Below are 144,179 nucleotides of genomic sequence, written 5' to 3' on the forward strand. Positions count from 1 at the left end.
AACATATTTCTCGGAGGAAAGCTTAAGTCTTTGAAACTACTTTGGGTTTCGTATTTGCTCCATTGTATTTGAAATGTTTAGTAATTAACGATGCTGTGAATCGAACAGTGGTTAGTTCATGAGAACATAATATGCGTGTTTGGCTGTGGAACTATTGTAATGCGTTCTGAACAACATTGATGCTGGTATTGAAACCTGTAATGAATCTTTGAGATTAACAAGTTATGCATGTTGTATTTTAAAGACTGTGCCAACTTATGCCAATTACTTACCAGAATATAAAGATTACATGGTGGAAAGTTACTCTTGTTTTCCTTCTATAGAAAGTGTTAATTCTTACGCCAAGGAAAACGGGAAATCCCAGTGTTTAGTATATAGTAGGTTTTAGGGTGATGCTCCTGAGAAACTCAAGGGGGGCTTAAGAAACCAAGGCCCTGACAGTCAGTGATTGAATCACTGCATTGAATATAGACGGTTTAAATAACAGTACCTTTTTAGCTTCACACAACACTTATTTTGTGTGTGGAAATCGTGGATATTATCGATTGCCAGCCGGGTGGACCGGCATTTGTTATGTATCTTTTTTGTTGCCCCCTGTGTTTCTGGCACCTCCATTGTATCACCCAAATCTTAAATGATTCGACAATATTACTGTAAACAGATACAAAAGAACATTGACTACTGATAATGTTGATCAGACTGACACTAGCCTACAACAATATATAGATTTTAATTTAGGATTGTTCTTTTTTGTAGGTGCTGCATTAAATAGCAGGAAGTGCGACGATTGACTAGAGTGGTAGAAGCTGTTACAGATCAAACAGCTGTAGCCTTAGGAAATATCACTGAAGAATTGCAAATTGCTAGAATTGTAGCTTTGCAGAATAGGATGGTGTTAGATGCTAGCAGATAGAGGTGGTGCATGTCGTGTTATAGGTAGTAGCTGCTGCATGTTCGACCTGACCACACCCCATCAGTATATAAAGCGATTAATAAACTTCATAAAATCGCTGCAGACCTTCACACAGAAAATGGTACATGGACTTTTACAGGGTGGCTTTGGACTCTGATTTCTGCCTGGGGCTGGAAAGTATTAACAGCCCTATGTAAAATAATTGCAACAATTTTCACCTGCTGTGTCTGTATTCAATGCAGCCCGATGATTTGTTCTATGTGTGTCACTGCTTGTATACCAACTAAAAAACATATTACAGAAGTCAAAATGCAGAAGGATCTGAAAAAGGAGATCGCTAGTATGATGGCCATTGATGTAAGAGATGAGTATCTGGCTTTTCCCAGGAAGTCGAATGTCTTCAGCTAATGCTGAAAGGGTCGTGAATCAACGGCGATTAGGTTAAGCATTAGCAGAAGACATGCTTCGTTTTGACCATTATCGTAACAAATGTGCCGACTCCATTTTGTATTTGCAGCGGCCATTTTGTATGCAATACATTGCCATGTGTGCGTCATGTGCTTAGTCCTAACTTCTTGTTCACTGCGCCTGAAGTTTGCCCCGCAACAGGCTATTTTTAGTATTCTCCGCTTCCAGTATGTCCAGACATGCACAGAAGGGTGAACGACCGTTACTAATTGGTTCCAGATAGGAATATGTTTACCAGTTATTGGAGACTAACTCCGCACACTCATCAATTGTGCCTTCCAATATGTTCTTGTATGGTCATGAAACTGCTCTTGTCTTTTGTACCGCCTTCTCTTGAGCCCCTTCATTGTGTATAAAAGGGGCCATGTGCTTTAGTTCAGTGTGCTACTCGATACAATACCGAAGGGTGTTGTGTGGACTGTAGTACCACCTTTAAAGGTTTAATAAACTTTGCTTTTGTATTTTCCAGGTTCATTGCCAACTTCTTCCTAAGGTCTGAGGACTCTGTGCAGAGAAGGGCGAACCCTTGCACTAAGTAGGCCTAGCTGAGGTTTGCTTACAACAACCCTAAATGACCACATCAATTTCTTGAGTTCCTTAGACCATGACAAACCATCTGACATCAAAAGTTGAATGTTATCCATTATTAAACGGTTGATTCTTTCAACTAAACCATTCGATTGAGGTCTGAACATGCAACGTTTTCATGTTCGACTCCCAACTTGCACAGAAATTCTTTCATTCTCTTTGATACCAATTGAACTCCATTATTGGATACAAGGATCTTAGGAATCCCTTTGTTCATGAACACTCTTTCCATGAACCCAATCACCTTCTCAGTTTCAATGCAATCGGCTGCCTCAATGACAGACCACTTGGAGTGGTAGTCTACGAAGACCATCAAAAACTTACTATGCGAAACCGATCGCCGCCCTCTCCCAAGGAAGCTTGAAAAAACCCACACATACGAGGGGAAGTTGCCTTACAACTTTTGTCGTATCACTTTTAGCACACGCATAGCATTCCTTAACAACCTACTCAATATCATTGTCCGTGCCAGACCACCAAAATGAATAACGTGCACATCTCTTTGTCATATTCCTGCCCAGATGCCCCACATGCACGATGTTCATTATCTTATTCCTAAGACCTGCCGGTGGCACCAATCGAGTCCTTATCAACAGTTTCCCTTCACTCCCACTCAACTCAGCCTCAACATGGTGATAACTTTTGAAGCGAACATCTTGAGCAAGATCCTCCCTCCATTTTTATGATACATATCTCATTAGCTGTTGTAGCACATCATCATTCAACATGGCACTAGTCTACTCCTCCTAGTCAAAGGCCTGTTCCCCACTGCACCTAATCACCTCAACACCTTCTTCCATGTCTACCTCCACTTCATCCACTGGCATCCTAGATAAATAATCAGCTACCACATGTTTCAGGCCTCTCACATACTCCACCTCAAAGTTGTACTAAAGAACTGACAACATCCATCTGGAAATCCTGGGAGTCACACTACCCTCCAATCCCCTACCTTTCTTATATAAATGAACAAGGAGCGTGTGGTCCATGCAAACTTTAAAAGGTAACCCCCAGACAAAATATCTAAAATGCTAACTGCCCTAACAGCACACCAGGGCCTCCTTTTCAATTAGAGAATATGATACTTCTGCCCCTTAAAGTCTCCTAGACGCAATCCCCGATAATCTTCTCTTGTCCATCACACACTTGGGTCAGAACAGCATCAATTCCCACAGCACTGGCATCCGTGGTAATGAAAGCTTTATCTTTAACATTGAAATGGTCACGAGTCGAAGCATGGAGAACGCAGGACTTTACCCTATTGAACACCTTGTCACAAATATCATCCCATTCAAACACAACACCATTCTTCATTAATAACCTCAGTGGCTCCACAATTTCTGTAAAACCATTCTCAAATTTAGAACAGTATTCTGCTAGGCCTAGAAAAGATGTCAGCTGTTCCTTGTTAAGAGGAGTCGGGGCATCCTTGACAGCAGACACAATACTCTTTTTTGGCTTAATACCTGCTTCGGATACTCATGCCCCAAATACTTCACACAACTCTTCCTCACTTGACATTTTTGCTTCTTTATAGTCAAACCGTTACTCTCAATTCCCCTCAGAACTTCGTTCATCACTTTATCATGGTGTGCACCGTCCTTTCCTACAATTAGTGTAATCAAAAGGGAAAAAAGGGCGCACTACGTATTTTATGTCTATCTTCAAAGTTGTATGGTGCTCTGGGGTATCACTCTCTGTTACAAGTGTATTTGATAGTAATGTGGTTGCACCCCCATGCACTTGGGGTGTGTCCCCCGGGCTCCTTTAAATCCTCGTGAAGTAGAGGTTCAATAAGTTCATAACAAATTTTGGTAATTTGGGTTTCACATTTTATTTTTCATTTCTCACTGGTCATTTCTTTCATAAACCAATGTTTTCATTTTCATTATTTGTACTGAACATTTCATCTCTCCCAATGCATTTCAGCACATCACATGCCTTCTTCCAGGGGATATTTCTACAAACACAAAATAACGCAACATTTACCATTTGTTTCATGGGACTGTACACAATACATGTTAAAATGAACCATGATTTATCCTGGGGCTTCCTCTAACTGTCTAAACTCCTAAACAGTCATAACCAAATAATCTGGAAACAATCTTGCATACGTAACACAGTGTTCTCCTATCGGGTGTCCGTGTGGAGTGTGTATAAACTGAATGTTAAAACGTGATGCGCGTTGATTAAACAAAAAAACTCTTTAGTTACCTAATTTCGCTGAACGAGTTCTAAGAACTAAACTGCACAAGTTTAAACCCTAGAGATCCTTGATTACTCTTCGAGCTGCGCTGACTTACACTCGAGAATGCGGGCTTACCGTGAAATGTTTGTCTCTCCCGCGACCGTTCTCCTGACCCGGAAGTGTTTGGTGTTCCGTATCCGGAAGTTCTAACTATGTAGGGCTATCGTTACTAGGCAACGCTCGTCGGTTGTTTATACGCGCTGTTATTTTCATGATGTGTGATGAAAATAAACTGTGAGCTGAATGCGAGTATGACTAAACAATAAATTGCCAAATTTCAACAATGTCAGTGTAAACACAAGTCGTGTAGAAAAGTGTATAATTTACCGGGCAAGTACAAAAAATCTTAAACGTAGTAAAGGGGTGTGATGTAGTGTTTCAATCATGATATACATGTATGTGAATACAAAACGGTTCTAATTACAATTACATAGTCACTTAGCGCATTAAAGGAACAAACTGTCACGGTCCAACGACTCCTCTGGATCGATTGATGCTATTTGGGTTCCACCTCCAGCTTCCTCCGTGCTCCGGAAAGAATATCTGACAGAGCACGATAGTAAGCAGGCGAGGGATAACTGGTCCGGGACTGGAAACGAGGGTAGATGCGGTCTCTGTAAGGATACAAAGAACACACAGTAAGACGAGAGTCCTATGCTTCCTATTTCCTATGAACTCTCCTCTCCTCTCGCTTCTTTCCTACCTGATGCGTCTCAGGACCTCTCTCTTCTACCTGTGAGATATTGTCTCTCCACAAATACGCTTTCTGCAAAACACAAAAACACGCACACAGGTTATATACACTTCTCCCCCCGCTACGCTGAATACAAAGCTTGATGTGGTGTCCTATACCTACTTGTTAGTTCCCAGTCCCTTGCTTTAAAAGGTTCTACTCAGGCTTAAAGGTTATGGATACCAATGCCACAATTCCCACGGAAACCAAGAGAGGAAAATGTTCGATGGTTCTGGTTTGATACTGAGTACACTCTTCACCAGAAAATACGGATAGTATGTTCTGCCTACACCCTAGCATGTTGACATCTCTTACCAGTACTGGATCCGAAGAAATGTTCCTCCGAAACCTACCATTACCTCTTGTCAATTAGAGAGGGTGCAATCCTGCGTCTCTCACGGTAACGGATTCAAACGGGTTCCAGAACCGATCAACCTCTGGTCAAATAGAGAGGGTGCAAATCCCGCGTCTCTCTCAAGAACCACAAACTCCCAACACCAGTGAACAAAATAATAAACCCAAAGCAGTGTCGCACTCGGGAGGGTGAAATCCAACGTCTCCCCGAATGCACAAAAGAAACGTGTCCAAACAAAAGTTCCCGAATATCGCGAGAGGGTGCAATCCTGCGTCTCACGGTTCGGGTAAATCCAAAGTCCCAGAATAGGTAACCCCGCAGCCGCGGGTTACGGTAACACACTATGGAGCACTAGTAATCCAGAATAATCCCTGAAGCTCTCAACTCTGATCTCCGAAAAGACAAAATTACGTGCACCGCACTCCGGTTCTCACGGGTTTTTATGTTCTCATCCCGACTCGGTGCTCGCTGAGCTTTCTGGGAATTGTAGTTCCACTATCACTGGGTAGGCACAGGTCGGATCCTGACAGTATGCCCCCCTCCACCGTGCCTCCTAGCGCCCGGCTTCTCCGGGTGTTTGCGATAGAAAGCACGAACTGCTCTCGGAGCATGAACCGCCGTACTTGGTTCCCACGAATCATCCTCAGGTTGGTACCCCTTCCATGAAATGAGAAACCACAGCTTGCCCTGGCGGAATCTCGAGTCCAGAATCCTCCGGACCTCGTACTCCAACTGCTCATCCCTCAACACCGGAGGAGCCGCTGACATTTTCGCCTTCCCAGCGGGTTTCAACAAGCTGCAATGGAATACTGGATGTATTCTTAAATGCCCCGGAAGTTTGAGTTTGAACGCCACCCGATTGACCTTCCGAAGTACAGTATAGGGCCCAATGAAGCGAGGATGGAACACACTGTGATAGCAGAACCGGATATTCTTAGTCGAGAGCCATACTCTGTCCCCGACTTTGTATTCTGGCCCATCCTGCCTATGTTGGTCCGCCCAAGCCTTATAAGTTGATTTCGATCTTTTCAAGGTGGTTCGGATGACTTTGTGGAGTTTGACCAACTCCTCCACATGGGCCGCCACAGAGGGATGATTCTGCACTTCACCCGGTATCACAATGGGCAAGGTCTTAGCATGAAACCCGTTGTTGGCCCTGAATGGTGTTTCCTGGATGGAACTGTGCCAGGTGTTATTATAAGACAGTTCCGCGAGCCACAACATAGAGACCCATGATTTTTCCGCTTCCTTTGCATAACACCTCAGATATTTCTTGAGCGTTTGATTCATCCTCTCCGTCTGACCATCAGATTGAGGATGGAAGCTGGTGGACAATGCATCTTCCACCTGTAGGGCTGTGCACCACATGTGCCAGAACCGGGCGATGAATTGGGGCCCTCTGTCAGATATAATGACTCGAGGAATCCCGTGCAGACGCACCACCTGCGTCAAAAGTAGCTGTGCTGTTTGTTTGGCTGTTGGGAGATTGTGGCATGGTATGAAATGCGCCATTTTTGTAAGGCTATCTACTACCACTAATATGGCGTTGCACTGTTGATCTGTTGGCAGCCCCACTATGAAGTCTACGCTGATGGTATGCCAGGGATGGGAAGGAGTTGGAAGTGGCATGAGTTTCCCTTTCGCCCTACAATGCTCCCCCTTCGCCCTTGCACACACCTCGCACTGTCCTACCCAGTTCTCCACATCTTTACCCATCCCTTCCCACCAGAAATGGCGTTGTATCAGGAGAAGGGTCTTCTTTATCCCTGTATGGCCTGCCAAAACAGCATTATGACACCAATTAAAGGCTTGTAACCTGAGGGAATGCGTGGGCAAGTATAGCTTTCCGTTACATAAGGGCACCCCATGTTTCAAAGCTCGATTGGTATTCTGAGTCGCCCAAGTAGACCACTGTTGTGTGCTTTTCTGCTTTACCACTTGAGACACGAACTGTTCTATCGCATTCGCACACAACACTTTCTCTGCGGGTATGATGGCCTGTGCTTTTTGTATTGATGTTTCTTTTTCTGTCTGCCTTGACAGGGAGTCAGCCTTCTTATTGTCCGCCCCGGGACGGAACGTGACCACAAAGTCAAAACCCGCAAAAAACAACATCCATCTCATCTGTCTCTGTGATAGATGGCGAGCTGTTTTCATGTAGACCAGATTCCGGTGATCCGAATACACCGTGATGGAATGTCTCGCACCCCACAAATAATGCCTCCACTCCATGAAGGCCTTCTTTATGGCGAACAATTCCTTCTCCGCCACGGTATAATTGGCCTCAGCGGATGACAGCTTTTTCGATAGAAAAGCAACCGGGTGCAATTGTCCAGTGTGCTTGTCCCTTTGTGAGAGGATAGCTCCGACCGCGGCATCCGAGGCATCCGCCTCTACCACGAACGGAACATCCATTTGAGGATGTTTCAAAATGGGAGCCGTACAGAACGCTTCTTTCAATATATTGAAAGCCACGTCCGCCTCATTCGTCCACTCAAATGTCGTTCCCTTTCTCAGCAATCGAGTAATCGGAGCCGCCACTGCTGAGAACTGTGCAATGAATCTTCGGTAGTAGTTGGAAAACCCCAAGAAACACTGCACTTCCTTCACACTCTTGGGAGTTGGCCACTGCTGAACTGCCTCCACCTTACGATCTGCCATGCGGAAACCCAAGGGGCTCAAGATAACACCCAGAAACTCCACCTCCTCCACTCCGAACTCGCACTTGCTAAGCTTGCAATACAAGCTGTTGTCCAGTAATTTCTTCAGAACCAAAATGACGTGACTAGCATGTTGAGGAATAGACCTTGAATACACCAAGATGTCGTCGATGTATACGATGACAAACTGGTCTATGTAATCCTTCAACACGTCATTTAAAAAGTATTGAAACGCCGCAGGGGCATTGCAAAGCCCGAACGGCATTACTAAGTACTCGAATAGCCCGTATCGAGTCTTAAAGGCCGTTTTCCACTCATCCCCACTGCGGATCCTCACCAGATGGTACGCACCCCGGAGGTCCAACCGAGTGTAAATTGTGGCCTCCCTTACTTGGTCCAACAGTACGGGGATGAGTGGTAACGGATACCGGTTCTTAATGGTCTGTCTATTCAACAGGCGGTAATCAATACAGGTACGTAGATCCCCGTTAGCTTTGGCTATGAAAAACAGAGGTGAGGCCGCCGGGGATCGTGATGGCCGAATAAACCCCATGGCACAAAACTCCCTCAAATACTCCTGCAGGTGTTTGGTTTCAGGCTCTGAAAGTGCGTATACTCTACAGGAGGGTATCGCTGCTCCTTCCACCAGATCAATACGACAGTCGTATTCTCTGTGAGGCGGTAAGGACGCAGCCTTGGTTTCACTAAACACCTCACTATACTCTTCGTACTCGGCGGGGAGGCTAACATCTTTCTCAACCGCTGTCGCTACTTGATACCCTTGTGATAGAGCAAGGAGATGATGGACCTTTTCTCTCATGCAGGTTGTTTGGCATTCTGTCGACTGAAAGCTGATGGTTTTCCGTTTCCAATCCATAGTAGGATTGTGCAGACCTAACCAAGGCATACCTAGGATAACCTCATATTGAGGTGCTTCGATAATATTCAGGATAATGGTTTCTACATGCTCCATAGGATCTCCCGGGAGGTGCAGTTCTACTTCCTCAGTGTGTTCAATGATAGGGCCGGACTTCAGCGGCGTGCCATCTACTGCCAGCACTCTCTCTGGTTTCTGCATCGCCACTCTCACCAACCCCAAACGTGCTACCAACCCTTCGTCTATGAAGTTACCCGTGGCTCCCGAGTCTACCATACTATGTACTGGGTATAGAGTTCCTCGCACCCGCAACAACATAGATAGAACGATGTGCGCTTCCGTGGTTGTGGCGGAACCCCCCGCCAGCGATGGCAACCGCCACTCTTGCTCCTCAGGGTTTTCCTCCAACACCAAGGATGCACTCTCTGAATCCCCCTTTACCGCTGGAACAGCTTGGGTCCTTCCCATCGAATACGGACGGCCTTTCTTGGGTTTTACCATACAATCCTTAACGTAATGGCCCTTTTTTCCGCAATACATGCAGAGGCCCAAGGTACGGCGGCTCTCTCTTTCTGCTCTCGATAAAGGAGCCCTAACCGCCCCCAACTCCATAGGTTCGGCTCCACCACTCTTCTCTGGGGGTATCCCACCTTCAACTTTCTTCTGACCCCCAAGGGGTTGATACCCACGTCTCCGTTCACCCACACGGTCCGCTCGACGATGGTCAAGCCTCAGCGTCAGGTTAATAAGATCGGTACAAGTAACAGGTTGCGGATCGATTTGCGCCAGAACATCCTTCAACTCGTCGGAAAGACCATGATAATATAAGGCCTTTCTCTTCTCCTCTGGCCAAGCTGTTTCTGCTACCAGACGGTTGAAGGCTGTCATGTACGTGATTAAATCACTCCGCCCTTGTTTCAAATCCAGGATATCCGTGTCTGCACTTAGGGTCGTGGCTCTTCTATCGAATACCCTTTCGAATTCTCTCCGAAAAGCCCCCCAATCCGATAGGAGAGGGTCATCATTTTTCACTAACGGCCCTGCCCAATTCGCCGCATCACCTGTCAAATACGAGATAGCAAAGGCTACTCTTGACATATTAGTGGGGAACGACGCAGGGCGACATGCGAAATGTAGCGTGATTTGCGTCAAGAAATTTTGGACAGATGTAGGACTCCCCGAATATCTCTCGGGACTGGCCAACGGAATAGGCTGAGGGACGGTGACCTGAACCTGCTGCACACCTGCAGAAGCATTAAAGGGATTCCTGCCTTGTCTCTCTACCTGTTCCTTTAGAGCAGCTGCTTCTGCTCTTGAAGTGGCTAGTTCTTGTTGTACCAGCAACAAGGCCGCCATTACATCTTCCAAGGTAGCCATCACTACTCGATCAAGAGGAGGTTATTTCGTGGGCACGTAATTCTGTCACGGTCCAACGACTCCTCTGGATCGATTGATGCTATTTGGGTTCCACCTCCAGCTTCCTCCGTGCTCCGGAAAGAATATCTGACAGAGCACGATAGTAAGCAGGCGAGGGATAACTGGTCCGGGACTGGAAACGAGGGTAGATGCGGTCTCTGTAAGGATACAAAGAACACACAGTAAGACGAGAGTCCTATGCTTCCTATTTCCTATGAACTCTCCTCTCCTCTCGCTTCTTTCCTACCTGATGCGTCTCAGGACCTCTCTCTTCTACCTGTGAGATATTGTCTCTCCACAAATACGCTTTCTGCAAAACACAAAAACACGCACACAGGTTATATACACTTCTCCCCCCGCTACGCTGAATACAAAGCTTGATGTGGTGTCCTATACCTACTTGTTAGTTCCCAGTCCCTTGCTTTAAAAGGTTCTACTCAGGCTTAAAGGTTATGGATACCAATGCCACAATTCCCACGGAAACCAAGAGAGGAAAATGTTCGATGGTTCTGGTTTGATACTGAGTACACTCTTCACCAGAAAATACGGATAGTATGTTCTGCCTACACCCTAGCATGTTGACATCTCTTACCAGTACTGGATCCGAAGAAATGTTCCTCCGAAACCTACCATTACCTCTTGTCAATTAGAGAGGGTGCAATCCTGCGTCTCTCACGGTAACGGATTCAAACGGGTTCCAGAACCGATCAACCTCTGGTCAAATAGAGAGGGTGCAAATCCCGCGTCTCTCTCAAGAACCACAAACTCCCAACACCAGTGAACAAAATAATAAACCCAAAGCAGTGTCGCACTCGGGAGGGTGAAATCCAACGTCTCCCCGAATGCACAAAAGAAACGTGTCCAAACAAAAGTTCCCGAATATCGCGAGAGGGTGCAATCCTGCGTCTCTCGGTTCGGGTAAATCCAAAGTCCCAGAATAGGTAACCCCGCAGCCGCGGGTTACGGTAACACACTATGGAGCACTAGTAATCCAGAATAATCCCTGAAGCTCTCAACTCTGATCTCCGAAAAGACAAAATTACGTGCACCGCACTCCGGTTCTCACGGGTTTTTATGTTCTCATCCCGACTCGGTGCTCGCTGAGCTTTCTGGGAATTGTAGTTCCACTATCACTGGGTAGGCACAGGTCGGATCCTGACACAAACAATCGTTCTTTACAGATAGCAAGTAAATTCCATACGGTCATTAAGGCCGTGTGGGGTCATGCTGGTTAATAAGGAAATCCAATAGTTTTCTCTTTGGAATAGTGTCTTTTTATGGTCTTGACCTTCCCTTCGGTGTACATTTTCTAGAACACAGAATCTAAGTTGGCTGATGTTATGGTTCATTTCCACGAAATGTTGAGCCACTGTTGATTTGGTCTGCTTGGTCCTGATATTCGATTTATGCTCATTCAGTCTCGTTTTTATTTTACGCTCTGTTTGACCCACATATGTCTTTCCGCATGGACATTTGAGCATGTACACTATGCTGGCGGTATCACACGTAGCTGTTGCTCTTATGTGAATTTTGTTGCCCTTCATGGGATGTGTGATGACTGTGCCTTTGATTACACTATTGCAGTGATTGCAATTCCAACAGGGTAATGTCCCCTTATGTATCATTGGAACGATCTGTGATTGTTTCAATCTTTCACCTAAGTTTTTGGCTCTAGTATAAGCGAAGATAGGATCCTCATCGAAAATGTGTTGAAAGTCCTGTTCAATTCTCAGAATTTCCCAATGTCTCTTGATGATGGTTTTATATTTCTTGCTGATTGTAGAATATTTAGAAACTACTGTAATTGAATCTTTGACCTTTGGTTGTGTTTTCGTCATTAGTTCTGTTCTGGTTTTTGATTTAACTCGTTCTTGCGCCTGTTGGAGAATATGATCAGGATACCCTCGTTTTTTAAACCTCAGTGTCATGTCTTTGGACTGTTGCTCCAGTCTGCTTGGATCAGAGACTATTCTTTTGACTCGCAACAATTGACTGTATGGTAAATGTTCTTTCAACAGTTGGGGATGGAAGCTCGTATAGTGTAATGTATTGTTTCTGTCTGTGCTTTTTCTAAATAGATCAGTCTGTATTCCAGTTGATGTTTTTGTAACTCTCACATCCAGAAATGATATTGACTCCTCCTGTATTTCGTAAGTGAATTGAATGCGTGGATCTATGTTATTCAATTGTTTCAGTTGTGTTTCCAAGATGTTTTTTGGACCTTTTCAGAGCAGAAAGATATCATCGAACCTTAAAAATATCTTGATATGGTTTTTCCAAATTTCATTGTTCAATATGTTCTCTTCTTCAAATCTGCTCATGAAAATATTGGCATACGCCGGGGCTGCCGAATTTCCCATTGGTTTATGAAAGAAATGACCAGTGAGAAATGAAAAATAAAATGTGAAACCCAAATTACCAAATTTTGTTATGAACTTATTGAACCTCTACTTCACGAGGATTTAAAGGAGCCCAGGGGACACACCCCAAGTGCATGGGGGTGCAACCACATTACTATCAAATACACTTGTAACGGAGAGTGATACCCCAGAGCACCATACAACTTTGAAGATAGACATAAAATACGTAGTGCGCCCTTTTTTCCCTTTTGATTACACAAATTATCTGATTCACCAAGGGTAGCACACCCTATAAGAGGCATATCAACAAAATGCAACACGAAGAAATTCTAGGTATGACTGATAACAGAGCTGAAACATTAACGAAGAAGCAACAGACATAGCCACGAACCGTACAAAGGAACAAAATATAAGACAACTACTTTATCTGTCCAAAAAAGAAATAAATCAACGCCTGCACGCGAGTACTATGATCAAATACCACAGGGCACAGAGGATACCGAGAGGCTTGAGGATTCCACTTAAACCCTCATTGTGTAAAAATGTTCAAAAATTCAAGGATAGATGGTATGCAATTTTAAATAAATGTTCATTAGATCTGATCTTATTGATAATCGAAGAACTTTCAAGTATTTTAGAAGAACTGGCCAGAGATATCAGTATAGTAAAATCAGAACTGCAAAACAGCTACACACCGGAAGAATTAACAAAAATTCTTGAAGACATCAACATTCAGTTAACTAAACATACGACTGTGAAGTAGTGTGGCTCACTGGTTAGAGGCGGCAGACCCGAGAGCAGAGGACGGCCCGGGACCAGGGTTCGATTCCCGACGCGGCAGGTTTCTGGACCAGGGTCAGCGGACTCGATAATTCTCTCGCCTCGGTGCCCACTCTGATCAGCGTTCACACTCGGCAACTCTGGGCATTAGCTTGCCTCATCTTCACTAACGGCCCCACCAGACCGCCGGGGATGCCTGGTCTCACCCTGGAGATACCCATTAAGGGACCATCTCTCAGGGAAGCCAGGAAGGGTTTCGCAGCGGTCGAAGCGCCTTGGGACCCTCCGGGTAAGTAGTGCGCTATATAAATGCCTATATATTTACATTTACATTACATTACATTTAAGTGAACGCAAGACAAGAAAACTGAGAAGGGACACCATCGACTATAAGATGGGAGAAGTTTATACGTGGGCGGACATCTACGCCAAGCGACGCCAAAATAAACCGTATACAGCCAACACCGACACGTCTTCCTCGGAAGGGGAAACCACCAACCAACAGAGAAGAGGAAACCATTACCAACCACAGAGGACAGAAACAACATCGGGTGTAGTACAGAGTCAGACAGAAACAGCTTCAACTTCTACAGATCCTTTTTTAGAGGCAGGCCAAGACAGACAAGAAGACCCAGGAGGGCAAAAAGAAAAAACAAAAGAACCTCCACAAACACGGACGGCAACGGCCAAGAAAGACAAACCCAAGACAGTGAAACAGAAGAGAATCTAGTAATCAATATCTCGGATTTCCAGTTGAGTCAAATTCAGATTCAAACATTACAAAAGGGAACATCATTTGTCCCAACGTCTAACACGAATAAACTTGAGATCAACATCTCCTTCTTTAAACTAATGTGAAAATTACGCTTACGTAATTTTTTCAATAATGTAGTTCAAACAACCACGGAGGCAACAGAGGATCAATTAAGAGGACTAAAACCAACCAGTACATATATGGCTCCAACATCTCACAAAACACTTGACACCTTTGAAACATTGGTAAGAAATGACATCAACAAAATGAATTGCCTACGAGTATCCAAACATAAAAACTTTACTCAGAAACAAATGAGCATTCTCAAAACCATAGCCTCTAATCCTGATATAACAAGCACTAAAGCAGAAAAAGGAGGAGCAATTGTAATCATGAATACCACATATTACAACAGCCAAGCAATCCTCCACCTCTCGGACCAAGACACATATCTCAAACTAGATGGAGACCCAACCACACAATTCAAAGCAATTATTGATACTATTCTTTCAAACGCATTACAAGAGGGGATCAATGAGAAAACAAAGAAATATCTCACACAGGAACACCCCAGAAGTCCAAAAATTTTTTGGGTACCAAAAATACATAAAAATCAGCAAACTCCTCTGTGCAGACCTATAGTCTCCACAGTAGGCAGTATACATGATCCAGTTGGAAGATTTTTGGATAAATATTTACAACCTAGTGTAACATCAACTCAGACATACATCAAAGACACCACAGATTTTATATTGAAGTTACAAAGTCTTGAGTTAACAAACATCGAAGACATACTACTATGTAGCATTGACGTCACAGCTTTGTACACATCAATACCCCATTCAAAAGGAATTGAAGCAATTGAATATTGTTGATTGAGAACAGAGCTTGATGAGAGTTTCAAAGTATTTCTGATGCAATTAATAGAATTCACGCTATTTCATAGCTATTTCACATGGAATGATCAATGGTATCAACAAAAGACAGGTACCTCAATGGGAAATTCGGCAGCCCCTGCGTATGCCAATATTTTCATGAGCAGATTTGAAGAAGAGAACATATTGAACAATGAAATTTGGAAAAACCATATCAAGATATTTTTAAGGTTCATCGATGATATCTTTCTGCTCTGGAAAGGTCCAAAAAACATCTTGGAAACACAACTGAAACAATTGAATAACATAGATCCACGCATTCAATTCACTTACGAAATACAGGAGGAGTCAATATCATTTCTGGATGTGAGAGTTACAAAAACCTCAACTGGAATACAGACTGATCTATTTAGAAAAAGCACAGACAGAAACAATACATTACACTATACGAGCTTCCATCCCCAACCGTTGAAAGAACATTTACCATACAGTCAATTGTTGCGAGTCAAAAGAATAGTCTCTGATCCAAGCAGACTGGAGAAACAGTCCAAAGACATGACACTGAGGTTTAAAAAACGAGGGTATCCTGATCATATCCTCCAACAGGCGCAAGAACGAGTTAAATCAAAAACCAGAACAGAACTAATGACGAAAACACAACCAAAGGTCAAAGATTCAATTACAGTAGTTTCTAAATATTCTACAGTCAGCAAGAAATATAAAACCATCATCAAGAGACATTGGGAAATTCTGAGAATTGAACAGGACTTTCAACACATTTTCGATGAGGATCCTATCTTCGCTTATACAAAAGCCAAAAACTTAGGTGAAAGATTGAAACAATCACAGATCGTTCCAATGATATATAAGGGGACATTACCCTGTTGGAATTGCAATCACTGCAATAGTGTAATCAAAGGCACAGTCATAACACATCCCATGAAGGGCAACAAAATTCACATAAGAGCAACAGCTACATGTGATACCGCCAGCGTAGTGTACATGCTCAAATGTCCATGCGGAAAGACATATGTGGGTCAAACAGAGCGCAAAAAAAAAACGAGACTGAATGAGCATAAATCGAATATCAGGACCAAGCAGACCAAATCAACAGTGGCTCAACATTTCGTGGAAATGAACCATAACATCAGCCAACTTAGATTCTGTGTTCTAGAAAATGTACACCGAAGGGAAGGTCAAGACCATAAAAAGAGACTATTGCAAAGAGAAAACTATTGGATTTCCTTATTAACCAGCATGACCCCACACGGCCTTAATGACCGTATGGAATTTACTTGCTATCTGTAAAGAACGATTGTTTGTTCCTTTAATGCGCTAAGTGACTATGTAATTGTAATTAGAACCGTTTTGTATTCACATACATGTATATCATGATTGAAACACTACATCACACCCCTTTACTACGTTTAAGATTTTTTGTACTTGCCCGGTAAATTATACACTTTTCTACACGACTTGTGTTTACACCGACATTTTTGAAATTTGGCAATTTATTGTTTGGTCATACTCGCATTCAGTTCACAGTTTATTTTCATCACACATCATGAAAATAACAGCGCGTATAAACAACCGACGAGCGTTGCCTAGTAAAGATAGCCCTACATAGTTAGAACTTCCGGATACGGAACACCAAACACTTCCGGGTCAGGAGAACGGTCGCGGGAGAGACAAATATTTCACGGTAAGCCTGCATTCTCGAGTGTAAGTCAGCGCAGCTCGAAGAGTAATCAAGGATCTCTAGGGTTTAAACTTGTGCAGTTTAGTTCTTAGAACTCGTTCAGCGAATTTAGGTAACTAAAGAGTTTTTTTGTTTAATCAACGCGCATCACGTTTTAACATTCAGTTTATACACACTCCACATGGACACCCGATAGGAGAACACTGTGTTACTTATGCAAGATTGTGTCCAGATTATTTGGTTATGACTGTTTAGGAGTTTAGACAGTTAGAGGAAGCCCCAGGATAAATCATGGTTCATTTTAACATGTATTGTGTACAGTCCCATGAAACAAACGGTAAATGTTGCATTATTTTGTTTTTGTAGAAATATCCCATTGAAGAAGGCATGTGATGTGCCAAAATGCATTGGGAGAGATGAAATGTTCAGTACAAATAATGAAAATGAAAACATTGGTTTATTAAAGAAATGACCAGTGAGAAATGAAAAATAAAATGTGAAACCCAAATTACCAAAATTTGTTATGAACTTATTGAACCTCTACTTCACGAGGATTTAAAGGAGCCCGGGGGACACACCCCAAGTGCATGGGGGTGCAACCACATTACTTTCCTACAATTAGCACATCATCTTGAAAGCAGGGGAAATTTTTCATTCCGACAAAAATCAGTTGCATGACTCTCTGAAACACCGCTAAGGCAGATGTGAAGCCAAATAGCATCCTGCAGTAACAAAATGCCCCCAGTGGTGTAACAAATAAAGTGAGGTGCCTTGATTCCTCATTCAGGTCAATCTGGTGATTTGCCGCAGGCATGTCAATCACACTGAACATCACTCCCCTATCAGCATTTCAGAAATATTGGGTAGTGGTTGCCTATCCACCCATATATTTCTGTTCAAATCACGCAAGCCGAAACATAAGCAAATCTTGCCCCCCATCCTTAGGCGCAACCACAATGGGTGCCAGTCAATCTGAGGCCTCAGTAGGTTCAATAATTCCTTGCCTTAACAATTTCTTGAGTTCCTCATGGAGAGGACCACTCATTAAATGGGGTACATTTTAACTTTGTGTACAATGGACACTGCATTCTACTTTAGGATAATTTTATGATAAGTTCTTAAGTTTCCCCAAATTTTCAGAGAAAACCTTGGGAAATGTCTCTATTATAGTTGGATTGAGCACAATACCCAGATCCTTTTGATGGCGCCAATCCAGTCAATTTGAGCCTTGTCTTGTCAAGTATACACAACCATAAACTTGATTTCCATTAAAGCAAATCACCATCCAGGCCCAAGATTTCAATAGCCTTTCCACTGTAACCTACAGCTTTAATATCAGACTCCATATTACTCATACATCCCCACACCTTGGAAACCATTTCTTTGGACAGCAACGTATACAAACTGCCTGAATCGACTAGCATTCTAACCTCATTCATATCCAAGCTTATGGTACAGTGAGTCTTTTCCAATATATCGGTACTTTCTTTGGCATTACTACAATCCAAAATATTGTGGTTGCAACATATTTCACCAGGAACACCTGAACTATCCACACATAACATCAGTCCATGAATACTCTCACACGTGCAATCCACTTCTTGTACAAATTGAGTTTGAGATCAACAGACTTTGGCAAGATGTCCTTTCTTGCCACATTCTTAGCCATACACTTGGTGCTAGAAGCAATGTGACCAGGGGCACCACACTGATAACACTTAATCACTTGTGCACCGACCCTGGAACTGTAGTGGTAGCGCGAGAAACTTCACTGGGTTTGTTAAGAGGTTTAATTTGCAATCTCACAGCATGCTTCACAGTTTTAGTCTCATTAACACATGCATGAACTTCAGACCTTTTAGAAGCTTGATCTTTTGACACCATTGAATTGCTACATATGTCCATTTCTTTTATCCACAAATCTGTATGCTCAATTCCTTTGGCTATCTGAATTTCATCTTCTAGCATAGGATCCTTAATGAGTAATTTTTCACGCACCTTCTTGTTGTTAGTACACCTCACTTTTTGATCAAATATAAGGGAATCTCCCAATCCCTCAAAACAACACATTAAAGAAAGATGATCCAAATAGTGTGCAATGAAACGATGCTCCCACAAAGAAAGTCTCTTGTAGAGGTTTCCCCACACGTGCTGTATGTCTGGTTTCGTTAGGACATTAGGCACACTTTAAGAAGTCTTCTCAACTTCCCAAAATGGCCACTGACGTGCGTGCCGTGCGTCTGTGCTCTTTGGGAAGTAGGTCGCTCCGAGGAATGCAGTGAACGAAGAGTGTTCCACAGTAGTAAGGAATACCGGCAATGGAAAACGTTGATAAGTGTTTACTTTCAACCAGTTTGTGGCACGGGCACAGCACTGCGCGAGCAAGTCTCAGTGTACTGCGGTGCCAAACAGAATTCAAAAACCCAACATTTCCGAAACTTGACGATCACCACAGTGACTGGTACTGATGTAGTGCAAGCCACGAGTGCGGCACAGCTTGAGCAAGTCTCCATGCACAGCAGTCCTAATCAGAAATCATAACACAACACTTCCCAAACTTGACGATCACCTCTGTGACTGGTAGTTATGTAGTACGAGGCAAAGCGCTTACCACAACTAACACAGGGGCAGTTACCAATGCAGTGTGAGGCCCGAACTGGTAATCGATGCAGAAGCAATTACTTGCGCAGGCATTGCAGTAGTTCCCCAAACTCAGCAATTTAGTGAAGTAGGACTTTTAGTAGCTTAGCAGTACCAGTGAGGCTACAGAACTCATAATGTGAAATCCGTCAATTAGCACAAAAACAGTCATAGGCATGGTGCTCAGAAATTCTAATTACTTCCAATTAGCTTGTGGCATGAAAAAAGCGTGAAGCACAGTTCCTTGTACAGAAGCAGGCACAGCGATCAACTGTGGCAGTATGGGCAAAGGAGATCACCCAAAGCAAAATTGATTTGGTACTCACAGTTTGTATGGCAGTAAGTTAGAAGTATGTATCTTTCCAGTTGTAGCAATCCAGTTTCCAGAGGTGGAGGTACTGTACTTGTTGTCTGCCCGCTGTGCAGACTGAGTTCAACTCGTCGCCAATGTAAAGATCCACTCCAATGCAGTAAGTGAAGATAAATATCTTTATTGGTAAGATGCAATGGCAGGTACCTCCAGCTCTTCCTTCCAGCTTCTCAGCCCCCAACTACTTCTTACTTCAAAGAGTAACATTCCATCCTGGCAACAACCCTTAAATTACATTTTCATTTAGAAGACTCCACAGGTAGTTTGGATAAAGGGGTAAGCAGGATCCTTTTCCTACGTCTGTCCATCCAAGGGCCTCAGATTAGTAGATCATTTTCGGATTAAAAAGGGTTTAAGCACGTCTATGTCTATGCTGACAAAGAATGTTTCATGAAATATTAAATACTGCTTAAAATGTATCTCTAAGGTGGGCTCTGCTGAAGCTAGGCTCTTTAATTTTAACACTCCGTCCTCAATACACTGTGAAGCCATGCGGTAGGGAATCTTCACAGCTACTCCCCTGAGTCATAATTTTAATGTTACATCATGTACTCTATTGCCTGGGTTTATTTGTCAATTACATACATGCCAAAAGACATGAGTCAAACAGACTACCGATTTTTAATTTCAAAAAGCTTTCATTTAGCTTTGTTGCAATTGTCCCCTCTTCAACGCAAAAGGGAAAATTAAATCCTCTAACTATTTCTTTGTTGCGCATCCTGGTGCCATTCCTTTGGGGATAACACCTTGTGTTGGCTGCCTAACCTGGCAGATGTGCTCACCTCCCTGCCCACAAGAGGCTCTGTGCCGATTGGCTCTGGGGGTGACCAGGTTGCTCCCATACTGCTTTCGAGCTTACACTCATTGCTTCCTCTGCTTGCAGAATTGGTAAGTATTCTGTGTATCTTTTCCTCCTTGCCATGCCTTTCTACAATAAGCAGTTCCTGGTTCTGTGTAAGTGCAGTCACTCCAGTGATCTTAATCACTCGCCGTAACTACATATTAAACGTCAACATTGAAAACCCATAGAACAAGTACATTCCCTTCTCTTTCCACTGCTCTCCAATGCTATACCCCTAGGAAGATGGCCAATAATAAAAGTGAAAATTCCCGGAATCAGCATGATATGTGCCGTGCTTGAGACTTTTGGGTGCTCAGCTCCTCCATTCATTCATGAAAATCGGAACTATATATCCTGAAGAATAGCTGTGCAAACTGCGAAGATGGATGGTCATTCTGTCCCTTCTCAAATAACATGTACATTTCGGGCCCCTACTGTTCATTGGGGATACTATTAATAGTCGTGTTGTGACAACCTGATTGGGGTCAATGGTGCTGGAGGTTTCCTTCAGAGTTTTCGTATTTCTGGAAACGCCTACACACGGGCAGCTCTGACTTGCAATCTTCTTCTTGTTCTGAAGTTCTGTTGCTCTGTGAGCTCTCTATGTATATACTGTCTCACACTGAGTATAAGTATCTTTATTCTCTATGAACACCGGCTTGTCAATTCTCTTCTGTGAAGTCTTTTCTTTGTGCCAATCTCTACCTACTTGTGAATATGTAAATGTCAGTATAGGCCAAAGATGATAGGGCGCAAATGCCTTCAAGGGATATCTTCAAGTATTTTAGTTAGAATTATCAGTCCAATACCTTTTCTTCTATAATTTGTTGTTATTATTAGTAAGAAGAAAGGTGTCTATAAATGTCACAGTGAAGGCTCTTAGTTGACTTTGTTACCTATCTATCACATTTTTTGTATAATGTTTACAAAAGTACCCTTTTTTTAATAAGATCAAATTGAATATTTTTCTACATACACCCGCTCTTTGGTTTTATTTGTATTTGCTCTGTGTATTTCTACATTGATGATTTGGATCATATTTAAAAAAAAAAAAAATGACCTTGTGATTTACTAACACCTCTTAATTAAGGTATCAAACAGCTAGAATTAACCACCACCTAAGGTATTCATTCACTTGACCTTAAAAACTTAGTATATTAATAATTCTAACTATAATACTTGAATAAATCCCTTGAAGGCATTAGAAACCCTATCATTTACTTTGCCCAAGCCCTCAAGGGTTGTGTGGGTTGCCCATTACGTTTTGCAGTATAGGCCAAAGGCAATGGTGGCTCCTCCACTAAAGTGGAGGAACGTCGCCCCCAACTGCTGTTTGCAGTGTAAAAAAGGAAAAATACAATGATAATAACCAGAGGTTATTATCATTTTAGTTTTCCCCGTTGCGGCGTCTTTGTGGGGTGGGGCTACTCTCAGAGCAGGGGGAGGAGTGGTTTTCAAACCCTATGTGGCCGCCCAAAACAGTCATGCACACACCACGTGTTCTCCATGCAGGCTGCATTACAGCCTGCGTGGAGAAAATGCTCACCCCTCCAGTCCCTGGCAGAGTGCTGTTTGATGGCACTCAGACCTATCAAAACGCTGCATTGCAGTGATGTGATTGGCTGCAGGGAGCCTGGGAGCCCTGGTGCTTCCTGTCTCCCCGAAGAAGCCAGGAAGAGGTGTAGGAGAGACAGCGGCCCACCAGTCAGCTGACCAGGAGGTAAGCGATTTGTTTTAAGCTATTTACCCCACCCCTTCTTCCCACCCCACCCCACCCCACCCCACTGCTGCTAACAGGAACAGCCACCGCTGGGCAAAGGGCCACCATACCATTAAAATTTATGGATTACTCCAGTGCTTTAAGTTAGCGTCGAGTTAAGCTGGATTTATAGATGGCATCAGCCCACCATATAGCTTGGAAAGTAGGTCAGCTTTTTCAAGCTGGCAGTCTGTTCCTTTTACTTCCCTGCATTTACATGTATGAATGTTTATATGTTTGTTATTTCTAAAGTGGCAACCTAGCTAGCTGGCAAAGTAATGTTGTACAAGGGGCAAGCTCTAATGGAGATATAGGGCTGGGGGGCAAAGGGAGGAAGTAGAGCCACTCGAATCAGTGAGAAGTCAATTGTTCTGAGTTTGTGTTCCTTGAGAAGGTGAGCTTTCAGTTTCCTCCTACATTGTATGAGGGCTGGTGCTGTTCTTATGTTGGAGGGTATGTTGTCCAAGATCCTGGGGCACAGGCTGAGAAGGCTTGTCTTACCCTTCTTACACTGTTTAGTCTCAAATCTGATGATGTTGGAGTTTCCCATCTGGCACTGACCTCGAGATATTTTAGCTGGTTAGCCAGGCTAACAGGTTTCTGGGTGTAAAGAGCCTTGTAAGGGAGGTAACTGGTCTTGAAGATGAACTGGACTTCCTAAGGGACCCAGAATAGATCATTTATTGTGATGGTAATAACGCTGCATTTATTTAGCCTCTTGATAATCTGTACCACTGCATGAAGAATGCCTTCAGGGGAGCGAATGTCGTCTCTCAGATGCTGTTGAGCAGGGTGTTTCTTTCCTCTAGGTGGAAGGAGACTAGGGCTTGAACTGTCACTCTGAGATCTTCTCCTAGAAGGAAAGGTTTTACTTTTGTGAGGAAAGGAAGCTGCAACAAGTCTGTATTGGTCTTCTTCACAGTGTGTTATCTGAGAGAGAGGCTGGATTTGAGGTTGCTGTCATTTGCAAGTAGGATTAATTCAGACTTCATGGCATTTAACATCATGTTGTTTGTTGGCATCCAGATATGGATGCGTTTGAGGCTGGCTCTCAGTTCCTGTATCTCATTGGTTAAGGAGATGATGAGATAGATGTGGGTGTCATCAGAATATTGATGGAGCTTGATGATGCTGTAGGCAAGGCTACGTCCCAAGGGTTTCATATGAAGGTTGAAAATTATGGGTGACATGTGACAGGGAGAAATTGGGATTTCGTAGGTCTCATCTTAACACTTTGTTGTTAGTTGATGAGGTGCGATGTGAACGATTGTAGATTTGTGCCAGTGAAGCCCATGTGAGTTTTTTGGATCTGGAGTAACAGTGAATGGTTGACATGGTCGCAAGATGCAGAGAGATCGATCAGGAAGCAAAGGGACTTTAGGATATTGAGTAGAAGGGTATTATCAACTACTTAGAGTGTGAAGGTTTTAAATTTGCATGTTTCAATACTATGTTGTCTAAACCTTCACCAAAGGTCCAAGAGGAGGCTACTGGATTCCTTTGATTTCTTGTCTCAGCCAGAGTTCCCCATTTTACCAGACCTTTCTCTGCCTTTCAAAGGAAAAAGTGTCTCCCAAATGTTTAACCCTTAAGGTGAATACTGCCTCCAATGAGTTGCACAGAGCACAATTGCACTGATATTTACTGTAATATATGTTTCTTCATCACACATGGTCTCATTTAGAGTTTTGGTGGAGCGGTACCACCTCAGTGATGGTGCCTCGACCCATAAAATCTTGGTGGCCTAGTTAGAGTTGGGTGAAGCACTGTGCTTATATCGGTGAAGCCTCTAATACTCTGCCAATGTAAGCCTTTGCCATGGAAGCCCATCTGCCAAAGGGCCCTGAGGCCACAATAATGGCCATCTTGTCCTACTGCAGGTGAAGCGACCATCAATCAGTTTCCATGGCTGCTTTTGCCATGCTTTGTGGGTTTATTTTCTTAATTCAAAAAAAGTTTGCTGAGCAAATCCTTTGAATGTAGCTTCCTCCTTGGAAGTCTTCAGTACATTGTATGGAGCCGTTGCATTGGAAATACGTAGAAGTTTCCTCCAGGCAGGCAGGGAACAACATAAACTCCCTGAAAAGAATCTCCTTTTATTCCTCTTTGGGTAAAGCATGATTGTGTGTCTAACAATAAGACAACAGTTGCAGTGATTACATTTCTTGTCAGCTTTAGATTCAAAAGTGAGTCCTTATTGGCCTTTCCCTGACCATACGCAGGTGTATCTGGTCAAGTGAGCAGGAGCTGGCTCTTGGTGTCCAGCCTGCGCACCAGGACCCGTACTCATGACCTGTTTGCGCTCATCCATTGATGCTCATCCAACTGAAAGTGATGAATATAATTAGAATATCCAAGTGCAGTCCTTTCCAGTGCCCCTTCGGTGAGGATCATGAGCTGAGAACCATCTGCAAATAGGTGAAAATACAAAGTAAGTCCCTCGATCAGCAAGGCTAGGAAAAAGTATGATGAGATGGGATCCTTTTGGCACAACACGTCAGCAATGAAAATGATAAGAAAATATAAATCCAAATGTTACTAGCTGCGAATGTTCTAGGAGATGAGACTCCTTCCATTTCAGTTGTAGGAGCTAGTAGGTAGATCACTCAGTGATCAAGGACTGCAGTAGAGTCAGATCTTGTATCAAAGGTGACCAACAAACCAAGAAATGGCAATGCTGCCAGTCATCTCTCAGCTTCCTTCTGCTTCTCAAGCTTGTAGATCATAGATTCCAGACTCTATTCCACCCCTCAGGTTTTGAGTTCTGCCATGTTTATTTGTATGTACCTGATTGTCATACTTGACCAATCATTAAACGACATAGTATTGGAGGAGGTCAATGGAACCCTCTTCCTTTGGCTTTTTTGCCACCTTTTTGCACAGCGTGTGTAAGGATAAAATTAATGCTGCTCCCTTGAGCACTGTGTCACAGCCGCTGGCTCAAGTTAGATGTTGATGACATTGTAGTTGGTTGAATATTACAGATTATATTTCTTTAAAGAACCATGTAACACACAAACCCATATTGTGTTTTATGCATGGGTGTGCGCAATGTTCGCTAGCGAAATTATGTGGAACTTCTGCAAAATTATGCGTAATTACAAAAGAGCGTGATCCAGCATTTAGCACTAATGTCTTGGTGCTAAATGCACCCTTGCAAATAACATGGACCAAAGGATGCATTTTGCTCTAAGAAATTACCACTAAATGCAGAAAAACACGAACGGCAGCAGTCAGCAGCAGTGTGCCCTTGTTATTCCTGTGTCCCCTGATATAGAATTTTTGCCCCAAATTACACGAATGGCCATAATCGTATAAATGTGGTAATTCCGTATCTCAAGAGTACTGCAACACTATGAAATGGTGTCATTAACATGTTGCTCAATCCTAGTTTAAAATATGAGGTTTAAACTAACCAGTTACGTCAACATCGATTGTGTTTTCAAAGTTGTTCCAGGTTTTTGCTGTTACTTCAGTGTGGTACCGTCTGTAATTTAACTAGTACTTCATTGTTACTTTTTGTTTAGACTTGACACTTTGCATACTTTGTCTTCAAAAAGTACACAAATATCCCCAAGATTCCGAAAATGGATTGCCAAGCGTGTCCTCAGCCACTGCTTCCCCATGGAGGAATTTGGTCGGTGGTGGACAATATAATCCCGATTAAATATCGTTGGTGGAACTCACGTTGTGGTGTTTGTCAGCGAACTTTATGCCTTTTGCATTTCATTATTAGTACGGTTTACTATTCGCTTTTATGCATTGGATGCAATTATTCCCCTCGATGCACTGTCCTCGGTTTTTCATGTGTTCCCTCTTTTCTCAAATCCCTTTTGTGAGTTGCCAGCTCAGGTGCACGCACACATAATTGTGATTTCTTTGGAAGCCGGAGGTTTGAAATAATACCCAACAGAGAGTCGCCGCACAAGTGCAAGGGACAGAAACTAGGAATGATTCTAAGGTGTTTGGGGCGAATTCTCTCCCCAGTTTCTCAAAAACTGCACAGAACTGGAAAAGACTTTTGACATAAATTTCAGACACCAGATGCGTTCGGATAGGCAGGCACATTGATGGTGTAAAATTCCCATACAAAGTGAAAAAAAAATCTTTCCTCCCAAGTTGAAAATATGATTTGCGAGATCCTGGAGTCTTTGCGACTAACCAGGATGTGCCGTGATTGAGCAACAGGGAGGAGGCCGCTCCGATCTCCTGCGATGTCTGTCTTCGGGTGATGCTGGTAAGCTCCCCTCCCAAAACTCAAACAGCGGAGCCCGGCCTCCCTCCAGCAGCCTGGGAGCATCCTCTGTTTACCTGCCCAGGTAAGCTGGTTAGCTGCAAGACACTCCCCTGGACGGGGCGAGGGCAGGAATTTGGGGCCGAGCCAAGGGCTTCTTCTATAAAACCTTCCTGTCAGCCCCAAGAGAATCGTAAGTCCCCAGACATCTCCAGTTTGGTACCAGCTACCAAACTCCAAGAAGGATGGGCTCAGGCAGGGGGGTCCCGCTGCCCGTATGGATCTTTATAGTGGCAGCCACCTGCTTCCAGCAATACGGTAAGAGCCTCTCTCTCCAGCCCAGTCCACTGTGGACCTTGATCTGGAGCCCTGAGCTTTGCTTCAGTTACAACGGATTGTTAGTCTACTTTTTAGAGCTTAAAGTTTCTAGAATGTCTGTATGTGGAGTATGGAGTGTAGAAAACTCTGCAAACTCAGTGAACGGAGCGAAGTTCACCGCCCAGGCCTAGGAAGATGTATTATGTATCTATAAACTTAAGCTTCTAAACGTGTTTGTGATTTATTGATATATATTTATATAAACAAGTAAGTATAGAGAGAGGATGTGGCCTTACAGCTAGAGTGGTCGACCTGGAGGCTATGGAACTGCGTTCGAGTCTCGGCAGGGACGCTGAATATCCTGTGATCCTGGCCAAATCACTCAATCTCTCCGTGCCTCGCAAACAATTAATGTGTACAAAAGGTGCCCACTTCAAGCAAACCCACATCAGGAGACATGAGATAATAATATCTACCGTCCTTTTGTTACCACTTGAGGAAGAGCTGACTTCTCGTTCCAGATGCCCTAAGCAGGTTTCTGTGCCCCATCACCAGGGCTTTCCTGGACGGTTCCTCTAGGAGGGCAGTCAGCTCTTGGAGGTCATGGACCGCGATTGCTGTGCATGGCTTAGAATGGCTCACTCAGAACACCATGGTTTTTCATGGGAGTTGGTCTTGGGCCATACATGCCAAATGCAGGATAAACTTGGCCCTAGGGGCAGAGAGTGAAGCTTCTAGTGCACTCGCTTAGTCTGTTTGTGACAGATACCTATGTGTGAGGTTAGCTTGCACTGCGACTATCTGGTTTCAGCCAGATTTATATATGTGAGAGAAGAGTGTACTACTGTTTCCTTGTTTTTACCAGTTTTGTATATGTGAGGGAAGCTTGCTTTGCTCCTGTCTGGATTGTACATGTATGACGGAAGCTTGCACTCGTGCTGTCTAGTTTGTATGCAGCAGCAGATTAATATGTAAGAGTGAAGCTTGAGCTGTTGCTTTCTGGCTTGTACTAGATCTGTAAGTGTGAAAGAAGCTTGCACAGCTTTACGGGTTTGTATCAGGTCTCCACAGCCGAGCGAAGCTTTTTTTCTCATGCCCTCAATGTTTTTTGATGAGGATGTCCTTAGCGGTCACACATACTAATGGGCAAAAAACCCTGTTAAGCAACCAGACAAAGAGAAAACCTCTGAAGAGATACCCCTCTACTTTGCTTTTCTGTTCCCTGTCTGACCGCACCAGAAGGTCGCATGGCGGCTGCTCGTGGTCTTCCTCTACTTTGGATGAGGAAGACTTGTGTCAATTGACCGGATTCCGATTCTAAAATATATTCCCAAAAATCGAAATAAATTGAGATTGATCTTTGTTTCTTCTGAGCACAGCCTGCTTTGCACAAGGGTTTAACAGCAAAGGATATTTGGTGGGAGTCACAATTCACACAACAGGCGCTGCACAATTGCAACCTAAGACGAACAGCCTACAACAAGAGGGAGGACACTACTTCATCACAACTAGGGGTGTTCGAAGTTTCCATAACTGCTTTTGCATAATTATGCATAGCTTTGCAAAAATTTAGCTTATATGCATGGAATACAAATCTATCATTTAGTACTATATTTTCGCATAAAATGTGTCTTTGCATAATTTTTTGACATGAGAATGCATTTCACGCTAACAAAAGTAGTGCAAAAAGAAAAAGCTGCTTGTGCTCTTTTTCTTCTAGTGCATTTGCAGAAAATTGCATCTTTGCAGCAAATTTTAACTGTGAACAACTAGTAATTAAGCAAAATGTGCAATGGTGTAAGCTTGTAAATTTTGCATAACAAATCTAACGGGAAAATTCTGTAATTATGCAAAATACACTAGCCTACTTGAAATTTTGCCCAGATCTACTTATAACAGTGTTCATTTTTCTTCCACACAATGCAAAGGGAATTGTCTCTAGTCTCCAAACCCAAGAAGAAGAATGAAAATCTATAATCTGCCTATTACATGTAAATCGAGGCAGTAGGTTCATTAACACCCTGCTGAACTATCCACCAAAGTGTGGTTGAGTTGCTGTTAACTAACATGTTATTCGTTGTAGCAAGTACATTAACCACAGAGTCGTCCTATTAGTGCTGAGCCTATAGAAAAAAATTACAGGGGATGAAGGTCTGAAAGTGGCAACACTGGCTTTCAGTGTCCTACCGCAGGCAGGGCGAGCCGGGCACCCCTAGTCTCCGGGCGCATGCAGTTCAGTGCCCCAACCTTGGTGAACTGTGTACCCCCAACGGAACCACCTAAACTCAGGGCTTTAAGTGGGATGCAAAAACCTAGGAGGGGTCTCCCACAGGGGTATTGCCTATGTAATTAAGGGCCTGGTTTTAAAACAAGTAAGCTGAAAATCTGTGCTTAGCACAGCCTGCCCTCTGACTGGTATTTTTCTGCTTTTGTAATCGCATCCAGATATATAATACAACAAGTAACAAGCCAGGACTATTGGCTTTGTCAATTGTTCTTAGTTGCATAACATAAATAAGCAACAACAATGGCTTAATTGTATATCAAATTGAAAAGGTGTCAGTTCTGAAATGATGAGACAGTGAAAAAACTTTAACGAGTTTCTTTGAGGTTACATCAAAGGCGGTGAAGGGTGGCACTGTTGCAGAGTAAATTAATTTTTTTCATTCTGAGGGTGAGGGCAAAAATGGAGAGCCTGATAGGGACCCATCTCAGCATCTGCTTTTAAGGTTTTGCCTGCATAGCGCTTGCACTGTGCTTGTGAAAGCGCTTGTATTTATTATATCTAAAATGGAGGCTTTTATCTGTTCTCATTACCGAATTACTGCGTTCATTTGCTTTTGTACGGAACTTGTTTTGTAACTTCCCCTGGCTGCATGTATTTATGATACTTCTACTAAAGCTGTTCACACAGTTTAAGCCCCAATCACTGTCAAGATAAGATCTCTTCCTGCTTGTTCTTTATTACTTAGCTGTGTAAAGCCCACGCTTTTAGCCTTACAACATTTGTGGTTTTTCCTATTCATGCCTCAGTCCCTTTCTTTGCACTTTGTAGGCATTATCGGTTTGATTTTTTTTAACTTGATCTATTTGGTCATTATGATCAAATTCTAAATGTTGTAATAAACATTGTGTGTTAAAAATAAAGTTAATATACAAGAGCTTTGCTATATGTTAAAACTAAATAGGCAGCCACAAGTGCTGTTACCTTGCAGTAACAGTGTCATGATTAAAAAGGTGCAGAAGGTGCCGTAACACCGGGCCCAACGGTTGTCAGAACTCTTCTAAACACATAATATTACCATATTTGACTACTAAACTTGCAGTCACAATGGCAGGCACCTTGCAATTAAAAGGAATTGATTTAAATGGTGAAGCAGGTGCAGGTCCACTAAACACCAAATATTGCTATATTTTACTCCTAAACAGGCAGTCACAAGCACAGTTACCTTGCAGTCAATAGGGTCTTTATTTGAATGGTGAAGCAGGTGCAGTGGCGCCAGGTCCAAAAGTTGTCAGAATGCCTCTAAACACTAAGTATTGATATTTTTAACTACTAAATAGGCAATCTAAAATGCAATTTCGTTCCAGCACTAGGGTCATGATTTCAATGGTGCAGCAGGTGCAGTGACACAGGGGCCCAAATTTCTAGGAACCCCTCTAAATACCTAATATTGCTATATTTTGCTACTGAACAGGCAGTCACAAGTGCCGGTATCTTGCAGACAACATGGTCATGATTTGAATGGTGCAGCAGGTGCAGTGGCGCCAGGTCAAAAAGTTGTCAGAACTCCTCTAAACACATAATGTTGCTATTACATCAACTAATCCTATTATTTCATTTTTCAAAAATCGTGCTATTACTTACTTGCACTATACCACTGAAAACAGCACAGTATAGTGCTTTTTTGTACATAAACAAGCCATAACACTTTAACAGACTTTCTGTAACTTATATTGTGCAACAACTCAGCAAGCTACGACTTACAACAAAAAAATGCTTATTATTAATCACATAGGCGAAACCTGATGCCTTTACCAATGCTTGTTAGAACTGCTGATGCTGAGCACCTGCAGGACCCGGCCCCCTTAAAGCCCTGCCTAAAGTCTTTTACAGGCATTCCAGTAAACCCGCAGCCTGCTCTCCAAGCTCCATGCTGGCAAAGTACAGAGAAAGGCCTTCCAGCCCTCCTGTACTACCCAGAGGGCTCTGGCCTGGCACTGCCGGCACTTTCACCAGAACCAGTGCCAGCCTTAATGATTTAAAGGAAGAGGAAGTTTGTACGGAACAAAAGAATTGGCTTTCACTTCCTGAACGTCACATATTTCAAGGAAGGTGCAGCACGATGAAAGTGCAAATCGAAGTGCGCTGAAGAGGGGTGCTGAGATGGGAAACTCCATCTTGGCTGCTCCACCCCATACCTCCAGTCATATGAAAACGTTTTAAGCAAATGTGTGCATAAGTGTGAGAGCACATATATAGAGAGCCTTTGCAGATGCCCAAATGTGAACTCCCTCTCAAAATTCACTCCTAGACTCACCACTACACTCTAGTAGGGAAAAGACATGTTTGTTACAAAGGTCCAAAGGCCGGGTCTCCCCGCTGTGCTCGAGGGTAGCATTGCAGAATCAGGCATTATGCAAGGATACATGGTAACCAGAGCTTGGCGTACAGTCATGGTCACTCTGCTGTGGCCTGTGCAGTGAAAGGGACACGGCACGCAGAGTGCATGGTCCAATGGTGTTTCGAATCTCCCTCTCACACAAACGCACATACACTGCCCTAGACCCCGTTACATTCACACACCGCGCTCCACACTCGCTCTTTGACATTGTGAGCTGCACTAGGCCTCCTCAAGACTCACGCATCTTGTCAAGGCCCTCTTGGATCTACACACACCCGCCTGTGGGCTTCGGGATTCCCGCACCTACACTGATCATCAGTTAGACGTGCTAGTCTATTCTCTGGAAGCCACCTCCTGCTGCAGTGCAGTAAATCCATCGTAGAGTGTTTGCATGTAATCTAATTAAAATCCATTATGAACCGCTGCCATGAACTCAGTCATTTAAAGAAACTGGAATTCCTGGAAAGAACATAGGGTTGGAAATTGTATTGCTTCCCGTTATGATTTTGGGGGATCCATCAGGCGTGCAGAGAAGAACCACAGCAAACACACAACTGAAAAAAAGCACACCTAAGGAGTCTACCTCCCTGCCTGACCTTTAATTTCTTGGGGAAATAATTTTTTTCTGCAGGGTGAGTGTGCTAAAATAGGAAAGAGGTTTTGTAACTAGGATAGGGGGTGGTTATGTACTTAGGCCACACAGTTTGTCACCCCTGGTGCCAATTCCGAGGGCATCACTCTTTGACCCTCTGTAGCAGGGTTGGACAGAGCCTGGGGCCAGGGTTATACTCATAAGTTTATGCAGCAGGGTGTGGTAGGTCACTAAAGAGTGTCATGACCCTTTAGATGCCTCCACTCTGGGCAGGAAGTTTGAGAGGGCTGTCAAACTGCACCTGAAGTTCCCCTTTACCACCCTACCCTGGCTTTGCGTGTTACCCCGAAACCGAAACCTGTCCGAGGATTCTTGTTTCCGGTCCAGGGAAGACCTGGTTTGACAGTTCGGGCAGGACGGTTCCCATGAGGCACAAGGTCAAGACTGATTTGCATATAGCTGGGTCTGAACTGGGGTGGTGAAGTGAGCTAAAGAATGATGATGGATTCAACCCAGATCTGTGACTGGAGGCGAGTGTCTGGAAACTTTCAACGCTCAGTCTAGTCCACCATTTCCTTGTGTTTACCCAGGCGTTGGAACTGGTCAATGGTTTGTTCATTGCTCTTGGTTTAACTGTGGGGGGTTGTAGGGCACACACATGAGTCGTAATGGACCACACTCGGGTATCGAAAAGTAACTAGGACCAGAATGTAAGAACTCTTTGCTTGTTTATTTAATGTGTAACAACATTAACGTCGGGCGCGAGGTCGCATTGCTTTACGCTTTCTTCCTGTGCTTGTTTGCAGCCCACGCACAGACGGAAGAGGGCGTCCTGCAGGCAGATGACCCGGAAGAAGTCTCCTACTATGGCCAACAGAATGAAGAAGGTATGTGTGATTCTCCTCGCTCTTCATTGCCCCCACAGATGTCGGATATCCGTGTCATCCCTGCAGACACGCACTGCCGCCCGCGTGCCTGCTTCAAGCAGGACAGGTGTTAAAGGAGGGCTCTACTCTTACCTGAGCTTTTAATTCCAGCCCACCATCAACAAAGACACAGGCTACCGATTTGTTTGCTCATTGTCAGTGAAAAACACGTATTTTAAACACGCTAAGGACGGACACTTTGCCTCTGTTTTGTTTTGATTTATTTGTAAGCTTGATTAGCACTGGGGGCATAATCCGGGCGCGTGTGGTTTACAGTGAGTGGGAATGGCACCTGGAAGTGTCCTCTACGTCTATCTGAGTGGAAAACATGTAGTTTATCGTTTGTGTTTTTTTTATTTTATATATAATAGTACACAGGGACTAATGGTGCTGCTTTAGAGCACTTAACATGTGGCACACCGTTCTGTAATGAGTTCAAGGTACCAGTTTAATTCATTTCACATATTTATGAGAAAGCCATTAGTGCATGGCTTCTTAAAGCCAGCCCTTCCTTCCTGTTTCATCACTCCACCACAGGTGCGCAAGAGCTCATTATTCTTGCCTGTCTGAAGGGCCCTTCCTGGAATGTAATACTTTACAAAAAGTTCCGTTTTACAAAAAAAAAAATATGACTAAAATGGATACCTTCCGACTGTGACGCTCCAAAGAATCTTTTCAGCCTAATGACATTTTGATGAAAGGATAAAAATGCACCAATTACGTTACAACTGGTGTTGTGGCCGAGCCACTGGCATGTGGGGGGCAGTAATCCTGTCTGCTGAGATATGTTTACTTGTAAGGAGCTATGAAGTCTGCACGAATCGTCCCCAGAACATACGTGGAATTGGTCCTAGTTAAAGTTACAAAGATGTATAATTCATTGTTGATTTGTTCGTGTATATGAGTGCATGTGTGTGTGCATGAACATGGAGTTGTTACTGGGCGTAATAGGGCAAAGCTCTAGTTCGCCAAAGCAGTGTAGGTATCACAACATGTTGGTGGTGAGCTTCAGCGCAGAGCCATTGCTGGAAGTGCTGAAGTGCCAAGGCTGACAAATAGTGCTATGTACACTTGGTCTCAGAAACCATGGTGTCCCAGATGTGTAGAACACCATACAACCTGAACGCTCCGACATTCGCCTTCCTTACAAGAACAACACTTGCCCTCAGTGGAAAATATGCCACTCACGCATTTGCAAGGGCCTCCTGTTTTCTCCCTTAATATCATCATTTTGTTGATTACATTTTGCTTTCTTCCACCATATCTGGGTGCACTTCATCTGTAGCCATCTTTTACTTCCCAGAAGTGACTTTTGCTGCTTCTAATACTATTGATATGTTTCTCTTTTTTTCAGTAGTATCATCTGGAGGAATTCCTCGTGGTGCTCTGAGGCAGATACCAAAGCGTAAGTACTGGGTGATGGCCACATTGGAACATCCCAGATGTCCTCAGAATGTAATACTGGCTGGGTGAGGACATTGAGAGGACAGCAGTCAGACCCAGACTTCATCTCTTATAAATATAGCCATGAGATGGAAAGAGAGTTTGTGTGTGCGTATAAAGAGGAAGAAATTGAAAAGATACACAAATGGCAAGCTCTGTAGGTGGACATTGCTAGTTCTACATTACTTTAGCTGAGGAATGCCAGACCAAGGGAAGCAAAGAGTGTGATGCAGCCTCCATGCATGCCTGCTAAAATACGAACAGAGAAAACAAAACATGGGAGTGAAGGGTGAACAACAGTCTGATGACTAGACATTTAGAGATATAACAGAAAGACAACTAAACTATGAGTTGAGACACAGGAAGAGACAAGCATACAAGGTAGTAAATAATGTATCTTTCTTCTGGAGACAGACTGACAGAGGCATAGCTGAACAGATATGCAGACTGAGAGGTCACAGTTCTTCATCAATGGTAGATTTGCTGTGATCAGAAATTGCTGGTTGCAAATAAGCGCGTGCATGTTATCCTACAATGATTGCAGCTGCTCTCCGTACTTTGGGCCCTAACTGGAGTTGGTTTCCTGTTACTTAGGTACCTAGAACTGTGGCGCATTGCATTGAGGGGTCTATCCACTGTGGTGCTGGGCCTAAGCATTTGTAACCATGTTACACAAATCATAGCACCTGGTTTGGAAACGTTGGTGCATGTTTCTAAGCAGAGATGTGTAGATAGTTGTTGAGACAGACAAACAGAACGCCACCACCTGTTCTTAAGATACTATTCACTGTGCCATACCTGCCTAATGCTCTGCTTTGCAATCACAGCTCTTATTGAGGCACACAATGACCAGGTATGCAGCACATGGGGCAACTCGCACTTCAAGACCTTCGATGGTGACGTCTTCCACTTTCCGGGGACCTGCAACTACGTCTTGGTCTCCAACTGCAAGAGCACATATGAGAGCTTCAATATTCAGATCCGGCGTGAGGTGGTCAACAACATACCCACTATCACCCGCATCATAATTGTGCTGGGGGGCGAGGTCATCCAGTTGAAGAATGGAACCGTGAAAGTCAACGACGAAGAGTACGTTTGAGTTCCCAGTGGTACTAGCGGGGGAGAAGGAAAAGAGGTGTTCTTGTAGGGAGCCATTTTGTTACCTAATTTACATTGCAATGGGGGTGAGGAAAGTTTCTATCACAGTGCCAGAATTGGGTGAACATCTTAAGTGGCATGTTTATAATTTGAGTCTATAGCTAATCGGGGGCAAACAACATATTTAGTTGTGCTTTATTGGATTTGAGACCTGTCCAAACTAGGGTTAATGTCAGCAGGCCGCACTCAGCATAGGAAGCTTTGAGAGAGTAAAAGAGACATTCACTGTTGAACGTGGAAGGAAGAAAATAATACTGTGTGACATATTAATCTTCTATATCAAAAAAGAAATCCAATTGTCTATTGTCCTTAAATGCACACTCTCTATGACTCCCTCAGCACATTGACACTGCCCACTTTCTCAGTAATGCCACTTGATAGCTATCAGGCTGCAGACTTTTTCACACCCAAAGTATGACTTTCAGAAACATAAGAGTTTGAAGACCAGCCTCTGTTGTCCTTTTTTTCAGTCTCACCTGCTGCGTTGTGTCCCCTCATGGACTCCGCCCTCTGTATGCCAGTTTTTCCTTGGTGCCATGTTGATGGGATACTTTGAGTCCACAAGCATAGAAGTTAGTTTGTCATTCCCCTTCTCGGTTATTTCTGGAGCTTCTCCGCTTGGTCTCTACGCTGCCTTCAATCCCTACATAGATAGGGAAGAAGGCATTATTTTGCAATAGAATCATGCAACCATGTCATCTGAGGCACACTCTGCTAGCTCAGACGCCGCTTTACACATAGAACAACTAAAGGATAGAAAAGGAGGGGATACCATTTATTAGAGCACGCTAAAACCCAAAGGCGCCAAAGCGCTATAGCAGGACAGATGAGTCCGCAAGAGCAGTGCAGCTCAGATTCAAGGATTCTAAGACGAAGAGAGCCAGGTTTTCAGATGTTTTCAAAAGGAGGTTAGAACACACTTTATGTTATAAAAAAAACTTTTAATTCACATGAGAAAAGAAAGGGGGCATCTCTGGCACTAAGAGGTTTTTGCACTGACTGGAGGTTTCCCACAAAGATCGCCTGTTTGGGGTGCAGAAGGTGCCTCCTGTGCAGTCTCGTATTCAGTACACATTTGGGATTGGGATGCTCGGCACGCACCCCTACATTTTTGATGCTCGTTTTCCCACAACGATTATAATACAACTAGCCCATTACCATGTTGGTGAGTGATAGAATAGAAATAGCAGGTCATGATAAACAGAACTGACTCGAGTGGAGAAGTGTGGCTCAGGGGTTAGAGGCGGCAAACCCGGAAGCTGAGATCGGCCCTGGACCAGGGTTCAATTCCCCGCCTCGGCGGGTCTTGGGCTCAAAAAAATTCCACGGACTCGATAATTCTCGCTCCGGTGCCATCTCAACTCACGGGTTCACACTCTGCGACTCTGGGCAATAGCTTGCTTAATCTCCACAACGGCCCCTCGCGGCGGGATGCCTGGCTTTCACCTTGTGGATACCCTGCCGGGGTTATCTCACAGGGGAATACCAGGACGGGTTCCCTAAGCAAGCGCCGGGAAACCCTTTGTGGGTAGCTGTGCGCTATATAAGCTCAAATACATTTACATACATTTACTGACTCTGCTGGTAACGTGTGCTCAGGAGAATGGTTCTCACTCGCTCAACAGATAGTCATAAGGTCATCCCAGGATCTGCCGCTCCAGGGCTGCGCGGAGGTGGATGGACTTTTGTCAACATTGCCTATCCTTCTATGGCTCTCTGTTTTGAACTAGAAAACCTTGCAGAGTCTTATGGTATTCAGAAACTGTTCTGAACCATGTGTCCTTAACTCAGGATTTTTTCCATAAGTTTTTGTTATGCTCAGATGAACTATAAGTGTTTGGAAAATTCACCACAGTCATCAAAAAACATTGTTACGACCATAATACTGTCTCCAGATTTAACTTCCGTTTCAGTCCATCCTCCATAGGTGCAACGTCTCACAAACCTCACACTGCTCCAAGCCTTTACCTGAAGGTATGCCTAGCCCGGTATCACTCATCCTCCACCAAAACCTTCATGGTGTATTTATCTAACTTTCAGTTGGAGACCGTCTCCATGCTCTAGCGAAGGCATGCCCTGGAGAACAGCAGACCACTGCGACTCAAGAGTGTGTGGCCACTCCTAACTCCAAGCTTAAGGCTGGCCTGGTCTGTGGTGCCCATCCACCTTGTAGGATCATTGTCTGTTTCTTCTTGCAATGCCTGTTATAAAGCTTTGGCTTCCAATCATCTGCACAGCCGAAATCACTCTTGCTAAATCTCCTTTACTCCTTCCCTCCGCAGGATGGAGTTGCCATACAGCCATTCAGGGATCCAGATGGATCGAAACGGCATCTACTTGCGCGTGACTTATACGGAAGGAATTGACTTCACGTGGAACGAAGAAGATGCCATCATGGTAATGCATCACTTTCAAGGAAATCCTATGAACACTGGCCTCTATACTGTAGGGCAGAATAAGATCAACCCTAACACTAGCACAAATGTTAAAAAAAAAGTAGTGACTCCACGAGGAAGAACTGCAGGCGGTAGGGGAGGGGCAGGGTGGGGGGTGTAGTAAACTCTGGAATACTGCCAAATGGAGTTGTGTATACAAATAAATAAATAAAACAAATTATATTGCATGCTGCATCGCCAATTTGGCGTTACAGCGTGCACTGTAATTTTCTAATTCCCTGGGGGGTGGGGGAGTGCAACAAGATTACCAGGGTTGCTTTGGGTTCTCTATCTAGCCCTGCTCAAAAGGCATGACTTCAGGCTCTGTGCTGTGTAAAACCTTCTCCTGCATTTGATTTAATGAACTATAATGTTGTTTATGTATAATAGGCACTCGGTGCACATAACAACTGACTTGCCTCCTAGTCCTCTATTGGAAATATTTTCAGGGTGGGGAAGAGAATGAATCTTTCTGAATTTTTGTTTGAAAACTATCACTTAACACCTTAGCAGCTATGGAACGTCCAGCTCCAGTGCTGAACGTTCCATTGCGCAGGTGAGGTTCGAACGTCCAACGGCCGACGGCAGCACTCCCGAGGTAGTGGTGCCGTCGGCCGTTGGACTAGGCGCAGCACTTATGAGGTTAAAAAGAAAATACTTCTCAATGCACTGATATATTCTGATGTATTAAAGTGAAACGGTTCTGCATGTTAATGAAATACACTTTTTATTTTTGAAGAGACCTTTTCATATTTTTACACTTTTGCTGCAAGACTTCTTTAAAATGAAGGTGTTCCTAAAGTTAAACAGGGCAGGACAAACTAGTTACTTCCTTTCTTTCACTTCGATTGACACTTAAATAAAGGCTTGACTGTTTATTTATCATAGTGCTGAGTTGACCAGTGGGCCACATTTAGAAGTATTGAGGGTCCGCGTGAAGCCCCCGGGCAGTACTTTGAGTATCACTAATCTAATGCACTGTTGAAAAGACCACCCATGAAGCAGGAAAACCCCATGTAGCCATTTCGAAGTACATTTGTTTAGAACTAGGAGAGCTGTCTCGTGCTCCTGTTGGGGTTGATGAATGTTGCTTACTCTTCCAAAGCATGACCACAAATGTGGCCCCTGTTCGGCCATAATAGTACTGGCCTTAGCATTTCATGTATGGTGAAATAGAACAAACACAAGACATGTACTGTGGATCCTTTCATGGTGCCTCCAGTCCCACCAGTAAAAGACAATGCAAGTTTCAGCCTGTGAATTACCTCCATCAAACTATAAATAAATTAGCATGGATCATCTTCATCGAATGCTCTTTCCTCAAAGTTTCATATTTTACCATCGAGCATTGTGGTGGAGCATGCAGCAGCTGAAGTCCTCGGTCATTGCAGTCCAATGTTTCTAACCAGGAATACACATCTTTTTTCTGGTAAACAACACACAAGATGATCCTACAACTTTCTCTCTTCTTTGTAGGTGGAGCTAAGTGAAAACTATGCCAACACAACCTGTGGGCTCTGCGGAAACTTCAACGACATTCCAAAGGACGAGTTCCTTGTAAATGGTAAGGATAAGAAAGGTTCCTTTCTTCCAGTCCTAGAGGGAAAATCAAGTGCTTGGTCCTTTTAGGAAGTTCACCGAATGTGTTTATACTGGCACGATTTGTACTACTAGTATTCAAAACAGGATTGACTGGAATCTAGATTATCTAGATTAGATTTCACTAATCTGCAACCTTCCTTGTCAATAAATAGGATCAGCCTGGACTAAATCTCGAAGCTCTGGCTAATGATCAAAGCATAAATATTATCAAGGGACAAATTTGTACCCTTATTCCATGGAGAACATCTCCGACATCGAACAACATGAACTTCGGTCTTAACGACAAAGTGTATGTGGTTGCTGGAAGACCAATCACATGATTTTGTAGTATCACAGGGCAACAAAATGTGCCTGCGTGGGTATTATGGCGGGATTGATAAATGTATTACAGCAATGGAGACGTAACCTTTTACCGCATTTCTTTATTCAGGATTCGAGATGACCCCCCAACAGTATGGGAACTTTCACAAGCTGAACGACCCCACAGAGGAGTGTGAAGATATGATTATTGAGCCTCTCAACAACTGCACCGGTCACGTAAGTGTGAAGCATTGCTCCCAAAGAGATTTTTTTCTGGCATCTTTGCAGCACAAGTGAAAAACTCACATGTATGCCTAGCAGTACTGTTCTTGTCTCAGATGCAGACCTAAACATGCTTTAAAATCATCCATGGACCAACCATGTATGGCTTGCACCGATGGACCAGTTTTTCATGGCAATTACCAATAACGATAACCTTGACTTCTGGCCGAAGTGCATTTAAGAGCCCTTGGAAACTTAACCCCTGAAGTTTCCTTACAAATCACCGTTGTACTGAGTTTTTCATGACTAAGAGCCTGATTAGATCTTAGCGGATGGGTTACTCTGTCACAACGGTGACTTAGGATATAATGGCATTCGTATTTTGGCAGACGGGATATCCATCACCGTTGTGATGGAAAGACATACTTTCGAAGATATAAATCAGACCCTAAGTCATCCAAGCTGGACCAATAGGCATTTCCTAGAGGCCATCTCCAACACAATGTCATGTTTTGAGGACTGACTCGGAATCCATGTCCGGTTTCCAAGCCTGCAGACTAAAGAGTGCATAGTTCCCACAGTCATACTTGAAGAGGGGCTCTGCACATGCGGGATCTTTGCGTAGAATGCATTTTGCCTCACGGTGCTACTTACATGTTGCAATACGGAGGCCAATGAGCAGTATGCCTGCTATTTTCATATTCTGCCTTATTTGGAAGTACAGTAAAAGAGCTGCAGTTTATGGGTGTGTTCCAGATAAATGAGGATGTGTCAACGGTGTCCATGCTGTTTCACAGTTTCTACTCCATTTTGCCTCAGGAGGTCGAGTATTGTGAATCTATCCTGATTTCCAGTGCCTTCGCTGACTGCAACGCTGCTATCCATGTCCAACCATACATTGAGGCTTGTGCGCAGGACCTGTGCCGCAGCAATAACGACTCGCTGTCCTTCTGCCTGTGCAACACCTTCGCCGAGTATTCCCGGCAGTGCTCCCATTCTGGCAGCAAGCCTTCGAACTGGAGGAAACCAGATCTATGCCGTAAGTGTTCACTGGCCAAGGTATTTCTGAATCTGTAATCTCATGCTTTCATGGAAAGGCTTGCCTATCCCCCTAAGAGAACCCGGAGACGTGGCTTGCTATGGCTTTTTCAGGCTCTCTGACCTCCTGAGATGAAACACTGTTTCAACAGCCTTGGGTCTACATAGCACCAACAGGCTCTCACATAAGGCACATTAGGGTTGCATTAGTGGATATTTCCTTTGTAGGAGGACTGATGTGGAAGACACTGCTAAGAGTAAAAAGTTCAACTTAGGAGTGCAATATTTCTTTGCATACAAGACTCCTCCTGGCCCAGTGGATGGTTGAACATGAGTGTTCCACAGAGAAGTAGGTGACTCTCCTGGATGGGCCTTGCTGTTAGCGAGCAGGCAGTAGGCATGTAATTGTCCAGGCAGCTCAGAATCCTGGAGCATATGAGAGCAATTGCTAATAAAGATTTCTCCTACCCAGTCGCTCGACACTTTGCGATTAAGCATAAGAGCGACAGGAATCTCCTACAATACTTCTGTCTGGACCACGTCCCAGATAATGTTAGGGGTGGGGACAGGTTACAAAAGCTCAGGAGACTAGAATCCCGATACATAGTGGACCTACAGTCAAAGGTCCCTCAGGGCCTTAACAGCGGGGAGGAGATGGCTGTACATTTGGGCTGAATGATATCACAGTGAACTAAATATCAAAAGGGAGTTTATGTAATTCGGTTTTTTGTACATGGACTAATCGTGTATTATGATGTATTTTTCCACTAAATCAATGTCTCCAAATTTGAAAATGTGCGTTTTGGGACATGTAACATGAAAGTTTTATTTGCTGAGTGAGCCTAGAGTGTTCTGTTATCTCTGCCTACGAGATGCAGTAAAATACATGATAGATAATGATGATGAATCTGGACCAACACTGAGATATTTTTTTGTGTAACGGCCAATTGTGGTGGAATTTGGAATTGAATTGATGCATTTATTGGAAGCATTTACAGAGGGAGGTTGCAACCCGGATGGGTTGCAATAGCCGATCCACGGCTTGATATGGAATAAGAAGTTAGCATGTCTACTGTGTTGATAACCAATGAACTGTTTAGTTATCTACAAATGTTCATTCTTTGTAAATATTTTATTTACATGTGGCGCATGATATAAGTTAAGCACATTTATCCCTCTCAGTAATTTTCCACTCACGTTTGGCTGCTCACAGGAGGGACTACGCGACCCGGCTGGGTCGCGATTGCCGATCCACGGCAAGATTACTTCTTGAATTTACAGATAACCATGAAATGTATTGTTGTCTGAGAAACTTTGATTTTGTAAATACTTTACTTACAAATGGCGCTCCCGACATAGAGGTGCGGGTGTCCCTCGTTTGTGTTTACTTTCTTTGGCCAGATGCATGGTTAGAAATGGCGCCGCGCAGAGCGTAAATGTTTGACACCGAGGAAGGGAGCTTTCCCGAAACGCGTCTGTCGTAAAAATAAAAACTCATCTGTGCTGAAATCCCGGGAGTGCTGCCTTTTCTTTTCGTTGAGACTGGAAAGTTGTGGAGCCTTCATAAATATCGCGGTACACCACCGTGCTGCAGCACCCGCTTTGAAGGGTGACTCGCTTTTGGTGTTGTTTGGAGCAAGAAAAAAAAAAAAAATATATATATATATATATATATATATATATATATATATATATATATATATATATATATATATATATATATATTTAAATATGCATATATATGTGCATGTTTGCTAAAAATGTTTACATCTGACATTGCATATAGTGTATAGTAAGTATAACGTTTGTATAGGTGTGTGTATATCTAGACATAGAGAAGTACAGGCGCAAACCAAGTCATATCTAATCATTTTAAGCAAACATGGGCTAGTTGGGCAAATTGCGTGTTGGACAAATTGTGTGTGGAAAAGTACAGTATCTGCCTTTTATTGCGTCAGTGATGGGGCCCAAGCACCCCAGACCAAATGGAGCTGGGGGCAGGCCCCAACTACCAGCTATATTCATCCCTTGCACCCCGCAGGTGCCACTGGAGTCGATATGCTTTGATATTTTCCAGGAACCCTGAGTTGGATTTACTCATGCTGATATGGATATTGAGCATACTCGACACATATTCATGCAATAAAGTATTTAGTATTCCAGTCCAAGCAAGTCTGTGGTTGTTCTGTTGGTATGATGGGTTGTATCTTCCAACGCAACAGAGTAGCAAAACTGTGTTGTAGTACCTCTCTTTCCCCGTGAGATGACCAGAAAAGAGCAGCGCACATACCTGACATGTAGCACTGCGGGATTCCATGATCTCAGACACCAAGCAGTCTTTCTAATTCATACCCCAAACTTAACAACTCCAAGATGTTCCGAATTAGATGGGCCGCTGTGCCATGCACTGTGATGCTTATTGTGACGGTTAACAAGGGCTCTGCCAGGATAGAATTTCAGCCCTCACAATCAAGAAGTAGCAAGTTTATTTTCATGGGGTTGGAGGACACCGACATACCAGTGTTTTAGGTGTTGTGTGATACAGTTGCATTAAACCATCCAGGGCCGGCTCTAGGCTCATGGTGGCTCTGGGCAGGGAGCGTAGGTAGGGGGCCCCCGGAAGAACGCAGGTGCGGAGGCCAGTGAAGAGGGGGGGTGTCAGGGTGTTTGGAAGAGGAACAGAGCTGGAGGCCGCCAAATCCCTGCCAGGAGCTGCCACGCAAATGTGTATCCATCCTCAGAGGATTATTATATTAAGGATATTTATTGGCGTGGTGGCCCCTGGGGTTTGGTGGCCCTGTGCAGGTGCACAGCTTGCACATGCCTAAGGCCGGCCCTGAACCATCCCGTTGGGTGACAGGAGCTTGACTGCAGAGCCAGCCCCATGGAGCAGGGGAGGGTGTAAGCCTCGCGCAGTTGGCCGCGGTTCTCCTTAAAAAAAGAACAAAGTTGACCTCTCTCTGTCGTTCTCTTCCTAGCAATCACGTGCCCCTTCAACATGGACTACGAGGAGTGCGGCTTGCCCTGCGTGGACACGTGCAGTAACAACGAGCAGTCCGCGCTCTGCGATGTCCACTGCTCCGACGGCTGTTTCTGCCCCGCAGGTAGGTGATGGTCCACGGAAGTGTGGGGATGCGGAGATGCGCAACACCAGGCTTTGCCCCGCCCCTCGCCCCTATGCTGCTGTAGTGCTCTTGATGAGCTGAAGTTCTTGGGTTCAGGACACCTGGTCGTTTGTACTTCAGTGTAGCGAACCCGGGGCTACGGCGTCCACTCCGCGTGTTCCTTTTTTCAGCTTCTGAGACATGGTTTCCTCTTCATCGCTCTGTACTGTGTATATATGTTCATGCACGCGCACGCACACACACACACTTAGCTTTCATTTTGGGCCGCCTTTAGTAGGCCCGTAGACTAAAAAGACGGGGCATGGTTTGACATGATAGGAATCCGCTTGGCGCTGCCACATACTCCTCTGTAAAGTCCACCATGTCTTATCTTTTGTCTGCGATCAGGATATGTGTATGATGACATCACCCACTCAGGCTGCATGAAGCAGGAGGACTGCCCTTGCACCTTCAATGGCAAGACATATGCCCTGGGCTCCAATTACACGACGGCCTGCCAGAGCTGGTAAATAACCTGCCTTTCCTTTCCCTTGCGTGATGCTGGAGGCCCTGGTTTTAAAATGGAATGAGCAGTGGGTTTCCGGCTAAGCCTTGTTTTCTTCTACATGTTTTCCTTCCACAAGTTCTGGCTCCTGCTACCACGCCTTTCTGATCAAGCTTCCTTGTTTCTGACTGTCACTCTTTGGCACTTACAAAACGTCTTATCTCATCTGCTGGCATCTTTGATTTTCGATTCTCTATCACATTCTCTGATACAATGGTGGTCATCCCTGGGAGTCCATTTGATGCGGCAACACTCAAAGTTCCTTCACAGTCTCTTTGCTCTGCTTCTCACACCCTTCTTCTCGCCCTCCCATTTCATCTGCTTAATCACACTTCCATTCTTTCGTTTAAGGGAAGTTGCACAGGCTCTACTTGTGATCCCTGCTTACTTTTTCACCAAACAACACAAGATGTGTGAAGAATGATACCTGTATGTGATTAGGAGATTTGTGACTTTTGCCATGTCTGGTCCACTGGTTTGCAATTTTGTTCACTTGAAAAAGCCACACAAGGTTTGAGATCAAGTCGAAAGTGCTGGAGTTGAGAGACTGTAAAATGAAAAATTATGTGAGTCTTGTATTATTAAATGGATGATATTAATTGTAGAAAACATGCTCTTGGGCATGTGAGTAAGGAAAGGTGAAAACCCTGCGAAATCTATTTGCACCAAAAAGCATTTTGACACCACTACCTTATTGGATTTGATATTTGACATGTACCTTCCATCACTGAGGCAACCACCTACATTTGTTACTTTTCCTCTTTTTCTGAAAAGAAATGTCATACTGTCGACTTTAGTATTCCAAGTACAAATAAATCCGAATTGTATTGCTTTATATTGCAATTGCATTTGTATAGCATTGGCGCACTTCATGTTGGGCAGCACATTGCTCCTGACCCCAAAGTTGGTGGTCAATCCAGTGGTGATAGGTTATAGTTTACTAAGTGGGATGATTAGTCTTGCATTCTCAAGGAAACCATTGCATGCATTTACTCCAGTTTCTTTGTTGTAGATGAAGTTAATAGGAGTTCGGCGTGATCATTACTAGGGGTGTGTGTGAGTTCAAACAGATGGTTGGTGCGATTAGTAGAGGAGCCAGAGCAGGTTAGATCTTGGTAGGTTGCAGAGTTTGACCTTCAAAGAAAGACGTGGGGGCACATGCAATAAAGTTAGGGATTGCGAGTCCTTAATAGCGATTATTAAGGAATCGCTATTAAGGAGTCGCAATTACCTATGCATGTAGGTTTTGCAGTAAAGATTGCCATTCCTACAAATTCCTTAATAGAGAATCACAAATTGCGATTCGCTATTAAGGAATGGCTTACCATTCATTCCTATGGGCTCAAAGGCCCTTAGGAATGAATGGGATTGCATTCACAATTTGGGAGTACCAAAGAGGTGCTCGCAAATTGCGCATGCAATTTCAAGGGTGCAAGGGGGCCAAAAGACCACCCTTATTCACCCCCAAAAAAGGGTAAGTATGCACATGTGGTCTACACACATACCATAAGGGCATGAGTAAGCACCACAATGCACTTTGAAAAATGCATTAATTTGCCTTTTTCAAAGTAATTGCACATTACCATCAGCTTGAAGTTGATGGTATTTTGCAATTCCAAATTGCAAAAATGCAATTTGTGAATGCATGATGCATCGCATTTGGGTAATTGCAATTTGCGATTCTCTAACAGAATTTGCAATTAAGGGAATCGCAAAAAATTGCGATTTCCTTATTTGCGAATTGCACAAAATGTACAGGCATCTGAAAAGGCCATTTTGCGACCACAAACGGCCGATTTTTGCGATTCGCACTGTTTGCGATTGCAAAATGGTTTGATGCATGTGCCCCCAAGTCTTTGAGATGATGTGTGGGCAATCTGCATTTCATGGTCCATTACGCATATTTTTTAATGGAAGGTGTCAAGGTGGGCTCGGTTTTCACAGTAGCAAATGAAAGTGTGCAAGTTAGACAAAAAAATATCCAGGTTGCGGTGTTCAGAGCCACATCATGCGTTCTGATTTTTAAATCTACTCTTTCTGCGCAGCATCTGTGGTGGAGGGACGTGGGCATGTGAGAAACTACCTTGCGTTGGGACGTGTTCAGTTGACGGAGGCTCTCACATCAGCACCTTTGACGAGACACTTTACAACTTCCATGGCGACTGTGGCTATGTGCTGGCCAAGGTAATTCACAAAGACAATTCTGGTAATGCTGCTGTATGTGAGGGATGAATGGGGATCTCGTTGTATTCTAAAGCATCAAGAGCATTTGCATTATATTGTTCATTTCCATGATCCTGTTCACATATACCTGTATGTTCAGGCTTCCTACCACTATATCTGTTCAAGCTAGTGACCCAGTAAGGTAAACATTTCAAGCCTCTCATTGTACTATAAAAAACCCTCGAGACCCTAGGTCCTGGCATCATCAATCCACCAGGCCATAGATGCTTCCTCCGATAAGTTTTCCAAGCCTTCAATATTACTGATATAAACCTTTACATACTGTGGTTCCTACTGATATAAACCTTTCAAGCCTTTACTACCCCTGTTATGAACTCGTACATGCCATGAGCACTGTAAAGATAGGTATTTCGAGACCCATCTCCTGATGATATACTCGTATAACCGTTCCAGGCCAAGAGCTGAGTGGCTGTGGACCTGCCACCCTATTGGTCCACGTGCTCTGGTCCCAGGGACTCCACTGCTTTCAATCTATCTGTCCAGTTGCAACCACTGGACGTCATTAATGCCACTGGTTGTCATTTTTTCCTAGGATTGCGTTGGTAACTCTTTCAGTGTCATGGCAGAGATGCGCATGTGCGGCAGGACGGAGAGCGAGACCTGCATGAAAAGTGTCACGATCAGCCTCAATGGTGGAGACAAGGTATGTGGCTACATCTTACTGGCAAAGGTCAAAAGTGTGGAAGGAGAGAGGCAGAGATGTGAGCATAATGTTTATGAGATGCTAGGTGCAAACACATTGGTTACTAATTAAAGGACACATCGTGCTCTTTAGAAAGCAACACAGACGTCACTAATAATTTCCTTAAATGCTATGAGGAGAGATCCCTCCCCTTTTTCAGAAGACTAAAGTTCCAGTGGCCACGCATTATAGTGGGTAATAAATGTTAAGGTGGGCATCCAGAATTTGTGCGAATTGAATGGTCATGACAGAACTCAAAAGAACTATTAATGTTATCAGTAGATTCCAAGTACCCCATGGGTGATACAACTTAGATGACATTTCCATCTATGCATAGCTTGACACCTGGTAGTTTTTTTGCCCATTCATGCCATTACTTCAGCGACACTTACACCGCTGCATTGGTGGGGAAGGAACGCCATATATGAGCCTTGGAGTGTATTCATGGAGGTAAAGCTGGGACAGAGGGGGCGGAACGGCCAAGAAATTCAAAAAACGGTGTTAATAAATGTCAAGTGAATACATGAGGTGGATTTAGGATGACGCAGAATAGATCCCTGTGATAAACATACAACTCTCATACCTATGTTTTTTACATGCCTTGTACCTTCTGCCTTTCCTCCAAACGTTTAGAGAAGTTCTCACTCTTGAAATGCAATCCACCATCCACGCCTTATTGCATGTAACAACAAGAGTTTTGCACAGTAACGAGATGTTTTCAAACTCCCTTGACAATATCTCCTTTCATGTGACACAACAGTGTGTTTGGTTGAGCAGTTGACCTTCCGTTTGGGAAATGAGTCAAGTTTAGACGTGCCACATCCTTTCCGGAGGGAGATCTGGCTGTCAGAGCCTGTCTGGGATGGGGAGGTTGACTCTGCTTGAATAAAAACCAGGGTGCTCTAATTTAGTGTTGGCATTCAGCATATGAGACCGTGTTTGACAGCTTAACCAAATTCCCCCAAATAAATCTACCCTAGTTTTTACAGCGGGCCACGTGAAGTCCCTGTGTCTTCAACTAGCCAAATTGTGCTTTGGTGTTGTGTAGATCAGTCCAGTGAAGGTGAATGACTGGCCTGATTTGTGTTCTGCTCTTGCACTCCACAGACTTTCCTTATCAGGCCAGACTGCACTGTGCTCATGAACATGGTCCATGCAGAGCTTCCCGTTGTTTCAGGTGAGTTTCTAGTTCAGACCTCTCTCTGGATTGCTGGCTGCCTCTTGGCTTTCTTGGTTTTCTCGACTTGCATGCAAGGTGTGAAGGCTGTGTTCCATCGTTCCTGATCAGTCGCATTCTGTGCCCTCAGATGGTGTTACCCTGTTCAAGCCCTCTTCCTCCTATATTATTGTGGACACAAATTTTGGCCTCCAGGTTGAGATCGAAGTGAAGCTCTTTATGCAAGTTCGGATCAGGCTCCAGCCACACTTCGAGGGGAAGACCTGTGGTAAGTCTCCCTCTGCTCTTGATATAAAGCTCCTTTGCCCATCTACTGACCGCTTATCTACACCGTTCTGACTGCAATTCAATTTTGTCTTGCTTTCTCAAAAAGGTCTCTGCGGAAACTTCAACAAAGATCAAGCCGATGATTTCAAAACCTTGAGCGGAGTGGTGGAGGGCACTGCCGCTTCTTTTGGTAACAACTGGAAGACACAAAGTGACTGTCCCAATGTGAAAAACATCCATGAGGATCCGTGTGCCTCCAGTGTACAGAATGGTATGTGTAGTCTTGAAAAATGGTATCTTCAAAGGAGGAAGGCTGGAGCCCTCTGTGTGGTGATTACCTGGCACCTTTCTAGGCTCATAAATGCTCGCATGTGCTGCCTACAGAGTGGACCCATGGGGTTCTGGGGTGGAAAGCTGGACTCTGGTAGCATATGCCTTTCCTTGAAGTCTTCCTCCCCACTGTCACCAGAGTCTACGACTCAGGTCAGTTAGCTACACGTGACTTTGTGACTTCTTGCCCTTCCGGTGTGCCTGGTTGTGTAGGCATTGCCCACGAATGCCAAGTGTGAGGGAATATTGTTTTTTATCCATGTTAACAGTTGACGGTAAACATGGAGTGGTTTTCAATCACTGCCATTATGTGTGTAGCATGCCACCTCTTCAGCTGTGCTGATTACTCGTTGACTTCCACTGAACCTCCCCATCTTCACACACAGTGTCAAAGACCGTTAGCCATACACACCTGGACTGAGGTGGCTTGGGAGTGACGATTGCATGAAATCCGTGCTTCTGGGGCATAACCTCTTCTTTCCTTCTTTCTATGTGCAGCCGAGTATGCTGAGCACCACTGCGAGATGCTGTCAGACCCAATGGGACCTTTCGAACCCTGCCACGCTTTCCTGGCTCCAGCGTCTTTCGAGAAGGTGAGTTGATGTAACATGGTGAGTCAAACCAAGGTTGGCATTCTCAGCTGGTGTGCAATAGTTGAGAGTCATTTATTCCCATCATACAATTTGTTGGGATCTTAAACCCTAGCTTTTCATGCCCATATAGTAGCCATGTCTTGCCGGCCTCCGCTGCCCTGCTTTCCTCTGCTAGCGCCAGCATACTTGGTTAATGCCATACAACTTCGCACTTGACACATCACTTCTATTCATGCAAAGGGCATTTTTGAGCAAGGGACTTATTTTGTCGTACATTTTTCATGCTTACAAATACGAGTACACACCCTACCCAAGGCGAAATATGTATTTGAGTACCAGTTGGCACTGCTGAATCATGCCCCTTCTAAACACAAATGGCAGCAAACAAGAAAACGAATGAGGGAGGTTTTTATGGAAAACTTTAGGGATTCTGCCTTAAACCGTGGGATCTCTCCACAGAATGTGAACAGCAAGCTTGCCCACATAAGTCATGCGAGTTTAGCGCACACTAGAATGCAGGTAAGGCCAATGGAGGAGGAGCAAACGGTCACTATCACAGTTCGTGTCACGAGTTTCATCATGGTGTTGTGCCCATAAAGCTTTTGAGTCATTCAAAATTACAATTATTGTCACATTACAGGCTATCGCACAAGGGTTTTAGTCGTAATGTTTTGAATATATAGTCTTGTTTTCTGATAATGCATATCCGAGATTATCAGCTATCAAAAGACCTGAGGTGCAAAAGAACGAAGAAGTAGTAAATTATGATGAAAAATAAGCAGCCGTGGCCCATGCAGGTAAGAGCGGTGGGGCCGGGTGAAGGGGTATTTCGATGGACGATGAAGAGGTAAAATTAAATAAAGAATTAATTTTCCCTCGACATCGTCCGTCGAAATCCCCCCCACCCCAACCCAACCCAACCCCCCAACCTGGCCCCACCGATCTTACCTGCACATAGGGCCGGACTGGCCATAGCGGGCACCAGGCAATCCCTTGGTGCGCCGAATGGGTGGGTGCCGGTTTTAGGCCCCTGGGGGCCGTTTTTGTTACAGGGCTGTTTTTGCAGCATAGCTGCAAAATCGGCCCTGTACCAAAATCGGCCGAAAACCAGCATCAGCAAAGAGCTCGGCGGCATCGCCACCCCCCCAAGTGGGGAGGGGAGGGGAGCACGGCCGAGTACTTTGCCAGGGCCGGTTGTGGTTCCCAGTCCAGCCCTGCCTGCACAGGCCGCGACTGAAAATAAGGTGGGGCTTAAACACGCTGATGGGAGGCCTGTGTTTAATTGTAACTGGGCAACTGCGTTTCTTTCTTTCCAGAACTGCATGTTCGACACTTGCAACTGCGAGAAGACTGAGGAATGCATGTGCGCAGCCATCTCATCCTACGTGCGCGCCTGTGCAGCCAAGGGGATCTTCCTGGAAGGGTGGAGGAGCGAAATATGTGGTGAGTGAGGGAGACCAGAAACTAAACAAAACTTCCTGCTACTGTTCGAGTTCTAGATTGGGTGCACGCCACCTCACTAGCAAGGTGTGTATATATATATATATATATATATATATATATATATATATATATATATATATATATATATATATATATGTTGACGAAGCTTTGATACCAAAACGCGTCTGTCTGGGGTGAGGGGGGTTTGCAATAAAATATTTAACAAAATCGGATACCTGCGTGCTTGCCGTTTTGTCGACCTCATCGAGTCGATATGTGCTGCTATATATATATATATATATATATATACACACACACACACACACATACACACATATATATATCTGGGACGTCGGAAGACGGTAAGAGCTGCTTGCACAAGTACCCGGAGAATGTTCTTTTAATTATTTCCCTCAGTCCCGCTGTGAGCATACTTGACAGACCCCCCTTGAGACTTTCTAGTAACCCCATACCAAGATATCGCTGAGATCAACACAGCGGTCAACGCTAGTGCCACGGACTCCCTCGACATTATGTCCCTGATTGCGGAAAGGGAGAAAGAGGCGGATGATGTCTTCAAGAGTTTGAATACCGTTACAAAAAGACCAGAAACCGTAAAGTCGTCCCAAGCACCATTGAACAACTTACAGACTTTTTTTCACCAACTTGAAAAAATCCAAGAACGAGAAATTAGGAAGTGGTGGGAAGCGACGTCATTACAGAGATATGTAGACTGTAACAGGGTCCCCAGAGGCCTACGCATCTTCACCATTCCTTCCTATGAAAACCCAGATCCCCAGCTGTTGAAAGACTGGGCAGCCTACACAGCTGATTCAAGCAAGGGCATGCTACTGTTGCTCATTAAGTATGCATGGAGCGATAGGGACAAAGCCCTTAATGAAATACAGAAAATAGAAGATCTAATCGCAAAAGAAAAAGACACAAAGAGCACCGAAGAATTACGTGCAATCATGCAAAAGCGTCTGAAAGAATATGAGGGCGGAATCAAAAAGAGGAAGCAAACGAAGTTTCAAAGGGACGAGCAAGACTACCTAACGGGCAGGATACTTACTTTTGCGAAGAAATTCGACGCAACACGAAAAAGGCTGGCCCAGGGAACCCAACAGGCAAAACAATATGTTACCTCTGAATCTGAGGTCTCGGCATCTGAAGATGAGGCGCCCAGGACAAGTGGGTTACAAAACACGGGACCCACTCCAGACGAATTTCAGGTCCTGCAGGAGACAAGACAGCGTCCCCCACCTCAGAAGGCGAAAAAATCCACAAAAAAAGGAGGAAAACCAGACGGGGCAGAAGGGGCCGCTCAAGATACTGCACCCATGATGACCCGAAGCAGGGGCCGGAGGGGAAGACGCTAAAGCAAGAAAACACCATAATAAACCTCTCTCAGAGAAAACTCACGACCCATGAGGAAAGAGTACTGAGTAGGGGTATGACTTTCTGCCCAACTGCCAAATTTGACCCCGTGGAAACGAGGATTGATATCTTCAAATTTGTTCGAAAATTAAAATTGGACAAAATCTATGCTAATCGTCCATCATCAGACCCAGCAACGAATACTGGCTCTATCGACGGAACAACTAATGATCTCATCGACGAAGATCTGCCCCTCCTCCAGATCACACACTCCTTAGCCGGCACTGAAGACCTACCGAGCTCAAGTGAGGTACTCAGGAGGGAAGGAATTTTACAAAAACGGGATCCTGGTAACCTCAAGAAAAAGTCGAGATTCCTACCTCACGCCACACATGACGCCATTGATGTCTTCAATGATGCGGTTTTACAGGACCTGGAGAAATTAGCTGCCCAAAAAGTGGAAATTTCAAGTAAAAATTCCAACATCTCAAGTATGGAGTGGCAAGCCATAAGATCGCTCAAGGAAGATAACTCAATAAAGATCAAACCCTCAGACAAGGGAGGGAACATAGTTATCTTTGACAAAAATAAATACAAACTAGAGGCCCTCAGACAACTGGAGGATAGAGACTGCTACGAGACGATTAACAAGAAAGACTTTGAGCAATGTGTCTTAGAATATCATGGACTGTTGAAAATGTGGCGAGATGATGGCATGTTGAGCAAAAATGAATACGAATATCTATATTGCGAACATCCAATCATTCCCACATATTACCACCTGCCGAAGGTGCACAAAGATGTCAGATTCCACGAAGCCCAAGCACTGCAGGAACGTAGCATGCACCAGTCCCCTTCCCCAGCCCACAGGACACCCACAGGAATAACTCTATGGGTGCACCGGTAGACCTGAAAAGAGGGTGGTAAGTTGAAAAGACACCAAGTCTTCCACCCTTGTTGGTACCGGGACCCGGCTTCCTTGATCTTTACACTTCTGCACCTAGGTATAAGCAGGACAGAACAATACCATTCAGGTGCACTGTACACCAATATATCCAACCCCCTGTGACCACGCTTTAACAAACACACAACCCTTCTCACCTGTGGCACATGCAGGCTCCGCCTTGTAAAGAGAAGGAGTACTGTAACTTCAATCACCATGTACTCCTGTAGCTGCTCTTAGGAAACTGGGCAGCAGGGGAAGGGGCCGTTTAGCGTAAGATCCTCGTACCAAAAAAGAATAATGAGGGGGAAAAGGTAGGCTTTAATGTGCAGCCATTACCGAAAAAACCCCGTGATAAACAAAAAAGAACAAGGAAGGACTAAGAACAGGGAGCCCTCCGTTGCGCTGTACTCTCAGCGCGTTCCCAAAACAAGGCAGTCGCGGAGTGACCCAAAACGTCACTCCCGCACATAAAGAGGCGAAGCGCCTTCAAACAGAGACGCGCTCGCGCTTGCAGCGAACCTCAGCACTTCAGCGTATTAGACACGCTGGAGAGAACGGGAGCCCCCGAACCCTCAATAATAGTACACACAAGGTGCTGGGACAAAAAGACAAGGGTAGACAACAAAAGGAAGGGTTACCTGGATACCTCTAACACTCTATTGACAGACAACACGTAACACGAAAAACGGGTCAAAAGCAAGGCAGGCAAGGAAACAAAAAGGAAAGCCTCTACACGAGCCCGTGAGAGGGGATGGGTCAACTACAGAGGATTAGGGCAGCAGAGAGGAGGCTCTGCTCAGCACGTTTCAGCAACCAACAACCAGGAAGGGAATCCAAACACTGGCAATATCGAGCACTGAGCCAAAGGTAGGACTAGTTTTTATACACCTATCCCCGGTCATGTGATGTAAAAGCATGGTCACAAAGAAAGGACTAGCCCGAATCCTAACAGTACCCCCCCCCAACAAACCTCCCCACCGGTCTAGGCTTGGAGGGATGAGATCTATGGAATAGCCGAACCAACTGTGGAGCATGAACCCCCCCTGCCGGCTCCCACGTCCTATCCTCTTTCGTATACCCCTTCCAATCTACCAAGTAGAAAAGACGGCCTCGGACCCGCTTGGAATCAAGTATAGCCTGGACCTCAAATTCCTCTTGGCCATCTACCAGGACCGAAGGAGGGGGTGGCAACATCTGGTCTGTTGGTACATAGGGCTTGAGCAGGGAGGTGTGAAAAACAGGGTGTACACTATACTCCTGAGGTAGCTTGAGCTTCATCGCTACAGGATTGATTACCTGGAGAATGGGATATGGGCCCACAAACCTAGGCTGCAACTTACGAGATCCCGGTAGCCTCAAGTTACGGGAAGACAGCCATACCTGATCCCCTACTTTGTAGGCTGGAGCAGGGATTCGGTGTTTGTCTGCCTGCTCCTTCATGGCCTCTTTTGCTTCTAACAGGCTCTTTCTGGCCAAAGCCCAGATGTCTCCCAAATGCCTACACACGTCGTCGATGGCTGGCACGCGTCCCGTGGGCTGTATAGCCATCGCCCTCGGATGGTATCCCAAGGAACAAAAAAAAGGTGTCATGCCCAAGGCGGAATGCACACTGTTGTTATAGGCGAACTCCGCGATGGGTAATGCAGTTACCCAATCACAGGACAAGGACGCAATCAGACACCGCAAATATTGCTCCATCGTCTGATTAGTGCGCTCAGTCTGACCATCCGACTGAGGATGGTACGCCGAGGACAGACTGATCTTGGTCTTCAACACCCCACACAACTCAGTCCAAAAGTGTGTAAACGAACTGTGCCCCTCTATCAGATATGATCACCTCCGGCAACCCATGTAAACGCACAATTGAAGACATGAACACCACCGCCATCTCCTTTGCGGTCGGAAGTTTGGGAAATGGTATGAAGTGGGCCATCTTGGTGAATAAATCTACCACCACCAACATGGCGGTGAAGCCTGCGACGGAAGGTAGATCGGTTACAAAATCCATGCTCAAAGAATGCCACGGACCAGGTGGAACCGGCAAAGGCTGTAACAGTCCTGAGGGTTTACAGTGCGAAGGTTTACTAGTCGCACACACCGGACATGCACCTACATACCCCTGAACGTCTTTTGACATGGACTCCCACCAAAACCACCTCATACACAAGTCCTTGGTCTTTCTCACTCCCGGATGTGCTGCCAGAGCGGAGGAATGACACCACTCCAACACCTCTTCCCTCAACCCAGGGGGAATAAACAACCTGTCCTCCTTATACAACAGTCCGTCTTGTAACACCACCTGGGGTAGGGTTAACCAAGGGGCCAGATCCAAGTGACTTAATCGGTCTTTCACGAGAGCAGGAAAATCATTCCCTGTCACTGCCCCTATTATTCTCTCACTATAGCCCTACTCGTACATGAAGTACCTTCATCTCTGGCATCCACGTGTATTCGGGAAAGCGCATCGGATTTCACCTGTTGAGCTGCAGGTCTATATGTTATAATGAAGTCGTATTCATTAAAGAATAGAACCCATCTCATCTGACGTGGTGTTAATGCCCTGGCTGAACGAAAGAATTCAAGATTCTTATGGTCAGTGTAGATGGTAATCACGTGACAAGCACCCCACAAGTAATGCCGCCATTCCTCAAACGCCAGTTTCACCGCCAGAAGTTCTCTCTCTGCCACCGTATAATTGCGTTCGGCTGGCAGTAAAGTTTTGGAAAAGAACGCAATCGGATGCATATGACGTGTGGCATCATCTCTTTGTGACAATACACCTCCTACAGCACACAAGGAAGCATCTGTTTCTACGTAATACGGCAGGGCAGGATCTGGATGCACCAACACCGGGGCAGACACAAACTGTTTAAGCAACATACGAAAGGCGTCTTGAGTCTCACTGGTCCACTCAAAAGGGACACCCTTTCTCAAGAGGCGAGTCATTGGGGCCACTATATCCGAGAAATGCAGGATAAATCGCCTATAAAAATTAGCGAATCCAAGAAGCACCTGTATCTGTTTCACATTCGTAGGCACTGGCCAGGTCTCAATAGCCTGAATCTTTTTGGGATCCATACGAATGCCTGCAGCAGAGATGACAAACCCCAAGAACTCCACTTCAGAAGCTCCAAACTGACACTTCTCCAACTTAGCGTACAACTGATGTTCCTGTAACGTCTGCAATACTTGCAACACATGCTCAGTATGATCAAGCCCTTTCTCTGAATAAATGAGGATGTCATCCAAATACACTATAACGGTTTGGTCCAGATATCTACCAAGAACTTCATTTATGAAGAATTGAAACGCCGCGGGCGCGTTGCACAACCCAAAGGGCATTACGGTGTATTCGAATAATCCATACTTAGTTTTAAAAGCCGTCTTCCACTCATCCCCTGGCCGAACCCTTATGAGATGGTATGCGCCCCGCAAGTCTAGTTTCGTGAAGATTGTAGCCTTGCGGAGCTGGTCCAGTAACACGGAGATGAGCGGAAGAGGGTATCTGTTCTTTACTGTGGCAGAGTTCAATGTGCGATAATCCACACACGCCCTCAAAGACCCTTCCTTCTTAGGTATAAAAAAGATTGCCGATGACACAGGCGAGGAAGAAGGACGTATGTAACCCATCGACAACATCTCATCTATATATGTCTTCAGATGAACCTCCTCAGGTTCAGAGAGAGCATAAACCCTGCTGCATGGTAAAGGGGCCCCTGGTATTAGGTCGATCTTACAATCATAGGACCTGTGTGGAGGGAGACCTTGGGCACATCCTTTATCAAACACATCCTTATAGGCGGAATACTGTGGAGGAATCCTACCCGTTTCCGTCACCGCACAGGACAAGGGATCAATCTGCTCTGCCGCCACAACATAACAATTCTTTAAACAGTGAACCGATCCAATGTAACCAGTCTCTGCACCCAGTCGATCCTGGGGTTATGTGTTTGTAACCACGGGACTCCCAGTACCACGCCGAATGAAGGTGCGTCAATCAAGTCAAAGACCACGGATTCTACATGCCCGTTATCACACAATAACCATAGAGGTTCCGTCTGTCGGGTGATACACCCCGACGTCAACTCAGTCCCATCGATGGCTCTCACAGGCTCTGGTTGTTCCTTTAACTGACACGGAACCATCAGCCTGTCTGCCATCGAGATGTCCATGAAGTTCCCAGTGGCCCCGGAATCAAGCAATACCGACACCGGGACTCGGTTCTGTGCTGATAACAACAAGTGAGCAGTAATTACAAAGTGTCTGGGAGCCTGATCTATCGCCCCTACCACTTCATACTGTGCCTTTCTTTCCCTATCAGCTTTTTGCTCCACTTGTATGCATGCCACCTTTTTCCCAAACCCCACACCAGAGGGCTTCACTGGACAGTCACGTGCGAAGTGTCCCCCCTGCCCGCAGTACAGACACAAATTCTTCTCTCTCCTTCTTTTCTTCTCTTCTGGAGTCAAAGGACCCCGTACTCCACCAATCTCCATAGGCTCAGGAACGGTCTTACTCTCCCCTACCGGCTTCACCTCAGGTTTCATGTAACCACCCCGTGAATACTGCAACCGACTACGTTCTCCTCGCCTTTCCGTCACCCTGTGATTCAATTTCACCACCAAATCGATGAAAGCCGCACAATCCTCAGGCGGATCCACCACCTGTGACACAATATCCTTCAACTCCTCGCATAAACCCTGATAGAATAGTGATGTTCTCTTCTCGGTAGGCCAATGCGTCTCAGACACCAATCGGTTGAAGTTGGCTATATAAGACAACAGGTCCTGCCTGCCCTGCCGTAATTTCAACAATTCTGCGTCACTAGCCTGCATGAACGCGTGTTTGGCGAATAGGCTACGCATCAAGTCTTTGAACGCCAGATAATTATACAACACACGGTCATTATTTTCTACTAACGGAATAGCCCATTGGGCCGCGTTGCCAGCCAGGTACGACAATATGAACGCAACTTTTGCGGAATCATCAGGAAAGGCATTTGTTCTACACATAAAGTGAAGCTGGCACTGGTTCATAAAAGTACCAAATTTCTCGCTCTCTCCTGAGAATCTCTCTGGGGGGGCTAAGGGTACTGCTACAGGGGTTGAAACTGTCACTGCTATGGGTGAGCTGCTGCTTGCAGTACTTGCTCCTGCCCCTGCTGAATACTGGAAAGTGGCCGGCTGGATCACGGGACTAGGTCCCCTATGCTGTGACTGTTCTCTAGCCCTTACCGCCACTAACTCCTGTTTCAGACCCACGTTCTCCTGTTGTAACTCTTGCACTTGTGCCTGTAGGGTGTGTACTGCCCCCATAATATCCTGCATTGAGGGCCCTCCCGTACCCCCACCCTCGTCATCCATGCTCGTCCGGGCAGTGCTATATTAACGTGGGCTCGATATTCTGTCAGATTCCACGAAGCCCAAGCACTGCAGGAACGTAGCATGCACCAGTCCCCTTCCCCAGCCCAAAGGACACCCACAGGAATAACTCTATGGGTGCACCGGTAGACCTGAAAAGAGGGTGGTAAGTTGAAAAGACACCAAGTCTTCCACCCTTGTTGGTACCGGGACCCGGCTTCCTTGATCTTTACACTTCTGCACCTAGGTATAAGCAGGACAGAACAATACCATTCAGGTGCACTGTACACCAACATATCCCAACCCCCTGTGACCACGCTTTAACAAACACACAACCCTTCTCACCTGTGGCACATGCAGGCTCCGCCTTGTAAAGAGAAGGAGTACTGTAACTTCAATCACCATGTACTCCTGTAGCTGCTCTTAGGAAACTGGGCAGCAGGGGAAGGGGCCGTTTAGCGTAAGATCCTCGTACCAAAAAAGAATAATGAGGGGGAAAAGGTAGGCTTTAATGTGCAGCCATTACCGAAAAAACCCCGTGATAAACAAAAAAGAACAAGGAAGGACTAAGAACAGGGAGCCCTCCGTTGCGCTGTACTCTCAGCGCGTTCCCAAAACAAGGCAGTCGCGGAGTGACCCAAAACGTCACTACCGCACATAAAGAGGCGAAGCGCCTTCAAACAGAGACGCGCTCGCGCTTGCAGCGAACCTCAGCACTTCAGCGTATTAGACACGCTGGAGAGAACGGGAGCCCCCGAACCCTCAATAATAGTACACACAAGGTGCTGGGACAAAAAGACAAGGGTAGACAACAAAAGGAAGGGTTACCTGGATACCTCTAACACTCTATTGACAGACAACACGTAACACGAAAAACGGGTCAAAAGCAAGGCAGGCAAGGAAACAAAAAGGAAAGCCTCTACACGAGCCCGTGAGAGGGGATGGGTCAACTACAGAGGATTAGGGCAGCAGAGAGGAGGCTCTGCTCAGCACGTTTCAGCAACCAACAACCAGGAAGGGAATCCAAACACTGGCAATATCGAGCACTGAGCCAAAGGTAGGACTAGTTTTTATACACCTATCCCCGGTCATGTGATGTAAAAGCATGGTCACAAAGAAAGGACTAGCCCGAATCCTAACAGTACCCCCCCCCACAATCCTCCCCACCGGTCTAGGCTTGGAGGGATGAGATCTATGGAATAGCCGAACCAACCGTGGAGCATGAACCCCCCCTGCCGGCTCCCACGTCCTATCCTCTTTCGTATACCCCTTCCAATCTACCAAGTAGAAAAGACGGCCTCGGACCCGCTTGGAATCAAGTATAGCCTGGACCTCAAATTCCTCTTGGCCATCTACCAGGACCGAAGGAGGGGGTGGCAACACCTGGTCTGTTGGTACATAGGGCTTGAGCAGGGAGGTGTGAAAAACAGGGTGTACACTATACTCCTGAGGTAGCTTGAGCTTCATCGCTACAGGATTGATTACCTGGAGAATGGGATATGGGCCCACAAACCTAGGCTGCAACTTACGAGATCCCGGTAGCCTCAAGTTACGGGAAGACAGCCATACCTGATCCCCTACTTTGTAGGCTGGAGCAGGGATTCGGTGTTTGTCTGCCTGCTCCTTCATGGCCTCTTTTGCTTCTAACAGGCTCTTTCTGGCCAAAGCCCAGATGTCTCCCAAATGCCTACACACGTCTTCGATGGCTGGCACGCGTCCCGTGGGCTGTATAGCCATCGCCCTCAGATGGTATCCCAAGGAACAAAAAAAAGGTGTCATGCCCAAGGCGGAATGCACACTGTTGTTATAGGCGAACTCCGCGATGGGTAATGCAGTTACCCAATCACAGGACAAGGACGCAATCAGACACCGCAAATATTGCTCCATCGTCTGATTAGTGCGCTCAGTCTGACCATCCGACTGAGGATGGTACGCCGAGGACAGACTGATCTTGGTCTTCAACACCCCACACAACTCAGTCCAAAAGTGTGAAACGAACTGTGCCCCTCTATCAGATATGATCACCTCCGGCAACCCATGTAAACGCACAATTGAAGACATGAACACCACCGCCATCTCCTTTGTGGTCGGAAGTTTGGGAAATGGTATGAAGTGGGCCATCTTGGTGAATAAATCTACCACCACCAACACGGCGGTGAAGCCTGCGACGGAAGGTAGATCGGTTACAAAATCCATGCTCAAAGAATGCCACGGACCAGGTGGAACCGGCAAAGGCTGTAACAGTCCTGAGGGTTTACAGTGCGAAGGTTTACTAGTCGCACACACCGGACATGCACCTACATACCCCTGAACGTCTTTTGACATGGACTCCCACCAAAACCACCTCATACACAAGTCCTTGGTCTTTCTCACTCCCGGATGTGCTGCCAGAGCGGAGGAATGACACCACTTCAACACCTCTTCCCTCAACCCAGGGGGAATAAACAACCTGTCCTCCTTATACAACAGTCATCCAAATACACTATAACGGTTTGGTCCAGATATCTACCAAGAACTTCATTTATGAAGAATTGAAACGCCGCGGGCGAGTTGCACAACCCAAAGGGCATTACGGTGTATTCGAATAATCCATGCTTAGTTTTAAAAGCCGTCTTCCACTCATCCCCTGGCCGAACCCTTATGAGATGGTATGCGCCCCGCAAATCTAGTTTCGTGAAGATTGTAGCCTTGCGGAGCTGGTCCAGTAACACGGAGATGAGCGGAAGAGGGTATCTGTTCTTTACTGTGGCAGAGTTCAATGTGCGATAATCCACACACGCCCTCAAAGACCCTTCCTTCTTAGGTATAAAAAAGATTGCCGATGACACAGGCGAGGAAGAAGGACGTATGTAACCCATCGACAACATCTCATCTATATATGTCTTCAGATGAACCTCCTCAGGTTCAGAGAGAGCATAAACCCTGCTGCATGGTAAAGGGGCCCCTGGTATTAGGTCGATCTTACAATCATAGGACCTGTGTGGAGGGAGACCTTGGGCACATCCTTTATCAAACACATCCTTATAGGCGGAATACTGTGGAGGAATCCTACCCGTTTCCGTCACCGCACAGGACAAGGGATCAATCTGCTCTGCCGCCACAACATAACAATTCTTTAAACAGTGAACCGAGTCCAATGTAACCAGTCTCTGCACCCAGTCGATCCTGGGGTTATGTGTTTGTAACCACGGGACTCCCAGTACCACGCCGAATGAAGGTGCGTCAATCAAGTCAAAGACCACGGATTCTACATGCCCGTTATCACACAATAACCCTAGAGGTTCCGTCTGTCGGGTGATACACCCCGACGTCAACTCAGTCCCATCGATGGCTCTCACAGGCTCTGGTTGTTCCTTTAACTGACACGGAACCATCAGCTTGTCTGCCATCGAGATGTCCATGAAGTTCCCAGTGGCCCCGGAATCAAGCAATACCGACACCGGGACTCGGTTCTGTGCTGATAACAACAAGTGAGCAGTAATTACAAAGTGTCTGGGAGCCTGATCTATCGCCCCTACCACTTCATACTGTGCCTTTCTTTCCCTATCAGCTTTTTGCTCCACTTGTATGCATGCCACCTTTTTCCCAAACCCCACACCAGAGGGCTTCACTGGACAGTCACGTGCGAAGTGTCCCCCCTGCCCGCAGTACAGACACAAATTCTTCTCTCTCCTTCTTTTCTTCTCTTCTGGAGTCAAAGGACCCCGTACTCCACCAATCTCCATAGGCTCAGGAACGGTCTTTCTCTCCCCTACCGGCTTCACCTCAGGTTTCATGTAACCACCCCGTGAATACTGCAACCGACTACGTTCTCCTCGCCTTTCCGTCACCCTGTGATTCAATTTCATCACAAAATCGATGAAAGCCGCACAATCCTCAGGCGGATCCACCACCTGTGACACAATATCCTTCAACTCCTCGCATAAACCCTGATAGAATAGTGATGTTCTCTTCTCGGTAGGCCAATGCATCTCAGACACCAATCGGTTGAAGTTGGCTATATAAGACAACAGGTCCTGCCTGCCCTGCCGTAATTTCAACAATTCTGCGTCACTAGCCTGCATGAACGCGTGTTTGGCGAATAGGTTACGCATCAAGTCTTTGAACGCCAGATAATTATACAACACACGGTCATTATTTTCTACTAACGGAATAGCCCATTGGGCCGGGTTGCCAGCCAGGTACGACAATATAAACGCAACTTTTGCGGAATCATCAGGAAAGGCATTTGTTCTACACATAAAGTGAAGCTGGCACTGGTTCATAAAAGTACCAAATTTCTCGCTCTCTCCTGAGAATCTCTCTGGGGGGGCTAAGGGTACTGCTACAGGGGTTGAAACTGTCACTGCTATGGGTGAGCTGCTGCTTGCAGTACTTGCTCCTGCCCCTGCTGAATACTGGAAAGTGGCCGGCTGGATCACGGGACTAGGTCCCCTATGCTGTGACTGTTCTCTAGCCCTTACCGCCACTAACTCCTGTTTCAGACCCACGTTCTCCTGTTGTAACTCTTGCACTTGTGCCTGTAGGGTGTGTACCGCCCCCATAATATCCTGCATTGAGGGCCCTCCCGTACCCCCACCTTCGTCATCCATGCTCGTCCGGGCAGTGCTATATTAACGTGGGCTCGATATTCTGTCAGATTCCACGAAGCCCAAGCACTGCAGGAACGTAGCATGCACCAGTCCCCTTCCCCAGCCCACAGGACACCCACAGGAATAACTCTATGGGTGCACCGGTAGACCTGAAAAGAGGGTGGTAAGTTGAAAAGACACCAAGTCTTCCACCCTTGTTGGTACCGGGACCCGGCTTCCTTGATCTTTACACTTCTGCACCTAGGTATAAGCAGGACAGAACAATACCATTCAGGTGCACTGTACACCAATATATCCAACCCCCTGTGACCACGTTTTAACAAACACACAACCCTTCTCACCTGTGGCACATGCAGGCTCCGCCTTGTAAAGAGAAGGAGTACTGTAACTTCAATCACCATGTACTCCTGTAGCTGCTCTTAGGAAACTGGGCAGCAGGGGAAGGGGCCGTTTAGCGTAAGATCCTCGTACCAAAAAAGAATAATGAGGGGGAAAAGGTAGGCTTTAATGTGCAGCCATTACCGAAAAAACCCCGTGATAAACAAAAAAGAACAAGGAAGGACTAAGAACAGGGAGCCCTCCGTTGCGCTGTACTCTCAGCGCGTTCCCAAAACAAGGCAGTCGCGGAGTGACCCAAAACGTCACTACCGCACATAAAGAGGCGAAGCGCCTTCAAACAGAGACGCGCTCGCGCTTGCAGCGAACCTCAGCACTTCAGCGTATTTGACGCGCTGGAGAGAACGGGAGCCCCTGAACCCTCAATAATAGTACACACAAGGTGCTGGGACAAAAAGACAAGGGTAGACAACAAAAGGAAGGGTTACCTGGATACCTCTAACACTCTATTGACAGACAACACGTAACACGAAAAACGGGTCAAAAGCAAGGCAGGCAAGGAAACAAAAAGGAAAGCCTCTACACGAGCCCGTGAGAGGGGATGGGTCAACTACAGAGGATTAGGGCAGCAGAGAGGAGGCTCTGCTCAGCACGTTTCAGCAACCAACAACCAGGAAGGGAATCCAAACACTGGCAATATCGAGCACTGAGCCAAAGGTAGGACTAGTTTTTATACACCTATCCCCGGTCATGTGATGTAAAAGCATGGTCACAAAGAAAGGACTAGCCCGAATCCTAACAAAAGACATCAAGCACCCTCCAGGAAGACCAATCGTCTCCTCAATTGGCAGTCTCTTGGAAGCAACCTCTAGATTCATTGACAACTACCTCTCTCCATTCGTCAAGGATCTTCCATCTTTCGTCAGGGACACACAAGACTTCCTGAGGATAATTGATGGGATACACTGGGACACTGAGATGTTATTCATTACTCTAGACGTTGCAAACTTGTATACGTCCATAGGACACCAAGATGGACTCCAAGCGATCGAATGGTTCTTAAAAAAGAAGAACATGCAATTTCACCAACATAATCGCATGTTACTGAGAATGACTGAATTCTGTCTCTTTAACAATATTTTTCTGTTTGCAGGTACATTATACCGTCAAATCAGGGGGACCGCCATGGGCACGTGCTTCGCCCCCAGCTACGCGAACCTTTTCGTGGGCTGGTGGGAGAAGCACGTGGCCTGGGGGGGGACCAACGAGTACTGTCTTGACCATATTATGGTCTGGACAAGGTACATAGATGACCTGTTTGTTGTGTGGCGGGGCGACAGACCCTCGGCTGAGAGGTTTGTGGCAGCGCTCAACAACAACAGTCTAAACCTGAGGTTTACCAGTGAAATAAGTGAGAGGTCAGTCCACTATCTAGATTTAGAGGTATTTGCGGCAGGGGGTAGTATACAAACTAAACTCTACCGCAAACCTACGGCAGGAAATGCCGTACTTCACGCTGCCACTCACCACCCTAAATCAATGGTGAAAAACATCCCTTATGGCGAACTATTACGCATCAAAAGGAATTGCTCTGAAACCAGCGATTTCCTAGATGCACAAGAAGCAGCGATATCTAGATTCCGAGCACGGGGCTACTCCAAAACATCTTTAGTAGTAGCCTCAAAGAGAGTGGAACAGAAAAACAGAAAAGACCTCCTGGTAATCAAGAACAAACAGGCAGAGACAGAGTTAACAACAAGGATGATAACAACTTACAACATGAGATCAAAAGAATTGGTCCAAATCTTCAATAACAACTGGCATATTCTGACCACAGACAACATCTTAAAGAACAGAATATCGCCTAGACCCTTGATCACATACAGACGTTGCCAGTCACTCGGTGATCATCTTACCAGGAGCCACTACACTGAGCCCCCTATAGCGTCCAGATCCAAACCCATACAAGGTTTTTATCCTTGCATGCACTGCAAAGCGTGCAAGTATAGCCAGAAGAAGACCAAATATGAGGGTAGACCGAAAGATCCACGACCAACCAGGAATATCACGAAATTCCTGAATTGCAACTCGGAATTCGTTGTATATATTCTGGTTTGTCCGTGCTCCAAGAGATACGTTGGCAGTACCATCAATCCAGCAAAAAAGCGCATCTTGGAGCACATGCGTACCATCACAAACAGGGATAAGAACTACCCGGTGGCACGCCACTTTGAGACCCACCATAACAGTAACAGGGATCTCTTGTCATTCTATCTAATTGATCAACTAGGAAGACAAGAAAGAGGTGGTGACAAGATCAGAACCCTCAGGGCTATGGAATCCAAATACATCATAGACCTTCAAACAATGAAACCGACAGGTCTCAACAATGATGAGGAACTTTGGGTACATCTGGATTGATCTATAGGGGTACCTCTTTACAAGTAATGATATGCAACTTCTGAAAATAATATACGACAACATCATCTGCCTCATTCATCCCTGCACACAGTATATATGTCAACAATGTACTTATATCAGGGAGTCACATGCCCATACAGGGCTAGATGTACAAAAACAAAAAACAAACATGCCCATCCAGGGCGTTATAGCCACTTACGGACTCACACACATGTACAAAACAACATGAAAGAGAAAGACCATATGTACACGATGCACTTTGATATATGGTTGTGTAAAGAAGGTTGAATTACATTTATATTTCCCTTCAGTGAATTACGTGGTTCCCCATATAGATCATCTTTGCGGGGGACACTTAATGATATTTATTATCAGCATCTTGAATTTAAAAGTATCACAATATATATATATATTTATATTGATACAATGTATAATTGTACATACCATGATTTGAACTGGTCGAAAGCGTTTTCTCTTTAAGTTGTTTGTGAGCCAAAGAATGTCTAACGTATCACGAAGGGACGTTTTTGCCTTCTTTGTTTTTTTTAATGCACGAGCACTTTATTGATCGCCATTTCTCCTATGCTGCATAGAGAATCAGTAAGCATTAGCACTTTACAATATGTCTGCCGCTATTTCCATGTAATGTTTGGCTTAGTCCTCTTTCTATTGTTAACAAGAGTTGGAGTTTAAATGGCGATTTTTTACAATGCACAATTGACACTGAGGAAGCCGTTTCACGGCGAAACGCGTTTGTCTTTTGATGGGGTGACGGGGGTCTGTCAATAAACCGAAAAAGTATCCAGCTCCGAGTGCCGTCTGCTTTCTTGGATGCGAGCGAGCGTGCAGCAATATATATATATATATATATATATATATATATATATATATATAGATATATATATATATCTATATATATATATATATGTGCATACAGATTCTTCCAAACGAAAGAAAGACAGCGACCCAGGAGGAAACGGTGGAAACACTGGTTTAATGGCACAGATGCGAATGCATTTCGGCAGCCATTCTGCCTTCCTCAGCGCCCAAAGCGTCCTACCAGCGAGATGTCATGCTGCGGGTGAGTCCCTCCTTTAAACGCCTGCCGATGCAGGCCAGCTCCACCCCTAGGGTTAGTTCCCACACCTGTGTAAAATCCCGCATGTAGTGCAGGACAACAGATCCCATAATGCATCCAAGTGGTGCCTGGAACCTAGGTGCAGGAGGATACCGTTAATGGTGAAATGTCAAAGCGGGGGGGCAGGGAACAGCGTGAGCATCTGGAGTTTGCTGTGATGTAAATACTGCTTCGGTGTGCCAGTTGTCCGGTGCCTCCTCCGGTCCCCCAATACCGTCACAGCCACGGATACCAAAAAGTCAATGAAGCAGGGGATGAACCGCAATGTGTTCTACCCAGCATGAAATTGTCCATTCCAAAACTGCTCGCTTTTCTCCTCGGCTTCAGTGGCGGGCGTCCAACCTGTCCAACTAACGCTGGCAAAATAAACCGGACTGCAAGAGTCCGAATGTTCCAGTGAAGCTGGCCGCCCAGAGCGTGACGGGGGTCATCTGCAAAAGCGCCTCTGGATAGCGCTGTAACTTGTGCATACAGATTCTTCCAAACGAAAGAAAGACAGTGACCCAGGAGGAAACGGTGGAAACACTGGTTTAATGGCACAGATGCGAATGCATTTCGGCAGCCATTCTGCCTTCCTCAGCGCCCAAAGCGTCCTACCAGGGAGATGTCATGCTGCGGGTGAGTCCCTCCTTTAAACGCCTGCCGATGCAGGCCAGCTCCACCCCTAGGGTTAGTTCCCACACCTGTGTAAAATCCCGCATGTAGTGCAGGACAACAGATCCCATAATGCATCCAAGTGGTGCCTGGAACCTAGGTGCAGGAGGATACCGTTAATGGTGAAATGTCAAAGCGGGGGGGCAGGGAACAGCGTGAGCATCTGGAGTTTGCTGTGATGTAAATACTGCTTCGGTGTGCCAGTTGTCCGGTGCCTCAGGTGTGTATATATATATATATATATATATATATTGACGAAGCTTTGATACCAAAACGCTTCTGTCTGGGGTGAGGGGGGTTTGCAATAAAATATTTAACAAAATCGGATACCTGCGTGCTTGCCGTTTTGTCGACCTCATCGAGTCGATATGTGCTGCTATATATATATATATATATATATATACACACACACACACACATACACACATATATATATCTATGCACATATATATATACACACAACACACATATGTATATATATACACACACACACACATATATATATATATATATATATATATATATATATATATATATATATATATATATATATATATATATATATATATATATATATATATATATATATATATATATATATATATTACATGCACACATACATACATTCACCGGTGGCCATGATGAATTATCCAGCTACTTAAAGAGACATGCTCGACATTGTGGTTGCCACAGCACTCTGACTCATCCTTTACGTGCGCTGGTTTAAGTCCCATGAGGCACAGGGTCAAGACTGATTTGCTAATGGCCAGGTCTAAAATTGGGTGGCAAGGTGAACAAAAGAATGATGGATTTAACCCAGATCTCCTGACTGGGGGTTTATGTTTTGATTTGTTCTGCATTCCGTCCATCAACTTTGTGTCTTTCGCTAGTTTAACTTTGGGGCCTATGATATGTAACCTCCTGTCTACCTCTCCCCTCCTAAGGCAAATACAGTGAAGACTGTCCTGTGACACAGACCTATACATACTCCGCGCACAAATGCCAGGCCACCTGTCGGTCCCTCAGCGAGCCAGACAACTCCTGCGGTGTAAAGATACTACCTGTCGACGGCTGTGTCTGCCCAGAAGGGATGTACCTGGATGAGAGCAGCAAGTGTGTGGAGGTCGAAGAGTGCGGCTGCTACTACCAAGGCTCCTCCATGGCACCCGGGGAGGTTGTACATGAAAACAAGGCTATCTGGTGAGTTCACGATAAGGGTCCTGCCATTCCTGTCTAGGTCAGAACTCAACTGGGTGCCCAGAGCAGACGTCAGGGGTAGACACGTGGGTACCGAGTTTCCCATTATGCTTTGGAAAGGGGGCTTTGTTCCCCTTATTTCGATGATAAAAGGTTTTGGTCAACAAACTGCAGGTATAAAGCATTGTTGGGGTTTGGAAAGAGCTTAAGAACATCAACATGAAATAAACACGCACTCTCAGCCAGTATAATATTAAAAAAATATTAAAACCAGCATATTTTGATTAGTAACTAAAAGCTGTTTAAAATTGTAATTTACAAGTTCCACGCGTCTGTTTGAAAATATTGGCATTTCCAAGCTCAGCTGCACCACTGATATGTGGGAAATACGTGATTTAAAAGAAAGTAAAACCAAAAATGGTCTTTATTTTTCTTTGTGATCATGTTAAGTTGTTGTTGCTGTAGAATAGACAGTTGAGCTTTTAAGTAAAGATTATTTTAAGGGCATGACATTACATCGTGTGACTTGCTATGTCGTCATTTTTTAACTGCATATGATAATAAGACCCCCAAGTATGGGACTTGTGTCCTGTGGGTGTCTTTAAAAAACCTGGTTAGGAGGGAAGGGGTGATACTCTGTACATTTGGATTAGCGGATGTTATGCCTATGTTTGAATCACCAATACATACTCAGTGCATACAGCCACATTGCATGAACCTCGTGGCAAGGTACACACTGTTCGGTGAGCGCAGCAACATCTTGACCTATAGGTTTGCAGCAGTGCAGCTGTGCATTACAAGAAGTTATACAGATGAATGAATCATGCCTTGTCAGCCAGCTCTAGAGCTGGAGACACAAACAAATGATGGATTTTGAAAATCCAGCAAGACAGCCTCGATCACCCAGTCTCCTGCAGAGAAAATACATGGGCCTCATTTATGAGGCCTAGCGTCAGTTTTGCTCTTTTGATGCGTCACTTTTTGTGACGCATCGGCGGCGTAAAACATGCCTCCTATTGCGCACTATTTACAAAGTGACACATCTAAGCAGATGCGTCCCTTTGTAAACCCCTGCGCTACATTATACCTGCGTCAGGTACAATGTATGCAGGGGGGGGTGGGGGGGCGTTCCCCCGCATAAAGACTTGTAAAAGTGATGCACTGAAATCTATGAGATTTCACTGCGTCACTTCTAAAATGCTGTTGCATCAAAATCTTGTGCCTGCCTCACAGCAGGCGTAAGACTAACGCAGGCCCTTTCACATGGGGCTTTCCCCATGTGAAAGGACGCATTGCTGGATTTGCGTCCCTTTTGTGTCACACTCCAGCAATGCTTCACTTTTGCGCTTACAAATACGTCAGAAATACTGACGTATCTGTAACTCCTTGCGACATGATGCGTCATACATTAAATATGACGCATCAGGTATGTCGCAAGGAGTGCGCACTGAGAAGTGACGCATCGCTGCTTTCACGCAGCATTGCATCATTTCTAAAATAAGGCGCCATGGCATCTAATACTATTTTACGAAATTTCCTTGACTCCAGCTTTTGTGCTATTTGTGGGTTTGCAGTTTAAAAAAATTAATGAGAGTGCAGGCTGCACCAGGACATGGAACAAAAGGTGTCACATATTCCTTTTATCTGCAATTTCAAACGACCGGAAAGTTATTTATTTTAAAATGTCTTATAAACATGTGAGATGATTATTGATTTCCGTGCACTATGGTGCTAAACGTAAAAACAAAACTACTCTGTACAGCACAGCACCTGCAGGTGCTAAACAACAACCAGTGTATGTTATCAGTAAATAAGCACGAGACCTCCGGAAAGAAATTCCTAATATTGTCCACTAGGTGGCGATAAACCGCCAAAAACGAAAAAGAAAAGGAAAAATATTTCACAGAAAGCTGAACAAGTAGAACACTTTTCTAACGCCTTGTTGTCTTTCTCCCCTTTTCTCCACAGCACCTGCTCCCAGGGGAAGGTCAGCTGCTTGGGACTGACAGTTAAAGAGCCAGGTAATCTTCACCGCCTATCCGCGGAAACTGAAATCCAAGTCCTTGTCACCCTCTGAATCCCCATGCTGTACCACTGGCATTAATAATATTCTCCCGTTCTCTCTTTGGGGTGAATTTTACTCTCCCATTGGGTAAAATGTATTCACTTCTTTGCTCATTCATTCATCATCTATGGACACAGATTCATCAGCGGAGAACAGGTTCATTCCACCAGTCTAGGGGCCTAGCAGAGCAGGCGAGGGGGGCCGAGCCGCTCTCGTGTCAGGTCCCATCGCTTCACCGCTGCATATCGTGTTCTGACTTCGGCTCAATTGTGTCCTTAGAAACCCACCGCCTCGCCCAACAAGGGGGGATTGGGAAAACATCATTTCCGGAAGTGAGACATGCCGATATCTCACACTCCTCTCATTTTGTCGCCCCCTCCAGAATGCGAGGCCCCCATGGTGTACTTCGACTGCGCAAATGTTTCTTCCAACGCCCAGGGCTCCGAGTGCCAGAAGAGCTGCCAGACTTACGACGTGGAATGCGTGAGTGTCTCGTAGGGTTGGGGTGGGGGGAATGCAGGGTGGACACACACAGGGCGAAGGCTTGGGGAGAAATGGAGAGGATGGTTTGATTTAAGACAATATTTTGCCTGCGCCAGTTCTTTTCTTTTGTTGGAGATGTTTTAAGGTGTGGGCAAAGTAGGCTCTGGCCCCAGCCTTTCAGGGAGCTCCCCGATAGAGCCGGCTCTGCTCTGCAGAGACTTGCCCCGATGACCTTGAATATTTCTTAAATAGGAATAACGTTTTCCTTCAATTTATTTTTAAAGTGGCTGATGTGAGTCTTTTACAGACATTTTGAAGAGAAATGTTGTGTTTATGTTTCATGCAGCATCCATAAAAAAAGTGTTGTTTAGGTCAACACAGGACCTCACACATTGACAGATTATTTGCTGCTGTATTACAATATTGAAAACACGTCACAATCCCTGAACATTAGATGTGAACATATTTAGAATTTGTACAAGTGGGAATGTGCCCCCAAAATACATTTGCCCAGGCCCCTAAAATCCTTAAGATGTCCCTGGGACAGGGGGAGGAAGACCCTCCATGTTGTTGTCCAATGGCCCAAGGTCTCAAAACTCAGCACACAGATCCTTGTCTTCTGACTGTGAAATGTTTGCAGACTGTAATGTGTTTATCGTGGACTCTTCCAGGACCAGGTGTCCGCTCTATTGCTTCTCTGCCCTGGGTCCTGATAATACAGTCTTTTCTTCCTTGACTTTACAGTTCAGCACCCACTGCGTGAAGGGATGCGTCTGCCCAGAGGGGATGGTGCTCGACGGCAAAGGTGGCTGCATCCAGGCTGAGGCCTGTCCCTGTCTCCACAATGAGGCTGAATACCAACCCGGAGAGGAGATCTCCGTCAGCTGCAACACCTGGTAGGCACTGCCACTCAACTGCTTGTCAGGGGCACCATCTTTTATAGGCTCAGACTGGGAAGAGGGAGCTGGGGCTCGTCGCTGTATGTTACTCCTCATGTGCGTGTCCTGGCGGTGACAATGAGACCGGGGCGACGTCTCGCTACAGTCTGCAGACAGCGCCTTTGACAGCTGTGTCCTTTGCAACAGCTGAACATGTGGTCGCCTGATAATCCAATAACTCTTGTAGCCCAGCGAAGAATGTTTGCGTAGCTTGTGGGCAAGCTAAACATGTCTAAGCTCCATTACTCATCTTTCCTACCCATTTGTGTTCATATGATGCTTTCTAGCCATTTGTGTTCATATGATGCTTTCAGGCTCCTCCACTACAAAGAGAAAGCTAGTAATGACTAATAGAACAGGCCCTATGGGAAAATACAAGTGAACTACTTTTGCTAAAGATTACTGATTTAATGCAAACCAACAGGGCTTTGTTAAAATCGTGCCCAAGACATCTTTTTGCCCTCTGGTACAAAATGGCACCTATTTCATTGAAAGAGAGTGTAGTTTTCTTGAACCACACCAGGGTTGAACAGTTTTGATCCACCTGGGTTGGAGCCATGGGATAGCTTTTCACTTGGCATCTTTGGTTCAAAAGACGCGGAGCCAGGTCAGATTTCCTGGATTGTCCACTGTGGTTCCCAAAGGACCAAAATCTTGTTATATTTAATGAATACCCCCATGATATGTATCTGCAGTGAACCTGAATTGAAATCATTTGTGTAGCCAGCGGTTATCCTAGATTTAGGCACGGATCGGTGCATTCTGAAACAGTGCTGGATATCTCTGCTGTGCAATGTCATGGATAAATCCTGATCTTTTGAACTGTGGTAGAAAATACCAAATGGCACGGGCCACTTGAAGATGGATGTTAGGATTTGTATAAAGCATCGAGTGACTTATTTAAGCCAAAGTATCTTAAGAAGGCGTGTGGTTTCTTTCTTGGAAAAGACTACACGTGCAGTAGGTCATGGCTCAACGTATGACAATTATTCAAGTGATGGGCTAAAAAGTGGTGTTCAAGGATTAGTTTTACAGTTTGTTGACATTACAAAATTGGGCATTAGGAAAGATGGCAGACCTCACAGAAGACACATGCACTGTAATCCAATCAAAAAAGATCAGAAAGCTCAGGTGGTCTAAATGTGATGAAATAGATAAATACAGTGTTGTGCTCCTCTTCTGTAAAGAGGAAATCATCAGAGGGATCTTAGTGAATAGGACTCTCCTTCATTAAACAAAAGTACAAACAGAAGCCACAGAAGGGGTGGACAAGATGCCACTTTTGTACAAGGTGAACGCCCTTTCCATGTCATATGAGGATAATGAAAAAAGAAGTACATCTACATATGTGCACTCTGTCCCCTCTCGTTGCCTGTGCCTGCTTGACTTGTGTAAGGCCCTCAATGATACACACACTGTGATCTAGGGCCACCTGAAGCGAGAAGTGACCAGGAAGAGACTCGTGGGCACAGGTGCTGAGGGCAGTGCTTTCCCAGAATATTCCACTTCAAAGAGCTAAAAAGAGAAGGGAAGGATGGTGTTGCAATTAGACAACTGAGGTAGGGAATACGTTTTAAAAGTGGAAGTGTGCCTCAGTGTTTGATGCATTTGAAAGATTATTTTGAACTGAAAAGACAAGTTACCTAATGACAGGTGTATCAATAAGCTGCATCTAGAAAGTAACTCTGAGGGGCATATTTACAAGCCCCTAATGCCGCTGGAGCGTCACATTTTCTGACGCTCTGGTGGCATTTCTCCATACCCCATATTTATAAGGTGGCATTAAGCCACTTAACATGGCTTAATGCCACCTTGTACATATGCCCCTTTCCGCAGTAGTTCGCTGCTGCAAGGGGGCAGGCGATGGGTGTTGAATTGGGCATTCCACCGCAACACCCATTGCTTTTTGACGCCGCTACATATTTACAAATATGTGGAAGCACCAAAAACTTAGGCCAGGTAAAACCTGGTTTTAGGATGGCGATACGAAGAGAAATAATAATTTCTCTTCATATGTTGCTCTTTCTGTGTGTGCTGTTCTCTGTAGCACACAAGGAAATGGCAAATCACCTTTAAAGATGGTTCATGTGCAGGATGTTTATGTGATTATTTGAGCCAGGCAGCTTTTTTATTGCCAGCGCTAGGTGAAAGGCAGGGGTGCACCATTTTTGTAAATACGGCACATACTTGCATTTTGAAAATGTCTGAGTGCTGCATTGCCACATTTGGCATTACATCACACGCTGATATTTTCTTGTACATATCTCCCTGCATTTCAAGCTGTGTCCAAGAGTGCTAAAGCATGGGACATGGAATGTGTTTTGCGGGCAGGAGCAGGGTGCACTTGTTCGACTGCACTGCTTCATTGATTGATGAGAGGGTTTTCTTGCTCACAGCACCTGCAAGAACCGGAAGTGGCAATGCACTGACAAACCTTGCTTCGGCACCTGCACAGTGTACGGCGATGGACATTACATCACGTTCGACAGCAAGCGCTTCAGCTTCAACGGGAACTGCCAATACACCCTGGCTCAGGTATTTATGGAGTATTCTAATAAGGCTCCTTCTCGCAGCCCACAACCTTCCGAGGACCATTGCTTATTAATACAATATCCTTCTCCGCAGGACTACTGTGGCAACAGCACTGCTGGCACCTTCCGAGTGATCATCGAGAACATCCCCTGCGGCACTACTGGCACCACCTGCTCCAAAAATATTCGGCTCTTCATGGGGGTGAGTACCGCGTGCTGCGTATGCATGGAAATGGCTGGATGTCGGATGGAGCTCTAGCTGGAAACGAAATCCACATATGGGTCTAGCATCACCACATGAAATAGTCACTTGATTAAATTGAGTGGCTGAAGATGTGAAAAGTATCTGTTCCCTGTTGCTTCAAAGAGTTGCAATTGCTCTGAATGAATTGATGAACTCACATGTGTTCTGTCTAGAAAGGGGTTTCTTCAATGATGCCTCTGTTAGGAATATGACTGATCATGACTTTGATTGCACCAGTGTTTGCTGCCTCAGCCTCTTTGGGTTACAGCAATTCCCATCTGTTGGAAGTCCAGGGATCTTTGCATAATGATTAGGTAATGTCAGCACAGCTGCCCTCTGCACTTAATCAACATTTCTGCAAGCCACCCTCAATCCTTTAAGTACTGACACCTTTCAGTACGTTTTAGCATGGAGGCTGATGAGTGAACGGCTATTACATCTGAGGATCTTTATCACTGCTTAGAGAGACAGCACAATAGACATGATTGAGGTTGAACCTGAAGACTGAGCTACCCCCTCAGCCATAGAAGTGAGATACAGACCCTTGATTGGGCACAGAAATAGAAAACCACACTGCCAGCTCTCATGCACTTTCTCTTTTGGGCACCAATGGAGTACTATGTTTCATGCACTGAAAATTTAAATCCTCCATTAATATTTATTCAAGGATTCTGATTGTTCATTAGATAGATATAGATGAGTCAAACATGCATTCTGGCAAATAGCTGAAGTCCAACAGCATACACCACACTATTGCATATGTTAACAGGTGCAATAAATGAACATTTTGATCAACTTTTACAAGTAGAGATCATTTAGAAAGGTTGTAAAGAGATGAAGTAGTTTACTGATAAAGCCACACACTCATTGGCCGTCACTGCAAATTCAGATTGTTTTTTTACCTGTCTTCCACCTAATTGAGCCTGTTTCTTTTGAAGGGCAATGAAATGATCCTGCATGAGGAACACATCGATGTGGTGCAAAGGGACAGCACGGTGGATATACCTTACAATGTCCGCTCTACAGGCATCTATATGGTGATCGAGTCAAAGCATGGAATGGCCCTCATGTGGGACAAGAAGACCAGCATGTTCCTCAAGCTCAGTTCAAAATTTAAGGTGCGGATTTAATCATAAGGACAATACATGTATTCAGAAGACCCAATAATCCCTTGAGTAACTTAATACCACCAAGGGTTAAGGTTCAATGGTGTTTCCAACTTCCCATCCCCAAGAAAAACAACAGTATCTGTGATTGTATGTTGACTTGGCCAAAGGCATTGGCATGCGTATGGCACAAAACTCCCTGCAAGTCTTTTTTTCATTAATTTGTTAAGGCTTGTGATGAAAGACTATTGACCCACACTTGTTTGGCTCGTTACACAGGGCACGGTTTGTGGTCTCTGTGGCAACTTTGATTCGAATGGTATCAATGACTTCACTACCAGAAGCCAGTCTGTGGTTGGCGATGTACTTGAATTCGGGAACAGCTGGAAAGCCAATCCCACCTGCCCAGATGCCTTGGAAGGCAAGGACGCTTGTACTGCCAACCCGTACAGGAAAGCTTGGTCCCAGAAACAGTGCAGCATCATCAAAAGCGACGCGTTCTCAACATGTCACTCACAGGTAACGTTGTCCGGTTCTTGCGCGACAATTCTGCTTAGCGTATCAAGTCACAACCCCCTTTATGTATAATAAAAACTTTACCACTGAAACCATCCACCAAGCTGAAGGATTTCTAGTGATCTGATAACACACATCGACTCCCCTACCAGGTTGGTGTGTTTGTAACCACACTATTATCACTATCTGCGAAACCCTAGCACCACTCTTCTTAGAAGCTTTTTACTTACTCAGAAAGTTTAGATTGGATGTACGCATTGTATCCTCCCATTCCCAGTTCTTGTGTTTCTTTCTACTCACAGGTTGACCCAAGCAAATACTATGAGGCCTGTGTGACTGATTCCTGTGCTTGCGACACGGGCGGGGATTGTGAGTGCTTCTGTACAGCCGTTGCAGCTTACGCCCAGGCCTGCAGTGAGGTTGGAGTTTGCATCCACTGGAGAACCCCAAATATATGCCGTACGTATACGTAGACAGAACATGCAATTGAAAAACTTCAGAGCTAGAGAAGTTGCTGCATAAGTCATTGAGAGAGAGAGAGAGAGAGAGAGAGAGAGAGAGAGAGAGAGAGAGAGATAATGTTGCTTACATCGAGGGAAATGTTAAGATGTATTGGAGAAAAAGGTGTTACTTTCAATGGCACTTTCCCAGAAAAAAAAAAAAAACATTTCTTTTAGTTTTCATGTACATGTGTGTCAATTGAGACTAGACATTGAACAAGATCTCTACAGTTCACATGAATTTTACGTTTCGATTGTACAATAATGAAATAGGACCACCAACTCCTAATTTCCCAGGGTTTACTGATGTCATGGCATTGGATAATCTGTATGTCTGTCTGTCTGTCTATCTGTCAACTGTGTTGGTCTAGGTATCAATCTGTCTACCACACAGGATACATACCAGGTAATGTTATATTATGTTCCTAAAATTCCATTTACGCCTTCTCTTTAAATACTGTACCAAAGGGACACACTGCTTGATGCATATTCACAAAGGGCAATAATGTCTAAGCGGAGTTGGTGAAAACCTGCCTATAGGGCACTCTGTGTGCCTTACAGAGGTGTTTGGATGTCATACATACCAGTATGTAATACAAACTCCTCAGGGATGGGGGAAGGTGCTCTCAGTCTTCCCTGGTGCTGTGTTTTGGAGGGGTCATTTCCTTACTGTCTGCTCTTTTTTCAACATAGTAATTTGATGGTCATTAGGAATTTTGACAGTATGAAATGTATGTAAAAATGCCATCACGAGGGAACCACTTCGAAGAAAAGTAGTAACAGTGCATTTTAGTTTTAGACAACTAACGAAATAAGAATGAAAGATGTACATTGTTCAAGTAACAGTTAAGAATGAATATGTTATATAGGTAAAAGCATCTGAGAGTTTAAAAAGTTAAGAGCTACAATGAAAGACAGGGCTTGAGTTAATGTGGGTGGGGGCGTAGAGCAGTGGTTAGGTTAAGGGACAGATTAGGTTTAATATAAAGATTAGGATAATAATTAAATTAGGATTTGGAATAGATTATGGTTTAGGGTGAGTTTGAGGCAAGGTGTATGGAACCCAGATTTTTTAAAACAAATTGTTGTAAAACTTATTTAATACTGTCCATTTAATGATAATGGAAAGTTTTACTTCTTGAAAATTCAATGTAGGAGGTTTTTTTCAAAGTATTGAGGGCTTCATTTATGAGAAATGACACATCGCTGCGTGAAAGCAGCAATGCGTCAATTCTCAGTGCGCCCTCCTTGTGTCATCATTGATGCGTCATATTTATAAAATGACGCATCATGTCGTAAGGAGTTACAGATACGTCAGTATTTCTGACGTATCTGTAGGCGCAAAAGTGACGCATTGCTGGAGTGTGTCACAAAAGTGACACAACTCCAGCAATGTGTACTTTCACATGGGCAAGTCCCATGTTGTTAGTGCCTGCGTCAGTCTTACGCCTGCCATGAAGCAGGCGTAAGATTTTGACACATTAGCGGCCAAGAAATGGCACAGTGAAATCTTATAGATTTCACTGCGTCACTTCCATGACCCTTTCTTGTGTCAAAACACCCCCCCTTGCATACATTATACCTGGCGCAGGTATAATGTGGCGCAGGGGTTTACAAAGTGACGCATCTAACTAGATGCGTCACTTTGTAAATATGGCGCTACAAGGTGCATTTTTTACGCCACTGGTGCGTCACAAAAAGTGACGCACCAACGATGTAAAAGTGACGCACAGCCTCATAAATGAGGCTCTATGTTTCTAAAAATATTCTCCATTCCAACACGTAGCAGTTATTGTAGCGTGATCAAGCTAAGTGATAAGTAATATGACGATGAGGCTGATCGAGACTCTGTCCTTCAGGGTGATGGTGGACTTTACGTTTGTCACCCTGATGGTTTGCCACCTGCCAAATTTAAAGCTAACCACTGGTCCTCCCTGCACCTTGGCAGGAACCGCTGTCATGGCAGTTGCTGTTATGGTACAAAAGGTTTGGTGGACAGCAGCTGTTGATTTGGACAGCAGTCTACAAAACTTTAACAAAAAAATGTCCCAGTGTATGTTATTGAAAAACACAAAAACGAATAACCTCTATACCCGGCCTTTTTCTCTCGGTGTGGGGTTCATCATTCGCTTTTTTCTGTCCATCCCTGCCCGATGTGACCTTGAACGGAAGAAGAAAAAAAGGACATCACATCATACACCCTAAAAAGGGTGGGGGGCCATCAGTTTGACAGACAGGGAACTATATCGCGAGCACCCTGTTTGGAAAACTCTAACTCAACCCCTATGTTACTAGAATACTCACATTATAAATTGATTTTGAGTATTATTGGTGAAGTCTCTAAAGTTTGCTTCCAGGCAAACGCCAGCTAGGCACTTCTGGAGATCCCCAGCCAAGGATCTAAGTCTTAGCACCAACTCGTGTTAACCAGATAGCTTAACACACAGTAGCCGGACATGAATTGGGTAACATTTGCATATATCAATGGAGAATGTACGAAGGAAGATGTTCAGATGGAATCTGCTAATGCCAGGAGATACTGTAAGACAGAATCAGGCGAACTATGGATGCCTCCCTTGCAAAAACATTCACCCTGCTCCCTCGTGTACATTGTGCCTGTCAGGCCTTTGCTAGTCTGTGCCCTCGCAGCGGCATCAAGTTGCATGTATCTAGCCATATACAGCTTAAAACACATTGTTGAAATAGCAAAAAACATAAAAGACAAGAGGTGCTCCATTGTCTTTCTCTCTGCAGCTCTGTTCTGCGACTTCTACAACCCAGATGGGGACTGTGAGTGGCACTACAAACCGTGCGGCGCCCCATGCATGAAGACCTGCGTCAACCCTGGTGGGAAATGCCTTTATGAGTTGCCCGGCTTGGAAGGTATGGGAGAAACAAACTAGACTTTGTCCATATTCTGATCTGTTTTCAGCAGTTATGATCATTAGAAACAGCCCATACTCGACAGTAGAGATGTAGTCAGGGTGCAAAGGAGAGAAGTTGGTAAGTTGTCTTCCCAAACTAGGCTTGTGCTGGGGTTCAGAGCTAACAGCCCTGCGATGGTCGGACGCCAGAACAAAGACTAGGGTGTGTGAAGGCCCAACATATTCAGAGGGGAAATCTGTGGCCAGCTAGAGCTTTTTTCCTTAGATATGTCTGCCACAATATTCGTTCTCTCCACCCATTCTAAAGTCTAAATACTGTGGGTCATGGGGGAAAGGTATTTGGAGTTCCACCATGATAGCTTCAGCAGGTTAAAATGGCACATTCCTTGCCGTTCTCAGCTCTCCTTTGAGGTACCAAAGTGTTTTTAAATCTCTCATTCGTCCAGATGCCAGTTCAACTCTGATTCATACCGCCAGGGATGCTTATAAGCAAGGGGAAAAACAGATGGCTAAAATATCAATTCTTCCAATAGCATCCTTTCAAATAAGAGACAACATTGCAGAATCAAGGCCATCCTTCCTACTAGCTCGACTCAGTGGGTTTCGAAAAGATTTGACAGGAAAGCTATCTTTTTTCCTTCTCACCGTTCCCTTGCTTTTTCATTCTTTTCATATGTTGTTTTCTGAAAATCTTTAGGTTGCTACCCCAGCTGCCCAGAGGACCGACCCTACTTCGATGAGCAGAACATGGCCTGCACTGCTAACTGTGGTTGCTATGACAATCATGGCAACCTCTACAGACCTGGGTCCAAGATCCCCAGTGTGGAGAACTGCATGTCATGGTAAGGGAGGATGAGTGACAGGGCAATTATATTGCATATGACCTCCTGGATAAGTGGTTGATGGCTTCTTTTATTTCCTCGTGGGTAATCATCATCATTTTTGGTTGTCCTGCCTAGTGATAGCCCTCTCTCTGGGTCTCTGGGACCTATGTCTGAATTCTGTGAAGGAGAAAAAATAATACCTTTGCATGTTTACTTGGTTGATTAAAAGGTGTATGCGTTTGAGTGTGTGGGCTGCTGGCAACAACATTTAAATTTGCCCTCGAAAATTAACAAAGCATGAACGTTTGTGAGGCTTGTAACTCATATCTACCTTCTCTCCAACTAGCTCGTGCATTGCCAATGACATGAAATGCAACTACGACCTTACAGGTAAGATGTCAAGGGTCGCATGCGCAGTATAGTTTTTTTTGCGACAGCACTGGACTTCCTAGGAGCGTGAACATTCCCTGACTATGTGCTTGATTTTTCAGCCTGTTTTTGTTCTTATGGTGGCAAGAAGTACAAGTATGGTGACGAAATCTACCGAACAGGAGATAACCTGGGAGGCTGCTTTGTAGCAACCTGTGCAGCCAATGGCACAATCAACCGCCATATTACAGAATGCTCAACCGCCGCACCCACCACAGCCTTCACCTTCACCACTGGCACGCCCACTTCATCGCACACCAGCGGTAGGTTGTTTGTGTTCTCTCTGATAAACTTCCTCCTGTGGTCAGGGTATTTACATTTACTTTAGTCATTAGTGGGATCAGTGGGTAGGACCAGTAATCGAGCTGGACGGCCCTATGGAGGTGTTGATCAGGACAGTGGTTTGGCATAGAGACTGTTATTTCTGAGTAATTTGGTGCTTTGGCACCAGCAAACCTCAAGATGTCATTCTCTTGCTTACTTCAGCATTGCAGGAGCTGTTTGGTTTCAAGATCCCCCCTTTATTATGAGACGGCAGTCATTCAGTAGCAAAGGCAGTGTGACTTCCTATGAGCAGGCACCATCAGTACCAGAATCATAGTGCCTCCTGGTGCTACATGAATCAATATTTGTGGGTCACTGCAGAGACACCAACTTTTACACGCGGGAGGGAGATGTATAGCTTTTTATTCTATAGAACTTGAGGAAAATCGCGAAAAGTTGAGGCAATGTAGTTACTTTGGTACTGCAGCTGCTCTTGAATCTTGCAGCAAGTGGGATAAACAACACTACAATGTATTCCAACTTGAACTTTTCATTAAGATTTTTAATTATCAGTAATTTATGCCAATTTACAATCATGCAAAGGGTTGGATCTCAATTATTTGTACAGTACCATGTAAAGTACTGGCATAAAGGAGAACATGTGATTCTTTTTCTCAATGAGTAAAATAGTAGGTAATATTGTTTGTCCTTTTCTCTGCCCATCACAGCACCACCCACTCCTACCGTCTGTGTCCATGAGGTGTGCAGCTGGACAGATTGGCTTGATCATAGTTACCCAGGGTCAGGACCTGAGGATGGAGACTATGAGACATTAGAGTTAATGGAAGAAAAGGGGGAGAAGGTTTGTAAAACGCCAAAAGAAGTCCGCTGTCGAGCTGCAGATTTTCCAGATTCCTCTTTGGAAGAAGTCGGCCAGGTAGTGGAATGCACCCCTCAAACTGGACTTAAGTGCAATAACATAGATCAGAAGCCAGTACGCAAGTGCTACAATTTCGAGACCAGCTTTTTATGTTGTTCCTATGTGCCTTGTGGTTCTACGCCTTCATCAACCACCACTTCGGTAACAGAACCAACCACAACCACAGGAACTACAGGGGCCCCATCAATACCTACAGGCACAGAAACAACTACAAGCGCTGGCACTACAGGGACACTACCAACAACAGAAAAACAACCAACAACAACCACTGGTGTGACAGGGAGACCATCAACACCTGGCACTGAACCAACTACAACCACTGGTACGACAGGGTCACCATCAACACCTGGCACTGAACCAACTACGACCACTGGTATGACAGGAACATCATCAACACCTGGCACAGAACCAACCACAACCACCGGCACTACAGAGACACCATCATCACCTGGCACAGAACACACTACAATAACTGGTACTACGGAAACACCATCAACACCTGGCACAGAACAAACCACAACCACTGGTACCACAGGAACACCATCCACACCTGGCACTGAACCAACTACAACTACTGGTACCACAGGGTCTCCAACACCAGGCACAGAACCCACTACAACCACTGGTACAACAGGGACACCATTGATCCCGGGCACAGAGTCGACCACGACCACTGGTACCACTAGCACTCCAGGGACACAATCAACACCTGGCACAGAAAAAACCACACCCACTAGTGCCACAGGAACACCATCGACACCAGGCACTGAACCAACTACAACTATTGGTACCACAGGGTCTCCAACACCAGGCACAGAACCCACTACAACCACTGGTACAACAGGGACACCATTGATCCCGGGCACAGAGTCAACCACGACCACTGGCACTACAGAGACACCATCAACACCTGGCACAGAACACACTGCAACCACTGGTAAAACAGAGACATCAACAACATCTGTCACAGAACCAACCACAACCACTGGTACCACTGGATCACCATCAACTCCTGGCACTGAACCCACAACAACCACTGGTACTACAGGAACCCCATCAACACCGGGGACTGAGTCAACCACGACCATTGGTACAACAGGGGCTCCATCAACTTCAGGCACAGAACCAACTGCAAGCACTGGTACAACAGGAACACCATCAACACCTGGCACGGAACCAACCACAACCACTGGTTCCACAGGAACACCATCGACACCGGGGACTGAATCAACCACAACCACTGGTTCTACGGAGGCTCCACCAACTTCAGGCACAGAACCCACTTCAAGCACTGGTACAACAGGAACACCATCGACACCTGGCACAGAACCAACCACAACCACTGGTACCACAGGAACACCATCGACACCAGGGACCGAATCAACCACAACCATTGGTACTACAGGGGCTCCGCCAACTTCAGGCACAGAACCCACTACAAGCACTGGTACAACAGGAACACCATCTACACCTGGCACAGAACCAACCACAACCACTGGTACCACAGAAACACCATCGACACCAGGGACTGAATCTACCACAACCATTGGTACTACAGGGGCTCCATCAACACCTGGCCCTGAACCAACTACGACCACTGGTATGACAGGAACATCATCAACACCTGGCACAGAACCAACCACAGCCACTGGTACCACAGGAACACCATCGACACCAGGCACTGAAGCAACCACAAGCACTGGTACAACAGGAACACAATCAACACCTGGTACAGAGACAACCACTGGCACTACTGAGACACCATCAACACCTGGCACAGAACCAACCACAACCACTGGTACCACAGGAACGCCATCGACAACAGGCACTGAAGCAACAACAAGCACTGGTACAACAGGAACACAATCAACACCTGGTACAGAGACAACCACTGGCACTACAGAGACATCATCAACACCTGGCACAGAACCAACCACAACCACTGGTACCACAGGAACGCCATCGACAACAGGCACTGAAGCAACCACAAGCACTGGTACAACAGGAACACAATCAACACCTGGTACAGAGACAACCACTGGCACTACAGAGAAGCCATCAACACCTGGCACAGAACCAACCACAACCACTGGTACCACAGGAACGCCATCGACACCAGGCACTGAAGCAACCACAAGCACTGGTACAACAGGAACACAATCAACACCTGGTACAGAGACAACCACTGGCACTATAGAGACACCATCAACACCTGGCACAGAACCAACCACAACGACTGGTACCACAGGAAGGCCATCGACAACAGGCACTGAAGCAACCACAAGCACTGGTACAACAGGAACACAATCAACACCTGGTACAGAGACAACCACTGGCACTACAGAGACACCATCAACACCTGGCACAGAACCAACCACAACCACTGGTACCACAGGAACGCCATCGACAACAGGCACTGAAGCAACCACAAGCACTGGTACAACAGGAACACAATCAACACCTGGTACAGAGACAACCACTGGCACTACAGAGACACCATCAACACCTGGCACAGAACCAACCACAACCACTGGTACCACAGGAACGCCATCAACACCAGGCACTGAAGCAACCACAAGCACTGGTACAACAGGAACACAATCAACACCTGGTACAGAGACAACCACTGGCACTACAGAGTCACCATCAACACCTGGCACAGAACCAACCACAACCACTGGTACCACAGGAACGCCATCGACACCAGGCACTGAAGCAACCACAAGCACTGGTACAACAGGAACACAATCAACACCTGGTACAGAGACAACCACTGGCACTACAGAGACACCATCAACACCTGGCACAGAACCAACCACAACCACTGGTACTGTAGGAACGCCATCGACACCAGGCACTGAAGCAACCACAAGCACTGGCACAACAGGAACACAATCAACACCTGTTACAGAGACAACCACTGGCACTACAGAGACACCATCAACACCTGGCACAGAACCAACCACAACCACTGGTACCACTGGAACTCCATCGACAACAGGCACTGAAGCAACCACAAGCACTGGTACAACGGGAACACAATCAACACCTGGTACAGAGACAACCACTGGCACTACAGAGACACCATCATCACCTGGCACAGAACCAACCACAACCACTGGTACCACAGGAAAGCCATCCACACCAGGCACTGAAGCAACCACAAGCACTGGTACAACGGGAACACAATCAACACCTGGTACAGAGACAACCACTGGCACTACAGAGACACCATCAACACCTGGAACAGAACCAACCACAACCACTGGTACCACAGGAACGCCATCGACACCAGGCACTGAGGCAACCACAAGCACTGGTACAATGGGAACACCATCAACACCAGGTACAGAAACAACCACGACCACTGGCACTACAGGTACACCATCGACACCAGGCACAGAACCAACTACAACCACTGGCACTCCAGGGACACCATCAACATCTGGCACAGAACCAACCAAACCCACTGGCACTACTGGAACACAATCAACACCTGGTACAGAGACAACCACTGGCACTACAGAGACACCATCAACACCTGGCACAGAACCAACCACGACCACTGGCACTACAAAGACTCCATCAACACCTGGAACGGAAACATCTACGACCACTGGTAGTACAGGAACAGAATCTACACCTGGTACTGAACCACCCACAACCTCTGGTACTTCGGGGACACCATTAACACCTACTACAAAGCCAACCACGACCACTGGTAGCACAGTGTCCTCATCGACACCTGGTACAGAACCCAGCACACCTACGGGTACCACGACAACAACTACTTCTGTTACAACTACCTGCCACTGCAAAGTTGGGGAGAATCTGATTCCTCCTGGTGAGTGAAGATTTTTTCATGTTAATGAGATAACAAAGATAAAAATCACATGCTTAGCAATTGCATTATAATAAGGCAGGAATTCCTATATTATTTGTGCATTTAATCAATATTAGGGTTTTTGTGTCAAGGAGAGTCACTGCATTAAATTGCACTAACAATGATGAATACTGATTGCTACTGTAGACTTTCATCGTCCAATTATAGTAGGATATGCCCTTCAAACAAAAAAGTCTGTGGAGTTTTGAGACAGGAATTTATTTAGTATTTTGAAAGAAATATCACTCTAGTGCCTGTCCTAAAAAGGATATCTTATCCTAAAATGTTGTTTAGTGGAAGGATTTATCTGAAAAAGAAGATGTAACATGCCTTATGGCCAATCGTGTTTAAAGACCCAAACTTTTATTCCAGTGATCCTCATTTATTTTTCACAAATTCTACAATTACTAAATGTAGATTGCAAAGCTGTACGCAAGTGGGATTTAACATGAAAATAGTACCCAATAAACTTGTGAAAAAACAATTAAACGATTTTCAATTTCCATTCCAGTTTGAAATTTGTGAAGTAAAAAGCGTTTTACTGTAAACTCGTGAGAAAATGGCTCCACCATTTTCAGTGCCAACCAGCCCTTCCAAGAAAAAAGTGTATGTTTCCGCAGAATAACAATCCTATGGCCCAGATGTAGAAGTGTGACATTTTGTGCACTAAGTATAGCTCAACGATCAGGATTTATGCTAGACTTTGCTAATGTAATAAAAACTTTGCACACCCCAACTTCTGACTCACAACCGAGGATTCAGCACTCCTCTCTGCATGTAGTGCCTTATTTACATTGGGGGACTATCCTCTAATGTCTGAAAGAAGTGATAAATTCGCTTGATGAAGAGAATCATCTTTTGGTATTTTGCCCACCATACAAATCATTAGGTGGTAAAATATTCTATCGTAGAAGCTTCTCTGAGTTTAGAACTTCCTCTGGAATTGATCAGATTTCCCGTTACCACCTAATTCTAAAATGGCCTCTCATTTTGAAGGGTGATCTCCAATGATTGTGAGCCATTGATCAAAAAGAAGTGAAGATAAGAATGGGATGGGAAAACATAACTTGCCACCAGAGTCTCTCCACTGCTGGCCACCAACCTTTCTCTTAAGATGCCAACCCAACAGATTTGAAAACTTTGCAGCCATCAGGAATAAAAGCAATCAGGGGCAAAGTCGTCTCAGCTTACAAAATATCAGCATGTTGAAGAGACTTCAGTTCCATAAGGGGTCAATTTGCCTTAGATATATGATCTCTGGTAGACTCATAAGATTTGGGAGAAGGGTGTGTGTCAAAATGTAGCTATTGTTGAAGACTACCAGCTGTTCAGTCAAACTAGTTAAATGAGATTTTAGCAGCAGAGGTAACACCTACATGACATACATTGGGGGCTACAATGCTCTTACGGAACCTAATGTTTTAAGGGCGTGATCTGTTTTACTTAAAAGAGTGCCTGTCTCCAGTAGAGTGTCACTATAGTTCATGCTTTATATCACATGACATTACGTCAACTATAATGACTTACTACATTGCAGTGAAAGTATAAGTAAGTATGTCAGGAGTTAAGAATAGTAAATATATATTGATGCTGCGTTACAGTGATTAGGTCAATGTAGTGAATGTAAAAATGCAAAAGGTCGATAATATTGACCTTGATTAACATTAGAAGGTGAGTGAAAACTCATATTGGTAAGGAAAAGACAGACATAAATATCTAATGCTGGAGATAGTAAATGAGAGAATTTGTAAATTGCAGGGCCTTTCCTACCTTTGGTAACACAGCTCTTACCATCAAAAGAAGAATTATTTTGCATGTTCATTTTCTAATGCTGTCGTTTCATCACTCACTAGCAATTGTGCTTTTCGTATTATTCAGGTGGCGTCATCTACAATACAACAGATAATGAAGGCTGCTTGTACTTTGCCATTTGCGGTGCCGACTGCACACCTGTGAGGTCCAAGGGTCCCTGCATAACCACTGGTACCCCTCCGCCACAAGTCACTTCGCCAATCATTACTGTGACACCAGTTACTCCAGAAGGTACAACTGAAACAACCACCCCAAACACAACTGAAAGGCCTCCCGTCACCACTACACCTTCAAGCTCAGGATCGCTGCCAACCACTCACAAACGTCCGGACTACAATATCACCGATGGCTGTGAAAGTGTAGAACCCTGGAGAGAGGTAAATTGATATACCAGGCAATCAATTCCTGCAAGTGAGCTTTTTGGGTTAATTGTTCGGTCAGATCTCTTTGTTTATTTACTCTCAAGGTAAATAGAATAATATCTTACAAATTCTAGTTTCACAATTCTGAGTGGATGGAGTTGTAAAGGGAAATTGTATGAGCTTGCTGTCTGAAATGTGTGCCTTTATGTGCTGGGACTCGTTGTTAAAAGTATTTATCAAACTTCAGTGTGGTGAAGACACTGCCATGCCCTACCCAGTAAGTAAAATAAAAAATGCTGATATCGCTTTCCGGACAATTGATATGACGTGATGGCAATAGTACCCAATCTTAGGTAAAAAAGAATGACGTATATTTGGGAGTCTCCACCTCAAAGACTTAAACCAATTTTTTGTTACAGATTGGTGAAACATGGGAAATTAACAAATGCACTAACGCAACCTGCGAACTTGGCGGGAACATCACCCTGCAGCATGTTGAATGCCCAGCCGTCAAGGAGATTACATGTGACAGTGGATTAGCTCCCAAACAAGTCTATGACAAGAATGGCTGTTGCTTCCAGTACGAATGTGAAAGTAAGTGCTGCCAAAACCCAAGCAGAGGCAATGTGGGGCTTGTGCTCTCCCGTACTTTAAGCTTTGAGCACCTGAGGCTTTACAAAACCATTCTATTGACAATGAACAGCCAAAGAATCATGTAAAATCTAGATATAATAGTGAACCAATGCTTGTGTGAAGTTCAGAAGGTAGGGTCTTGTGCCTTCCGCTCTCCCTCTTGTTATGACTATGTTAAGTAGTGTCCTACAATGACACCCTTTGATGGGAAAATGTAAAGGATGCATGGGCATTGGCAGAGATACCCCTTCCACTACATGTCTGTGTGCACGGAGACATCCACAGCATTGGGAATACATTAATTCTATGGTAATTGAGGAAACGGGTACAGAAAATGTCAGGAAACTGAATTTTGTAGTACATAGCTAGGAATTTAGAAAGTTCATCCAGCTACAAATGTTTGATGCACTGAGTGGTCAAACCACTGTTAGCTTACACAGAAAACACTCCCTGCTTCTATGTCAAAGTGTCAGACTATGGCTGTGCTCTGTCACTGCTTTTGGGCTCTTTTAGAATTAAATAGATAAATGTTAGTAACTTCTCTTATGTTAGGACACATTTTCATTATAATGTAAATCGTGATGATGGCAGTGGTCCCTTACTGAAATCGAGTTTTGCAGTGTCTCAGCCAACTGCCTCAGCAACTTCCCACTGGTGATGGTTATGTTGTTAAAGGATAGCCTCCTCGGGGAATAAACATAGACCCTACCCAGGCAGTGAGGAACAAATCCACTGATGCTTGGTATCCAGAATGCACCGCATGAGCTATCTCACGCTTCCCTACATGCATCCTCCTGAGGTTCATTTCACCGAACCATCCCCCTCTAAAAAGAACTGGTTGAACGGACTGGTCACCCTTTCCGCTCCTTTGTTGCACCGTTTGTCAGAATTCCCAACCTTGTTTCCCTTGACTTTGTTTAGTCTATAAACTGTGGTTCTTGTTAGACAGTAGTTGGCTGTGAAAAACTTAGCTATAATTCTAAAGACCTTCATGTGGAATGGTGTTATTAACTCAAAGTAAAAGCCTGTCCTTTCTTTATTCAGGCTGCGTGGGACCTGATGGAAAACCTAGAATGGTGAGTCCACCTTAGTACATTTACTACACTGGCCTTCATCTCATATCCGAAATATATAGCATTCTCTGGTGGGCAGCGGCTTTTAAGTTTCAGTTTTTCCTTTGAGATTGTCATGGTGTGTGTCTGTGCGTTCTTATGTCTGTCTTGGAGTGCCTGTGTCTATATGTATCACTCTAGTTACATGTCATGGTATGTATAAAATTGTGTAACAAGTGTGCACAGAAGGCAGCATTCACTGCAGATTATATCTGGACTCTCACCTTGTCGGCTAATATCCCAGTTAGGTCAGCTGTCGAAATGCTGCTGGTAGTATTTAGTTTAAAGAAAAGTCTATACAGAGGTATAAGGTTTCATTAGAACTGCATGACATAAAGGGCAATCACTGATTACGGCTTTGTTTAGGGTTCTGTTAGGGGTTCACAGTGAAGTAATTTATAATGGTATACAATACCTTACCCTAGCATACCATACACAGATAATGCACATATGCTGTTTAGTGCTGTAGTAGGGACCTTTCTGCACAGCAGCGAGGTACAACCGCTTGTAAGGATAGTCAATTTTACATTTCTCGTGGGTGGGGTGGGTTGGGCGAGACTTGCTTGGGGAAGTTCTGACTACTTGGACACCTTTAAAACATGCTTATTAGCCTGTAGGTAGTGTCTCAATTGTGTAATAGGTGTAAATTCTGAGTATCAAATAAAAAGATTGTGACGTCTTAATATAATGGACAAAATACCAAGAACAAAAATATTGAAAGATAAGTATGTATGGATTTTCTCTACCTACCTCCACATATATATACCGTCATGGTATATATAGCTCTGAGCTACTTAGAAGCGGGGTTAACAATAGTACATATATGCTTCCCTGTATGCACTTACCTTTTTGACAGTTTGATCATCCATTTTGTCTGTGATATCAGAGTGCCATGGCATTATTGTACTTGATATTCCAGAGTGCGACCGCGTAACATGTTGTTTTAACCCCCTGTCCTTTTACCCTGTGGTCCAGCCGGGAGAGTCATGGACAAGCAACTGCCAGAAATGCTCCTGCAACATCAATACCATTTCAGTCCAGTGTGAAGAAATCAGGTGTCAAGAGTCCACTCCACCGGCATGTGACAAGGAAGGGTTCGAGCTCGTTGAGGCCCCAGTTCCAGATAACCCCTGCTGCACCGAAATGACATGCAGTAAGTGATTCCTTTCCTGGCCCCTTAGTCAAGAGGAAGGCTGCTTATCAGCCTATGTGCACATTGATTTTACATTACCGCCAATTTCTCATTCCCAATTCAAGCTGACTTAACTGCCTGCTCCTTTTGTCCCAGCCCATATATTATGAGTATTGGATGAACATTTCACTAAACTGTCCTACTCCTAACGCAAGTGGCAAAAATACTAAAGAGGGTGACTTACTTGGCAAAAGACCGACTTAAGTGACTTCAGAAAAGGGATTGGACGGCCTGTCTGCTAACAGCATTATAGTAGGTTTAACCCCTTCCATGCTGGTGACGAACCCCAGCCGTCACGCTCTGCGGCGCTCGTGTGCTGATGACGGCTGGGGTTCGTCACGGCCCGCCCTGTTCTTTTGTTTACCGCACAGCGGCGGAAACGGCCCAGCATGGAAGGGGTTAAAACCCAAGGTACGTTGGCATGCCACATCATGTCAAAGCAGTACCATTTAGCCACAGTGCTTGACTGTGGAGCTAGCCCACTGGTACTACCTGCACCTGGCAAAACTTTCCTTACCACTCTGCGATTATTTAAATGGCCATGACAATCGGGTTCTACTGAAGCTAAGAACCCATACTAACCCATCCCAACTACAAGTGGTGTGCCAAGCCAAAGCAACCCACTAATTGCTGTCTCTGCATAGAGTGTGCACTTTCCACTTGTGGCAACAGTTGATAGCCTTGTCTAGTACAGCCATGGCTAGGAATAAAATCTGCTCCCTTTACCTATCGATAGAAATAATATATCTGGAAGGCATATCTAGATTTGACAGAAGTCCAATAACCAATCACTGGTAGTGATTGGTATAATAGATGATTAACACATATATATTTCTATAAGTGTGTATAGTAATGGTGTCCATTATCATAAATATTGTTTCAGAATTTGTGGTTCTGCCTCAAAGCCATGGCTGTAATAGTTAACTCTATGCTAATCTCTTGACTCCAGACATCTTGCACCACTGCCCCTGCGGCAGGAAGGGCTGTGTCTGGCTACAATACAATGTCTGCATTAATTAATCTAGGACTGTAATTAATGTGTGGTGAAAAAGTTTTCAATGCCCCTTTCCTTTGTGTTTACAGAATGCAACCCCATAATGTGCAATCCAGATGTGAAGAAATGCGAGATAGGTTTCACGCTGTCGTCCATCCTTTCAGCCGGTGACTGCTGCGCCAAGATGGAATGTGGTATGTGTTCTGGGTTCTCACCATGTGGTACAGATTATAGACTGTGCATAAAGATACTGGGGTAGCCTGAATGTTTCAGATATGGGTGGATCTAGTAGATTTAAATTCCCAAAGGGTTCACCTAAAGTCTAAAAGAGTAAACATTCGTAGGACAACTTCCACTGCACAGACTGTTGCCTGCCATTCATTGACGTATGACCTAAAGTTTCCGGTTGGTCTTGTGGCAACAGGATCCGTTTGATGTATGCATGGCGAAAGAGCACCCAATTTTCTAAAACTAAATGGTTTTGAGGGAGAAATCTAGTAAGATTTCTAGATATTATTGAGCAGGCATGTACCTTCCTATAGGAAGAAACTGAAGAACTTCCTTGATCAGGGAGTTGCACGTGATCTGAACAGAAATAGTTTGTTGTGAAAGTCAAAGCACTTTAACACTGGGTGTTAGAATTAATTCATGGGAAGGGCGTGGCTGGTTCTACATTATTTTGCTGTGAAGTGCCATCCCTGAGTCTTCTCCTCTTCAAGTAATGCCTGCAGGAGTGCAAGAACCTCACAAAAGAGTGCTCTGCAATAGAGGAAGGGACACATTCCTTTCACTTACTTTCCCAAAGGCAGATGTCCTGGTGGCTTACTCGGGGTGTAATGTAACAGTGGCCTTGATACATGATAGTTTAGATACATAGGCACGTTATAAAAAACTCATGTTCCCTTTCAGTTTATTAAAAAACATTTTTTTTAAAAGAGCTAATGGTGGAAATGCTCAGTGTTACTTTGTTGCCCGCTTTGCCTTTTATCTTTACTTTGCTGGTCATTTCTGAATGTTGGTACAGGTGGTAGGGGGTATCTTGTCAGACTAACACTCCACGAGGGTTCAGAACTCTGGTGCAACTTTGAGACTGCAAAGAGAAAGACTCCCCGTTGTGACCAGTTTCTATATGAACTTGTGTCAGACAGATTGCTTGAAATTCTCACGCCTGCGGGCCAATTTATAGCATAGAAGAGCTCTCTGAAGAGAATGCACTGAAAAAGATACAAGGTTGACGTTTCGTTGTTACTGAGGAAGACTAGGAGATATAACATCAGTTGAGATTACTTATATAGCTATACAGAAAGTGACCTACCACCATCTTCTTTTTTCTCCCTCCAGTGCCAGAAAAAGTCTGTGTCTTCAATAATGTTACATACCAGGTAAACTATTGTTCTTACTTCTTTCCCTCATGTGAGACTCTTGCCCCAGAGGGCTTACACCCAACTTACAAGAAAGCCACGTGTTAAATTTGGAAAGCCTGTAGGGGGACCAGTATGCCCTGTGGATAGTAAATAAAACATTTCGCCTTAGATTGGCAGGTTTAACAATTCTATATAGCATGCTCATAGTTACTTGCCATTGGTCTTCTGTAGCAATCCTTGGCAAGCTATTCTTCCACAGGGTCTCTGGTAGATCAAATATCCCATCCTCCTTCTCCAATATTTGCCAGTACCAGCAAGCAACTTCCTTCTTAAAGACCTCTCGAATAGAGATGGTGGAGAATACACATCTTGGGTCAGATGGTCAAGAAGGAGCTTTGAGAGGGGACCAGACTCAAAAATATGTGCGGTTCACGCCCCATTACTCTAGACCAGCCCAAGAGACAATAACAGCCCAGAGGTCGGAAAGTAACAAAGATATGGGCGGCAAGACGGCAAATGAGGATAAAAAAAAAAAAAAAAGAAAGCCACGTGTTCCCCATGCAGCACTCTTAGAGGTACTGCCAGATTGAATCGTTGTGATGGATTCAGCTGTACTTTCCACCAGAATGTCGATGTATCCTTTCATCCATCTTTATGTAAATGTTCCGGCTCTTTCTCTTTTGCTGGTCACTACCTGTTGCATAGAGTCCACAGTATGCAACAAGCAACAGAGGGAATACCTTAGGCCCATCTGCTTTGAAGTAGACCCACTACTCAGGGCTTTAAGTGGGAGGGGGCTCACCGGGTCTGAGCACCGGCAGTTTTTTAAAGGGGGCCTCGAAACGGGTTTCTATCGCACTCTGTTTTGCGCCCTGGCACAGGCGGTCCGTTGTTTTACGGACTGCAGTGACAGCTGGCAAATCGATGTGCGCTGCTCACACTGCTCACTTCTCACAAGTGGAGAAGTTATGGAATGACGTAGTGAGCGTTGTAGGGGAAGGGAAATCCTTGCTTCTTACATCTCCCATGTGTCTGCTTTTTAAAGCACAAGACTCCGAACGCTGTTGCGAGTGAGGGGGCCCTATTGAATAGTGCACACTGCAAATTACCACTTCTCTTTTTGAAACTGAGGAGCAGCAACATTGTCGTGGTCTCATCAGGGCTTTAAGTGGAAGCTTTTTCAATATTATATCCAAGCCATAGTAGCTGCTTATTTATCTTATGCAACTAGCAACCATTAACAAAGCCCATAGTCCTGACTTGTTGTAGGTATGATGTTACTTGTATCATATATCTAGATGCATTGACAGAAACAGCAAAATACAAGTCGGGCGGCACACTTTGCTAAGCACAGATTTTTAGCTTATGTCTTTTAAGCCACGACCTTAATTACATTGGCCACACCCCTTTGAGAGACCCCCCAGTTTTTTCATCCCACTTAAATCCCTGCCTTTGCGTTAGTCTCACAGCCCCTCATCTGGATCTTTATCGCTCCGCAACCCCTTTCTCTGTAAATCTTTGACCTTTTTCACATCTTTAATCCACATAGACCAGGCAGCCTTCACTGACTCTACCACCCCAACCATGCATGATATTGATTTCAATGCATGACCTAGAGCTGTTTTTGTTTGACTTCCTCTAGCCTGGATCCAACATCCCACAAGTCAAGGGCGCCTGTAAGGAATGTGAGTGCACGGATCAGATGGACCCAGACACCCAGTTACTCACTGTGACGTGCCAGGACACGATTTGCCAGAAAGACTGTTCAGAGGTAAGAATCTATACCGTACAAACTAGAGTAAGACTCCTGGCATGCTATAAACCTCCTCTATTTAGTCTACTCTCTGACATGCTCGTAAAGTAAGCAGGTGTTGTAACGTAAAAAGTCCTAATTATTAAGCTACAAGTTTATTTTAAGATGGACAGCAAGAAAGGGGTACACAGCCAGATCAAACACCTGGATCAGTGTATATTAGGGGACATCCTACACAATAAAAAATTCTTAATACCTTTAGGCCCCTTTGACCAGTGTTCACCACCTTCAAGAAAAACTTACTTTGCCCAAGAGTGAATGGATGGGAAAACTTATTCCAGTCTCTTTTCCACTATCCTGAACTGGCAAAGTGCGAGCAGAGGCTCGCCCAGTGTGAGGAGGAAATAGCTGTCTGCCCCCACGTGCACAAGGACACGAAGGAGGTTTGCAAAGATCCCACCCTCACCTTGCCCTAAGGTCAAGAGGGGAAATATCTCCACCTAGCGTCACCTCCTTGTAATCCCCCTCATGTCCTGGGAGCAGGGTGCAAGGGTGTGTAGCAGGGAACCCGCTTATCTGTGGTGCGTAATAATGTGTGAGCCATGGAGGAGCGTGCTACTTGCACCCGCTACCGCACCTTGTTCCCCCTCCTCTATGGTCTGCAGTATTGGGCAGTTCTCCCTGGATGGCAGGGTTGTGATATACCATGAAGGTAGCGTCATAATGCCTCAATGTCATGATCTTTAAGTTCTTATGGCAAAACCACTGTTGATATTAATCAACCTTAACTACTTTTTGACTATATTATACTTTAAATACAGCTGCAGGGAGTATAATATGCCATTAATTACCATTGTTGAGTGTGGTGTGGGGCCTTGATTCATGGGAGGCAAAGCCTTGTGTAGGTCATAATGCTAACATCCCGCGCGCATGGTACTAAATTGCATATTACACTTATTGGAAGTCGACCGACATGCATGGTTACTACCATGCAGTTTTTAAGGTGCAGCCCATATAATAAAATGTATATAGCCATGTTCAGACCATGAGTAGCTACATGTATGCAGTGAGATAGAAGCACAATAACCAAGCTTTGTGAGTATGGCCTCATTTGTTTTCTTCTGTCACCTGATTCTAAAATATGATCTGTGAGACCACAAGCATTGGCTTCTGAAATCATTAAAGCTGTACTGCTATAACATGAAATTTGACATTTTGACTGTAATAATGTAAACGTGATTTATTCATTCCAGTTGTTCTAAATATCATGCTATTTGGCCACATCTGTTTTCACTGGCATGGGATACATATATAACCATATCATGTTTGGGTGCTTCTATTACACAAAATGCGCTGGTATAACAACTCATATTTCATAGGGAACTGTGAAATATTTTCAAGCTCAAATGATTGGGGTCCCAAATGTTTCTAGTGATGTTCACGATTCTCTGGTTACAGCACCTCCCTAGAGGGTACATTATTCAACCACTAATGAAATGTCATGTAAGGAACTACATGTGACACGCGTTGAGGATGGAAATAGCCTCCTGCCCCCATTCGAACAAGGGCTACAAAGAATCCACTCTCACTTTGCCCAGAGGCAAATATTTAAATATCCCCCTTTCCCCACCATTAACTATTCAGAGGCATACACTATTTGGTGGTTGACGTTGTGCTGTAGGGTTGTGCCACGATGGAAATATAGAACCTAGTTCAAGAAGTTTGTGAGTTGTTTGTGTATTTGGCGAAGTCACTGCTAACAGATTAGTCATCCTTCACTCCCTTTCAACTGTAGTTTTTCAGGCAGGGAATACTTTACCCACCGATGCAGGTAGTTTAAACCCCTCTTCATTACTCTGTTGTGTGTGGGGGAGGCCTGATTCACCAGACGTGAATCCTCACATCCATTGACAATGGCAATAGATAACACATTACATGTGATGGATTCAGACATGTAGGTAACACCATATTGTTTCTCTTTAACTTGTAATGTGCAGCACTTAAAACCAAGGGTATATGGCCTTATGGAGAGCAGAAGAGGTTAAATGCATGCAGTGAAACAGAATCACAATAATCAAGCTTTATGGGTATGGCTTGTGTGAAATATTTCCAATCTCAAAATCTCAAATGAGAGATGTTTCATAAATGGTTCTGGTGGTGTCTGGGGTTCTCCTCCTGATTTGGTGGCCTCTCACAAAAGGGTGCCACATACAATAAATAATGAAATACATCTCTAGTGTCATCGTCTGACTGCTTTTCTTTGACCCCTCTGTGATGCAGGGATTTGAGTATACTGAGACGCCAGAGGAGTGCTGTGGAAAGTGTGTGCAGACGAAGTGTGTCATGAAGACACAGAACAATGAAACCAAAGTCCTTGAGGTAACTCTGCTGTGATGAATGTTTCCACTCTCCTGTTCAAGAGCCTTGTGTGTCAGTCTGGCGCTGCAGCATAAGCATCATGTTGAGTGGTTTAGATGCTGTTACTTATTGGAGACAGGTCCAGCCTTGTCTTGCAAGTACTCAGAGTTCCTGCATGCGGTTCCTTTGACCCACCATCCTTATCCAGTATCACTGTAATGAAACGAAGGAAGGACATGGGAGGGTGCCTGCCGTAGGGCTCACAAATCACCGAATATGTCAATCTATACACCAGCCAGGGGCCTCATTTATGAGGCCTTGCGTCACTTTTAAGCCGCCGGTGCGTTACTTTTTGTGACGCACCAGCAGCGTAAAAAATGTGCCTTGTTGCACAATATTTACAAAGTGACGCATCTAGGTAGATGCGTCACTTTGTAAACCCCTGCGCTACATAATTCCTACGCCAGGTATAATGTATGCAGGGGGGCGTTCTGACGCACCACAGGGTCATAGAAGTGACGCAGTGAAATCTATAAGTTTTCACTGCGCCACTTCTAGGACACAAATGCGTCAAATTCTTACGCGTGCCTCACAGCAGACGTAAGACTGACGCAGGCCCTTTCACATGGGGCTTGCCCCATGTGAAAGGGCACATTGCTGAAGCTGCATAACTTTTGTGACACACTCCAACAATGCGTCACTTTTGCACCATACAGATACATCAGAAATACTGACCTATCTGTAACTCCTTGCGCCAAGATGCGTCATACTGTAAATATGATGCATCATTGGTCTCGCAAGGAGGGCGCAGTGAAAAGTGACGCATCGCTGTTCACGCAGCGATGTGTCACTTTTCATAAATGAGGCCCCAGGTGTCTATTACTTACTTCATGGCTGGCCTTCCATTAGAGGACACAACTAATGTATTATCACTGGACTTTGGGAGTGCCTTTACACTGGCAAAAACAGATTGATGGTTTAATAGGGAGCAACAAGAATGAAGCGGCAGAAAAGCTGTACATTTGAGTCCTATTTCTCCATTTCATGAGCCGCTGGTACTTTCAGAATAGCTGATCCAATTATTTAGCATAAATCTTGGTAGTCCTCTGTTTATGCTTGCATGAAACGAGGAGGTGCCCTGGGATTATACATTTACATTTAACAAGTATTTTTGACAGTGTCTGATATAACCATGTAAACGAATATGACTAGTATGAAGGGTAAAATATCTCCAAAGGCACCCAGTCTCCTATTTAATTGCTGTGCCAATAAGGAGACATGGCACAGAAAGATTTAGAGCAGTTTAAGTGGATTGCTTGTAGGTAGGATATACCAGTTAGACATCAGATAGGTTTATGATAGTCAGCATATCACAGTAGCCCATTTTCTTTTTGATCTCTTTGAGAATAAATATATTTGACCAAATATAGGAAACAATGTAATATTCTTGCCAAAAGATAGGATAATATGTGGGGGTTAATTATACATTTCTATTATTATAAATGACTTTAGTGAAATACGCATAAAGAATATATATTTTTGTAATTTACATGCTTCTGTTTCCTTTGGGTGCAATGATGGTGCGGTGCAAACAACACCCATGGTGATGATTTGTAAAATAGGACCTTGCCTAGGCTTTTCTTTAAAACCCGCTCACCTGTTTTAATTTTTTTTTTATTTCAGGTTGGAGAGATATGGAACCCATCCGGTGATGACTGCGGCATGCAATATGAGTGTGAAAAATTCAATGATCATTTTGTCGTGTCCTCTGTGAAGAGGGTGTGTCCTGCCCTAGAGCCCGCAGACTGTCCAAATGTAAGTCTTTCTAACCCCTCAATAAGTACTCTTTCATTGAATCAATTTGGGTCACAAATGGATGTTATTATTTTCTTAGCTTAGAACATCTGCCTGACCCGTCAACATTTCCCTTTCTGTCTCATATTCACAACTCCTCCCACATCTTCCTCCCTGCATATTGTGTCAAAAAATTTGGAGTGTGTCAGACTCGTGGCAATTACTCTATCTGAAAGCTGTAATGACTCACCTTCTTTTGGGTGCCTCTTCCGACTCTAGGATTGTTGGATCAACCATCAAAAGAGCAGTTAGATTGCAGAGCGAATGATAGATCCTCTTTCGATCAGTTTGTTGGTGCTGGCACCATCTTTGGCTGGAATCACCTCTGTTGCATATCAGAGCTCCATAGAATATGCAAAGAAAGCTCAACTGACTGGTCCTGTTTCATAAGATACAAACACCCTTAGTTCAGTCCTTTGTCTGTCTTTGCTACTGTATTGCATGGTAAACAGTTTGCCTTTAGCTGGTAGTGAACAGCCTTCCAGTGTGTTATGGTTGCCTGGTTCGTATTGTCTGTTGCCTACAGAAGAAATTCCATGGAAGTAGCAGACGGACCTTCTACTATCGACTGACGCTGAACTTTCCCACGCTTGGCATTTTGTGAATTAATATTATGTATCGAAGATAATTTGGTTCCATTGGCAAGCCCGAATCTCTGCCTTGCAGTACTTCAGTGGCTGTATCTGTCAATCTGGTTCTGTGCATTTCCAAAATAACAGTTATCACTGAACAGCTTTGATTCGCTCATAGGGGACCTAGAATCGAAAATAGGAATATTCAAATGACATCTTTGAGAGTATACATGAAAAAGTAATTACTTGGTGTAAGCCATTGCTCAGTAACTGTACAGTGTTTATTATATTTAGTTGCTTCGATCCTGCTGTACCATAAAGTGTCTCACAATAGCTGATCAACCCTTTCCAAGAGGGTATGTTCCTCCTTTCCTCGGCTGTCCTGGTGGTCCTGCGAACTCTCTTCTAGTGATCCCTATTGTCTTAAAAGTGACTTCTCTGCTCCCTTTCTAGTCAAAGACAGTGTACTCCCTGACGGTGCAGGCAGTCTCTAATTCACATATACATCTTCCGTGGTCAAACTATTTTTCTAGGCAGAGAAGTGGCGGTTATGAGTAGGGATTCAGATCCCTGGCACAGCCTCCTGCATGGTCACGTTCAGATTGTTGAGGTTTTTGAGAAAATTATACATTGATTGGTCTAACCAGTGTCTGATTTTTCATATTTCCATATCTTATTTTATTACAGGAATACAGACAGAAGACCTCCGATGGTTGCTGCGAAATCTGTAAATGTAAGTAATTGTATTGTAAGTAATATTATTGTAACATGGAGCTGCAAGGGATGTCTCTTATAAGCTTGAGATATCTCTTCTTGACTCTTTCTGTTTATTTTATTTTTTATAGTAATAGTGCGTCTTTTGGCAGATGTTTTTGATTGGCCATACTGTGTTGTTTCTGTAAGGTTAGGCAGACCCCTCAGTGTTTTCTAAGTGTCCATCATTTGCGAGAGAGATTGAATGAAGGAGTAACTGAGTGACAGCTTATATGCTACGTTTTTTTGAGGGGTGTGAATAAAGTTATGCTGTAACTATTTACTAGGAGCAATAATTGATGTTTGTCAGTGTTGTGTACAATTATTTGACAATACTTGGAAGCATGCGTAACATCGTCAGTGCTAGAAGAGAAGTTATCTCATACAAGACTAAGTGACATCTCACATGTAGGAGCAGATCTTTATGCCTTTTTTTACTCCCTTTGAGTTGGTGGTCTTCATGACAGATGTCTAGTTTTGTAAATGATGAGTCACCATGCACTGATTTCTGGTTGTGCTGCATGTTATGGTGAAGGAGGTACCATCTTACACTGGTTTTACCTGAGATACAAGCTCGGTGAAAGACAGTGAGGGTATAGGTGGTGACTAAGGTTCTCTTTTCACTGTGTTGATAATAGTCTTGCATAGTTACTTTTGAGGAACATTTAAGTACAAGATATCCACCCCCTTTCAATTCAGAATACAGAAACCAGCAAAGGAATATTTCACCCTGTGTAAAAGATGTTGACTTTTCCTTCTAATTCTTACAGTGCCCCAGTCATCTTGCACGCCTCAACCCAAGGCAACTGTCCTATCTCATGGAACATGCAACACAACCGTTGAGCTGTCTGAATGCGAGGGGCTTTGCAGCAGTTCCTCAGGGTAAGTTGCAACATACAGTACAATGCACTAGACTAGATCCAAGCAGAGTGTGGGATGATCACTATTCACCGAACTGGATCCCGTGCCTGGCAATTGAGAGGCTTTTTATGAAAACTGTTGCATTGTTGCATGAAAACTGCAATGCAAAAGTTTTCACAGTGTCCTCCTTGCAACAGGATAGAAGTGACATATTTAATATACGGCGCTCCATGTCACAAGAAGTTACAGATATGTCAGTATTTCTGACGTATCTGTAGGCGCAAAAGTGACGCATTGCTGGGGTGTGTGAAAACAGACAACTTCAACAATGTGTACTTTTACATGAGACAAGCCCCATGTGAAAGGGCATGCATCTTACGCCTAGGTGGAAGGTGTAAGATATTGACACCGTACAGTTCTAGAAGTGACACAGTGAAATCTTATAGATTTCACTGCACCACTTCTACCACCTTTTATTGCGGGGGAATACCCACCCTGCATAAACTATACCTGAAGAAGGGATAATGTAGTGCAGATGTTTACAAATTGGGGCATTTGCTTATACGCGTCACTTTGTAAATACACCACTGCAGTGTCACAAAAAGCTACGCAACAAAGGTGTAAAAGTGTTGCAAAGCCTCATAAATAATGCCCTGAGTGGTCTGTTATCCCCACAACCATAGACATTTCACTGCTCTGCACTTATCAGGTGTGTCATAGTCATTCCTATAGCACTAAATTATGCCCTGCAATGGAGTCCCACACATTTCCTTCTCACTGAGCCCAGGCTCTCTTCACTGCATTCCCACCCTTTCCTTTCTCACTGAACACAGGCACACTTCATGGCAGTCCCACTCATTCCCTTCTCACTGAGCCCAGGCACACTTCCCAGGCACATTTCACGGCAGTCCCACTCATTCCCTTCTCACTGATATGAGACGCTCATTCTCTTCCCTCTTACCCCACATACTCCACTGGAGTGTCACTCATTCCCTTTTCACTGATTCTTGACACTTCAGTGGAAGCACTGATCACTGACACTTCAGCAATATATTTGTATCTTTCAATGAAGTATTACTAATATCCACATCACCCACCCAATATATGTCAATGGAAATGTCTCTAGATTACTTAACATCTCTTGTGAATGGAGTCTCACTCACAGCTGTATCAGGTTTTCTCCATCTTGTAGTTTCACCCATTCCTTTATCCCTGGTCTAAAACACCTACTGGAACTGCAAATTGTTCCCCATGTCACATTATTTAATGGAAACAAAAATCCATTGTTTTATGCATTGTGCCCGAAATATTACTCCTCAGTGCTAAATTAATTGAATTATCGAAGTATTAATAACTATGTATTTTACACATTTGTTACTGTAGATTTTTAAAACCTGTTGTTTCTTTTCCTTTTGCTGGACAGATTCTCCTCCATGACTAGAGCAATGGAGCATAAATGTTCTTGTTGCCAGGAGCTGAAGAAAAGTAATAAGACAGCAGAATTGGTCTGTGAGGATGGCACCAGCATCAGCTTCTCCTACGTCAGCGTGGATGAGTGCGGTTGTGTGGGCACCGTGTGCATCCCCGAAGAGGGCACATGGGCAGCTCAGCAGGAAAATAGTAGAAGGCGCAGAAGATAAAACACTTGCACCTAACTACAGCTAACAGGACATGTAAATTTGCTTCACCTGTCTTTTGGCTACCTAATAAACTTGCTTTGAAATTTACTTCTTTATTGTTGTTGTTTCCGCCAACATAAAGGTGACCGCCTAGGCATTGTCAGAATGCTGCATTTATAGAAACAGAGATGACAGCTCTTTTTGCAAAATGGGAAGAATTGGGTGACTATGGCTGAGAATGGTCTTCAAATAAAGTGGAAAATAGGGCATAGTATGTTCCTTTTACCATACCTGGTTTTAGGCATTTGTTGAGTGATTGTAATATACTAAGGGCTTGGATGTTGCTCCAGCAAATTATCAGAATAATGCTCTACTGCAAAAACAGTCCTTTGCATCTATGTCAATAATGATCAATGTGCCCATCCTCAGGAAGAGAAAACTCTTCCATCCCTTATATCCCACTCCTGAGAGTGATGTCCCTAATGATCCAACCATCACAATCCAGCACCTCTAAAGTCACTTCAAATGATGACGTCTTGTAGGAGCTCCATTGGCCACTTTTCCCAGATAACTTTATTTTTCTAAAGTGCAGAAGGGACATGAAAAGCTTAAAAAAGCTGCATCTGTTTTGACTGAGTATTAAAATTAATCAGAGAAGGTGAGAAACTGAGTGCGAGCCAGACAAGGAGCTCTTCCTTTTCTATTCTTTGCTATTTATTTTGATAACTCTTGAGAAATTACTCCTGAGCTGTACCTCTAATACACTGCAATTCCTTGATCCTTCGCAGAGGACTACTTCTTAATGAGGATTTTATTGTTTCTCCTATGTTGCTGTGTCATTTTAAGTTTTGGAAGGAAATACTCTGCCGATTATAATAAAACTCTCACTTCAGTTTGGGTTCAGTTGGTTGCCCAGCAATGATAGTTTCAATCTTGGTCTCTAAGGGTTGCACTTTGCCTCCAACTACCAGGTGTCTGAGATACACCATGGAACCCTGCCCAATCTGGCACTTATTGGCCTTGATAGTCAGGCCTGCCTGTTGCAGGGCCTGGAGCACCTTTTGAAGGAGATGAAGATGTTCCTCCCAGATGGAACTATAGACAGCAATGTCGTATAAGTAGGCAGCACAGAAAGACTCCTTAGCAGCCAGGACCCTGATAACCAACCTTTGGAAGGTAGCAGGGGCACATTCAAGTCAAAGGGCATCACTGGAAATTGGTAGTGGCCCTCGGGTTGAAAATGTTGACTTCTCTTTGGCCCCCTCAATCAGAGCGATATGCCAATACCCTGGCGTCTAATCATAGATACTGACGAACATGGCAGCGCCCAGCGTGTCAATGAGCTCATCAGCTCAGGGAGATGGGGTGTCCATAGGTCCTGGTGACTGAGTTGAGTTGAGGTCTCAGTAGTACAAGCAGAATCGGAGTTCAGAGATGGTGATGGGGCCCTTTGGTACTAACACCAAGGGGCTGGACCAGCAAATATTAGAGAGCTCAATCACCCCAATGCCAACATCTTGGTGACGTCCTCCTGGATGCTGGCTCTCAACCTGTCATACAACTTGTACACTTTGTTCTTTACAGGTGGACTGTCTCCAGTGTCATCATTATGGACACACAGATGTGGCAGTCCTGGGGTGCGTGAGAACAGTGAGGCAAGCTGTCCTAGCAACTGATAACAGTCATCTTGCTGTTCTAGGGTCAGGGTGCAAAAAAGGCCGAGACCCTCCACTGAGTCATTGTGTTCCTGTGAAGGAAGAAGGTTAGGAAGACATTCACTCTCCCCTTCCAATCTTCTAATCTGTCACAAGGAGCATGCTCACTTCAGACCTCTCAAAGTGAGGCTGCAGTCACATGGACCAGCCTTAGGGTTTCCTAGGGGTTTGGAGGTCCACCAGTTAGATGGCCTTGCCCTTCCGCTCCTTGATTTTGTATGGGCCAGTCCAGTGGTCATGGAGAGCCCTGGGCTCCACTGGCTCCATGACCCACAGTTTCTGGCCAGGCTGAAACTCCACCAGAGCGGCCCTCTGGTCATGCCAGAGTTTTATGACTTCTTGGCTGGCCTCTCAATTACTTTTCCAGTAGCGGTGCATCTGGTTGCAGAGGGTCATCATGTAGCTGACCACATCCTGTGGGGAGGGTTCCTGGGTACCTGCTCCCACCCCTCCTTGGCAAGGCTTAGAGGTCCCCTAGCAGGGTGGCCATAGAGAAGACCAAAGGGGCTGAAGCTTACTCCCTTCTGTGAAACCTCCCTGTAGGTGAGGAGAAGGCATGGCAAGGGGATGTCCCACTTACGTCTCATTGGCTCAGGCCGACCCATAATCATGCCCTTCAAAGTCTTATTGAATCTCTCCACAAGACCATTGTTTTGGGGGTGATAGGGTGTGGTGAACTTTTAAGACACACCACACTCATTGCAAATGGACTTCATGTATGCACACATGAAGTAAGTGCCTCTGCCAGACTCTACCTTCTTGGAGAAGCCAACATGGGTAAAGATCCCCATCAGAGCTCTAGCAACCACAAGTGTAGTCATTGACCTCAGAGGGATGGCCTCTGGGTAGCAGGTGGCATGGTCCACCAAGACGAGGACAAACCTATTGCCCTCAGCTACTGAGAACATCACCACACCCTCACAAGCCCTCTGCAACACCCCTGCAGACATTTCTACAACAAAATTAACACCATCTGGCAAGACTTCACACCCCGACCCCCGGCAATGTACAACATCAACCTCTTCACGCCAACCAATGCCCATCCCCACCAAAGCACCTGTTGGAAAACCCTCACAGAGAAGGAAACTCAGTCCATGATGAGATCCATCCACACTGGAGCCCCAGCAATCCCCTGCCCCACCACACTTTCAACCTCTGCAATCAACTCATCAGCAAAGAACTCACCTAGGTACTCCTCTCCTCAAACACCACAGCCCACTTCCCCCAGAAATGGAAACATGCCGACGTGATGTCACTGCTGAAGAAACCATCAGCAGACCCAGCAGCACTTAAGAACTACTACCCATCTTCCTGCTCCTCTTCCCAGCTAAGGGCATCGAGAAAGCTATCAGCATCCAGCTAACTAGACATCTGGAGAACAATAACCTTCTGGACCCCTCCCAATCAGGCTTCAGAGCAAATCACAGCACAAAGACAGCTCTAATTGAAGTTACGGACAACATCAGAAAGCTGCTAGCCTGCAGAGAAACCTCCAACCTCATCCTACTCGACCTCTCAGCAGCCTTCAATACCGTATCCCACCACACACTGATCAACATACTCCACCAGATCGGAATCCAAAGAGCAGCCCTAAAGTGTATCGCATTCTACCTAACAGGAAGAACACAGAAGCTAATCCTCCCTCACTGCTCCTCGTTCCCTAAGAACATCACCTGTGGTGTACCTTAAGGCTCATCCCACAAGCCGACCCATTTCAACGTATACATGATGCCCCTGGCCAACATTGTCAGGAGCCAAGGACTCAACATCATCTCCTATGCCGAAGACACCCAACTCATCCTCTCCGTGACTAATGACCCAACGACCATTAAAGACAAGTATCAAATATGCATGAAAGATGTGGCTGAATGGATGAAGAGCAACTGTCTCAAACTCAAAACAGACAAGACAGCAGTTCTCATCTTTGGGAAAGGCAAGGACACCCTCTGGAACAACAAATGATTAGCATTTGAGCTTAGCCAAACACACCGAACACGCCCACAACCTCGGCATCATCCTCAACAGCCTCCTTTCCAGGAAGAAGCAGGTGAGCGTTGTCTCCTCCACTTGCTTCCTCACCCTCCGTATGCTCAGTAAGGTCTTCAGATTACTCCCATCCAACACCAGGAGTACCGTCACAGCAGCCAGAATCATCCTCTACCTCCCCAGACAGATGAGCATAACACCTCAGCTCAGGAAACTCCACTTGCTACCAGTCATGAAAAGATGCCAGTTTAAGCTGCTCACCTATGCTTACAAGGCACTACACAATGAAGGACCAGCCTACCTCAACAAATGAGTGAATTTGCTCCAATCCATCAGACAACTCCGTTCCAGATCCCTCTCCTTAGCAGCTACCCAATACATCTGCCGTGCAAACAGCGAGGCCGCACCTACTCCCACCTGGTGGTTAAGACATGGGACACCCTCCCCCTGCACCACAGAGCCCCACCTTTGCTGCAGCAGTACAGAAAGGACCTCAGGACCTGGTTGTTAAACTAATAGTACCAGGCAGCATGATCCTGCAGCATGATCCCACAGTGCCTCAAGACCCTCATGGGTGAAGCAGCAGCACTTAACAAATATTGATTGATTGATTGGACTGTCTTGGGCTCCAAGGGTACAATGACGTTGATGCCCACCCTTTCAAAGGGTGTTGCCAATGACAGGTAATGGGATTAGGAGTGTTTTATACTTTTTCCCTGATTACCCACTGGCCTGGCAGGTGGGATAGGCCCTGCAGAATGAATCTGAGGCTGTCTTCATTCTGGGCCAATAGAAGTGGGAGACAAGCCTGGCAAAAGACTTGCCTTGCTCTAAATGTCCTGCCCAGGGTATGTCTTGAGACAAACCCAGTAGGAAGGTCCCGTGACCTTCCTACTGGGACTTACAAGCACATGGGTTTCCCCTGCAACAGGAACCTTAGACTCGCTGTAGGGGAGATTGTTCTCCCAGTGGATTATTTGATCCCAGAGGCTTCACCTGCTGCATGGGCTGAGGCCTGGCACCTCAAGCCCTCAAGAGTGGGACACTCTTTCTATGCTTGGCGGAACTCTTCCCTGTTGGGCCTGTGCTCAACCTGCAAGCTGGCAAGCTCCGGTTTGCTCAGGGCCTCCTCCTCGGGGACCCTGTGACTTTCCCCCACAAGAACTTCAGGGGTTGGTTTCCCATGCTCCTTGCACTCTCCTTGGCAGCTGCCTGGGCCATTGTTCCAGGTTCCAGACTCCTTTGAATCCCTTTCCTGGCAGCCATGATCTGTGTGGTCATAAAGACCCACTCAGGCATTCCCATCATCTCCAAGTGAAACCTGAACTCTACCTCCCTCCTGGTAGTGTGTTCCAGGTCATTGCCTAGCAAACAATCAACAGGCATGGCAGGATTAACAGCAACCTTTAGAGAACCTGAGATCTTCCCTCTAACTCAAAGGAACAAGAGCCACCAGTAGATAGCTCTTACAATTCTGAGCGACTACAATTGGGGGAATGTGTTCTGTAGGACCTGTTCTGCAGGCACCAGCTGACACTCGACTGTTGCCATGTGGGCTCCTGCGTCTCACAGAAACCCCACCCATTGCCTATTAATGGTGACCCACTGCCTATACTTTGAAGTATTTGAAGGAAGGTGGGCTTTAGGCACCATTTCTTTATCCATCAGGGAAACTAAGGTCACCTTACTATGCCCCCCAAAACTAACTGGGACTACCACTTCCTCGAGCAATACACTTACCAACTTTGGCGTCTGCCCACCAGTGGGGGGGCTGTTCCCTCTTAGGACATTTGGAGCCACCCTTGTTCTGCCTGTATTTGTAGTACTATGTACATTGGGGTACAAATCTCCATGTCTTGTGATCAAAGAACCCCTTCTTTTTAGGATCAACCTAGGACTTGTTAACACTACTCCCTTGGGAATTATTTTGGGGGCCTTTTGAGAACTCCTTGTTTATAAGTTTTTTTCCCCCTCTTTCTTCTGTTGGAAACCCTGGTTCCCTTTATGGGGGTCACACCAGAAACCATTTTGGATACTCTGGTGCTAGCACAGAAATCCTCCTCCTTAGCAAGCTCCCTTGGGTCAGTCAGCTCACTTTCAGCTAGGTGCTGGCGCATATCAGGAAAACAGACACAAAGCAAGTGCTCTCTCATGTTTAAATGGTACAACCCATTACAATAACTACCCTTGCTGCCCCTCACCCAGCTATTCAGTGCCTTACTTGAGTAATCAACAAAATCTACCCAGGATTAGTTGGAGAGCTTCTGGCAGTCCTTGGTGATTTTCAGGAGTCAGCCTAAATTTGGCTATCAAAATGGCGTTCATTGGGACCCAATCTCTAATGTCAGAAGTGTGTTCCTCCCACGTGTTGGCATGTGTTTCCACAGACCGCCCCCAGTGCTCCTCAGGAACCCTGTGAACATTCAGTGCAACCTCATAAGCAGAAAAACATTTATCAATGTCATCTCCCACCACATAACTGGGCACCAAATCCTGGGATATAAGAACCCTCCATCAGGCACTGCATATATGCTGCTACCATCGCTGCTGGAATCTACATGTATGGCCTTGGTACCCAGCTCTCTTGCAGACTCAGTTCATGAGCAAGTAAACATTTCCTTTCAGCTAAGGCTCTCTCTGGCTCAGCCTTCTTTGCCTCCAAGGCCCTTTCAACCTTTTTCTACTCAGTTTCCATTTTTAATTTGCCCATCTACAGTTGTAGGTATCTCTCGTCCCTCCTCCCCCTCAGGTCCTCTGTGGATAGACTAAGGCAGTAGACACTGATTCCTGATCTTACAGGTAGCTCAATTCAATGATTTTATCCTCAGCCACTGCAGGTGGTTCCTCAGAAGAGACATTCTCAGGCTTCTCCAATCCATCATTCTCTTGGGAGCAGACTTCGGCCAGGCCCTCAATGCCTTTTGCAATTGTACCTTCTTGGTGGCACTCTTGGCAGGAACCGCCATCTCTTTGCAAAAGTCTATAAGCTGGACCACTGTGTAGGTTTCCAAGTTGGCCATCTCAAATTCCATGTTTCCAGTTATAGAACCAGTAGGCAAAGTCGTGATTTTGAGGAAAAAGTAAAAAAGCCAATTAGGGTGAATAACATTTTTTTGAAATGGTCTTGGATGCAGATGGATAGTGTACACTGAGTTACTCTATGGAACTTCACAAACACAGGGCTTATCCTCCCCACTGATCACTAATATCAGAAATTGGGATTCTGATTGGCAGAGACATGCACCGTGTCCAAGTATGACCTACAATCTTAGTAAGAGTAAGTTACAAACACATCCTAAATGAACCTCTGCTCATCCTCTGGTAGCGTGGCACAGAGCTGTCAGGGTTACTTTAAGACAGAGGCGTACCAAAACCTTAGCCCCCCCCTGCAAGGTACTTCAATGGGGGGCCCATATCCAATCACTCTACCACCTGCCACTTTTAAGCACCATACCCTTGCAAGCTACTTCCAAACTATCAGGAGGATTTTCAGTGATAGATATAGTTTCAAAGAATTCAACATTTTGTGCAGTCAGAGTATAGCAAGGCATGTAATACATACTAGGGGGCCCGGTCGTCCTGACATGCATTTCCGTGGCGGCAATGCTGCCACGGAAAGGCATGCGGACACTTCCTGCGGGGGCCCGTTGCGGGCCCCCTGGGAGTTCGGGGGTGGGGGGTGCACATGGGGGGTACCTATGGTACCCCCCCGCATTTCAAAGTGCAACATGGCAGGCACCGCGCGGTGCCTGTCATGTTGTGCTTTGAAATGCACAACGTGCATTTTATCATTATAGCAGGCAGCGCTTTCGGCACCGCTCGCCGCAATGATAAAAATACAGGATGCGCCCGCCTGTGTGGCGGGCGCATCCTAATGCTCAAGGCGGGACCGCCGCTCCTATGACGGGCGGTCCTGTTTTGCACGAGGATGGCGGGCGGGCAAAGTCCGCCCGCCATCCTAATGGGGGCCCTGGTGTTATTGATTTACAAAATTGGGCTATGGAAGCTCTGAAAGGAATTCTTGGTGACATACTGCTAGACCAGGGTGCAGTCATAGGAATATGAACATATCAAAGATGACAATGAGCAATAGTGGTGTCTTTCATTTGCAATGCACCATGAAGGAAGTGACCCAAAAAAGGCCACCTGGGTCACCACTGGCCTCCTCACAACCTTCCGTATGAAATGAAAAGTCGGTCAGACAGTGGAGAATACAAACCAATAGCTGTATATTCATATACACTCAGAGTGGAGCCCCACCTATACAGTCGCTAGGAGTGCTACAGAGGAAATTGTGTACATAAGCTCCTATAAGGACAGAAACTTCAGCGGCTTGAGCCGACTGATAGGGGACCCGTGATGTCTCTACCACCGTACCCAATCTAGTGAAAGCATAGGCTGCAGTGGTGGTGCCATCTGGTAATTTCAAACAAGAGCTATTGACATAGTTCTTCTTGGAAGTCAGATAGGGGAACATTAGTCAGGTTCACCCGTCCTTTCGTCTCTGTTCAGAAGTGAGGGGTTGTAACGTGGCTGGGTTTGGAGTGGCACATCTTTTGATCGAAATATGTGTAGCAAACAATGTCAGTTCATAACCACCAGTAAGACGTGCACTGGTGAGGTGCTGCGTCTTTGTCTTATTCAAAAGTGTATCCACAGCATGGGGTACCATAACTGTGAGGTCTGCGTCAAGTACGAGTCCAGCCGATTGCCTGATTGAAGTGGCAACAGCTGCGACCGCTCTCAGACAGCTTGGACTGGCCCTAGGAACAGGGTCAAGCACAGCAGAAAAATAAGCACAAGGCCTCTATTCATCCCCAAATTTCGGTGTTAAGACAGAAAGTGCGCAACCAGCCATCTCATGAACATAAAGCACAAAAGGCTTCCTATAGTTAGGTGTACCTAGCACTGGAGCCAAGCATCGCGCAGTTTTTAATTGTTCAAAAGATTGCTGACATTCTGGCATCCAAGGCAAAGGCTCATGCACTGCTTTTGTTGTTAATGCAAGCAAAGGTTTAATCAGTAAAGAATAGTTCATAATAGTTCAAAATCCACATGCGGCAGTAGGAAGTAATACCTATAAAAGCGTGTACATCTTTTTGAGATTGTGGAAAGAGCATTTTAGTAATGGTACTGATGCGCTCAGGGGTCAACCTCCTACCCTCCTTCAACAGTAGATGCTCCTAAATAGGTATCCTCCTGTCGAAAAAACTGACATTTTGAAAGAGAGACCTTATGTCCATGGTGTGCCAAATGCAACAACAATTTTACTGTACTGTCCTTGCAACCTTGTTCTGTATCATAAACAATTATTAGGTCATCAACATACTGCACCAATACATTACCCTGGTAAACTGAGAGTGAATCCAACTGACTTTTTAATGCCGGACTATAACTACTAAGACCCTCATTAGGATGGCGGGCGGATTGCCCCCGCCAGGTTGGCGGTAGCCACCTCCGGCCTGGCGGGGGCAATCCGCCTGCCATCCGCTCCGGAATGACCCCCGCCATATTAAGATGGCTGGGGGGTCAGCAGCAGACACAAAGACCGTCCACCGCTCTTCTCTTCCGCCCCGGTCGCCTTGCGACCGCGCCGGAAAAGGTTTAATATGGTGGCCGGATGTTTAATGCCGGAAAGGAATGCGGGGGCCCGTTGCAGGCCCCAGGGACTCGGGGGGGGGGAGGGGGGTGCACATGGGGGGGTACCTCCCAGCATTTCAGAGTGGCAGGCAATGCTAAAGATACAGGATGTGCCCGCCATGTAGATGGGATCATTGTTAAAAGCGTAGTGATATCAGGAATCACCGGAAAATGTGGAACCACTTTTTGATTAACCTCTTGCAAATCAATCACAAAACGATACACATCATCAATAGCGTCAGAAGAACCAGAGGGTGTCTTCTTAAGGACCGGAAATTTAGAACTATTACAAATGTTGGCAGGGGTTTCTTCAACTACTCCCTTTCGGATAAATTCCTGAATAATCTGAAGAAGTGCCCGTTCCCCTGCCTACAGTATTTTATGTTGTGGCAGGTGGGGCAGAATAACATTATCTTGTATAGAAACTGGTGGTATATGCACCGTCTGTATCACCTGTGGCCCATAGTGTGGGTGGTACCTGAGCAAACTCATCTGGAAGGGGAGCATCCGAAGACAAACACTGTCTAGTACTCACATCCGGACCCATAGTAATATAGACACCAGGAGAACAATAAATAGTGCATGCAACTTTTTCAAAAAGTCTAAACCCATTAAATTCTCATCACAATTAGATGTTAACAAGAATGGAGACTCCACAGTGAAAGTTCCAACAGTAAGTGCAAGGGGTCGTGAAATGGGGCTGACAACCGGTAAACCGGAAAAACCTACCAAAACATCATTTTGGATAGACAGGGCCACCCCGGGGACCATATGTCGAGAAATAGAACTTTTTGTCGCACCTGTGTCCACCAGAAATTCATTAGTCGAGCCTTGCAAATCCGCTGTGACATAAGAACCATGCTGATCGACAGGCATCTGAAATGGTCCATCACCCTGTCTATGGCTGTCCTAAGTGTAACACATACTTGTCACATCATCGAAATCATAATCATCATGATAATACTGTCCGTCTCTAGGGTCATCAAACTAATTATTAGCAGAACGGCCCACAGGAGCCGCAGCATTCTTATTTCTGATGGTTCATGGCCTTTACCACCATAACCGCGTCCTCTAGGGGACGAAACCTTCAGGAAAAGCACAGAGTACTGGCAAAGCCAATGTCCTTCCTCCTTACAATACTCACACTATATTTGTCCCAAGGGTGTCATTGAAGGCTGCCAGATCACTGACAGAATATCGAGGAGGAGAATATCGAGCTGCCAGAATATTGATGAGAAAATATCGAGTGACAGAATATCGAATTCCTATCTACAAACAGGTAAGTACAAAAATATCGAATCCTAAATATCGTTGTCAATAATATAGTTTGCTAAAATACTTACTTTTTTTAAATGTCTTAAAAGGTATATAAAATGTATTAAATATTAAATATAATTAAGTAAAACATACTTAAAAAGAATTAAAAAAGTAAACATTTATAAATATTATATAACCAAGGGCTAAGTACTTCGCTACGCCCACGGAGTGGGCGTAGAGTTGCCTTCTTCGCCCTTTGCGAAGTAGGCGTAGCAGGCAACACTACCCCCACTCCGTGGGCGTAGCGAAGTTGCCTGCCAACCGCTTACCTCCCGCCCTTCCTAAATACTTAAATTACCTTTTAAAAATGAATAAAAACCACTTACCTTGTCCGCTGCGTCCCCGGGGCTCCCTCTTGTAATCGCGCCGCCGTCTCGGATACTAATGCGCATGCGCGGCTGCCTGCGCATTCGCATTAGTATCCAAGACGGCGGCGCGATTACGAGAGGGAGCCCCGGGGGACGCAGCGTACAAGGTAAGTGGTTTTTATTCATTTTTAAAAGGTAATTTAAGTATTTAGGGAGGGCGGGAGGGAGGCGGGTGGCGCGTAGTGGGGCTACACGAAGTGCGTAGGTGGGCGTAGTTTCTCGCCCACTTCACATAGCTTCGCGTAGCCCCACTACGCCTAATACGCCCACCCTTAATAATATATAATGTTAAAAAAAGTAAACATGCATTTTTATTTTTTTATATATATTAACTTAATAATATTAAACATATGTAATATTTTTAATTATAAAATGTAAAAACATAATTTAAAATATAATTACATATATTTATAAATAAATCTATAATGTTAATATATATATATATATTTAAATATAATAAGGTTAACACATTAAAATAAATATATTTTTTTAATTATATTTTACACTACATTAAATATAACAATACTAAATATGTTGCATAGTGTAAAGTATAAAATTACTATTTCCACTCCAACAAGTGGTACAGTAGGGAGTGTTGGATAGCGGGTGGATAAAAAATTACTATTCCCACTCCAGCGAGTGGAACAGTAAAGAAAGTGTTGGATAGTGGGTGGGATAAAATTACTTTTCCCACTCCAGTGAGTGCAACAGTAGGGAAAGTGTTGGATAGCGGGAAGGTAATAATTACTATTCCCACTCTAGCGAGTGCAACAGTAGGGAAAGTGTTGGATAGCGGGTGTGTAAAAATTACGATTACCACACCAGTGATTGCAACAGTAGGAAAAGTGTTGGATAGTGGGTGTGAAGAATGTACTAATCACACTCCACCGAGTTTAACAGTAGGGAGAGTGTTGGACAGCGGGTGGGTACAAATTACTATTCCCTCTTCAGCGAGAGCAACAGTAGGGAAAGTACTTTGCTGTCTACGGCGGAGTTATTTTACCGGCAAATTTTGTTGTTTTGGCCCACCTGCTGGGGACCTGTCAGGAGCTGCGGAGCGCTTGGCAGCTGGAGCGCTGTTGCCTGGGCACTCGGTCCCCCCCGCCGCCACCTACCACAGGCGGCCGCTGAGCGGGGGGGACTACAGCCCCCACAACCCACTCCCAGTCCTGCCCACCTACCTGATCGGACGCGCCCGGAGGTGCACAAAAACAGCTGAGCTTCTCCCGCGTCGCGGGACACGTGCGGGACAAGCCCGGGTGAAGCACGGGTCAAGGGCGGGGCCGTTTTGTGGCCGTTCGGGGGCCGAAGGAGGACGGGACAGGCCTACCCTCTTCGTTCTTCTAGTTGGATTGCTCAGTATTATGTAATACTGAAACAGCACAGGACTCCTTGTTGCTTAAAGTAAGGACTACGTTTATACCTTGTAATCTACTACTGTTGTCATAAAAATAGACCCGATTGACAGGTTATCCTAGCGAAATGCCTGCCCCAGTAACCAAGAAGCAGGCGCGAACAACTCTTCCGAGCCTGACGGCAATCGACCGCATGCTACAGAAGACTATTGGGGTGGTAGCGAATGCTATCGAACACACAGAGAAACGTCTTTCAATCACCACTGGGACTTTTCCTCTCTTGCCACCAATTGAAATATCAATGAACTCTCAGGATTCTTATCTTGTCCCATCTTTTGTATCACTCCCAGGTATTGAAAACATTGGGGAAATGCAGTCTAGCCACTCCATTGCACAGAAAGTTCTATTGGAATCTCAACCTAACCCTAGCAATGCATCACCGCCCCCCGGCTTGCTTGATAAGTGTTCTTCACTGGGGATGATTAAAGCAGCCAGTACCCCCCCCACATGATAGTGGGAAGGTAACATATGTAGGTGATATCAGCATTCCATTACAGCTAAGGGAACAAGAAAAGCCAAATGACTTAGATAAAAGTATATCACTTACAGAATTGCTACTGGAAATCTCTTCAGAGGAGATTTCACACCTAGATTCATCCACGCCTACTCCACTCACTCTTCAAACTGTACCAAGGAAAGAAACCCTAACTACTAGCATACCATCAAAAGGAAAGGTTCACCCCAAAGAAAAAAGGGTGGAAGACCATCCCCCTAATTTGGGAAACGAACATACTAGGAACACTGTACAGGAGGAAAACAAGACCCAACCCCAGCCAATCCCCACAAGGGTGCACAGGAGGAACGTAGATCTTCCTCCCCAAGCAGCGCCCTATGTGGTAATTTTGATGGGGTACCGGAACTAAAGGAAGGAGCATGGGAAGATGATCGAGCTTTAAAAAACAAAGTGGTGTACTGGCTGGCAAATAACCGCCGTTACCACCAAATTTAAATGGGGAAATATTGAGTGTCAGACGAGTGGGGTGGTTGGGCAATAGACCAAAGGACGTTAGGGGGGATGTGATCATAGTGAACTTTAAAGATCACAGAGTAACTAAACACATAGGGGAATGGTTTGATATAAGAGGTGGGGAAGGTATCACAACACGGGACCTAACCTACTTCTATTCTCAACCACTAGTGTGGAGACACCCTCGTCCTCCCCCCATACGTGGATATACTTCCACTAACCCAGCCTTTAACTTACCTACATACAATCATTACTCTATGTTCGCAGGGATGGAATGGGTGGATTGGCTCACTTGCAGGGCTTTGAGGGATATCCCCAAATCAAATGACTGCTTGTATAGAGAATGCGCAGTCACTGAGATCAGTGTAAATCCTCCACCACTAACTAAAACAGGTAGACAAATGGTGGTTCAAAAGATTAAGGGGTCATACATAGTAGATAAGACAATTTTTAGTTAAGATAAGGGGGGGGTGGCTTTCCTCCAAACGAAAAGATGCAAGAAGAAGTTAGACATGTGGCAATCTAGATATAGGTAAGGAGGAAACGCCTTCTGTAACAACTGATGTCAAGGATGGGAACGTGCTAACGTTCCTTTTTTGGAACGTTGCGGGACTCCGATCCAAGATAGAAAACGCAACAGCAGTGGAATTTATGAAAGACAATAGTATAATCTGCCTTCAAGAAACGTGGATGACCACCGAAATCCATAAAACTTACTTCTCCCCGGCAATTCCGTCAGCGTCAGGTAGGGCAAAGAGTGGTTTAACGACATTTATATCAAACACAATAGGGGGTAAAAAAATAAAAATAAAGATAATGGAACTTAAATCAAACTATCAGATAATTCGCATTCAAGCTAATAAAGCTGAGGAAGTGCTTGTGGTGAATTTCTACAACAACTTATTAGAATCGGACCTCCTAATTCTCCTTAGTGAGTAGAGGCAAAAACTTTCCCCCATGGATGGGACAAGTCTAGAGTCTACGATAATATAGGGGGGGCGATTTCAATCTACATCCTTGCCCACGCTGTAGTCAGAAAACTTGTGGGTTCGTAGATGAAAACGAAGACCCTATTACTCATTTCTCACATTCGCGTATTGGGGACCAACTAAATGACATCCTTTGGGAGCTAGACATTAAGGTCGTAAATGCCAAAAACCCTCTAACCCAGACATTGGATCCAACATTCTTTGCAAAGGGGATACAAACCACTGTCGACTTTATTCTGATATCAGCTACAGCTGAGAGAAGGGCTGTGCACTTCGCCACCCTGGTTAATTTGTTAAGTGACCACAGTGCACTATCCTTAAGATTTCATCCACTTCAGGGTTGTGACTGTGTTAGCATAGCAAGTACCCTAAAACAAAATTTAGTTTGCCTAGATAAAACCAACGGATTCACCATAAAATGGACTAAGGTCGAACCGTTGGAAATCACAAGGAAAGTTGTTAAAACGGCCTATACCTCGGTGATCAAATGCTTGGACCTAGAGTCATCGAATGAGGATGTTCTAAGTAACTTTGACGTCATCCTCAAAGCAATAAGCGAGGCTCTTCTAGTCAAAATTAAAACAACAGAAGATAAAAAGGTAGGTTGGTTCAACCACACATGTACGGCAGCGCTTCAAAAGTTAAAATTAGCGTTGAAATCTCCTGATAGGGCATCCCATGACATAGCAACCCTTAGAAGAGAATATAATCTGACATTAAAGAATAGAAAGAACAAATTGAAACAAACATTGTGGGATCAACTACACAAAAGTTGTGGCCTTAAAAATAGTGCTGCATTTTGGCCCATAGTAAAATCACCGTTTTTGAGTAGTGATAAAGGGGGTCCAAGTCTAGACGTCGCAATCGATGAGGTAACCTGGGTAGGACACTTCTCAAAAATCTTTGAGAAAGGCTTGGTGGACATAGTTGCTCAGGAACCCATACACCAGCAACTACCAGAGGTCATGTACCCAATAGCATTAGAGGCTGACAACAACGAGGTACTCCTAGCCCTTAAGGCTAGCAAAAATAGCAAAGCACCAGGCCCCGACGGGGTACCCATAGGCCTCTTTAAATCAAATATGGATCTATGGGCCCCAGTACTAACCAGAGTAGTAAACTCAACTTGTAGGGCGGGCCTATTGCAGTCTTGGTCACAGTCAATTATGGTACCAGTTTTTAAAAAGGGAAACGAGAGGAGGTATCCTGTTACCACCCGATCTCACTACTGGACTCACTGGGTAAAGTGGCGGGGAGAATCATTCTATGCCACCTCCAGCAGTGGGCAGACAATTGTGGGATCCTTTCTGATCTCCAGTTTGGGTTCCGGGAGGGTCTGGGTACAGTTGAGCAGACATTAAATTTGACTTTAATAGCCATTAAATATGTGCGTGCCAAGGCAGGTAGTATATATATGGCGTAGGTAGACTTGTCAGCCGCTTTCGACTATGTGTCGCACGCTAAACTATGGTCTATCCTACTAGAAATGGGGGTCGATCGACCGCTACTAAACTTTGTTCGGGAATTATACACAAAAGCATCAGCAAGGGTGAGATAGGGGAAGCTATCTGCGCCGTTCCGGGTAGAGAGGGGAGTACGCCAGGGATGTGTCCTGGCTCCTTTCCTTTTTACACTCTATACAAATGGCTTAGAAGGAACCATGTTGGAAGGGAGCCAGGACCTCCCACAATTTAAACAACGACGAATCCCCGCTCTGCTCTATGCGGACGACGCAGTGATACTCGCCCGCACCCCCCTACAGCTCCAGCAGGCTTTGCGTAGGTACTCAAAATATATCGTTAATCTGGACCTACACATAAATATAAAAAAGACATTTGTGATGAACGCGGGCCTGGGTGGAAAAAGGACAAGGGGCATTTATCTAAATAATGAGAAAGTATTAACAACGCCCCAATACCAATATTTAGGTATCATAATTGATCAAAAATGTAATTGGTAAGCCGCAATAGAGTCAAGAAAGTCTCACCTTGTTAGGGCAAATACAGCTCTAGTAAAGTTCTCAAAGAAATTGGGAAAGCGACCCCCACTAGAGCTCACACAAATCTATAGAGCAAAGTGCCAATCAGTAGCCCTGTACGGGGCAGGAATATGGGGTATTGCCGACACAAAAAATTTACAAACAGCAGAAAATGTCTTTTTGCGATTTCTGCTTGCGTTACCTAGGACTGCATCAACATTAGCCTGCCATATGGAATTGGGGTTACCATACATATCCGACCTAGCCAAGATACAGCCATTACTCCTATGGCACCGTGTCTGGATGACGGTTGAAAACAATCTCACCAAACAAATTATATTAGACTGTATGGGCCTGGAATACTCAGAAAAAATTATGTAGTTATCTTATGTAAAAGGTTTTTTTAGGGTCCTGGGTCTGGAAAAATTGTATTGGGAACCGCCCACGCCAGTTCCATATCGAGGAAGAAACTAAAAGACATTGCACTTGCTCACTTGGAAGAACGATGTTTGATGGACGAAGTTCATAAACCATCAGTCCAACACTGTATAACTGTACAAACTTCCCTTTCAATTAAGCCCTATTTAACCCACAACTTCACAACATACGAAAGATTTCTTTCGATTAGGTTTCGATTGAACATGTTTCATTGCCTAGTCTCCTTCCCTGAAAGTAACAACTGGGCTACGGAGTTACCACCTAGCCCGTGTGATGAGTCTTCTAATCAATCCACGATTCATACACTTTTCTTTTGTAAATATTATAGAGGGCATAGGAAAATGTGGCTTATTCCTTTATTGAAAGTAATGGGTTATAGGCGTTGTCGTCCAGCCATATTAGCATTACAGTTCTTGACAAATGAATGGTCATTGAAGTACATTGTAAAATACACAAAAATACACCAACATTAATTAACATAAAATTAATTGCACAAAAATTAATTAACATAAAATTCATTACTTTAAAAAATATCAAACATACATTGCAAAAATAATACATACTTTTAACACATATACTAATACTTAAAACACTAAAAATACATCGATGTTTTTAACAACTATATTATGACTGTCGATATCTCTAGCTTCGATATTATGACAAACGATATTTCTTACCTGTATTTTGATATTCTGCACCACTATATTTTTGAAAGTCAATATTATGTCCACTCAATATTTTAACTCGATATTTTGCCATACCTATATTTAAAATTCAATATTTTGACTGTTCACCAATTCAATGTGTGTATACCAAAGGTTAATCAATGTAGCAAACATATGTTGAAGGGCATGCTGTTGTAAAAAAGGTTCAAAATCAAGTACAACTCGCCAAATATCCTCAATGCTATGAACCGCATTACGAGCCCATCGCATTGCCTGACTCGCTATTAACTTCTTTGCATCCTCCCCTATTCCAGATTGCATCAACGGGCATACTCGTTCCCTAAATCTCACCAAATCCCTGTCTTCAAAACCACATAGCAGCATCCAAAAACAACAAAGGATGAATACCTCCAGGAGGAAGAGTAATAGGAGTAGTAGGTAGAACTGTAGTTAATGATTGCACCAGAGAAGAAAGACCAGAGGGCACAGGAGTCAGAACAGTGGATATAATGGAGGTCACACTCGTCAAAGATGGTGATGGGAGAAAAAGAATAGGATGCACAGTAACCTGAGCTGTGGGTATAACAACTGTAGATACCGGGGCAACTGTAGCAGACGAGACAGGCTGCTGTGGCTGTAAAGGAACAAGAGGATATATCTTCTGCCGGGCATAAGCAGGTGGGGTCGAGTATCTAACAACTCCTCTACAAAAGTATCATCTTTCTCTTTGGCCACGTAAGACTTGTCAATATGCAACCGGAATCTCCTATCCTTACATTCTATTCCTGTCTCCTGTTTTTCTCTATCATATGCTGCAGCTTTCTGTGTAAGAGTCTGCATCCCCCCTTTCCATGCATCTTTCTCCATTTTTAACCGCCTTTGTTTGGCCTCCTTCTGCCAAGTCCGAAGGGAGTCCAACATCGACAGTCTACTTCGCCTCTTAAAGAACTGTTCCTGTAAAAATCCAATCTTCTGTTCATCAAAAGAGGCTGTCAAAGGTCACTGCAATTCAGCATTGTCCTCGTATATTTGTGCCATAATGTACTAAACATAATAGGGCCAAGACCATGTTTCACATACAAATCAAAATTAGGGCTAACCTCAATAGATGCAGGCTGAGCTTCTTCCAACCGGGCATCTGCAGAACAACAACGAACTCCAAATTTTGCTAAGGCCAGGCATTGCAAAGGAGGAACAAAATTGTTATTTGTACCTCGCAAAGTATTTGCAAACACTTTTATTCAAAACAGTCCTGAGCCTGTAACAAACTCAAACCACACTGGTACCATATCCACATAGCACCAAATCAGACTCACTAGATATCAGAAGTAAAAACAAACCAGTTCTCCACTGCCGACTCTTCAGACCAAACAGTCAGATCAAGGGTTTCGCCATTCAGGACTCGAGTCGGGATGACCGCTGGCCGAGGCACCTTCTGGTGAGACAAAGGCTGTAGCTACAAGTACCAGAAACTCTTCGTGCAGGGATCCCTGGGCCGTCCGTCCGACCTGATGATGTCCCCATCCTCCCCTCCGTCTGCGGAAAGGCGATGGGTCAACAACCTGAACGAGTCCCTGTTCAGGCACCAATTAATGGAAGTGACCCGAAAAGGGCCGCCCGGGTCACCACTGACCTCTTTTCAGCCTTCCGTACCAAATGGAGAGTCGGTCCGACAGTGGAGAATACAAACCAATAACTGTTTATTCATATACACTCAGAGTGTAGCCCCATCTGTATAGTCTCTAGGAGTGCTACAGAGGAAACTTAAATCAACAAGCATAGAGCTACATTATGTACATTTCATACCCAAGCAAAGGCACACCACAGTAGAATTTTTCAGGCATATGCAACTGGGCAGTGAAACACATAAAAAAAGGTTTCTGTTCTCATATAATTCACATCATAACACAGTCCAAGGTCGTTTCACCCTGGGCCCACCACCAGATAAGTGGAAGAGGGCCTCTATCTACTAAGAAAGCTATATGCTGACATGAACAGTTTACAATACTGTATATTTCCCTCACAGACCGTTATACCTTCTCATTAGATATTGTTTATATACATTCCAATACTTATCAGAACACAACAGTGATAACTACAATCATCTCATTAGTATATTATTTTATCAAAACATTATCTTTTTTAATATTTATTTTATATACACTCATTGTTATTTTCTTTTATCAAAAACTTTTCCTTTTTTTGGGAATGATTGTAATATATTTTTCTATAAAAACACATTAATACATTATTCATCTTGGTTAATAAAATTACAAAAACATTTCTTTTAGGCAGTGATTCTTAAATGTATAATGCAAAACCAATTTATAGAAAAAATACACACAAACACACACCCCTGGACAAGATTTAATAAATACAATCACACTTCAGTCACACCAACTGAACCACTTGCACACAAAATACCAACATACAGTATATGTACACAGTTGAGTAATCTGTGACAAAAGAAAGCCTCTGCCCCGAACAGGATCACAGTGCCGGGCACAAGGCTCAACACAAGGTCGACGCGCGTTTTGGTGGGATCTAGATGTTGGAACCACCTTCCTCAGGAACTTTCCAGATACCTAGATTTCACTTCCCAGGGGACCTATAAATATATAAGAATATCAGCACTGTTGCATTCTACACAACCAAAATAGTGTAATCAATTCAAACAATATGAATCTGTAAAGTTAGACCCAATATGAACACACATGTGGTGCTACAAAGTACGTGTCACTCAACCTTCTAACAATCCTCCAAAGAGCTAGTATGCATCTTACATTCCAATGCCTTAATCACATAGCCATGTGATATAGACAGTCCGAGATGACAGTTATTTACAAAAAAGATAACATCCATCAGTTATGACAAATAGAACAATACCTTCACCAACACCCTGTGAGAGAGAATCGTAGAAACCGTGAATGCAGCCTAGGAAATCCCTACTACTGACATATATCAATTCAACGTACATGAAAACAGTGGGGCAGTATTAGTTCGAAATGTTGATATAGAGTACAACAATTTGGATTCCAGAGACAGAGTATATCCGGATCTCGAGTAAAGTAGGAGGCCTTCCACTTACAAAGGAATGCATTGAGAGATCGACTCTTAAGCCGAGGATACCCACACCGTTTGGTACGGAATGCTTACAAGAGGGCCAAATATTATGATAGGGAAGCATTACTGCAAGGCACAAGACCAGTACCACGCAATCAAATCACTTCCGTTAATATTCACTCAGCATTGAACTTTAAAATCAAAAATGTGATTAATAAAAATTGAAGAATCCTTAACACGGATAAGAAAGAGCCCCAGCTTCCATTACCTCTTGTTGCATATCGGAGACACCGGAACCTCAGGGATCTGTTGGTTCATACGCAAAACAAGTGCAATAACTAAATGACAATCACTGGCCTGCCGGTGATACTTGGCAATCACAGATGTGGCTCTTGTCATGCCTGTGAGGCAGCGATGGTCACAGATGTCCTAGCTAAAATGATATCAGGGTGACACTGAGACATCTCACAAACTGTAGGAGCAGGAACATAGTCTATATACTTTTTTGTCCATGTGGACTTGCATATGTGGGTGAGACCGGCCGGGAATTTCGCCTTCGTTTCAGTGAACACAAGTCCGCTATTAGGACGAAGAAAGTTTCTGCACTTTTAGTGCAACACTTTCTTGATGCACGCCACACAGAATTAGAACTCAAGTGGTGTGCGATAGAGAAAATCCAGCAAAGAATGGGTCAATCTATGGAAATGATATGTAAAAAACGTGAGACCTTCTGGATTTTCCACTTGGATAGTATCCGTAAAGGTCTGAATAATGACATAGCTTGGTATGTGACCAAAGCTTGAATGTATTTACCATCTGTGTCAGATAGTCTCTGAGATAGGATATTAATAAACATTCACCATGATCTATGATCCGTATAGGAAGAGAATAAAATAGGTGCTCTATATTGATGTGGCAGAATCCATCAAATCTGGGGATCCAAATATATTAGATTACCTTTTATTGGTAACATACACTACTAGGTGTTCAATATTTTTTTTCTTGTAGAGAACAAATAAAATAAGTGACAATCTGTAGCCATGTGCTTCTGAGATAATAGGCAGTGTGAATGTACTCTTGTCCTAACAAAAGAAACGATAGTTAGAAGGGTGTAATTGCGCCTTATCAACCATCTTAAAATGATACTACGAGGGAAGATACTATTTTCCTCTGTGGAGTGTATAAAATTTAGCATGAGGTTTTCTAATGAACATTGTCCTTTTTCGAGTATAGGTATTGTACATAACCAGGCGGGCAATGACAGGTTAAAAGTTCATATGTTTTTATATTTAAGGAATCATGTTTCGATACCATAATGCGCTGATTTGTTGATGTGGATACAAATCCTTTTTAATCTTCCGTTAAATAGTAACAAATCCGTTTTTATTCCTTGGTAAAAAACAACACGACATATGAAGTTCTTTAAAAATGAGTCATCCTTAGGAAGTCAAATATGGCGGCCGTACATAGTCCGCTTTCTATACATGTTGGCTGTTTGCAGACCTCTTATGTTTGAAACAATGCGATACATATAAGAATCACGAGGCAAGACTATTTAAACTGCGAAAATACAGGGAATATCATGGTGTCACTGGGCGGCCGACACAGAAGCGTCGTTTACACAAAGATAAGGTAGGAACAAGTCGGGGTGCGCTATAGACGTTTAGGAAATACTTGTGACTATCCCGTAACTTCATGATTCTTTGTGGGGGTTGAGTACATGAATATTCACATATCGTGAGTCTTTAGGACTCGCGGATTATGTCCTGAAACCCTTATCTTTAACATGGCACTATACATTGCTATCTAAATCTTTGAAGGAGACATTTTATGTGTCCCTATAAAATGTGTTAAAAGTTAGGCCGAAAACGTCAACATTATCGGCGCCATCTTGCCCTTTTTGAGCCCATTCGTGCGCGTAAGCGGCAGCCATTTTGGGCACCATGGCCTCCCTGCCCCTCGCTGATAGCCAGCGCGTCTCTCTCTCTCTCCTAACCTCGCAGGCATCCCCCGCATGCTGACAACCCCCGCTCTCACATGCCTTGGGTCATAAACCCCTCTTCAGCGCAGCTCTGCCTCGGAATCCCATCCTGTTCCCAGCGCGACACCTCCCTTCATTCCTTTCATGGTCCCGGGTCCTTTGATACAACCCCCCTTTTCCTGTGTGCCCGTTTGTCTTCCTCGTTCCCAGGCCGCCACCTGGCCCTGCGGATACTGTTTATTGCCCCCCCGTACAGTAGGAAGCTTCCCCCATTAAAGGACCCTCGAATTGATCAGAGCCCCCACCCTATGAGATCCGATCAACCCCACACATTCCGTGAATCGGCGGAATGTCCAGCTGCGCGATAATCATCACCTGTTGTGACCGGGGTGGGGACTTCAACTGTAAATGTGTGTGGGGACGGGCCTGAAGGGGAGATTCCGAGGATGTCCTTTCATACTTCAAAGCATTGCAAGAATGTGTTACATGCAATAAAGATCATAAACTTGTGTATAAGAGGCCAGGCCTCAGAGATGCGGGTAGAGCACCTCGTGACGATACTTGCTGTCCGAACTGATGTGTTCTCCTCCGGAGAGAATAAACCCTTGTTTCCTGCCTTCCAGTCTCCAGCGCCTGCCTCTTCATTGATTAATATTTTGTGGGTTAAAGAGGCGACACCGCCGGGCAATACTTAAGGATTTTTTTTGTTTATTGGTTGCTTCCTACCTTTTTACAATTGGCGTCCCAAACGTGGGGCCCATCAGCGACTCGTGGATCCAGTGGGAGAGGTCCTGCCGACAGAGTGAACGACTGCAACGATCGGGAGTGCACCTGTCCGATAGACCCTCGTCTGACAGCCGATCATCCGAACTTCACTGGTTCCGAACAGACCTCTCTCGAGTGATCTACGGTCCTGACTGGGAACCATCAGGAGTGCCGCGAGGAATACGAAGAAAAGAGGACGATCGGGCGCTGGATTCGGAAGACAAGAAACTGTCCATGCGGTCCGGGTAAGGTCGTGTAAACACGACGAATTGCGAAATGATTGTTTGATTGTTTGGAAAATACTAGTATTACTCTTTGTTGATTTGTTTGGAGATTCTCTGTCTGCAAACAGGAAAGAACAGGTTCCCTCTTTGCAGATAGTGAAAGGGTAGGTAACGCAGACCTTTGCGGGCCTACTTATTCTCCCCACTGATTGTTTGATTGACTGAACATTGACTGTTAGATATTGGTTCATGAGGTATTCACTGCCTGCAAACAACGTAGAATAGAAATATTCTGTCTAGTCTTTGCACACAGTGATAAGATAGGTAGTGCTGACTTTTGTCCCCATTGTGATCCGTCATGCCTGTCTTCTCCCCACTGATTGGTAGCCTGTTTAGCCCGGACCGCTTATTAGAGATGAACCATCCGGCTCCACTGGAAGGCACCCCTAATAAGGACATGTTCACGAAGCATGGATTGATCGCTATAGCCTATAGCAAGCTGTGGCATAAATATACGAAAAAGGATCGAGAAAGTCAGTGGCCACTGATAGGATCCTTCGATGATGATAAAATAAACGCGCTAGAAACAGCCCTTGGTAAAAACAAGACAACGCCCACTATGCTTGATAGTTTCGGCATGTGGCGCAAAGAAACTGAACAACCTAAAAAGAGAACTGAGAGTAGGTTGGGAAAAGAGCTGCGAAAAGCGGCCCACCTAGCTGCTCAGAAACTAGAAGAAGAGATAAAGGAAAGAGAAGAAGCCAAACAGAAACTAGAAATGGAAACATCAAGCCAGTGTCCGGTTAGAACGTCCTCCACACTCTACCCTGAATTACCCTCGAAACAACGAGCCAACGATGATCTGCTGTTAGGTCCTTCGATCATCTACATGCCCCCTCCATACGCCCCTTCCCAACCCTCAGCACAGCACCCACCACCCTCAGGCACAAACGAGAATAGCGCACAGCTTCGGCCCCCATGGCCTCTGTGCCGGCCCAACTCCTTGTATTAGATACTACGCAAACGACAACGTTAGGCGACCCTGAGACCCGAAGGGTTGGTTCTGCAAGAACAAGCAGACTAAGCAAAGATGAGCGAACAGGGATTGACAAGATAGCAAGGACACTGGTAGAAAGGAAGGAAGATGAGGAGTACATCACGGATATGTTTAACTCGTATACAGGAAGTCACAGACGACATTTCTCCGTACGACTGTGTTACCATGTCTTGAACGCATACGAGGACCGATATCGAGACAAAGGTCCCGAGAGCCTAACGACTCTGTACCGGAAGGTCGATATCGGGGATGAGGGCGAGTGTGATGTGACGGACCTCCTTATGCGTACGCTTGAGGTTTTCCGCCACCTCACTGAACAAGAATCGGGAACTAAACCCACGACATCCGTAGCGACCGAACCACAAACTGAGCAATCTAACGCCATGATGCCGATATGAGAGGCTGCCCCTTACTGGGTTCCTCCACGAGGTGAAGGGACTAACGATGATGCAAACCACAAAGATGCAAAAGGAAGGGTAGTGTACAACTGGGTCTACCAGCCATGGGACCGGCAAGAGATTCTGACATTCCGGAAATCTCTGCCTGACCTACGTAAAAACCCCACTGCCTTCTATACTGAATTAAGTACAGCCCTAGGTTCAACGATTATGACCCTGGCTGACATCGACTTGTTTTTCGGGTTATGTCTACCAGCTGATGTGTGGAAGCAAATCCGGAAAGTCGACCACCTTGAGCTGTTTGGACATACCTGGTCACAACTCGATGGCATTGATAAACAACGAGAACCTGGACAAAAGCCTTTGAAATCCATTTTAGACCTCCCAGACAAAATCGTACAGAAATTAAAAACCCTGATTCCAGAAAAGAAAGTGGACTGGTCGATAGTAACGGCCTGTCACCAGAAACCCCAGGAGGATGTATCGGACTACTTCTCCCGGTTTGAAACGGTGTTCTCCGATTACAGCGGCCAGGACATGACCACTGCAACCGGACACCATCTGTTTGTCCAGAATTATGTTAAGGGTTTGACACCAGAGGTCTCCCAGAAACTGCAGGCCAGCGAGAGTAGTTGGGCAGCCTCCAAACCCACGGCCATCCTCCAGATGGCCCAATATTATGAACATCAGAAAAATGAAAACGATAGAGCAACAGAGAAAAAGAAGAAAGACTTGAAAGAGAGGGTGATGATTGCACAACTGCAAGGGGTGACTATAGGACGAGACCAATACAGGGGAAACTATCAGACGAACGTCCCTAAGACTGCACCTCCCAAGGACCGTACTTTGACTCCCCACATTGGACGTACAGACATTAGAGAGGACCAGTGTGCTTTCTGTAAAGGGACTGGCAATTAGAAATCCCAATGCCCGGTTCTTTTGGAAATAATCAGAAACAAAGACCCCAAGGACATAGCAAGTGGACCGAGAAATAAGGGGCAGCAGCGAGGGCCCCCAAATGACACGACTAACGACAGATCAGGCAGACCAAATACATTTGATCGACCCAGACAGAACCAATGCCAGCAATCTGACTACGATGACGCCCACGACTTCGCATAGGACTGCCAAGGGCAAGGGAGGGATCCAGTCGAGCTCTATGTTGACCAGCAAGGCCCTTATGTCACTGCTAAGGTCCTGGGTACAAAGTCTCCATTTCTGGTAGACACTGGCGCAACACGTAGTGCGTTATCTAAACGACTGATTCCAAGGGCACCCTTGTCTGGCTCACTTATAACATCGACAGGTTTCGATGGAACGCCCTCCACTAACCCTTTGTCCGCCCCGATCCTCTTCGACTTAGAAAACAACACCACTGACACCACGTTTTTGCTTTCCTCCAATAGCCCTGACGCCATTATGGGACTTGACTTATTGAAACACTTCCGAGCGACAATTAGATGTTCTCAAGACGGAGTTCGAGTTTTCCTTTACGACAACCCCGTTCTGCTTAGACATTGCCCTCCTCGGCGCATGTTTTCCATCACTGACGCTGACACATCCCTGCTTGACACTCTGCCTCCGTATCTGTGGGCCAAGACGGATTCGGACGTAGGGCGCATGATGATTGACCCAGTGCACATTACTGTCCGACCAGACGCAACACTCCCAAAACTTCCACAATATCGGATATCGCCCGAGGGCGAGAAGGCATTGGTAAAGATCATTCAGTCACTGATAGACGCAGGAGTGGTAGAGGAAGTGGTTAGCAACGTTTGCAACAGTCCTATCTTGCCCATCATCAAGAAACAAGGAGAGGGAGATGAGAAAGCATACCGCTTTATCATTGACCTACGAGAGATCAACAAAGTGGTTGTACCCCAGTACCCCGTGGTCTCAGACATCACCACCATCCTGACTTTGATTCCTTCTACTGCCACCACCTTCACTGTCATTGACCTAAAAAATGCATTCTTTTCCATCCCCATCCACCCAGACAGCCGATATCTCTTCGGCTTCACCCTAAAAGCCCGCTCATATAGGTTCTGCCGAGCACCCCAGGGCTACACAGAAAGCCCTAGCATCTACAGCCAGGCCCTCAAGAGACAGCTGGATCAAGTCCAGTTACCCGATGGAGTGGTGTTAGTGCAATACGTCGATGACATCCTTTTGGCAGCCGACACCACTCCATTAGCAGTCACAGCCACCATTCAACTCCTGCACTTCCTTGCGGAAAATGGCCACAAGGTCTCCAAGAAGAAGTTGCAATTCTGCCAACCCCAGGTCACTTACTTAGGCCACCTCCTGACCAAAGACGGAAGGAAACTTACTCCCGACCGGATCCAAACCATTCTTGAAACCCCCGTCCCCAAGACTCAGAAACAGGTTCGCTCCCTACTAGGCCTCACCTCCTTCTGCCGACAGTGGCTACCAAACTTTAGCCTCATTGTGAAACCGCTGCTTTCTCTGCTAGCTAAAGATGTCCCCTTCCCACTCCCTTGGACCCCTGAGTGCCAAACCTCCTTCATGGAACTACGAGATGCCCTTTGTTCGGCCCCTGTCCTAGGTACCCCCGATTACACAAAGCCCTTCTCCCTTTACACTCACGAAAGGGAGGGGTGCGCTTTATCTGTCCTGACCCAGTCCATTGGCCCAAAGCAACGACCGTGCGCTTACTTCTCTGCCACTCTTGACCCTGTAGCCAGAGCCTTACCTGCCTGCCTTCGAGCTGTAGCTGCTGCTGCTATCTCTATCCGACAGAGTGAGGGGATCGTGCTCTCGAATTCCCTCACGGTACTAGTACCCCATGCAGTTGACACCCTCCTGAACCAAACCAAGACGCAACACCTGACGAGTGCACGACTGACTGGGTACGAGCTGACTCTGCTTGCCCCCCATATCACCCTGAAACGATGCACCACCCTGAACCCAGCAACCCTGTTACCCCTACCAGAGAACGATCCCGATGCGTCCCCTGTGCATGACTGTGTGACTCTTACAGACGAACAGACTAGAAGTAGAATTGACCTCAGAGACACAGCTTTTCCTGACCCCGACGGAGAGCTGTGGGTGGACGGTTCTTGCATCATACTCCCTGATGGCACCACTTCAGCTGCCTATGCAGTCACCACGGCTCGAACTGTAGTCGAGACAGCCCGCATCACACAATGATCTGCTCAGGCAGCGGAACTGATTGCCCTGACACGAGCCTGCATTCTAGCAGCAGGAACCACAGTGAACATTTACACCGACAACCAGTACGCCTTCGGGGTGGTTCACCATTTTGGGCTCCTTTGGAGGGAAAGGGGATTCTTGACCTCACACGGCACCCCCATTTTGCACGGAGATCTAGTCTCCGCCCTGATCGAAGCTGTCCTTCTCCCCAAAAAGCTTGCGGTCATCAAATGACAGGCACACAAAAAGGTGACAGACATTATTGGACAGGGAAATGCACTAGCCGACACCACTGCTCGAACGACAGCTGAAAATAGGACAACAACACGTATGTACGTAACCAGGTCACAAGCAGAAAAATGGACTGACGCTAGGGACACTATTAGAGACATTCAAATGGCTAGCACACAACACGAACTGACTGAATGGACACGGATGGGATTAAAGGACGACGAAGGCTGCTGGCGGACAAAAGACACAAACAAATGGTTGCTATCTGACGCATACCTGATTCCCATACTGACTATGGCACACTCCCCTGCCCACATAGGATCAGCCCCCATGATTGAACTTGTCTCCAGAGTTTGGCACAATGATAAAATCACAGACTCTGCCAAACGTCTGGTCCAACAATGCTTGATATGCCTGCAACACAACCCCGGGAAAGGAACTGTAGTACCCCGGGGAGGGTTTGGGGTCCCAAATCACCCGTTTGAAGTCCTGCAGATGGACTACATCCAGCTAGACAGATGCCAAGGCCTGAAATATGTACTTGTTGTGGTATGCGCATTTAGCAAATGGGTGGAAGCATATCCAACCCGTGACAACACTGCTATGGCCACTGCAAAAGTACTGTTAAAGGAATTTTTCCTGCGCTACGGCCTTTGTCGGATTTTATGGAGCGACAATGGCCCCCACTTCATAGCCGAAGTCATCCAGCTCATCTTAAAGGGGCTGGGCATCAAGCAGAAGTTCCACGCAGTCTTCCACCCCCAGTCTGCTGGACTTGTTGAGCGACACAATGCCACACTAAAGCTCAAACTGGCCAAGATAGTGGCTACCACGGGTCTGAAATGGCCAGACGCCCTCCCACTGGCATTGCTATCGATGCGTTCCACCCCCACCAAACATCACTTGACACCTTATGAGGTTGTTTTCGGTCGACCCATGAGTGTCTGGTCTGCACCGAAACCAACTTCCATTCATGACGTCCCGGACGTCCTAATGTCTGATTATCTGTATAAATTGACTGAAACTCTGGCTGTCATTCATCAGCAGGTGCAGCAGGCCATCCCCGATGCTTCCAGGGGTCCGGGTCACGCCATCCAACCTGGAGATTTCGTGCTGATCCGAAACTTTCAGCGGTCGAAGAGTTTGGAACCCCGGTGGACGGGCCCCTGGCAAGTATTCCTGGCAAGTATTAATCACCACCCGGACGGCTCTTCGTGTGGAGGGGAAACGGCACTGGCTGCACGCACACCACTGCAAGAAGGTCTCCTCGACCTTGGCCACAACAGAAAGCATCGACAACCAAGAAGAGCTCCTGAACAAGGACCGACCGTCACTAACCTGCTATCCTGATACCGAAGCCCTTGAACTTTCAAAATTCTCTGATCCCACTGTGCCATCCAGAGAAGGGAATTTCCTGCGTCGAAAGGAGGGAGCTTCGGCTAAGTAGACCACGGACTAAGTTAAATCTCAGAACGGTGACCTAAACACCACCAAGGGTCACCCGGAGAGAAGCTAAACGAAGTCTGTGGTTCTGCCCGCTACCGAGCACCTTGAAGATGATGGAAGCGCCAGATAAGAAGATGATGGAAGCGCCAAATAAGAAGATGATGGAAGCAACAGGAAATACCCACTACAGAAACCCAAAAACAGACAGACTCCACAGCTCAAAGACAATTGCACTTTTCATCACAATCCTTTTCTGCTTTCTCCTCATGACCACACTCTGGATTGTGGAAGAAAATGCACCTGCTCATGAAACATTCCTGACCACTGCTCAGCCTACCACCATGAAGGAACATTATCTGATTTCGCTCTCTCCTCAACTCATAGAGAGGCGAAAGGAGTTTTGGAATAACTCCTTTGTACAGTTGCTGCACCAGCACAATCTCGCCACCAATGCCACCAACTGTTGGATCTGTGGGTTGCTACCCCACGCCACTGGACACTCGATACCATTCATCCCTTCACCCTTCTCAGTTCATGGCTCCTGCCTTGCTTGGCTGATCCTCCTGCAAGAAAGCTATAAGGACAACGCCACCTCCAGCAAAACCATAACGCATTTCTTCCACGAGGTCTGGCGAAACAAAACCAAGACTCACTTCTGTCCGCAGACCTCCAACGACTCAATCCACATGGACATCCCTGCTAAAGAACGAATTGAAATGCAGGTGTTCAACAATCCAACCAGACCCACCTTCTCCTACCTGCGGAAACGAACGGCTGCCACTCTGACTGTGGCCCTGTCAGTCATCAACGTCACAGGCCACATGTGCATAGAAGGGCTTGGGACACAGCTGGTAGGCCGCAGTGCTTGCCGTTTTACCAGAACTTTGGACTCCACTGATCCACCTTCCTTTGTGTCGTCCCCAAACATGTATTTCGTCTGCGGCACAAAGGCTTACACCTGGCTCCCCAAAGGCTGGGGGGGCACTTGTTTCATCTCCTTCATCCTTCCTCCGACTTATGTGGCTCCTGCAAATCATCATAGACAAAAACGAGCCAAGGACATTGAACAAGCCGACTCAACAGGAGCACAGTTCCTCGATGTTATGAAGGGACTCGTTCCACTCTGGGGCCCGATGGCAAACAGCCGTGCCATCCGACATCTGACTCAGGCAGTTGAGACAACAATGAACATCACAGCTGGTATCCTTGCTAACAACACCGCCGAGCTTCAAGCGGTCCACTTGGTGGCACTCCAGAACCGCCTTGTCCTAGATGTGGTTCTTGCGGACCGTGGTGGAGCATGCCGCATTATTGGGTCCAGCTGCTGTACATATATACCGGACAATTCACCCTCAGTGTACAAAGCCATCGAACATCTCCACAGACTCTCTTCAGAAGTCCACCAGGAACAGGAAGAATGGTCGCTTGGTGGTTGGTTCTGGAACACCGTTAAGAACTGGGGCTAGAGACTGTTCACCATTATCCTGATTCTTGTAGTTGTAATATGCGGTCTATGCTTAGGAATTCAATGTCTGCCACCTCTGTGCTCATTATGTGCAAATTGTATTTGCCCTAAGACTGTGGACTTTGGAAACGAACGCATGGGAGCATTATATGATGCGGAGGTTAGGAATTTGATGGAGATTGACATTGAGTAGGGAAGTTGGCTAGATATGTTGAAAAGGGAGGACTGTTAAAAGTTAGGCCGAAAACGTCAACATTATCGGCGCCATCTTGCCCTTTTTGAGCCCATTCGTGCGCGTAAGCGGCAGCCATTTTGGGCACCATGGCCTCCCTGCCCCTCGCTGATAGCCAGCGCGTCTCTCTCTCTCTCCTAACCTCGCAGGCATCCCCCGCATGCTGACAACCCCCGCTCTCACATGCCTTGGGTCATAAACCCCTCTTCAGCGCAGCTCTGCCTCGAAATCCCATCCTGTTCCCAGCGCGACACCTCCCTTCATTCCTTTCATGGTCCCGGGTCCTTTGATACAACCCCCCCTTTTCCTGTGTGCCCGTTTGTCTTCCTTGTTCCCAGGCCGCCACCTGGCCCTGCGGATACTGTTTATTGCCCCCCCCGTACAGTAGGAAGCTTCCCCCATTAAAGGACCCTCGAATTGATCAGAGCCCCCACCCTATGAGATCCGATCAACCCCACACATTCCGTGAATCGGCGGAATGTCCAGCTGCGCGATAATCATCACCTGTTGTGACCGGGGTGGGGACTTCAACTGTAAATGTGTGTGGGAACGGGCCTGAAGGGGAGATTCCGAGGATGTCCTTTCATACTTCAAAGCATTGCAAGAATGTGTTACATGCAATAAAGATCATAAACTTGTGTATAAGAGGCCAGGCCTCAGAGATGCGGGTAGAGCACCTCGTGACGATACTTGCTGTCCGAACTGATGTGTTCTCCTCCGGAGAGAATAAACCCTTGTTTCCTGCCTTCCAGTCTCCAGCGCCTGCCTCTGGATTGATTAATATTTTGTGGGTTAAAGAGGCGACACCGCCGGGCAATACTTGAGGATTTTTTTTGTTTATTGGTTGCTTCCTACCTTTTTACAGATGTTAGTGCCTAGCGATGGAACCATTATAAGTCTTCATATTCGGATTAAATATGAAACGTTGGGTTACAGTATTAGACCGTATGGAAATGATATGAAATATTTGCGCATATAGAAGCACTTCTATGGGTGGGGGGTCCAGGCTGTTAGACATTTCAAATGAGCGATTTCCCGGACTATCTTATATGCTTTGAACATGCAAGTGTTCAGAGTGGTGTGGCTCACTGATTAGAGGCGGCAGACCCGTAAGCAGAGAACGGCCCGGGACCAGGGTTCAATTCCTGACGCGGCAGGGTCGTGGACCAGGGTCAAACGGACTCGATAATTCTCGGCTCAGTGCCTCCTCTAACCAGGGAACACGCGCGGCAACTCTGGGCATTAAGCTTGCCTCATCTCTACAACGGCCCCCCAAGGACGCTGGGGATGCCTGGTTTCACCTTGGAGATACTCAGAAAGGGACCATCTCACAGGGAAAACCAGGACGGGTTCCACAGCGGTCTTCAGCGCCAGGACACTCCGATGGAGTCACAGTGCGCTTTACAAGTACACCCACATTTACATTTTACATTTTACATTTCTCTGGTAAACTATAATACCCGTGCCCATTGACAAGATTGAGGTTAATTATGGAGAACTTAGTTATGTATAAAAACATCATAAAGTAGAAAACCTCTGAATCCTACCTATGACTGTCTCTCCTAGGTACAAATACATAGAACGCTCTGGTGTTGAGGATAAAGCAACTTACTCGTATAAACGGAAGCAAAATCTGAAGTATATTTTACAATACGAGGTTAGTATATGTTCGCCAGACTAGTGCACCTTATATCTCAGTTTTTAAAAAAACAGATCGATGGAACGATATAAAGAGGCATCACTTTATTATTTTTTGCAGATTGGTTACCAGTATATCTACTCATTACATGCTACTTGAGATGCAATTCCCTTCTACGAAAAACTAGACATTGTCTTCATAGTGTTTTTGGTAAGAAGATGGTGTTCACCAACTCCTTGTTAATCTGATGGTAAACCCTCAATGACATCCACATCCCTTATGATATGTCCTTTGGTTACAGGTATACTGAGAGACCTCTAACTGGAGATCCGGAGGAATACTAGCTCTTTGGAGGATTGTTAGAAGGTTGAGTGACACGTACTTTGTAGCACCACATGTGTGTTCATATTGGGTTTAACTTTACAGATTCATATCGTTTGAATTGATTAAACTATTTTGGTTGTGTAGAATGCAACAGTGCTGATATTCTCATATATTTATAGGTCCCCTGGGAAGTGAAAGCTAGGTGACTGGAAAGGTCCTAAGGAAGGTTGTTCCAACATCTAGATCCCACCGAAACGCGCGTCGACCTTGTGTTGAGCCTTGTGCCCGGCACTGTGATCTTGTTCGTGGCAGGGGCTTTCTTTTGTCACAGATTGCTTAACTGTGTACAGATACTGTATGTTGGTATTCTGTATGAAATTGGATGAGTTGGTGTGACTGAAGTGTGATTGTATTTATTAAATTTTGTCCAGGGGTGTGTGTTTGTGTGTATTTTTTCTATACATTGGTTTTGCATTAAACATGTTAAGAATCATTGTATAAAAGAAATGTTTTTGTGATTTTATTAACCAATATGAATAATGTATAAATGTGTTTTTATAGAAAAATATATAACAATCATTCCCCAAAAAAAGGAAAAGTTTTTGATAAAAGAAAATAACAATGAGTGTATATAAACCAATTATAAAAAAAGATAATGTTTTCATAAAATAAAATGCCAATGAGATGATTGTAGTCGGCCCTGTTGTGTTCTGATAAGTATTGGAATGTATATGAACAATTTCTAATGAGAAGGTATAACGGTCTGTGAGGGAAATATACAGTATTGTGTGTTTTTTTCAATCCCCTCATATTCCTGACCAAAATTACTAATAGAGGGGGTCCCTTAATTCTTGCTATGATATGAACAGTTTACTCTTTACTGAAACAGAACTTAAGATTTCAGAAACATAACTTAGCAGAGGGCATTTCTCAGAAATGAACGAGATCAGTTCCCAATAGCCCAAATGGCACCTGAGAAGAAAATGGTGCAGAGAACATTACATAAGCATTCTATGGGCCTAATCTAACAACCAACGGAACTTGTTACTGGTCATTTTCTTTTTCACATTTCTCAATCCTGTCTTTCCAAGTTTGATCTCAGCTTTAGCATTCTTTTAATACCTTTTCTGCTTCAATTATATCACCTAATCTCTCCTTCATTCAGCACTGCTACCTCTTACCAACGTATTTAAGCATTAGGTACCTCATACACCAAGAAAAACCTTATGTGCCAGTACCACTATTTTCCCCATATATCAAGAATTTCTTCTAGAGTGCCAGTGTCAGCACTTGGCTTTAGGTATCTGTACGCAAAGACTAAGCTCCAGTATTCCACAATGTTGTCACTTATGTCCTATAGGCTAAAAATTATCTCCAATGTCAGCAACAGCATTTTGCCATAGTTGTGTCTGTAAGCCAAGAACTACCCCAGGATCAGCAGCAGCGCAACACACTCATGCATACCTAATCTTGTTAGCTCATGCTCACATACATTCTTCTCATTCATACACATTCTCTCTCAGAATCCCGCACACTCACTTTCACCCACTCACTGTCACTCACACTCTGTCTTACTCACACTCACTTCTTCTCACTCACTATATCTCACATATTTCCACTCACAGCTACACTCAGTATAACTCACTGGCATTCATTCTCATGCACTCCTCCATCATGTGATGAGATGTCAGATGGTCAGGTGAGAGCCTGTTTCCGGTGAAACCCCATGTGTTGTGTCCTGCAGACATGTTCTAGTGTCTCGACAGGCACTGATTTAGTGGGCACACACACCCCACACCAATCCATCACCAGCGTCACGAGTGACGTGACCCGGCTAATTAAGGGGCCCGGGTACACGTGCTCGTGGCCAGTTGTTAGTATCCCACTAACGGTGTCTGTGTCAGTGATTCGTAATCATGTGGGCCTAGGTCCCACTACATAACATTGGCGAAGAGCGGGACCATGCCACGTGTGCAGCCGCCTGGTTGAAGGTGGTAGAGGGGGTGGAAGTCTAGCCCATGGAGAGGGCAACCCCCACCATCGGCGATAACGCAGTGGCAGACCGGAAGGTATCCCCCAGAGTCAAACTGAAACGAGCGAGCTGAGTCCTGCGGGCCGAGGTACTGTCGAGGATAAGGGGAAGTGTAGGCCATGTCGAGGGCACCCCTGCAGCTGCCGCCAGCACAAGGGTTGAAGAGAGTAGCCCGCGTGGGTAAAAGGAGAGCACCATCAGCGCAGCGCCGTAAGGCCCGGAGGTGACTGAGAAAGGCTCAAATCAGACAGGGACTACCTTCCGAGTGAGTGTCGGCCCCACCCAAAGTTAAGTTAGTGGAGAGGCTGGGCACTTGTGGTGGTCCCTACTGTGTTTGGCGCCTGCACGCAACTGCCCGGCATGGTGAGGGAGAGGACTGCCCAGGTGCGGAAACGAGTTGAGTGAGGCGGAGCGCGACCCGGCTGTTTGTAGGGAGGACGCCGCCCGCAAGGGAGGGAAGCACCAATCAGTGCTGCCCGTCTGGTGCACTGTAGTCAGAGCCGGCGCTAGGCATGGACAGCGTGGGCACCTGCCCAGGGTCTCGCACTCAGCCCACCAGCATGGGGCCCCAAACCGATCGTATGCCCTTTTGTTTCCCTGTCTCCTTGCAATTAGTGGTTCAAAACATAAGGTGCTACAAGGGACTTATTTCAAAGACGTTGACTCTTAATCGGCGAGTGGTGTCTCTATTTCACACTCTTAAGTATCCAGAGGATATCTGATTTATTTCAAACACAGCATAAATGCATGGAAGGTGCAAATAAAAATAGAGCTAGAGAAGGAAGGTTTGTTCTGAAATAAATCTTTACTTTATAAAAATGACAAGGGATGTAAACATAAATCAATTCGAGCAAAAAAAGTCAGGAACAAAGAAAGACAAAGAATTTTTTCTATGGTTCATAACCAAGTATATCAACTCCAAATAGTTAAAGCAAACAACTCAAATTAAACAATAAAACGTGGTTGTAAGTTGGCGTCTAATGACAGCGATGGAGGAGATGATAGCAAGATGTCGACGTTTCGGTCTTTGTTGTGTTCATCGATAAGACCATCATCAGGACGATGTTATGTTTCAATGCTGAAAACAACTCCCTATGTAAAAATAAATCAATTATTAAAGACTGGTAAAAACAAATTGGATTAATAATTTTCTTGAACCCTACAAAAGCTCTATACACATGTAACCTAAAAGTTAGGGACAGTATCAACCCCTTCCCGGTGATACTACCATTCAGTCTAAAAAATCAACGAGCAGTCAATGTGACTGAGTACAAGTTTGTGCGGATATTAGGTATAATAACCTAACTGAATCGCTCCATCAAAAAAATGATCTTAGTCTAAAAAAAGGCTCTATTTTTATTTGCACCTTCCATGCATTTATGCTGTGTTTGAAATAAATCAGATATCCTCTGGATACTTAAGAGTGTGAAATAGAGACACCACTCGCCGATTAAGAGTCAACGTCTTTGAAATAAGTCCCTTGTAGCACCTTATGTTTTGAACCATAAACTGCCCAAGCCTACAAGGGTTTATTGGGTTTCCCCTGTGAAAAAACTCCTTGCAATTAGGGTCTATGGGGGAGTCCCCTCCCTGGGCCTCTCAGGGATGGTGTAATGGAGGCCTTGGGGAGGGAGACGCTTCCCCTTGTCCCAATTGCAAGGAGACCCATTCAGAGACACTGCAGGAGGCCTGTTGTACAGGATTTTAGCTCCCCCACAGTGTTAACTCTCAGCCCACATACAATTCTTACACCTATCAGGCTGGAGTTGTGAGAATTGCTTGTGGGCTGAAAGTTAAAACTGTGGGGGGCGCTAAAATCCTGTACAATGGGCCTCCCACAGTGTCTCTGAATGGCTTCCTAGCAAGGGGTTACTTAAGTAAATTAGGAGGGCCTCATGCATTCCCTTGAGTAAATTAGAGGGGCCTCGCGCATTCCATTTTGGCCCAGGGCCTCACAAATCAAAGAACCGGCCCTAACTGTCGTCTCCCTAAAGAAAAGGAAAATGAAGGCAAGGAGATGCGGGGTCCTCTGGAAATATGCTAGATAAGCGATTTCTTACCTGCGATAGTAGGGAGACATCAGTAGTTTGGAGTGACACCGCCAGAGACTGCCTGCTGGAAGGATAGGCTACCGCGGGGCCACGGGGACAGCGATAGCAGGTCACAGAGACCCAGGAAGGAAGAGGTGTGTCTTCAGCTAGAGGGCATCGAGTTTCACGGAATGCAGCCCCCGTCACCAGTTTGCCCTTCATTCTTTTGCCCCAACGACGCCCGCGAGGACAGGACAAGCCGCCGCAACAAGAACCGGTCGAGGTTCCAGGGAGAGAGAAACGGCCGCGGGCTGTAATAATATGCCCTGATCGCCACCTAGGGGCCATTTAGCAGTACTGCACCCGCTTAAAGAGCCGAAAACCAAATTACATTACTTGACCAGGACATTGAAGGGCAAACATGGCACCAGGCCTGGGGTACACCAGCGCCGCCTAGGGGCCATCAGCTGCCACGCAAAGGGAGAAGAGAGTGCTATAGTGCAGTAGCCAGAGACCAGGGAAGATGGGACGCAACAAACTGCAAGGCTGAACTGTAGCCATGTGCCCCCCACTCAGACTTACCAAAGGTGGGCAGTGTCCTGTTGTAATGAACACAAACAAGTCCATTCTTAGTAATTAAAATGATGTAGTATTTATTTTAAGTGTTGATAAAGAGAGCCCCACCAGGAGCGGTCCTAGTCCTGCTCAGCCCATTCAGCAACTGAACACATCCATCCACCATTCTAACATTCCACAGTCACTCACGTCATACATCCTGGCTGAGCAGTACACTACATCTTCTCCCTTCTTTAGAAAGAGAAGGGAAAACTTGGTACAATAAATTACAAGCAAAATTTCTTCGAGAAACATCTTGAAGGGAAGAAATGAAAAATACATTTTCAAACAAAAATGAGTGGAACCAACCCTTCTTCCCCCTTATAGAGAGAACAGATGCGAATAAGATGAAAGTGTTGCAAGGTAAAAAGGAAAAGTGGTGTAAAGGTAAACAAGTGAAGAAAGATGAGATTTGCGCAACAATGATGACACAAACGCAAGAATAATGAAAAACAGACAAAGTAAAACACCACCAGAGCACACCGGTTGGCCAGACCAATGTGGAGGTGACGAGAAAATGAAAAGTGAAAATAGGAGAAAATGGAAAGAAAAGATGTAAGAAGGTGTGTGAGATACACCTGGGTGGATTCTTGAAAAAGTGAAACCACAAAACAGTTATAATCGCAAACATGAGGTGAAATACGGACTGTAATGAATCCCATGCAAAGGGAGAGTGAAAAGGGTACTGCGAGGTACTGTGAGAGAACGCAACAAAAAGTTGCTGACAATGGATGTGGAGTATGACCACATGAAAGAATAAGCATGTGCAAGTGGAAAAGTGCATGCTGAAAATGGATGTGGAGTATGACCACATGAAAGAATAAGCATGTGCAACTGGAAAAATGCATGCTGAAAATGGATGTGGAGAATGACCACATGAAAGAATAAGCATGTGCAACTGGAAAAGTGCATGCTGAAATGTAGTGAAATGAAATTCACTTAACAAAAATGAAGAATCACAAACAGTGACTTGCAAAAGTTAAAATGCAAAGAACATAGTAGTAAAATAAGATGTAAATATTACATGTATATAAAAGTGAATATGCTGTAAACAAAATAGTAAAAATACAATTAAGTACACATTTTGATCATGGATGACAAATAACATAGCAGAATGTACAGGGCATGGTACATAAAAACATGGTGGCACTCTGCTAAAAATGAGGAATGAAAATAATGAAATAAAACAAATAAAGTAGTCACCGTGGTCTGAGGAACGAAACACTGAAAAAAAAACTGTATTAAAACGGAGAAAAACTGTAATCCTTGTGAAGGTGCAGAGGTGAAAATTAACTGCTAGGTGGCAGTGTAGAAACAGATAAAGAACTGAATTTGGAGAAACAGCAGATCGACGTAATGAGGAAAGTTTCCAAGAAAGACGACTTGTCTCAAAATCCATGTGATGGCACAAAAATAAATAAATGAAACAGTACCTGTGAAAGGTTTAATAAGATGATCCAATGGTCTTGAGAAAAATAGATATGTAAAAAGGTAGGAATGCCGAAGATCTGTAGAATGCTTGG

At 45.0% G+C, this 144,179-nt stretch overlaps 1 protein-coding gene across 1 annotated transcript; it reads left to right on the plus strand.

Annotated features, from left to right (window-relative positions):
• Positions 1-26,780: 26,780 nt before the first annotated feature.
• Positions 26,781-104,610, plus strand: LOC147733192 (uncharacterized). The gene is made up of 43 exons (XM_086957734.1): positions 26,781-26,888; positions 32,912-32,992; positions 34,386-34,436; positions 35,302-35,563; positions 37,915-38,029; positions 39,544-39,631; positions 40,100-40,206; positions 41,011-41,230; positions 44,208-44,333; positions 44,742-44,859; positions 46,944-47,082; positions 47,675-47,785; positions 48,932-49,001; positions 49,132-49,269; positions 49,375-49,539; positions 50,097-50,191; positions 51,508-51,634; positions 69,403-69,658; positions 71,624-71,676; positions 72,103-72,203; positions 72,948-73,099; positions 75,538-75,676; positions 75,767-75,874; positions 76,855-77,034; positions 77,302-77,541; positions 77,841-77,997; positions 80,793-80,921; positions 81,621-81,765; positions 82,094-82,137; positions 82,239-82,439; positions 83,169-87,224; positions 89,142-89,452; positions 89,857-90,031; positions 91,115-91,146; positions 92,158-92,335; positions 93,458-93,562; positions 94,710-94,750; positions 96,375-96,503; positions 98,766-98,864; positions 100,527-100,658; positions 101,957-102,002; positions 102,793-102,904; positions 104,307-104,610. The coding sequence occupies exons 1-43, from the start codon at positions 26,816-26,818 to the stop codon at positions 104,521-104,523; spliced, it is 9,624 nt and encodes a 3,207-aa protein (XP_086813860.1). The 5' UTR covers positions 26,781-26,815; the 3' UTR covers positions 104,524-104,610.
• Positions 104,611-144,179: the final 39,569 nt, after the last annotated feature.

The sequence above is a fragment of the Lissotriton vulgaris genome, chromosome 2_1 (genome assembly GCF_964263255.1).
Source record: "Lissotriton vulgaris chromosome 2_1, aLisVul1.2, whole genome shotgun sequence".
Taxonomy (NCBI): Eukaryota; Metazoa; Chordata; class Amphibia; order Caudata; family Salamandridae; genus Lissotriton; species Lissotriton vulgaris.

Bases quoted from the DNA above. Each gene is read 5' to 3' on its own strand.
- LOC147733192 (XM_086957734.1), top strand. From the start codon at position 26,816: ATGGGCTCAGGCAGGGGGGTCCCGCTGCCCGTATGGATCTTTATAGTG. The intron at 41,231-44,207 runs GTAAGTGTTCAC...TTCTCTTCCTAG, and splicing joins GAGGAAACCAGATCTATGCC to CAATCACGTGCCCCTTCAAC. The intron at 93,563-94,709 runs GTATGTGTTCTG...TTCTCCCTCCAG, and splicing joins CTGCGCCAAGATGGAATGTG to TGCCAGAAAAAGTCTGTGTC.